Consider the following 144,179-nt stretch of genomic DNA (forward strand, 5'->3'; position numbering starts at 1 on the left):
AAAAACAATACCATTGACATAATTTGAGTGTAAAGAGTGCATCACAATAATTTCTAAAGCAATATATTTATTTCATTGCCAAGCGAGTGAAATACATCATGAGTAAGGACGTCGTGGGTGGTGCTAGTGGAAGAAGGAAGGTGGTTGTGTGTAGAGAGATTTACCAAATGGTGTTAATCCCATTTTGGATTAACAAAGATGCTCCTCCAACTAAGGACATTAATACGTGTCATAAAAAAGCACTATAAAAAAAGTATAGAGATACTAGCCACCCAAGGCCTTAGTTAGTAAGTTTTGGGTGCCCAAGTGTGAATAAGGGCCAGTTGTATAAAAGAAAATTCTCATAATGAAATGATACAATCCCCCTTTGTGCTATGAGAACTCTTGTGCTTTGTTGAGAGAGAGAGAGAGAGAGAGAGAGAGAGAGAGAGAGAGAGAGAGAGAGAGAGAGAGTGCTCTCGTTCATGTGCCTCTTTCATGCATGCATGTGTGTGTGAGAGTGAGAGGTTGATTGCCTTGCATTCATGGTGCGAGCGACTTCGCGGCATGGAGGTGGCGTTCGGAGGAGTGGAGCTTCCAAAGTGATCTTGGGAAGCCTTAAGGGACGTGAGCTCAAAGTATTGGTAAGTACCCAATGATTTTTGTGTCTATTGCTTCTCCGTTTGTAGTTGTGTGGAGTTCCTTCTTGGGAGGTGTGGCAACCCATAACATTTTTGGTGCCGCTGCTGGGGAAACACCTTCATTTCTTCCACCCTCTTAGAGCTTCAGCTCCCACTATGCAAGATTCATCATTGCCTTTTTGCATTGAGAAGATGCAATGTGAAGAAACTATGTAGATAAGATTTGAATGGTAGAGAAGGAATTGCAAAAAATCGTGTATTGAATGTGTGGGTGAGTGCTTGGAAGATCCTAGAGGAAAGCTACACTCGTTTTTTCTTTCAATTTTGATCCTTTTGTCACCGATCTTGCTACCGTGAGCTAGCAAGGATGACACCTTGTTTTTTTGTTTTTTCTAAAAATTCACAAAAATTACAAAAATAAAGAGCCATTGGTTGTGTTAATAACTTGCATTGCATTCCTAATCCTTAGCACAACGATTCTAAATTAATTGGATAGGGAAATAACACTCCAAAACATCATTCTGTCGACGCGGTATTAGTTAACCACGTGAAAGTGCAAAAAACTATTCACGACGTGAACCATTTCCTACTACTTCATGGCATGAAGTGCCTTCCGCAATCAGCATCGAGATTTTTGGGATTACCTTGCAAAAAATAGGGCGCCGTATCCTGACACATCTAACACAACAAATCTGAAGAATCTTATCATGTGGAAAAAGTAGTGAAGCATTTCACGACGTGAACCATTCTCTGCTATCTCACAGGTTAAGCCTTCACGGCCTAACACTTCATGCCTTAACTACAAAGAATAGACTACCGTTGAACTAAACTAGTTTTCCTTTGACCGAAATCACCAAGAATCTAGTTGGACAGTTAGACAAATGATGGGTAGATTACCCTGATGAGAGATCAAGGATTCTCATTATGAAATTGGGAATTAAGGAAAAAGGGGTTTTGTGGAACGAATCTCAAACTGGAAATTTTACTTGCATAGAACCTCTGTTTTCATTTAAAGGACTGTTTTACACCAGAATGCTAGAAGAAGCATTTGGCATGCGTTTTTACTAAAAGGAGGTTTGTTTGCAATAGCTGGCGGGGAGTCGTCGAGGGACGTCGCTCGTGGGCAAGGCCTACCGAGGTCTTGACCAGCCTCGGTACGATTAAAATGGTGCGCTTTCGGTAGGATGGGCGAGGACCGAGGAAGTGGTCCCTGAGTAAAGTGCTAGGACACCTAAGGAGTATCCTAGAGGGTTATGACCAGGCAATGCACGAGCTCGCGGTTGCTAGGACACCCATGCGTGCGTCGAGAAAGATTCGGATGGACTAAAAGAAAAGATTTTTGTGAATCAAATTTTGATATTGGATCTCGTTGGTTGGCCAGCTGGTCTTCAACGGAGAGTCGAGATGATCTATTTTGTAACACAATGGACTCAAAATTTTGGAGGATGGTGATCAGTAATATTATGATTTCTATTGAAGGATTGTTTTAAAGACAACCGAATCTATTATAAATGGCAATTTCATATTGGGTGTGTATGTGGAATGCCTACCTTAATTTTTGCATGAAATGCCGGCTAGGGGGCCTGGGAACTCTTTTCCTCGGTACTCGGGCAAAACACAACCAAATCTTTATAAAGGTTTCCCACCAATACAGTCATCAGGTGGTTGGCTAACCCATGGGCCAGTTGGGGTAGGTTGGATCGGAGGATTCCTGCGAGGATTCCTACGATACCATTAAGATAGGATTAGTTGCGTTAGTTAGATTAAGTCCTGAGAAGACCCTTGTCCTGTGGGAGGGAATCAGTGGGCTGTGCCTCGTTAAAGGAGGAAAAAAGCAGTGATTCTATGGACCAAGTGCAAGTCTCTTCTTTGATCTGACCATGTGACTTCAGGTTCGGTCGGATCAGTTTAACTAGTTAAGACTTTGACTCGTTAGATTAATTCCCCCGTTAGAAGATTTTCCCATGGTGGAATCGCCCGTGCCTTCCGGGCGAGGGAAGTTTTTTCGAGCTCGGTTTCGGAGGAACTGCCGGGCTAGTCTCTTGTCCGAACATCCGCTGGACGGGCGAGGCCCCGAGTATGGATCCCTGCCCCGCACGAGAGGCTGATGCTGCTTTCGCCGCCAGCGTCCTCAGGAGGGGGCACCACGGAGGAGGCAAAGGGATCTCACAGCAGCTGGTATCAGAGACAAATGAATTCTTATCAAGAATTGATAATAAAAACTTATAATAAAGAGCATTTACATATTGTATTTTCATTCCGTAAGCCTCATTAAGGAAGATTTTTAATTAAAGAATTTGATTTTATAGATAGAAGTTCCACACTTATCTAGTGTTTCTGACCTCACCCAATCAACAAGACATGACTGCGTTCGCCTTTGAGCATCTCATCTCTTCCGCTCATCTCTTCTGCTACAACTCAAACGAGCAGAGCCAAACTCGAAAGCCATTTCAAGGATCTATATTTTCCAGACCCAGCGGAGAGACAACAGCACAAGTGGTTTGCAAGGCACTATGTCCACACCTCTTGCAACCAGCGTGCGATGCTCAGGTAGAATCTCTCATTAACCATGATTCTGATGAGAATGAAAGTGATACATGGTGTTATTTTATATCACTCAAGGCCTCAAAATTTCAGACTTTCCTGCCAAATCTACAAACTCCTTAGTCGCTTTACTCCTAAGGAGAAGATAGTAGCTCCCTTGGCAGTAAGCGAACATTTGTATATCAGGGCATGTCTATAGCCCAGTACCGTCGTCTTATGCGTCTCCCGACGAGGAGATTTTGACTTCTGGAGCCGAGCTGCTCTATGTACATATTGTAACCTTTCTATAAATAAAGAAATGTTTTGTGGAAAATTTCCTTGTTGTTTAAGAAATTATTTTTTGAACCTCTTAAGTCTTAGGATCTCGTGGACGATATCAAAATAAAAATTTAATAATATATCGTTTTTGGCAGAATCATGAGGCGAGGAAACTGTGGTCGTGAAATCGTGGTCATCAGCCAGACCCTCTCTCTCATTGAAGAAGAGCTTGACCCCAATGTTCACAAGGCTCTTCACAGAACTCAGCCCCAAGACCCTTCAAAGGAGAAGGGGAGAACCTGGGCGAGGCTGAAAATTATGGAAACAGCCAGGGTGGCATGGAGGAACCATTGTGACACCAACCATCTTGACAAGAATACCCAGTCCTGGAACGATCTTAAAACCTATTTAAGGAAGAGATTTTGTCCCCCCGGGTTCTTAGAAACCAAGATGAATGAATTTTTAGAGCTAAACCAGGGGAGCAAAACCATCGAAGAATATCACCAGGCGCTTCTCCTCAAGTATTCACCACCTTTAGACGAAGAGCAACTTATGGCCAAGTTCATTCAGGGAATGAACGAACCCTTAGACACACTGGTCAAGAATGCCAAGCCAATGTCCATGGTAGAAGCTGTCAGAATGGCAAAGGACTTGGCCACCAAAGCCTTCATCATTAAAGTCCCACCAAAGCTAGCTCCCTCATCCTTCAAGAGATTTCAGACACCAGGAAGTTCTTCCAACTTTCCACCTCCAAAGAGACACCAAGGTCCCGACCAAAATGTGGAGACGGGAAGCTTCAGGAATGAAGGAAGACCTTTCCCTCGAAGTACTTTCTCAGGAACTCCGGCTCTCTCAAGAATGCAAAGGAAAGAGCTTCAAAGCGAGAACAGATGCTTCAGATGTCAGGGGTTTGGGCACCAGCTCAAAGATTGCCCATCTCCTTCTGTGGGCCAAGGAAGCCAATGTCCCAGAATTCAGAGACAGAATTCGTATCAGTCCAATTAGGGTCCCCCGCGCCAAAATCGGGCAATCCCAAAAGAGTGCCAGCTCAGCCTGCAGCCTCCATGCAAAGTAGTCACCGAACTCCCTCCCAGAATTGGAATAACCAAAGAGAGAGAGTTCCACCTCAGACTGCAGTAGTCAGAGCTGTCACTATAGCTGAGATGAAGTGGAGGAAGAAAAAGGACAGATCTATGCAGCAATAGAGAATCAAGGGAATAACCGTCAATTTTCAGTCCTCCAGACTCTAGCAGAGTACCAAGGTAAGCAATTCAAGATTTTGATTGATTCAGGTAGTACTCATTCTTTTATTTCCCCAAGATGTCTGCGTAAATTAGTCTAAATCAAAAATCAGGGAAACCTATGCAAGTGGAATTGGCCAGTGGAAAGATTCTTTTCACACACCTTGAGATAGACCTTATTCAGTTTAGCCTAGATGGGAACATAATAGAGTGCCAGTTCAGAGTCCTACCCTTGGGAGTCTATGATGGAATCCTTGGAATGGATTGGCTCCATAAGAATCAAGCTAATATTCATTATCACAAAGGAACCATCTCTTTCCTTGACCTTCACGGGAATAAAGTTCAAGGAACTGGAATTTCCAGATCCCCAGTGCTACAATTAGTCAAGGCTTCCAAATTATTAAAAGGGCTCAGAAAGAGGCAAGCTGTTTATGTTGTTAAGATGAATCTAGTAGACATAAAATGCAAGGCTAAAGAACTAGAGTGGTTAAGTGAGTATGCAGATGTGTTCCCTAAGAATCTAACTGAGATGCCTCCATCTCGCGAAGTAGATCATGAGATTGAGTTAACCCCCAGTAGCCCAGCGTGCATACAAAATGCCAGTCCCTGAAGCCATAGAACTTAAGGAAGCCACCCAGTAGCCCAGCGTGCATACAAAATGCCAGTCCCTGAAGCCATAGAACTTAAGGAATAGTTAAGACAACTGTTAGACCAAGGATTCGTCAGACCCAGTGTCTCACCTTGGGGTGTGCCCATTCTCTTTCAAAAGAAGAAAGATGGAACGCTAAGACTCTGTATTGACTATACAGAGGACTGAATCAATTAACAATTAAAAATAAGTATCCTGTTCCTAGGATTGATGAACTTTTGGATCGGTTAAGTGGGACCCAAATGTTCACAAAGATGGATCTCAAATCCGGGTACTACCAGATCAGAATCAAGGAGCAGGACATCCCAAAGACAGCATTCAATACTCGCTATGGGCATTATGAGTTCACAATCATGCCATTTGGATTGACTAATGCCCCAGCGACATTTAATTGTCTTATGCAAGATATTCTCAGAGAATACTTGGATGATTTTGTTCTTGTCTTCTTTGATGATATCTTTGTATACTCAAAGAATGTTGCAGATCATGAAGATCATGTGCGCAAGGTCCTGGTTATTCTAAGGGAACACCAACTCTTTGCAAAAAAAGAGCAAGTGTTCTTTCTCTGTTGACCAGGTGGAATACTTGGGACTCATAGTATCAAAGGATGGGATTTCTCCTGACCCCACAAAGATCCAAGCAGTCGTAGAATGGCCAAAACCCAAGACAGTAAAGAAAGTCAGAGGATTCCTAGGATTGATCGGATGGTATAGGACTTTATACCTAGGTATGCTCAGATAGCATCCCCTTTAACTAACCTTCTCAAGAAGAGTAAACTTTTTCAGTGGACTGCAATGTGTCAGAGTGCCTTTGATAAAGAGAAGACAGCCTTAGTAACCAACCCTATCCTTAAATTGCTAGATTTTACCAAACCCTTTGAGGTAGTTACTAATGCCAGTGGGTTTGCCTTAGGACCTGCTCTTATGCAGGAAGGTCATGCAATGGCCTATGAATCCAGAAAACTCAAAACACAGGAGAGAAATTATGTCGTTCATGACTTGGAGTTACTCTCAGTAGTTTATGCTCTAAAGTTGTGGAGACATTATCTCTTGGGACAAAGGTTCACCTTGATCATCAAAGTCTGAAGTGGATCTTCACCCAAAGGGATCTCAACATGTGTCAAAGGAGATGGATGCAGACCCTGTAGGAATTCAATTTTGAAATTAAGTATCGACCAAGGAAAGAAAATGTGGTGGCAGATGCGCTCAGTAGAAAAGCCTCCTTGCTTGCAATTACAGTGGTGTCAAATCCATTGATCAATGAAGCAAAGGAGAAAATCATGCACGACAAGTTCTTTGCCCTATTGCTACCCTTCTGATGTAGGAAAGCAAAACTCCTCAGGAAATGAGTCGAGTTCTTGGGTACAAATTGGATGAAGGATGCATGTATTATAATAATCAGCTATGTATGTCCAATGATGAGGGAATAAAGGGAAGAATTCTAAGAGAAGCCCATGATAGCCTGATAGCTGGACATCCAGGGTTTATAAAAACCTATATGTCTGTGAAGAAAAGCTTCTTCTGGGTAGGACTCAAAAAGGATGTACTTGATCATGTGCGAAAATGCTTAATGTGTCAGAGAGTCAAGGCAGAGAGAGTCAAGATGCCAGGGAAACTGCAGCCTCTAGACATTCCACAGATGAAGTGGGAATGTATCAGTATGGACTTTATCACTAGATTACCTTCAGTGCAATCAGGTTACAACTCCATTTTTGTGGTAGTTTTGATAGGCTAACCAAAGTTGCCCATCTGATTCCAGTGAAAGAAACATACACTACAGTGGATGTTGCCAGGGTTTTCCTTAAAGAGATCTTCAGATTGCATGGCTTACCCAGGAGGATAGTAAGTGACAGAGATCCCAAATTCACATCGAGATTTTAGACTGCATTCTTCGAAGCAATAGGAACTTTCTTGGATCTCAGCACAGCCTATCACCCCAAAACAGATGGCCAGACTAAAAGAGTAAATCAGGTAATAGAAGATATCCTTCGGTCATGCTACGGTAGGGAACCCAAGAAGTGGTTAAGTCATTTGGCTTACAATGCTTCACAAGAAAAAAAAAATTCTTGTTTTTTGCCTAGTGAGATGAGAAATTCTAGAGAGTGGTAATTCAATATTGAGATATTTTTGGATAAACAAATTCTCCTAATATCAAAAATATGTTTCCTCAAAATAGAAAATCAAAATAAATTTTCCAAGGTGCATTAGGAATCAATTAAAAATTATTTAAAAGACCTTAGCCTAAGGGTCAAGATTTTTTGAAATTTTTGGATTATGGTCCAATTAAGGTTCCTATGGGCCAATTAAGGTTCCTATGGGCCAATAAGATTAATCCAAGTGTTGGGATGAGATAAATCCAATGAATAAAAGAAAATACCCAAAAATGAGTAAATGCCCACATAAGATGAAGAGTTGACTGAGTACAAGATTTATTAGTTAAAAACTATGAGATATTACTAAAAAAAATGAGATATTTTGGAGTAATCATACAATTTTGACACCTTGGTAAGGAAAGGGGGAGACTTCAAGGAGGTGCCTATTTCACACATGTGAATGAGTTTTAAATTCAAAAATATTAAAATATTTTTATCTCTCCTCTCTCCTTGATCAAACCAAATCAAACCAAATCAAAAAGGGAGCCAAACTGGTCCAAATGTTGTCCAAATTCAGCCAAACTGAAGCTAGAAAATTCTAGAACTTAGTTGGACTCAGTTAGTGGGCTCACTCACCTATTCTTTTATATTCTCATTTGTGAACTAGACCATGCCAATATTACATTAGAATAAGCATATTTTCTATTATCCCCTCTACAATTTGAAGAGATTGGAGCTTCTCTCTTTCTTTAACCTTCCTTGGAGCTTTCCTCTCAACATACTAACCAATTGATTGGTTGGGGGCCTCTCCTAAGAATAGAGAAGCAAGCAAAACAAGAGGTAAGATGTGACTTTATGGTTTTTCATTAATCTTCTAAATGTTTTTCACTTCTCAACCCCTCTCAAGCTTGAGAAGTATTCAAATGAATGGTTTTTCAATGCAAATGAAGCTCTCTAATGAATTCTAATGATTAATCATAAAAAGTTTATATTTATGCTTAATTTAAGATATTTTTTAAGTATTTCTCTCTCTCCCCCAAAGAATGGTCATTCCTATGACCAATTCTCTATTCAAATGATGCTTCTCATGGAGCAATTCTCAATTCTAAAATCAAACTCTATGCTAGTCAAGATAGAGACTAAAGAAATGGCTTTTTAATGCTTTTATGTTACATAAACTATGATGAACTTATGAATTAGATCCACAAACTGGATTTAGATCTATTGATAGTTAATCTATCATAATTATATTACTAAGTTTTATTCTTTTTAAAATTATTAAAAATTATCAGTAATAGTAGCAGAGCTATGGCAAAAATTTTACAAATTAATACATAAGCCATTTTTATGCATAAAGTGAAAAGAGGACTTCCTACCATATTCTAGGATTAGTCATCCTATGTTAAAAGAATAATTCTCATCATATCCATGAAAAATTAATTTTTAATATTTATGCATAAATAGTTAATTAGAAAAAAAGAACAAATTTTAGTAATTTTATTTTTATGATAAAAGAGGAATTCCCATGATAATGGAGATCCATGTATTTCAATGGAGAAAGAGAAAAATAGGTATTTGAAAATAATGAATATTTTTATTAAAAAAATTAAAGAGAAATTTTAGTTAATTTTTTTTATGCATGAATAAATTTAAATGATGAAAGAGGAATTTCCATCATATTTGGAATTCAATCATTTAAATGAGAAAAGTGAAATTCTTAGTATAATGGAATTAATGGATATTTTTATTTAATTTTAAGAGAAATTTTAGTTAAATTTATTTTTATGCATAAGAAAAATTTAAATGATAAAACAGAAATTCCCATCATATTTGGAATTCAATCATTTAAATGGTAATTAATGGATATTTTTATTTAATTTTTAAGAAAAAATTTAGTTAAATTTATTTTTATGCAATAAGAAAAATTTAAATGATAAAAGAGGAATTCCCATCATATTTGGAATTCAATCATTTAAATGGAGAAAGAGGAATTCTTGGTATATTTGAAATATTAAATATTTTTATTTAATTTAAAGAGAAATTTTAGATAGATTTATTTTATGATAAAAGAGGAATTCCCATGACATTTGGATTGCACTCATTAAATGAGAAAAAGAGGAATTTCAAGCTTATTCAAAAAAAATAGATATTGGTATTTAGTTAAAAGAAAATTTTTATAATATTTAAGTAAAGAAAGAATTGAAATTAATTTTTGATGTCAAAAGATGAAATTTCACCATAATTCTACTTAGGGAATTAAGGTTGAGAAATAGAAAGAATATCTTTAGATATTTTATGTGGTTAAATCACTATATTGGTATTTACCCAAAAATAGATGTTTATCTGAAGAAAATCCTTGTTAGAACTAAACCGAATGATTAGACTACGAGAGGGACAGGCAGTAAACCTACTTGTCCATCTCTCGATCTTGTCCATCTCTCGATCTTGTCCATCTCTCGATCTGAATCAAGTAAAAACTTCATGACCAATTCCAATTCCTAAATACAAAGAATAGATTACCGTTGAACTAAACTAGTTTTCCTTTGACCGAAATCACCAAGAATCTAGTTGGACAGTTAGACAAATGATGGGTAGATTACCCTGATGAGAGATCAAGGATTCTCATTATGAAATTGGGAATTAAGGAAAAAAGGGTTTTGTGAAACCAATCTCAAACTAGGAATTTTACTTGCATAGAACCTTTGTTTTCATTTAAAGGACTGTTTTACACCAGAATGCTAGAGGAAGCATTTGGCATGTGTTTTTACTAAAAGGAGGTTTGTTTGCAACAGCTGGCGGGGAGTCGTCGAGAGACGTCGCTCGTGTGGGCAAGGCCTGCCGAGGTCTTAACCAGCCTCGGTACGATTAAAATGGTGCACTTCCGATAGGATGGGCGAGGACCGACGAAGTGGTCCCTGAGTGAAGTGCTAGGACACCTAAGGAGGATCCTAGAGGGTTCTGACCAGGCGATGCACGAGCTCGCAGTTGCTAGGACACCCATGCATGCATCGAGGAAGATTCGGATGGACTAAAAGGAAAGATTTTTGTGAATTAAATTTTAATATTGGATCTCGTTGGTTGGCCAGCTGGTCTTCAATGGAGAGTCAAGATGATCTATTTTGTAACACAATGGACTCAAAATTTTGGAGGATGGTGATCAGTAATATTATGATTTCTATTGAAGGATTGTTTTAAAGACAACCGAATCTGTTATAAATGGCAATTTCATATCGGGTGTGTATGTGGAATGCCTACCTTAATTTTTGCATGAAACGTCGGCTAGGGGGCCTGGGAACTCTTTTCCTCAGTACTCGGGCAAAACACAACCAAATCTTTATAAAGGTATCCCACCAATACAATGGTTGGTGTAGAGGATTTTTAGGGGATAATAGAAAATATGCTTATTCTAATGTAATATTGGCATGGTCTAGTTCACAAATGAGAATACAAAAGAATGAGGGTCTATTTATAGGTGAGTGAGGCCACTAACTGAGTCCAACTAAGTTCTAGAATTTTCCAGCTTCAGTTTGGCTGAATTTGGACAAGATTTGGGGGTGTTTGAAATGGGAAGGGGGATTGCAACCAATATAGCACCTAGAGACTCAGTTTTTGGCAAAACCAAGACAATCTACATCTCAAGGATGATAGCCAAATTTGATGGAAATGGAGGTTCTATTTAGCGCGTATAAAATTTCAATCAAATTTGTGAGGCCATGGAAAGGATTGACGATCCCACCAGTTTGGCTCCCTTTTTGATTTGGTTTGCTTTGGTTTGATCCAGGAGAGAGGAGAGATAAAAATATCTTAATATTTTTGAATTTAAAACTCATTCACATGTGTGAAATAGGCACCTCCTTGAAGTCTTCCCCTTTCCTTACCAAGGTGTCAAAATTGTATGATTACTCCAAAATATCTCATTTTTTTAGTAATATCTCATAGTTTTTAACTAATAAATCTTGTACTCAGTCAACTCTTCATCTTATGTGGGTATTTACTCATTTTTGGGTATTTTCTTTTATTCATTGGATTTATCTCATCCCAACACTTAGATTAATCTTATTGGCCCATAGGAACCTTAATTGGACCATAATCCAAAATTTTCAAAAAATCTTGACCCTTAGGCTAAGGTCTTTTAATTCATTTTTAATTGATCCCTAATGCACCTTGGAAAATTTATTTTGATTTTCTATTTTGAGGAAACATATTTTTGATATTAGGAGAATTTGTTTATCCAAAAATATATCAATATTGAATTACCACTCTCTAGAATTTCTCATCTCACTAGGCAAAAAACAAAGAAAAATAATATTTTCTTGTATTCAGAAATAGGGAATGATTACAGGGGATTGAGGTAGAGCCTATTCATTATTCAGGCTGAGGAGGAATCTTACATCCTCTCCCACTTGAAAAACGTGAGATGTCCTCATCTCGCAAAGTGGGGGTAATCTCAACTCTTCTTCTTTCTCCCAGGTGGCGCTTCTAGAGGGAAGAACTTCCACTTTACTAAAAATTCTCTAAGGACTCTGCTCCTGAGGATCTTCTCCCGAACGTTAAGGATTTCTTCAGGTTGGAGTACCATCTAGCCTTGAGTTAGAGAAATCAATTGTTCATCATCAAGCACGTGACTTGGGCTGGGTACATACTTCTTAAGCAAATTGACATGGAATACATTATGTACCTTGATATGGGGAGGCAGAAGAAGTTTATAGGCTAGATCGCCCGCTTTCTTTATGACAACATATGGTCCACAGTATCTGGGAGAGAGCTTCTTGTACTTCCCTAAGGATAAGGAACTTCTTTTTGGTCGTACTCGAATGAAGACCATATATGATACTTCAAACTCTCTCTCTAATCTCTTTTTATCTGTATACTGCTTTTGCCTATCTTGGGCTGCCTTTATATCTTTATGGATTGATTGCATTTGCTGGTCCATGTCATCAAGCATTTGTCTAGACATTTCAACTTTGATCAATGGGTTAGACCAAGTCAACGGTGTAAGGTAGTCTTGTCCATACAAAGCTTTGAAAGGACTCATCCCAATGCTTCGATGATAAGAAGCATTGTAAGCAAATTCGACCAGATGCAAATGACTTAACCACTTCTTGGGTTCCCTACCACAGCATGACCGAAGGATATCTTCTATTACCTTATTTACTCTTTTAGTCTGGCCATCTGTTTTGGGGTGATAGGCCGTGCTGAGATCCAAGAAAGTTCCTACTGCTTCAAAGAATGCAGTCTAAAATTTCGATGTGAATTTGGGATCTCTGTCACTTACTATCCTCCTGGGTAAGCCATGCAATCTGAAGATCTCTTTAAGGAAAACCCTGGCAACATCCACTGCAGTGTATGTTTCTTTCATTGGAATCAGATGGGCAACTTTGGTTAGCCTATCAAAACTACCACAAAAATGGAGTTGTAACCTGATTGCACTGAAGGTAATCTAGTGACAAAGTCCATACTGATACATTCCCACTTCATCTGTGGAATGTCTAGAGGCTCCAGTTTCCCTGGCATCTTGACTCTCTCTGCCTTGACTCTCTGACACATTAAGCATTTCCGCACATGATCAAGTACATCCTTTTTGAGTCCCAGCCAAAAGAAGCTTTTCTTCACAGACATATAGGTTTTTATAAACCCTGGATGTCCAGCTATCAGGCTTGTTGAGATTCAAGCTCGATGTCAGTGTGAGCCAGCTATGCTATGTGCTGGCATGTTAGGTAGGAACATGTGTGAGACATAAATGACCGCGTGTCCAATTGGTCATAGTGTGTGGACATTAGCTAGGGTTAGATGTGTGTGGACACAACTCATAGTGTGTTGTGTGTATCATGGATTATGGCTTTATGCATTGTGTGAGAAGCGAGATGGCTTCCCTCTATGGTTAGGGTTTGCAATATACATTAGGGTTTGCTTCTGTGTGTGTGTCCTCTCCCCCTCTACTGTTCTTTCAACATGGTATCAGAGCCTTGTGCTGTCTATTAGGGTTTATGAGTGAGTGAGAGAAGAGGGAGAAGAAGTTGTGAAGAGAAGCTGTGAAGCTTGCCATTGAAGCTATGAAGCTTGGAGCACACCGATTCTTATCAGATCTGAGAGCTTGGCCTACCGAGTAAGGTCTTCTAAACATCCTTGAGCGGATTGCAGGTGATTCAAGCAGAAACAAAGCAAACTAGGGTAACTCAAAGCAAAGAGAAATTCTGGTTTTTGGAAGCTTCCCATTAAAGCTTGGAAACACTGATGTATGGTGAAAATACATGTAAATCTGGCAAAACAAACATGTATCTGACAAGGAGGGATGTATTGGCAACTCCTATGCAAGCCTTAAACTAATTTTGGAGCAATTTGGATGCATTTGAATGAGTGGAATTTACTGGTTTTTGAGCTCTCACAAAACAGAGAAAAGCAACTCAAAATTTGATGCATTTGGAGCATGTTTTTGGCAAAAATCAAACCATTGATTGGTTGCACACATACCTAAGTGTGTTGGGCACTTATATCCATCATCAATTAACACTTTAAACACTCCCAAATCCCTCAAATGCAGGCGGCGCATTCTGGACAGAAAAACAAAGCAGAAACTTGATCATTTTGATGCGAGGAGATCGATCACAACTTCTGTTCTTGATATATTTCACAATTGCTTTAGCAATTGGTTGCTATATACATTGGAGAAGAGGGATACATGGTTGGTTTGATCAATTATGCCTAATTGAGCTAGGAATGAGCTGATTAAAAAGCCTGTCCCTGGTTGCAGAGAAATAGAGTGATTTTAATTGAGCAATTAATCTTTGGTCTTAAACAATTGGACAAATTCCTCTTACATGGAGTTAGTGGACATCATTGCTAAGCTAATGAATGCCTGGTTGCTCAATTTGGACAAATATTGAAGAAATTAGAGCCATTTTACTACTGGTTTTTTCTGGTTTTTCCTAAAACAGAGAAAGGGGTTTTCAAAAATTTATATGTACACATGTCAGATGGTGTTGATACTCTACATTGAGGTTGTTTAGGTGTCAATGCAAGTTACCCATACTTGATTGAACCACTACATTGTGATTTGGAGCCTTGGAAGGAGCATCAAATCAGGGTATCTCGGACTGCGTGAGCCAGTTCATTTTGGATGCATATACAGGTTGATTTTCTACATCAAATTTGAAGATTGTTGGCTACTTTGGAGTATCTGGAACATTCATTGGAGTGTGGTTGAGCTGAGGAAGGCTCGTTTACAGATTTGAAGTGTGTGGAAGGTGTATGCATTGAGCAAATATGTCGGATAATCCAGTACAGATTGTTGGTGAAAAGCTGGATAGGAAGAACTTCCAGGCATGGAAGTACAGGATCAAAAGTTTCTTGAAAGGAAAAGGTTTTTGGAATCTCATTATAGGTGCTGAGCCAGAGCCTGAGCTACCCCGACAACCTACACAGCAGCAGCAGGTTATTGCTCATAAGCAATGGTCAAAAAGAGCATTCAAAGTGTTGCATTATCTGTCTATATGTATTTCGGATGCTATGCTCATACACATACAGGATGCTGAGAATCCCAAAGATGCATGGGATACTTTGGTAAAGATGTTTGATACAGACACGAGTGCTCGCAAGTCTCAGTTTTGCGACAGCAAATACATAATGTGAAGCGGAATATAGAAGGAGCATCCATGATTATGTGCAAGAAATAAAGAAGTTTGCAGATGCATTAGCAACAATAAAGGCCCCCATGCCTGATGAGATGATTTGGTGGATATTACCTTGCATGGTCTTGGCAAGGAATATAAATCTTTTGATACATCTATCTCGGTTCGGAGTACAGGTTTACCAGACTTTGATGAGTTGGTTTCACTCTTGCTTGTTGAGGAAATCAAACTCAGTGATTCATTTCTGGATGCATCTACTAGCCATGATGATAATGGCAGAAATCAGGCTTTCTATTCGCAAAGAGGTTTTAGAGGCAGGGGGAGATTTGCATCACGTGGCCGTGGTGGTAATGGTCATGGATGGCAGGACAAGTCACCACAACAGAATTTTCAGCCTTCATATGGTGCTAGAGGTGGTCGTGGATATACACCTCAGAGAGGCAGAGGTAACCCCCGTGGTAGAGGATGTTGGCAAGGCCAACAAACATCTATGCAAGATGTGGAATACCATTATTGTGGGAAATATGGTCATATGGCAAGAGATTGTTTCCGCAAAACAGAATGATTTGAGAGGGGGTAGAGCACAACGTAGTGGTCATTATGGTGGAAATTATGCACAACATGGTGGAAACTATGCATCAAGCAGTAAGATGGCACTGCAAATCACTTGTTTGCCGTGAAATATGTTGTTGGATCTATGATGACAAATGCTGAGAATGATGATACTTGGTATATGGACTCTGGAGCATCAAACCATATGACTTGTCATGGTTGGTGAATGGTTTGAGCATATGAAGCCTATGGAAGTGAAAGGCTATGTGGAAACAGGAGATGATACTCAGCAAGCCATTACACATGTTGGAAGTGTACCATTGGTTATGCACAATGGTCAAACAAAGTCTATGTCAAATGTATTGTACGTGCCTTCTATCACAAAAAGCTTGGCCTCAGTTGGTCAAATGGTGGAACAGGGATTACAGGTTCGTTTCAACGAGCATGGTTGCTTCGTTGAGGACTTCAAACATGGATGTAGAGTCATTGCTAAAGGCAAGAAAGAAGGCAGATTGTTTAAGCTGGATGCTGGAATTCCTGAGTTAAAATCAGCCATGTTCTCTAAAAGCAAAAATGTGGTACAGGACATTGATATGTGGCATAAGAGGATTGGACATGTCAATATACAAAGATTGAAGAACATGCAGGCAAGAGGCATTGTTAGTGGGCTGCCTAGATTCAAATACGATGGGAATATGCATGTTTGTGAAGCCTGTCAGTTTGGAAAGCAGGCAAGGTTGCGGTTTCCTAGAGAAGGAAATATGAGTAGCAGGCCACTTGAGATAGTACACAGTGATGTATGGGGTCCTGCACAAAACCCATCTATCAAAGGTAGTTTATACTATGTGACATTCATAGATGATTTCAGCAGGATGACATGGATATACTTTCTCAAAGAGAAAAGTGAAGTGTTAGAAAAGTTCATGGATTTCAAAGCTTTTGTAGAAAAGCAATATGGCTGTTGGATTAAGTGTTTGAGGACAGATGGAGGTGGTGAATACACCTCAAAAGCTTTTGAGCATTTCTTGAGAAAGCATGGTATAAGAAGACAGTTGAGTTGCAGGTATACACCTCAGCAAAATGGTGTGGCTGAGAGAAAGAATAGAGTCATATGTGAAGTGGCTAGGGCAATCCTCAATGAAAAGAGCATGCCAGATTACTATTGGGGCAGAAGCATGTGCTACTGCAGTGTATATACTGAACAAAACACCTACAGCAGCCATTCATGGAAGTACGCCAGAGATACGACTTACAGGTTATAGGCCAGACATTGGACACCTCAAAGTTTTTGGATGCATAGCTTATGTACATGTGCCTGATGAAAGAAGGAGAAACTTAGATCCTAAGGCAAAAAAGTGTGTATTTGTTGGATATGCACAAGATCGTAAGGCATACAAATGTTACAATCCACAAACTAGACAAGTTGTTATCTCACGAGATGTGGTGTTTGATGAGCTTGCTAGTTGGTACAAAGCAAAGGATGAGGGTGTCATTGAGTCACTTGAAGCAGATGTGCCTGTGAACTTGCCACAAGAAAGTTTTAGTTCTACTTCTATGTCTGGGCCAGCAACAGAAGAAGCTGAGAGTAGTACTGTACGTCCATGGTCAGGACGTTTGAGGCATGAGAGTGTGAGCACTGGGAGTAGTGCTATTATGGATAAAGGCAAGAAGAAAGTTGAAGGAATTGGAATCACAGGTTATGAGTCATCTAGTTCAGAGAGTTTGGATGAGGAGCTTGGCATACCTGTTTTACGCACACCTGGTGCTAGACAGGACAGATATGTGCCGCCACATGCTAGAGTGACAGGTGTTCAGAGTGACCCGCATGCATTGCGGAGATCCCAAAGGGTCAGATATCCCGTTGACAAGTTGACATATCGAGATTTTGCTATGCATTATGCATATATGACATCTATGGTGAAGCATGTGGAACCTACATGCTATACAGAAGCTGTTGGAAAACAAGTATGGGAGAAAGCAATGGATGTTAAGATGGATGCATTGGTTCATAATGACACATGGGACTTGGTTTCATTACCAAAGGACAAAAATGTTATTGGTTTACAAAGTGAAGTGCAAATCTGATGGTTCTATTGTTGAGAGACATAAAGCAAGATTGGTAGCAAAGGGTTATGCACAAACCCAAGGTCTGGACTATGATGAAACATTCAGTCCAGTGGCAAAGATGGGAACAATAAGAGCAGTCATTGCTATGGCTGTAGCTAATGGTTGGGAAATGCATCAAATGGATGTCAAAAATGCATTTCTAAATGGAGATCTACAAGAGGAAGTATATATGGCACAGCCAGAAGGTTATGTACACCCAAGATATCCCACTCATGTATGCAGATTGAAAAAGGCATTATATGGTTTGAAGCAAGCACCTCGTGCTTGGAGTGATAAGATGAGTAGATATCTTATCTCTCTTGGTTTTTAGATTTCTAAAGCAGATTCTTCACTCTATGTGAAGAAGACAGAACATGGGATTGTTTTACTCGTCATCTATGTGGATGACTTGATTATCACAGGTGATCATGGTGCAGATGTGATGCATGTCAAGAAAGCTTTGAGTGGGTAATTTGACATGAAAGATCTTGGTGAGTTGAGATACTTTCTTGGAATTGAAGTGATCAAATATCATGCAGGTACATGGCTAGTGCAACGCCAATATGCATTAGATATGTTGGTAAAATATGGCATGACAGGGTGTAAGCCTATGAGTACACCTTTGGAGCAAAATGTGAAGTTGCGGGCTGATTATGGTGAGGAATTGGATGATCCATCAATGTACAAAAAGATGGTTGGTAGTCTCATTTACATGACTATCACACGCCCGAATTTGAGTTATGCTGTGGAGCTAGTAAGCCAGTTTATGCAGAGCCCCAAGAAACCTCATTTGGATGCAGTGAGACGCATTATGCGATATGTTAAGACCACTGCACATTATGGTCTACTTTATGAGAGAGTGGTAAAAGCTTGGATATACATGGCTACACAAATGCTGATTGGGCAGGTAGCTCATATGACAGGAGGTCTACTAGTGGTTATGCTTTTACACTCGGAAGTGCCGTGTGGTGAGTTGGAGTAGCAAGAAGCAACCTACAGTTGCTTTATCTAGTACAGAGGCTGAATACAGAGGTGCAGCCATTGCTACTTGTGAGGCAGTATGGTTAAAGAATCTCTTAGCAGACTTGGGTGAGCCTATTGAAGGCAAAGTTATCATTCATTGTGACAACATGAGCAGTATACCATTGGCCAAGAATCCAGTGTTTCATGCGAGGACCAAACACATAGAGGTCCACTATCACTTTGTCAGAGAGAAGGTGCTTGATGGTATAGTTGATCCACAGTATGTGAAGATTGATGAGCAGGTGGCAGATATCTTTACAAAGCCACTTAGCAGGGATAGGTTTGAGTACTTCCGTACTATGTTGGGAGTACATGGGATGAGCTTGAGGGGGAGTGTTGAGAGTCATGATATCCCAAGCTCATCTACATCTTCATCGGCAGTACATCATGAGCTTGAGAGGGGCTGTTGAGATTCAAGTTCGATGTCAGTGTGAGCCAGCTATGCTATGTGCTGGCATGTTAGGTAGGAACATGTGTGAGATTCAAGTTCAATGTCAGTGTGAGCCAGCTATGCTATGTGCTGGCATGTTAGGTAGGAACATGTGTGAGACATAAATGACCGCGTGTCCAGCTGGTCATAGTGTGTGGACACAACTCATAGTGTGTTGTATGTATTATGGATTATGGCTTTATGCATTGTGTGAGAAGCTAGGGTTAGATGTGTGTGGACACAACTCATAGTGTGTTGTGTGTATTATGGATTATGGCTTTATGCATTGTGTGAGAAGCGAGATGGCTTCCCTCTATGGTTAGGGTTTGCAATATACATTAGGGTTTGCTCCTGTGTGTGTGCCTCCTCCCCCTCTACCATTCTTTCAATAATGTCTCCATAACTTTAGAGCATAAACTACTGAGAGTAACTCCAAGTAAGTCATGGACGGCATAATTTCTCTCCTGTGTTCTGAGTTTTCTGGATTCATAGGCCATTGCATGACCTTCTTGCATAAGAGCAGGTCCTAAGGCAAACCCACTGGCATTAGTAACTACCTCAAAGGGTTTGGTAAAATCTAGCAATTTAAGGATAGGGTTGGTTACTAAGGCTGTCTTCAGTTTATCAAAGGCACTCTGACACATTGTAGTCCACTGAAAAAGTGTACTCTTCTTGAGAAGGTTAGTTAAAGGGGATGCTATCAGAGCATACCTAGGTATAAAGTCCTATACCATCCGATCAATCCTAGGAATCCTCTGACTTCCTTTATTGTCTTGGGTTCTGGCCATTCTATGACTGCTTGGATCTTTGTGGGGTCAGGAGAAATCCCATCTTTTGATACTATGAATCCCAAGTATTCCACTTGGTCAACAGAGAAAGAACACTTGCTTTTTTTTTGCAAAGAGTTGGTGTTCCCTTAGGATTTCCAGGACCTTGCGCACATGATCTTCATGATCTGCAACATTCTTTGAGTATACCAAGATATCATCAAAGAAGACAAGAACAAAATCATCCAAGTATTCTCTGAGAATATCCTGCATAAGACAATTAAATGTCGCTGGGGCATTAGTCAATCCAAATGGCATGACTGTGAACTCATAATGCCCATAGCGAGTATTGAATGCTGTCTTTGGGATGTCTTGCTCCTTGATTCTGATCTGGTAGTACTCGGATTTGAGATCCATCTTTGTGAACATTTGGGTCCCACTTAACCGATCCAGAAGTTCATCAATCCTAGGAATAGGATACTTATTTTTAATTGTTAATTGATTCAGTCCTCTGTATAGTCAATACAAAGTCTTAGTGTTTTATCTTTCTTCTTTTAAAAGAGAATGGGCACACCCCAAGGTGAGACACTGGGTCTGACGAATCCCTGGTCTAATAGTTGTCTTAACTACTCCTTAAGTTCTATGGCTTCAGGGATTGGCATTTTGTATGCACGCTGGGCTACTGGTTGAGCTCCGGGGGTTAACTCGATCTCATGATCTACTATCTCAGTCAGATCTTCAGGAAACACATTTGCATACTCACTTAACCACTCTGGTTCTTTAGCCTTGCATTTTATGTCTACTAAATTCATCTTAACGACATAAACAGCTTGCCTCTTTATGAGCCCTTTTAATAATTTGGAAGCCTTGACTAATTGTAGCACTGGGGATCTGGAAATTCCAGTTCCTTGAACTCTATTCCCGTGAAGGTCAAGGAAAGAGATGGTTCCTTTGTGACAATGAATATCAGCTTGATTCTTATGGAGCCAATCCATTCCAAGGATTCCATCATAGACTTCCAAGGGTAGGACTCTGGACTGGCACTCTGTTACGTTCCCATCTAGGCTAAACTGAATAAGGTCTATCTCAAGGTGTGTGAAAAGAATCTTTCCACTGGCCAATTCCACTTGCATAGGTTTCCTTGATTTTGATTTAGACTAATTTACGCAGACATCCTAGGGAAATAAAAGAATGAGTACTAGCTAAATCAATCAAAAGCTTGAATTGCTTACCTTAGTACTCTGCTAGAGTCTGGAGGACTAAAAATTGATGGTTATTCCCTTGATGCTCTATTGCTGTGCATAGATCTGTCCTTTTTCTTCCTCCACTTCATCAGCTATAGTGACAGCTCTGACTATTGCAGTCTGAGGTGGAACTCTCTCTCTTTGGTTATTCCAATTTTGGGAGGGAGTTTGGCGACTACTTTGCATGGAGGCTGCAGGCTGAGCTGGCACTCTTCTGGGGTTGCCCTGATTTTGGCGCGAGGGACCCTGATTGGACTGATACGAAGGAGTCTGTCTCTGAATTCTGGGACCTTGGCTTCCTTGGCCCACAGAAGGAGATGGGCAATCCTTGAGCTGGTGCCCAAACCCCTGACATCTGAAGCATCTATTCTCGCTTTGAAGCTCTTCCCTTTGCATTCTTGTTGAGAGAGCCGGAGTTCCTGAGAAAGTACTTCGAGGGAAAGGTCTTCCTTCATTCCTGAAGCATCTATTCTCGCTTTGAAGCTCTTCCCTTTGCATTCTTGTTGAGAGAGCCGGAGTTCCTGAGAAAGTACTTCGAGGGAAAGGTCTTCCTTCATTCCTGAAGCTTCCCATCTCCACATTTTGGTCGGGACCTTGGTGTCTCTTTGGAGGTGGAAAGTTGGAAGAACTTCCCGGTGTCTGAAATCTCTTGAAGGATGAGGGAGCTAGCTTTGGTGGGACTTTAATGATGAAGGCTTTGGTGGCCAAGTCCTTTGCCATTCTGACAGCTTCTGCCATGGACATTGTCTTGGCATTCTTGACTAGTGTGTCTAAGGGTTTGTTCATTCCCTGAGTGAACTTGGCCATAAGTTGCTCTTCATCTCTAGAGGTGGTGAATACTTGAAGAGAAGAGCAAATGCATGGTGATATTCCTCGATAGTTTTGCTCCCCTGGTTTAGCTCTAAAAATTCATTCATCTTGGTTTCTAAAAACCCGCGGGGACAAAATCTCTTCCTTAAATAGGTTTTAAGATCGTTCCAGGACTGGGTATTCTGGTCCAGATGGTTGGTGTCACAATGGTTCCTCCATGCCACCCTGGCTGTTTCCATAATTTTCAGCCTGGCAAGAGCGATTTTGCTCTGCTCCTTGTAGCCTGTGACATTAAAATACTCTTCCATAGCTTCCACCCATTTCTCCACAGCCTCGCCCAGGTTCTCCCCTTCTCCTTTGAAGGGTCTTGGGGCTGAGTTCTGTGAAGAGCCTTGCGAACGTTGGGGTCAAGCTCTTCTTCATCAGAGAGAGGGTCTGGCTCTGACGACCACAATTTCCTCGCCTCATGATTCTCCCAAAAATAATATATTATTAAATTTTTATTTTGATATCGACCACGAGATCCTAAGACTTAAGAGGTTCAAAAAATAATTTCTTAAACAAGATAAATGATCTTATTGTTGCAGATCTATGACATATGTCCGGTAACAGTTTTTACTTCATCAATTCCTCCACAAACAATCACTTATACAACAAGGAAATTTTTCACAAAACATTTCTTTATTTATAGAAAGGTTGCAATATGTACATAGAGCAGCTCGGCTCCAGAAGTCAAAATCTCCTCGTCGGGAGATGCATAAGACGACGATACTGGGCTATGACATGCCCTGATATACAAATGTTCGCTTACTGCCAAGGGAGCTACTATCTTCTCCTTAGGAATAAAGCGACTAAGGAGTTTGTAGATTCAGCAGGAAAGTCTGAAATTTTGAGGCCTTGAGTGATATAAAATAACACCATGTATCACTTTCAGTCTCATCAGAATCATGGTTAATGAGAGATTCTACCTCAACATCGCACGCTGGTCACAAGAGGTGTGGACATACTGCCCTGCAAACCACTTGTGCTGCTGTCTCTCCGCTGGGTCAGGAAAATATAGATCCTTGAAATGGCCTGCGAGTCTGGCTCCGCTCATTTGAGTTGTAGCAGAAGAGGTGAGATGCTCGAAGGCGAACGCAGTCATGTCTTGTTGATTGGGTGAGGTCAAAAACACTAGATAAGTGTGGAACTTCCATCTATAAAATCAAGTTCTTTAATTAAAAATCTTCATTAAAATGAGGCTTACGGAATGAAAATACAATATGTAAATGCTCTTTCTGAGTTTTTATTGTCAATTCTTGATAAGAATTCATTTGTTCTTATTAGGTTTCAACAAAGCTCTGATACCAGCTGTGAGATCCCTCTGCCTCCTCCGTGGTGCCCCCTCCTGAGAGGACGCTGGCGGCGCAAGCAGCATCAGCCTCTCGTGCACGGGGTGGGGATCCACACTCGGGGCCTCTCCCGCTCAGCGGATGTTTGGACAAGAGACTAGCCCGGCGGTTCCTCCGAAACCGAGCCCGAAAAAACTTCCCTCGCCCAAAAGGCACGGGCGATTCCACCATGGGAAAATCTTCTAAGGGCAGAATTAATCTAACGAGTCAAAGTCTTAACTAGTTAAACTGATCCGACCGAACCTGAAGTCACATGGTCAGATCAAAGAAGAGACTTGCACTTGATCCATAGAATCACTGCTTTTTTCCTCCTTTAACGAGGCACAGCCACTGCTCGCTGATTCCCTCCCACAGAACAAGGGTCTTCTCAGGACTTAATCTAACTAACGCAACTAATCCTATCTTAATGGTATCACAGGAATCCTCCGATCCAACCTACCCCAACCGGCCCATGGGTTAGCCAGTGCAAAGCTCTTACAAGAACAAGCACCTCCCCACTCATTCTATGAATTGCAAGCAATAGTAAATATTGGGTCTCAAGAGTTGCATGTCCCTCTAAAGGCAACCCCTAATCATGAGGGGGAGGACTTCTATATACTTGAGGACTCTCTTTCCAATTACTCTGCAAAAATTAATGCTTTGTTAAACACAAGCCCACAACCAATAGCCATCTTAGATATCCCACCCAGAGGAACAACTCAGTCTAATGTGATAGATTTATGCAGCCCCTTACAAGATAACAACAAAAACTGGTGCATTAGTCTCATTCATTGTTGCAAGAGGAGATGGTAAGAGCATTTTGGAATACCTTTGGAGCATGAAGAAGGGAAACACATTAACAAAGATTTCGTTGAATGTCAAATAGGTTATCAAGGCCGTGGAGATTGCATTTCAGTTCCCACCAACCTTGGAAACACGTTTAGGAATGGACTCCACGGAACATAAGTATGATCCCCACTGGTGGTCAAAGCCGCAACCTCTAGCATTGCCTTCCTTGGAGTGTGTCGGGAGAAGCCATTGCCTAGGTAGTTGAAGTGTGTGAATGAAATTTGCCCATGTTTGAAGAACCACAAGGTGTCAAATACATCACATTTTACTAGAAGCATGGTAAACGCACCGACCACTAGTGGAGAGGAGTGTAGCAATGCGTCTAGAAAGCTCCTTTACCATTATTGCTTTAGTGTGCTAGTGATGTGCATTGCTACATGTAATTGTTACATCTATTATGTAATGCCCTCCGATGAGACGATGAGTAATGATACACATCGGTTTCCGTCAACATATGTACGGGCAGGCACACCAAAGGCACTAACTGCTAGGACAAAGAAAATGGTGTCTAGTGCGCTAGAAGTAGATTGCAATGCCGGGGCAAGGAAGGTACAAATGTGTGTAGTCAAAGAGATTATAATGGTAGAGCTAGTGCAAGAAGGTGGTTCCTCACATTTCATTGGGGAACAAGAGTTCATCCAACATTGCAGAGGAGATGGGACCGCTGGTCGAAGATGGCTAGTAGGCTAATTTGGTTGGACAATTATGTTTTTGTAAAAGAGTTATTAAAATCTAGATAAGTAAAGTGTGAAATTTGAACAATTTAATTTTTAGGTTTTGAAGGTCAATCACTGCCCGATAATAACAGGCCTTCAAAGGAGAGCTTTGGCTTGGATGCACTTATGAAACTGAAACGAGAGTACACTTACGACTTTTTTCATGGAAGCAGGTTCCCAGGACAAGGGTCCTCAGGTGAGAAGTGCTTTGTTTTCAAGATGTCCACCATTAGACCCGCTTCAGGGTTGGATTTGGTAAATCGAATGTCAATGGACAAGCTCTAGCAACCTACAACATGCGTGGATATAGTTCAACCACACCGGACAGATTGGGTGACCATGGCTTGTCATGTGTATGATCCAAGGTAGCATATTACGAATGTAGAGTATAAAAGTAGTCTCAGAGCTTGTCAAGTGTGTTACATCATAAATGACTAGAGTTTTCACGATGCAGCATGCATGATCTTCTAACAATTGCGACATGTGAAATGAAAGAGGAGGATATGGAGGCCCAATGTCTATTCTGGGAATGCATTAATGAAGTGATGGGGAAAACCATGGTTGTGAAAGGGAAAATTTTTTGGTTTCATGGTTAGCAGACGAGGCTCAAGCTAACTAGAATGTAGTTCGACATGTGTTCAATGGTGGGAAAAAGACAGATAGGGAGAGGTCTTGCCTATTTCATTGGGAGCAAATCATGGTTGCCGACACAGCAAAGTATGTGTGTGTTACATCTCAAGAAGAGCACAAAGCAATGTGCGAGAAGTGACGCATGGCTCCTACCAGTGACGCTGCATCAATGGAGGCTCGATAGTGGATACATCAATGGTGGCGCAATGGTCATGTGATGGATAGGAATATGTCAGCAAATGGACTCTTGGTTGAGAGGGTGGGAGATGCACATAGTACATTGGGGTTTAGTCATAATAACAATAGAGATAAGTAATTATGGTCGAAATACCCCAAGAACAAATCTAGTAGAAAGCAGGCATGGAAGTTGGCTTGTAGGGGAAGGATATAGATGCAAGATTTCTCTTTACGATGCATGTACTACCGATATGGCAAATGCAATTTTGCAAAGCACTAAGGCAGTCTCTTACTCTCAAGGCAAGCACATAGGGAGAGGACCAAGCTTGGAGAAACTAAAAGAACAATTGTCTACAAGCCCATCCCAAGTGGTCCGAATAGTTAATCAGGCAACTGAAGGAACACCCATGTATAAGGTGCCTACCCCTCTCACCGATGAAGAAAGTGCACGTCACAAGAGACCAGCCACATTGTGGTCATTGATATTGATGATGAGGCCACACATCGACCAAAGTATAACGCACATATACGAGACCACAAGTATGCTGGGAGGCCACGAAATATCATTTTTAAGGAGCATGATAGAAGCAGTACTCCAAAAAGAAAAGTGGAAGTCACAGAGTGCACTATAATTGAGTGCAAGGTTAATGAAGCAATGTGGGCAATCCGAAGGACATGCATTGGTTGCAACAAGGTCACATGTAGTGGAACACTCATGGGGGTAAGAGGTGTGTGCAACACATAGCCAAATCTACGAAGGGTGTGCCTGCACCATCTTTTAAAGGCTATCACAAGCACCCTAATGGTCTCATTAGACAATGGATGTGGTTTTGCCCTGAACACGTGCTTCGTTGCTATATTGTGAACGCCAACATAGACCCCAAGCCCAATCCACCACCCAAGATATGGCTAGTTTCTATAGGAAGTAACCTTACAGATGAGGAGGTATATTCATTATGGAACGATAGATACCAAGTGGAGAGCAAGAATACATAAGGTTTTATGGCCACCCCACCGAGTAGCAGTGGAGCTACAAGGTTCTTTATAACTGTAACTTCCAACAAAGAACCACCATATGGGTCCACTACTAACATAGAGGCAAGTGACTCAGGCATGCGAAATGGCATAAGAGTCAAGTACCACACATCGATATCGGAGGAAGTGGCGGAAAAAAAAAGGCCACTTTGAAAATGAAAGCTATGGTGGTAGAAGAAGTGTAGAGACTCAAGCACAAGTATGAAGTTTTTAAGATCGAATCACACGGGGACGATGCACACGTGGGAGAATATGGTGTGCATGTGAAAGATGAACCGTGTTGTATGTGTCCAAATTTTGCAAATAGAGAATCCAAGGAGAAGCCATATCTTGCATGCAAGCACTTGTACTTCATTTATTTGTGTGTCTTAGGCTTGAGACAAAACGAGAATATGTTCATCCACCAACCTATCCTATCAAACCTTGACCTTTACAATGCCTTGTCTTGTAGGAAAACCTACCCTAATTTAGACAATTGGGACTTTTGTAACCTCTATGGAAGCAACCTCATTGTAGAGGGTTTGATTATGCAATATCTTTCTCCCCCCCCCCTCCCTCTTCCCCCTCTCGCTATGGGTTGTGCATATTTAAGTAGGTATGGCATTGTAGAATGTGGTCATATATTGATGAATGGTATTCACGTTACGAGCATTCAACAGTTCAAAATCTTATGAAAATGAGAGGGGAACGGCGGTGAGCTAGAGAGAGAAGAGAGAAGGTCAAGGTGCTCCACAACAAAACACACAACCCCTTATCTAAAATTGTATGTATTAAAAAAATACAAGACATACTCGCTCTTCCCCAAAAAAGTATAAAAGATGCCATTATTATTGTGGTGTAGAAATTCCAGGAAAGATGCCTTTATTATTGACATTAAAAAACAAAATGTGTTTTTTATTTTGTTTGTTAAAAGCAGAGTACACCTCTCCCACTACTATAAGTATAGAGATAAGCTCTAAAGCACTTTGTTAATCACCATTGCCACTAAGCCTTGTTAGTAGAGTACACCACCCTAGACCCTCCTTCATATTGTTTGTGATGGCCTCATCAAATATTAGCATTGAAGTTGTTGCACATATCTAGAGAGAGGCCACCAATGTGGAGACCAAGCAAAAGACCATAGATGGTGCATAAGCATGGAAAGGTCTCGCATCCTTTCCACTTTATTATATGCACATTATGTGTGCATATACTAGGAGGCTAACCCACATTAGGCTTTTGAGCATGGGAGCATGGGAACAAGCTCTAGTGGAGCATGGGTTAGGACTAACCTTAAGGGTTAAGGTTAGGGTCAAGCATCCAAGGGTCACACACACATGGAAAATGGAGAGTCAAGAGTCACTTGAGGGCCCTCCTATATAATAGGGGCATGGGGCACACTCAAATGAGGCCAAGTCTATGTTATCTTGAGGCTTAGGCTATGGTCTCTTGATGTTAGCTTGAGGCTAGGTTATGTTATGCTCTCATGTGTAGAGGATCATAATTGCTCACCTACCATTTCACACTATAGCTACATGATATTGGATTGGAGTTATACCTCTCGATGGTATGGGACATCAAGGTAAAGGTATGATGTATTTCATTATAATTCATGTGTGCATCCCTTGGGCTCTTGGTCGGGTGGATGAGTTTATGCCTGATTTATGCATGTCTATGCATAACAATTATCTAGAGAGATCTTAGGGTCTTAACATTGGTATCAGAGTAATCTCTAGTTAATTATTGTTATTTTTCTTTCTTATTGTAATTTTTAGTATTTTTAAAGTAAATTTTAATATTTACTAAATAAAAATATTATTTTATTGATTTGTGTTGATGATTTGCACGTGGATCCTCGATATGGTGATTGGAACGCGTGTTACTACTATTCGATGAATCAACGTTGCAGGGGAATTCCATGAGTTTAATGCTATTTTTCTCTATTTGTATGGTTTAAATAAGCATTAATGGAAATTTTTATGAAAATACCACATATTCTATTGTGGATATTTTTAGTAGAATGGATTCCCTAAATTTCTAAAATTTTTAGGAATTTTTTTTCCCAACAACAACACTACCTCAAGTGCAGAGTTTTGGGAGGAAATGACCAATGTAGACTTGGGAGTAAATGAGCCAAATGAATGTAAACTTGGGTGGAGAAATCAGGGAAAACCTAAAAATGAGAGGTGCACCATGGTTCTCTAAGCCCCGAATTTTCCAACAAGCTCATTGAATAGAGCTATAAACTTTGTGAAAAGGGCACTATCTTACCTTTCATGGACCATGAGTGAGAGTGCGACCATCAAGATTAGCCCTAACCAGAAGTACTCAATCCAAATGTCACACTTTTTCAAACTTTTTAGATTGATCTTTAGTTAGGAATAGCCCCAACTAGAGCCTTAGCCATATAGCCCCATTACCTCCCTTACTGTAAAATCGAGGCACATCTCTTTTGTAGCACTATCAAGGGCATGTAATCCATAAACCAATCTACAAGAACACACAATGCAAGAAGGAGAAAAACCACATAAAGTAGCCCGTCTCTTTACTGTAAAATCGACACATGCCTCTTTTGTAGTGCTACCAAGGTCCAGAAATCCATATACAAGTCTACAAGCACACATAATAATGCGTGTTTTTTTTCATTGGAGTCTCATCAAATTATCCTTCATATTCACGGGGATGAAGACATTATCCTATGCTTCTAGGAAACTATGGATAAGGCTGGGTTGAATTCTTGGTGGAGGATCCGACCCAACTTTTGCACATACCGATTAACTTGGGCAAAAGCATCAACATTAAATCGATGTGTATAGAGGGCTTCTTTCCTAATTTTTGAGCTCAATTGCTGTGTCCAGGACGTCTTTCTAGTAGAGAAAATGACTTACATGCCGTGGTAGCTGATCAGGAGAAAATAGTCACTGTGATCACCTAATTGCATCCGCATGATCAATCCGGATTGGGTTTTGCCCTAGCCTTGGAGCAAGTGTTGCCGGGTGGACATTGTTCCAATGTGATAGAGGAAAATCATGTCTATGAGGATGCCCATCCTATGCCCAACAATCCGGAGAAGCAAGCTTTTGATGAGTTTCCATCACATGTATAGTTGATGGTGGAATTCCTAGACGATTCGGAAGAGGAGGCTCTTGCTAGAGATGCACATGGTGTATGTGGGGTAGGCTTGACCTGGGATATTTTCAATTTGGTCGATGATAACCCGAAGGCACTGGTAGCCCACACGAAGATGACCTGGTTGCAATCAAAAGTGGTAAATTCCCATGATATGGTTCATGGTGATTCCGCTGACCTAGTGGCTCATCCGAATTCTGCCCTTCAATCAAAATGATGAGATATCTTGATAATGCCACCACTGCCATTCTTCCTTGAATGTAAGGGATAATGGCAATGGTGTCATTCCCTCATTGAAGATGCTCGGAGGCCTTGAGAATGGGACTAGTGCCATTCCTCCTTGAACATAAGGGAGAATGGAAATGGTGCCATTATCCCCTTTCAAGGTGATGGGATGGAATTCCTTGTTGAGAATGGAGGTGGTTCCATTTTCCCCTTTATGTTGATGGGAGGCCCTTAGAATGGTAGTGGTGCCATTCTCCTCTTTTTGGTGATAAGAGGCCCTGCGAATTGCAGTTGTGCCATTCTCCCCTTAAATCAAGTTAATGGTAGGCCTTGAGAATGGCATCATTGGAATTCTTCCTCACCACAAAAGCCAAGTTTGAGTTCATCTTTGTTTGGATGAGAAACATGAAGTGCAAGGGAAAGATAAAGAATTGGTCCTAGGAAAAACTTCTAACTCAGGTGTTCCACTATAGCAAACACCTGTATCCATATACAAGTCTACAAGCACACATAATAATGCAAGAAGGAGCAAAACCACTTAAAGGAGCCCGTCTTGGGACACTTGTTCACCACAAAAACCAAGTTTGAGTTCATCTTTGTTTGGATGAGAAACATGAAGTGCAAGGGAAAGATAAATAATTGGTCCTAGGAAAAACTTCTAACTCAGGTGTTCCACTAGAGCAACCACCTAATGGGTCAGGCACAACCTTAGAGCTAAGAAGTCCATGCTAGTGGAAACCATAGAACCCAACTACATGGGGCTTAAAAACCTAAACCCAAATATAAAAGGTTATGTGCAACCATCCCCTTATATTTTTACATTCCACCACCATGTGCATATATAGAAAATATGTTTGGGATGGCACATGAAGTAAGAAGGGGGGTTGCATAGCACCAAGAACTATGGAATTCACCAAGATAAGCCAATCCACATCTCAAAAACTGATGACTAGATTTGATGGGAATGGAGACCCCATTCAATATTTGGAAAAGTTTGAACAAGTATGCAAAGACATGGGAAAAGTTTAAACAAGCCTGCAAAGCCATGCAAATGGAGATCCCATTCAATATTTGGAAAATTTTGAACAAGTCTACAAAGCCATGGGAAGGATTAATGATCCCACCAAGTTCTTCTCATTTGAATTTTCTAGTAGGAAGGCCACTTATGAGGTCTTGTGTGACAGACCTTCATAGTTGATTCTCACCTAGTGTGGCCAAATGGAGTTTAATTCTCACCTAGTGTACCCAGATGGAGTCCTCAAGTAGGAGAAAGGAAAATCCATTAGCAAGAGACAAATATATCCACATGAGATGCAGCCCCCAAACAGAAAGAGCAGATGACCACTTGCTTATTGTTGACGGCGCCGTCAATTTATGGTCAGGCTTTAGATAAAGAAGCTTTATGACCACCTCTACAAGTCTATGCACTGCATCTTTGTCGATGAGATAATTGACTTGCTAGTCAAACTATAAGATAGTGATGTAGAATTCATCCACCCAAACGAAGAGGAGATACATGATACATAATAAAAGCCTCCAATCACCAATAAGGAAGCAAAATCACCACCTGAAATGAATCTAGTCAAGGATAGGAGCATAAATGTGTTGGAATAGAATATGCTCAATAGACTGGGTTAGCATTAGCAAGGTCAGGCCTAAAGGCAACCTCAGGGCTACTTCCACAACATGGTGGACATGCTCATCTCTATTCCCATGGAGAATAATGGTTTGGTGTAGTTTTCCACCAAAACCATACAAATATGGGAGTGCTCGTTCCTAAGGCTAAGGCCATAAACAACTTTATGCTCATTGCCAATGCAATAGGAATCACCATATATTTCAAATTGGTACCAAGGAAACTGAGTAAGGGGTGGACGCCAAGCACCATGTGAAATGCTCCGAGGTAAGCCCCACTAGTACCACTAGCTTCTCTTCAATTGGCATATACTTCAACACCTAACTACCGTAGATGTAGATTATGCCTCCTTGTTTAAAGCTATGGTGTAACACTAGGCTCTAACCATAGATTATGCCTCCTTTTTTGAAGTTATGGTGTAACAACAAGTGAGAGACCTCGAAAATATAGCATCTATTGGCCACTATTTTAATGCTTCATGTTGCAAAGAGCCATACCACCATATCATCATATTATAGTGTCATCCTCACAAGGCTCTTACACAGTCCCCCAAATTCTCCAAGCACTCTGAATCTAGTGCTAAATGTCATTCCATATAATGGCACATATTACAAGAGTGGATTCAAACATGCTTACAAGGATTTCCCCAATAGACTAACAATTTCCCTAATGGTGGCGGAAGTAATTCTATCCATACATTCATATTTTTTCCACACTTGATAAGTGAAAGACTTGAACTAATGATGCACGATATTTACACTATCCTATGTCGATGGAGCTACAAAAAGGTACAAGTCCAATATAGTGCCTTGTCACATCTCAAGAAGTTACACCCCTTGGTACCTCCCTAGAATTCCATAAAATAGAGGAGGTGGAGAGCTCATTTGAGTAGACATTGTCTTGTATTACATTGGATATGCCACTTTCATATTCTACTAGACATCCCACTCTCATACTGTCCATCGTGTAGTGGGGCTATTATGTTCTTGAAGATGAAGAGGTTCTCCCACACACCATTCGCATACGAGAGAGCTTCAAAACCACACGTTTAGCTCATGAGCACTTACTCTCCCATCAATAACCAATAATTATACTCCCATTTATGCTCATCCTTGATGAGTTTTAATCAAAATCCTCTCATTAAGACAAAAAATAATTAAAGATTTTGTGGATTTAAAGACAGAATCGACAAAGAAGACTTATTATTGGGGATCTTTTATGCACCTTTGGAATTTCATACTTTATGTATCAAAATCAAAGCAATACAAACCTCCATTGATTCTTCAAAATTTTATCTTCAATGCAATCTTTGATCAAATGCTTTACGAAATTCATGGGAGGGGATTTGATTTAAAGGTTGTTATTTCAAAATTATATTAAAATAATTCAATGTTTCAGTACCTTTTTGGCATTACAAGATAGGTTTTCTTGGCTATATACTTTATATTCAAAATGTTGCTTAAAAGGGTACCATTTTTTAGTGCACAACCAAGGAAATAGGCTACCCAACAAGATATTAAAACAAAATCATTCACATCCCAAATCTTTCATTTTCTTTGACCACTTATATCCAACACCCTTCTTAACCACTCTTTTCATTTCCATATTTCTTATTTTTACTTTATTTTATTCTTTCATTCATCTCCTATCTATATACACACTTACTCACTCATCACCATTGAACCTTGTTTTTGGGTCAACTAGTGTGGGAATAGGTCCCCCTACTACTATCACTAGCCTTGTTTTTGGGTCGACTAGTCATAATAGGTCCCCATATTACTATCACTATTCTTACAAGAAAGTCTAGAATATTGTCAAGGCAAGATGGAATATTCTTGTTATCCTCCATCGAACAAGGAATTGAACACATTCTCGGGTAAAATTGGCTATTACAAAAGGTTCATCATAGATTATAATCTCCTTGTAGCTCCCTTACAAGATGTAGCAAAAAAAAAAGAGTTTGAATTCCCCTCATCATGCCAAGTTGCCTATACCAGCTCCTATTGACCTTCTTGGATGGACATTAGATGGGTAGATGACTTCTTGACACTACTAGATCAATCATTGTGGGAAACTTAATAGAAGAGACTTATAATGTGTACTTCAAAGTAAAGGAAAGATAGTTCAGGGGTGGAAGCAAGTTCTAAGAATATTTAAAAATATGAATAGGCCTAGGTCTTGATGTTGTGTACAATTTGAAGTACTCGGAACATGCTACCAATTTCCTCTTTGTCATTCAATTAACAATGTATTGGGACTAAGTGGGATAAGTGGAGATGGAAACAATCCATTTCTCTACTTTATAAGAATATTACAGAGGGCCAAGGCATTGCAACCATAGCCATCCTTGGAAGCTATGCAATCAAGATCTAAGAAAGTACTTTTTTTGGAGTGGAAAGGGGATAGAAGTTACATTGGAGATTAAGTAAGAGTTATAAGATTTTGAAACCCTATGGGACAAATGAGCTGTAAGAGTTATAAGATTTTGAAACCCTATGGGACAAATGAGCTCTCAAGAAAGGAAATTACTTGGGTAAAAAGGAAATATGGTGCCATGTTTGCCGTAATAAATCAAGAAAGTACAGGAAAGGAAATATGGTGCCCTGTTTGTAGCAATGAATCAAGGAATTAGAGACCAAGTTTAGGAAAGGTTGCTTGGGAATGTTGATGTGGTCCCTTTACCAATCTTAAAAGGAGAGTACAATAAGGACCCCGACCAATCTTAAAAGGAGAGTACAATAAGGACCCCGACCAAGTTCTTAGTAGTAGAGTAGTTAGAACCCTTGAGCATTAGCTACCCATATTCCCTTCCACCTTGAAAGGCACGTCATTTTTATGGTATGAGAGGAAAAATGATGGCAAATTTAGTAGTTGGAACAACTTGAAATAGCAATTATTAACATATTTTCAGAGGAAAGGACCTGTAGATAGTTCCCTAAAGCAAATGCATGAAAGGAGGAAGAAGAAAGAAGATCAAAGGTTCAACCTCTTAGAAGCCAAGATGTCAACTCAAGATATTGGTCTTAAGCCCTAGGAGTTTGGGCCTAATTTTGGCCCATTTCTCATCCCAAAGTTCTGAAGTTATAGCCCAAATCAAAGGAGTTAAGTAGAATGTTTCAAGTGTGGGGAAAAGGGCCATATAGCTCCAAATTATCAAAGGAGCCAAGTGAAAGGTTTCGCATGTGGGACAAGGGCCATGTAGCTTCATATTTTCCGAATCCTAGGAACAAGGTGCAAAAAGGGGAAGGCCACCTGCACCAAACTCCCTCAACCTCGACCAAGGAACCAAAGGAACAAAAAACTACACCACATACAAGTACTAACCTAGTGGATTTGGTAGACGTGTTACAAAAGTCTCAAGTATGGGCAAAGAAATTTCTGACCCCCCAAGGCACCACCTCACCTCCACCAAGAAGGTAAGGTTCTCTCAAGCTTCCCCCAACAAAGGAAAAGAGAAGGAAGATAGTACCTCAAGCACCATTAGTGATGGGAGAAGCAATGATTAAAGAGAAGATACCCTCAAACCCCAAGTTAAATGAAAATCATGCTCAAGACCATTTATAGAATCTTACTTAGGAAGAACCTCTCCAAACATCCCCCAAGTGATCAAGGTAGGAGTGGCCCTTTTTCCAATAAGGATAGATAAACCCTATGAAGACAATTAAGGAGTACAATCTTGTTAAAGTTCTAGATACCTTCTAGCCCAATGTTACCTTTAGGAAACTCCTTATGTTATATCCACCCTTATAGAAAGAGGTTCTGTCTCACGGGACCCTTTAATCTTCTTGAAGAAATAATTAAAAACTCATAAAATATATCAAAAATTTAAAACAAAGACGAATTAAATTGAAATCAATTCACATAGCATAACATAAGGCAAGAGAAGGAATAACATCACCATCCACAAAAGATTGGGTGCAATCTCCCCCCCGACTTGTGTGGCTCCACTCCCACACGCGGTATTTAAATCATATTAATAAATTTAGCCCTTGGACTTTTACAAAATTGAACCCTAGTTCAATGCTTTGAAAGCATCTCATCAAAAAATAAACCTTGCCCAATTAAAATTGCTAGTGGGCCTTGTTACATAAAATGACATTGTGCACATTTACACCTATACATTAATCTCGTGTCCATTTGCACATTTCATTAAATTGAATCCTGCACAAATTAAATTAAACATATTTTTGTAAGATTATTAATTCATAAAAAATATGAATAAATATATACATGTAACAACATAAACAGTGGTATCAGAGCTTTGGTTTAATTTAATCTTCTTGAAGGTCGTCAAAAACTTGTGGACAAAAAGGTGAAAGAGACTGAAATAGAGGTGATTTTTTTGAATTTAAATTGAAGAAGAACATGTTTATGGATTTTTGTTTATGTATGGTTGAAAGTAGACTTATTTTTAACCATTGGATAACCAATCTCCATCAATCTATTGTCCAAAGTGTAAAACTAGGTGGAAAACCATTAGTGGGTTTCCCAAAACCAAAAACCACCTTCCTCAACACTAATCTTCTTCATAATCTGTCCGTACACAGATTGAAAGAGCAAGGAGAGGAGCATGGAGAGACATAGCGAGATTGCTAAACCAGTAGCAATGTCTAATTTCTATAATGGATGGATGTGTCTCGTGGGTTCTAAGGTGTGCCACAAGCGCTTTGGGGCTCATGACGGTCTGAACTGGAGCAATCCGGGAAGGGCGAAGTTTCTTTGAGCATGAACATGCCAAATCAAGTCAGCAAGGGCTGCAGAGGCATAGAGTTGTGTGACTTGGGAAAATAGGTTTGAAGAAGGGGACTACTTGTTGTGAGCTCTCGACTGCAGCCTAAGGACCGTGGTGCCGGGCATATAGCACTCTGTATAAAGGGGCAAACGGGTGTAGCTGGACTTGAACAGGTGGACTTGAGTTGTATGGCTCATGAGTTGAATGGCTTTGGAAAGCAAGTTTAATGAAGGTGACTACTTGTTTTGCAAGCGCTGAAGCACAGGACATGCAACCGTAGTGCCGAGCACATAGCACTCTGGGTGAGGGCGTGAACTTGTACAATTGGAGTTGGGCAAGTGGACCCGAGTCATTTAGCTCGCCAGGTTACCAGAAGATGGAAACAACTGGATGTGCAAGTGGCAAGGTGTATACAGTTGGGTGGGGCAGAGTGGCAGCTGGCTCACTAAAGTTCGAAGGCGACTTGGATGTGGAAAGCACTCAAATCTAGCCAAAGGTTAAAGTGGAAGAAAAACAGAAGGTACGGCCTGAGACAAAGTTCAAGCAAGTAAAACTTGGGACCTAGCCGTCCAAGCAGAGCTTGTTGGGATGACGTCTAAGAAGACTGATTCTTCGTAGTACAGCACAACACATTCTGAACAAAAAGGTTCAAGGTGATGGTACAGAGTCAAGAAACAAAGCTAATGTGAAGGTTCAAATGCCAAAGGTTCGAGGTGGTTTCACTTGGTGTCGGGTGGGGCCAAAGGCACTTTGTCACAAAGGATCAATGCACTTATTTACCGAATAGGTTGAAGTAGGGCATCAAGGTCCATGGCAACCAGGTGCAGAGTTGGAAGTGGCACAAGATGGGGTAAACCAAGCTAGAGTCAGTGAGGTGGGCAACTCTTGTCCATATAAAGATTTTGCACAAAGAGCTATGGGGCATTGGCGAGCAACCACGCTCAAGACACTGCTCCAACGCAGAGGAATGTGAAGTCAGATTTGAAGAAAAGATATTGCAACCAAGTTGGTGTCAACTCGGCAAGTCTCGACTTCCTTGAAGGCTTATGCATTCTGGGCAACACTGCATTGCCTCAGGTAATCACTCTTACTCAGCTCAGACAGGAGCCACGAGACCATGCAGTCACCTCGCCAGTTTTGTGGGGATCGGGGCACTCTCAAGCAGGGGCTTGAAGTCCTGGCCTTTAGATGAGAAAATACAAAAATGTGCACCATTTTTCATTTGTAACGGGTTAGACACTGACCTTGCTGATGGCTATAAAGCAAGGTAAAGACCTCCCCGCGGTGGGTAATTACTATCTATCACTATGCACATAGAGCAATTTATGAGGTGCATACACTCAACCTTTGGTTTCAAATGTAATTGATGAGGGTGTCAATTCTATAAAGGGGGGGTGTATGTGATGTGGGAAAACTATCCAAGGGGACTTGGTGCCTTGAGGGTATGCTAGCCCGCCCTGCATATAGTGCATCTATATGGGGAGGAGGTGCAAGGAGAGGCAAAGAACGGACCCATGGTAGGCACCCTAGGAACGCACTCACGCATCAGGTAGGCTTGTTAGGCCGTCTCGGTTGCGAGTGAGGTTCCGAGTGCCCCGATAGCACCTCGAATGGGGACTGCGAGCTAGTAGCCACTCAAAGGTCAAGCAAAGGAAGAAAACAAAGGGGCCACGCATGCAGAGACATCACCGGGAATGGGGCCGAGTTGCTTATGCTAAGAAACTCGATGCGGCGGAATGGGACGTCGTGCTGGTGTGGTTCCCCAGGAGTCAGAGCAGAATGCAAGCCACCGAGATAATCATTTGGGAGAACATGCAAGCTGCAAAGGCCATGGTGTGCCTTGTGGCAATGGAGCCACTCCCCTCTCATCACGATGCAAACGAGCTAGGCCGGAGGAGCCGATGCCCTTCCAAATCATCAAGGATTACGTCTTGGGCAGACGCAGCAAAGCAGAAGCCCCAACTTCTCCATAGTGCAGAGCAAGGGATAGGCCGAAGGTACCAATTCCCTCTTCAGATCACAAAGGATCAAGCCAAAGGGTGAACGCAGCAAAGCGGGAGCCCGCACTCCTTCACAATGCAGAACACGGGTTAGGTCGGAGGAGCCAAAGCCTTTTTTCATATCAACCCAAGATCAACTCGGGCGAGGCAGCAAAGCCGAGCTCGCACTCCTTCACAGTGCCACTCAGGGTGAGACAAAAGGTGTTAACATCCCTTTCAGGTTTTTAAGAGCCAAGCAACCAACCTTCATAAAGACCAACGAGCTACGGTACGGTAACCAACCCGGAATATGTAATGATGGTGGCACACATCGGGCATGCGAGTGAGGGTAAGGCCAAAGAAGACACCAACAGACCCATGACCCCAACATCAACATCGAGTTCTCCGCCCCTGGTGGGTGAGGGTAAGTCCTAAGAAGAGGCACCAAGAGCCCTGGGCATCCGAACCGAGAGTGGTTCCCCCTTGTGGCGGTGTAGCCCGCCAAGGTGCACAGATCACCGCAACACCGAAGACTCGCTTGGGTGAGGGTAAGTCTGAGCAACGGCACCAAGAGCCCTGGGCAACCAAAGCAACTCCGAACCAAGAAGGGTCCCCATGTGGCAGTGTAGCACAAAGTGGTGCACACGCTGCCCGAATAAAGCAGCACCAATAAAACCGAACCTGGGTGAGGGTAAGTCCTGACGACGACACCAAGAGCCCTCGGTCTTTAACAGCAATAAAGAGAAGTGGACCTGCAGTGGTCCAAGGAAGTGGCCGTGCTGGCTGTTAAGCGGAGCACAAGGTCACCGTGCGGGCTGTCAAGCGGCGCACATCAGTTTCACCACCAACTTCTCCCGTGGGTTCTAAGGTGCCACAAGCGCTTTGGGACTCATGACGGCCCGAACTGGAGAAATCCGGGAAGGGCAAAGTTTCTTTGAGAATGAACGTGCCAAATCAAGTCAGCAAGGGCTACAGAGGCACAGAGTTGTGTGACTTGGGAAAACAGGTTTGAAGAAGGGGACTACTTGTGAGCTCTCGACTGTAGCAGCCTAAGGACCGTGGTGCCAGGCATATAGCACTCTGTATAAAGGGGCAAATGGTTATAGCTAGACTTGAACAGGTGGACTTGAGTTGTATGGCTCATGAGTTGAATGGCTTTAGAAAGCAAGTTTAATGAAGGTGACTACTTGCAAGCGCTCAAGCACATGACATGCAACCGTAGTGCCGGGCACATAGCACTCTTGGTGAGGGCGTGAACTTGTACAACTAGAGTTGGGCAAGTGGACCCGAGTCGTTTGGCTTGCCAGGTTACCAAAAGATGGAAACAGCTGGATGTGCAAGTGGCAGTGTGCATACTGTTAGATGGGGCAGAGTGGCAGTTGGCTCACTAAAGTTTAAAGGCGATTTGGATGTGGAAAGTACTCAAATCTATCCAAAGGGCAAAGTGGGTGCAAAACAGAAGGTACGGCCTAAGACAAAGTTCAAGCAGGTAAAACTTGGGACCTAGTCGTCCAAGCAGAACTTGTTGGGATGACGTCTAAGAAGACTGGTTCTTCGCAGTACGGCACGACACATTCTGAATAAAAAGGTTCAAGGTGATGGTGTAGAGTCAAGAAACGAAGCTAATGTGAAGGTCATCATGGTGTCATGGCGGCCTAAGCATGATTAGTGGAGGGACTTTGCGCCTTGGTGAATAGGAACAGGAAGATTCTAACCAACGTAAAGGTCAAGATCGCCTGAACAGGTTTCGGAACAGTTTGGCTGGAGCATGGTAAAGCAAGTCTTGGTGTCAAGGCAAGCTAGAGCACTCAAGTTAGGTGAACCAAAGCCGAAGAGGTGCAAAGGTTCGAATGCCAAAGGTTCGCGGTGGTTTCACTTTGTGTCATGTGGGGCCAAAGGCACTTTGTCATAGAGAATCAATGCACTTATGTACCGAACAGGTTGAAGCATGGCATCAAGGTCCATGGCAACCAGGTGCAAAGTTGGAAGTGGCACAAGATGGGGCAAACCAAGCTGGAGTCAGTGAGGTGGCCAACTCTTGTTCATAAAGATTTTGCACAAAGAGCTCAAGGGGCATCGGCGAGCAACAAGGCTCAAGACAACGCTCTAACGCAGAGGAATGTGAAGTCAGATTTGAAGAAAAGATTTTGCAACCAAGTTGGTGTCAACTCGGTAGATAATTCTTGACTTCTTGAAGGCTTATGTATTCCAGGCAACACTGCATTGCCTCAGATAATCACTCTTACTCAGCTCAGACAGGAGCCATCCACGGTGAGACCATACAGTCACCTCGCCAGTTTTGTGGGGATCGGGGGACTCTCACACAGGGGCTTGAAGTCCGGGCCTTTAGATGAGAAAATACAAAAATATGCACCATTTTTCATTTGTAAAACGGGTTAGACACTGACCTTGCTGATGTCTATAAAGCAGGGTAAAGACCTCCCACGGGTAATTACTATCTATCACTATGCACATAGAGCATTTTATGAGGTGCATACACTCAACCTTTGGTTTCGAAAGTAATTGATGAGGGCGTCAATTCTGTAAAGGGGGGGTGTATTTTACGTGGGAAAACTATCCAAGGGGACTTGGTGCCTTGAGGGTATGCTAGCCCGCCCCGCATATAATGCCTCTATATGGGGAGGAGGTGCAAGGAGAGGCAAAGCACGGACCCATGGTAGGCACCCTAGGAATGCACTCACGCACCAGGTAGACACATTAGGCCGTCCCGGTTGCAAGGGAGGTTCCAAGGGTGTCGAGTGCCCCGGGGGCTGCCCTCCTCGCCTTGACGGTTATCGGGCCCGAACGTGGAGTCGGGATCGAAAACGGTGGAAAAACGGTCGACCGGCGAACCGAGGAGCCATGTCGTGCCGACGGGCCGACGGATCATGGATGGAAGGCAAGACCCAAGACAAGGTCGAGGGAGCCAAGCCGAGCATGAACGCAAGTGATCGGTGAGACCTACAAGGAAAACACACGAGACGCGCTCAACGGGCCAATGGAGCCATTTCATAAGGCATGGATCGTGGAAAGTCGCGTGCGGCAAGCATGTTGCGAGACCGTTTTCGTCGGTCTCGTGACAAAAGACATTATATCAAGTTTGTTTGTTTAGTCGCATTGCTTGTTTTTCTTTTCAAGTATGTTTCATGACACTAATCTTGTGGTATGGGACATGAGATTAATCCTGTGTGAAGGATTTCGATGCATACTTATCTCTACATCTGTGTAGGATAATTTCTAGCGGTAAGGGACACTAGAATTTATTACACATAGAAGTCCTTGATATAATGTCTTTTGTTAGGGAACATACTTGAATTTATATAGTAGGGAACATACTTGAATTTATATAGTAGGGCTCGAAGATGTTGATGCCGAAGTTTGAAGAGTCATTGTTTTCTTAAAAAAATCATTTTTCTTTTTACAATTCAAAGCTAGAGAAATAGCTGAACTAAGAGAATGTGGTCGAAACATATTTACCTCAGATCGAATTGTAGGTTTCAAACCTGCTACTACGAACTTTCTTCTTTTATCCTTGGTGTGAACCTTCTCGATTACCTGCATTTGTAATAAGGTTTGCCAAAACCTATCCACATAAGTTGATACATTTTCTGTGTTAAGTTGTCTGAAGAGGTAGACAATCATTGTCAAGTCTTAGCTTTCTATTGTGAAGGAAGGAAATGTTTCTTTAAGAGTTTTTAGAACTTTTTCCATGTTGAAGGTCTATGTTCACCTCGTTTGATCACATTCCATCCATAAGGCAGCACTTTCGATCAAGTGATTACAAGCACATTTAATTTTATCCTTTTCTATTTTGCCTGAGAAATAATCATTTAGTTGGCTAATCCAAGTAATGAGAACTAGTGCATCCTCCTTGTTGCCATCATAATTTTAGAAAGTGAATGCCTTTCGACTGATTCGTGAGCCTTTCTTAGAATTTTGAGCACACAATGTAGTTTTAACACTGTGTCTAACTTGATCACTTTCCTCCTGATCTGAGTCCGGAAGGATTAGAAGCATGGCGTTTACATTTGTTACACTTGACTTAACGCTCTAATTTGCGTCGGAGTTCTCGTTCATTAGCAATTTATTCTTGAAGCGCTAAAATTTGTTCTTGAACCATGGGCAGAATGGGTAAAGCAACCATTGTAACTAAATTAAGACAGAGAGTTTAGCTTATAAATTAGTCATGAATTGATGGATTCACTTTCATCTCTAAAAGATTTGAGATTTTCGAATTCCTTGTTGCATTGTTGCCTTTTGTGGTGGGGAGAGATGAGTTTTCTCGAAAAAAATTTCTTGAAGGGATTAGGATAGGAAATTTTTCAACCCTTTTTGTAAAAATTTGTAAAGAAGCTCTGGGTTTTTGTGGGTTTTTGTCTCTTCAAATTTTTGGTCACAAAAAAATTGCACCTAAAAGAGAGAAAGAGAGGTAAATGGTCATGGGATAAACTGTATATATATAAATATATGTATATATATATTATCAAAGCTTTAATATTAAAGCTTAAGATATCTCTTTAACTAAAGCTAAAGAGTGTAGCTTTAATAAAAGCTTAATAAGCTTTTGTGAGAAAAAATAGTCCTATGCAGCCCTTACTTTAATAAAGCATTTATAAGCTTTATTAATTGAAGCTTATAAAGCTTAAACTTATTAAATAAAGCTTATTATGCTTTTTATGGGCCAGCTAATGAGAGTAAATTGGCTAAAATAGCCAAGGCTAGCTAATTGGCGCAAATCAGTGAAAGTAGCCAGAATTTCTCTCTTGAGTTTTTGGGTCACAAAGATGTGCTTAAAAGAGAGAGAGGTAGATGGGATAAGGTATATATATATATATATATATATATATATATATATATATATATATATATATATATATATATATATATATATATATATATATATATATATATATATTAAAGCTTTGTAAAAGGCTTGGGAAATTAATGTTGCATAGCGCATGGCTCTACTACCGCCATCATAAAAGGAAGAGAAGGAATTCAACATGCGCATAGCGAAGATTCCCCAGAGATTTGCGCTTGACACCGAGTTGTGGAGGAGAAATTATAAGATTATTAAATCTTCTAAATAATTTTCAATAAGCCTAATTATGACTATGAGAAAACGAATTGATTTTAAAACTATAAATTAACTTGAGAAGCTCCCACATCCATCCATTATAGAAATCAGACATTGCTACTGGTTTAGCAATCTAGCTATGTCTCTCCATGCTCCTCTCCTTGCTCTTTCAATCCATGTACGGACAGATTATGAAGAAGATTAGTGTTGAGAAGGTGGTTTTGTGGTTTTGGGAAACCCACTAATGGTTTTCCACTTAGTTTTACCCTTTGGACAATAGATTGATGGAGATTGGTTATCCAATGGTTAAAAACAAGTCTAATTTCAACCATACATAAACAAAAATCCATAAACGTGTTCTTCTTCAATTCAAATTCAAAAAAATTAATAAAATCACCTCTGTTTTTGTCTCTTTCACCTCTTTGTCCACAAGTTTTGGACCGTCTTCAAGAAGATTAAATTAAACCAAAGCTCTGATACCACTGTTTATGTTGTTACATGTATATATTTATTCATATTTTTTATGAATTAATAACCTTACAAAAATATGTTTAATTTAATTTGCACAAGATTCAATTTAATGGAATATGCAAATGGGCACGCATAGTCATTTTATGTAACAAGGCCCACTAGCAATTTTTATTGGGTAAGGTTTATTTTTGATGAGATGCTTTCAAAGCATTGAACTAAGGTTCAATTTTGTAAAAGTCCAATTCTGGAAAAAGCTATGCTATTTATGGCTCCAAGGGCTAAATTTATTAATATGATTCAAATACCGCAAGAGGGAGTGATCCCAAATATAGAGACCAAAGCCTCATATCTTTAACATTGACTAGGCTAGTAACGTGTAGCCTCAATAAACACATCAATATACTCTCAAATTTTAGCATCTCCCTTGTACTGGTCCATTTCAAATGTACATGAACCATAAGGATGACTACTTGATCATGATTTTAGTTATAATCTTTTTCATGAAAGATAATATCTTCAAGTAGCCCAAGGTATGTGGCTTGGTTGAGGCCCAGTTGAGGGTAATTTTTTTCTCCATTGTTGCATTTTAATCGAGAAAGAGATGTTCATGTTACATTGAGAATACAAATGTTTTAAAGTGCAAAATTGTAATGTTTTGGCCATGTAAATGGCTTTATTTTGAGTTTCCCATTATTTTAACTTCAAATAAAGCCATATTTTGTGTTGCCATATTTTGGGTTAAGACCAAAATTTTAGTCATTAGAAGTTTCACCACATGGGATGAAGTCACAGCTAATACCATCCAACTAGAGGATAATCTAATGATTAAATTTTCAACAACCAAAAAGCCTAGTGAAAATGGTTTTTTGGTAGGTTTGGCTACAACATAAAACAACCAAAAATATGGTTATATTTGTCAAAACAATTAAAAAGCATCAAATAAAGCAATTCATGTGGTCAAAACAATTAAAAAGCATCAAATAAAACAATTCACGTGGTCAAAACATTGATATTCCACACTTTAATTTTTTTCTTTTCTATGTAGCATGATATATCATCTTTGTCTCAGCTAAAATTGCACAATGGACAAAAAAAATTACCCTCAAGCAAGTCACATGCCTTGGGCTTGGCAGGCCATGGCTTGCTTGAGGGCAATTTGTATTGCTATCATGCATTTAGGCCACCAATTTGAAAATTTTTGGGAAATTTGTTTTGTGTCCATAAACAAAATGGTATTCTTTCTAGAAATGTCTAACTTTTACTAATTTTATAGCTAAAACAGGTGAAAGGAAAAGCCTCACCAAAATTTCACTAGGAAAAAAAGCTTGCCAAAAAGTTATAGACAAAGACAAGGTAGCATGTTTTGCATATACACATAAGGTAGCATGTTTTCTTAGGAAGTTCCACATAGTATTGGAAAAAGAAATATTAATTGCTTACCATAAATTACATAGCTACATATATATTAATTATATGAAATTGATATCATTATGATGTTAGCATTGTTTTTGCATGTGTAAAAGGAATGGTTAAATTTGTATATGAGGAAAAATGAACTCATAATTCTAACACCTTATACATTCATCCATTCCCTTGAGAATTATTATTAAACACTAGAAAAATCAAGGAGCACAAAAGTTATGGAACAAGACAAGTCTAGATCCACATGATATATATTTTGGTGTTTTATAAAGTTTTTTGCTATGTGAAAAGGGAGAACCTTGTATATAACTAAGCAAATGGCTTTTTCCAACTTTAAATGTAATGGATGTTATGTACAAGTAACTTTTCAAATGTAATGGACAAGTAACTAGGCAAATAACTTTTTTCAAGTTTAAATGTGATGGATGTTATGTACAAGTAACTTTTCAAATGCATTTGAAGCGTAAAACACTAGCAATGATCCAATAATATTTTTTTTCTACAAAGCATAGAAAGAGCCTTGTAAATGACATATCTCTTCAATGTGAACATGTTTGATTCAGATTTGAGTATTTTGTAAGAAAAATGGCTTTAAAAATGATTTGGAGGGATTTTGCAGTAATGTGAGAACAAAATTAGAGACAATACAAGGAATTTGATTTTATGAAAACCTTAATTTTTTTAAAAAACCTAAATTTATGTGAACTAATAGCTTTCTATAATATATTTTATGCTCTCTTCATGAGAGGCATCAAAACGGTCCATTCATGAGAGGCATCGAAGTGTAGGTGTGCATGTGGTTCTTATCCTTGTTTGTTTGCTTGTTTTTCTTTTTCTAAAGGTTTGGCCCATGAAAAAGCACCAACAACTAAAAATAATGGTTTGGTCCATGAAAGAGCACCAGCATTAAAGGTTCATGAAAGGGCACCAATAAGGTTTGGTCTATGAAAGAGCACCAACAGTTCAAAATCATCAAGCCAAACAAAAAGAAGGTAGTTGACACAAGAGGACACAAGCACTATAGGGTGTAGATAAGGCACAAGGAGGGAGGATTAAATTGCATGAATTTTAGTTCATTAAGATCGGTGCGTATGAAATGCAAGAATTTTAGTTTATGAAAATTGATGTATCAATACTTAAAGGTTAGCATTCAATCTTTGTCCATAATAAAAACTAGTGGGCAACCCATGCTTCGCACGTCTTTTGAGACTCTAAATTAAAATTCTACCAAACCTCCTCCTCCCCTTCCCGAACCTCTAAATTCTTGCCACGTGGTAGCTTTGTGAAACTCTTCCTTAAGATAATATAGAGAAGAGAGAAGGTTGGAATGTAGCTCTAATGTCTACCTCTTCTTTACATCTTGCGGGGCATGCATATACTCAAGGTCCTATAAATATAGTATGTCTAGCTTGGTATGAAAAAAAAAATTATAAAAATATAGCTAGAATGTCATGAAAGGCAGCTTTTAGAGTTTGCATAAAAAAAAAACCTATATATCATAGGAGTGAGATAGCAACCGAGGGAATCAAATGCCCCTTTCATCACACTAATAACAATTATTTATTTAGAGAACCACATTTTGCTAGGTTTTTCTAGAAGAAAGAAGGTATTAGTGTGGATCAAGTCGTGCCTTTAAAAAACATAAAATTTGGAGGAGGCATATCTATCTAAATTAGGTTCTGAATGAAGAATATATATGGGTAGTATCAAGAATGGATTTTTTATGAACAAACTTTGATTTTATTTATTTTTTTGCTGGGTGAAAATAATTATATATATTAGAAATAAATCTGTCCACATAACAAAACGATCCTCCAACCACCAACAATGAGGTGACAGCCCAAGTGGTAAAGGTGCTTGACTAGTGCTACAGGTGGGTGCCTCTATGAGTGTATGGGTGGGTGCCTCTGCAAGTATGGGAGGATCTTGGGCCTAAGGCTAGTTGGGGAAAAAAAGGATCCTCCAACCATTACACCAAGAGTTGGGAAAGCCATACAACATACTCTCATGAGTAGAAGAGTAACAACATTTTGCTAGGGACCTACCCTTATAAAATATCTACATATATATAATAATGGAGCCAAAAGCTAGCATTATAGTATTGATTATGAAAAACTAGAAGGATTCAATACTCCTCCCAAGAACTACCACACCTAACTTCTCACGACTCTTGTAAGTGATATGTTGTGTTTACCAAGCAGATGTCCTAACTAATATACTTGCTTCACTTTTTATGTTGAATATCTAATCATTAGGATAAATCTTGATTTATATTATTCAAATTTCTCACATGAAAGAATCCTAAGGATAATTCAAACAACCCATATCTTCAAGCATGCCTACTTGAAGGAGCAAATAGCCTAGAATCCAAATGGGTGCAAGGACATTCTTAGTGTTATGGTAATCAAGGTTGTCACCTTGTTTGTCGAGGTATGCGAGGAGGAAAAGAAATCAAATGTACAATAAAATGACCTCACATAGTCTAAGGAAAGAAGTTGGTAGAGCATGAAATATATATATATACCTAGATGAATCGAGGAATATGCCCAAATTCATCTTTTAGGAATGTGCATGTTATATACTCATGGTAGTCAACCCACAAGACTATATAACTATCAACTCCATTATGCATAGTATGGACTAGATATTATGACACCCCCACTAATGTCATTAGTGCCCAATAGTGGGTGTAGAACTCTGTATCAAGATATGCTCTCTCTTTCTCTCTCTCTCTCTCTCTCTCACACACACACACACACACACACACACACACACACACACACACACACACATACACACAAAAGAGCATATATTCACACAAAGCCCTTTGTACTGAGTTTCTGTCAAACCTTCGGAGATGCAGGACAGACTCAACCATAATGAAGCCTAACACTAAGGGAAGTAGCAAATAAGTAGTTGATAAGGCAAATGCACCGCTAAAGATAGAAAGAACAAGCACAATATCAATTGGCGCAACTAGGACGAAAACTTCACAATGTGAAATTTGCATGTCCACTAATACGGCTGAATTATATACCTAGATGAATCCAGGAACATGCCCAAATTCACCTTTTAGGAACGTGCATGTTATATACTCATGGTAGTCAACCCACAAGACTATATAACTATCAACTCCATTATACATAGTATGGACTAGATACTATGACATCCCCACTAACGTCATCAGTGCCCAATAGTGGGTGTAGAACTATGTATCAGGATATGCTCTCACACACGCACTCCCCCCCCCCCCCACACACACACACAAGAAATTTGTATCTATGTTTTATTGCCATGTTAGCAATACATACATGTAGACACTCATTGATACACATTGGTTTGTATATGCACATCAACAAATTATCAGTAAAACAAAAAGAATTAAGGAAAATATACACACATTTAGTGTGGTAGCACACCCCTTGCTGAGATTGTGTGGTGAGCACAAATTTAGAACTCGTTGCAATTGCCTTAACTTTTGATAGCGCGATCACATGCCGAACGTTGTAGTTAGTTGGCAATCGATTTGATTTTTAAGTTCTTCGATTGTCCCACTTCAACACCAAGTGCAATTTTCAAGTGTAGGCTCATGGGGCTTTTAAGAATAGGCCTGCAAGCACTTTTCCTTTTGTCATGATGCATTGCACTCTCATTTATCATGAGAGTTTGAATTAGTTAGTTAGAACCGATGGCAAATCCCCCTTGAGAGGGGATCAAGGATGATTTTTGACGAGCTGGGTCACCTTTCAAAATGACAAGTTTGGTAGAAACAATGCCTGTTTTTTTTCAAAAGTTATCTTATTTTTTGACGGTCACTTAAAATAACTGGCTGTGTTTACGAACAAATTTTTTTAAAAAATGGGCACGACGCTGTCGAAAAGCAACCTCGGGGGGCTTATGTGTACAAGCTTTGAGGTGCGAGACACATCCATCCATGATCCATGAAGCAAAATTTGAAGTCCTTTGAGTGAATTTACCTGCATGGTCATCTTGTCTTGAAAAGAATGAGCAAGAAGCTGGTAAACGTTCCAGCGGATCTCGAGGCAGAGATTAACTGGAAGTGAGATAAGATTAAAGTCCAGAAAAGTGACACTGGCGTTCTCTCTCTTCTCTCTCTCTCTGACCCGGCAACCCACATCCGCCCAACCCCTTCTCTTTCCGATCTGGTTGTTGGATCTTCCTCGTTAGCAGCAGATCTGATATGGGTCTGCACGAAAAAGCCCATTCGCCTTCTGAAATGGTCCCTCCTGTGAAGCTTTTTGCAGAGAAATGGCTGCCCTTTCAGCAGTACCGGCCCTTTCTCTAAAAGTCGAGGGGCAAAAGGCCCAATTTCTTTACGAAACGAAGGCCACGTTGCTGCTCTTGTCTGTGGGTTTTCTTCATTTCTCGAGCTCCGATCAGCATTTTTTTCTCCTCTCTAGCTTTCTTGTTGCAGTCCTGCATTTAAGTTTTCAGCGGATTCTTTATTGTACAAAAGAAGACAGTTTTCAGATGCTCAGGTAATGCCGCTTTAGCTGCATCATCCGTCACTGCAGACCTCTCTATACATCAATGGCTGAAGGTGAGAGGCTTCACAAAGAGGTAAGATTCTGCAACTGTACAACTTAGAGTTTTTAAGTGTTCAACTATTCTGAGGTTTTCTGCGTTTTGTGAAAATTGACTGAGACTTTCTTCACATTAATGTATTCCATTGTCTTCTTGGCATCAGATTTAGGGTCACTTTCTGTTTGGGCATTGCATTCGGTGCAGCATTATCACTGGTTCAGATGCCTATGAAAGGGTTAATCCGTGAGTTTCAAGATGTGAAAGGTGGGTTTGGAAGCATATCAAGAAGAAGCCTCGATGCAAGGGCATCCCAGTTTCAAAGGACTTGGTCACACAGTGCAATATATGATGAGAGAGCATACAACAAAGCTGACGCTGTGCACATCCAGCAGCAGAGCTGCTGGGCCAGTATGCCCCCGGAGCTGCTAAGGGACATCATCCAAAGAATTGAAGAGAGTGAAAGCACCTGGCCTTCAAGGAAGGATGTTGTTGCCTGTGCTTCGGTATGCAGAGCTTGGAGGGATATTACCAAAGACATTGTCAAGACACCCGAACGGTCTGGAAAGTTGACGTTTCCTATATCTGTCAAGCAGGTGATTGTGCTCATTTCGCTTCGAGTGTAATTGTTGTAATCCATGCACTTTTGTGTGTGTGTGTGTGTGTGTGTGTGTTGGAAGAGGGGGGGGGGACTTCTTGGCCCTTGGTGCTTTGTGTTGTGAGAGGTTTTGCAGTTAAGGCTACCAGTTTGCGCGGGCATAGCCCTTACAAGGTGGGGTGGTCACTAGCACACTCCAAATAATACACATTAAAATCCAATCCCCATATGGAATCAACACATTTCACACATCGTAAGCGTTATTTCCCACTTCCTTGTTAAGATATGTGTAAGGTGGTGTTGGTCACCCAAGACAGGGTGTGCTCGACTGTAATTTAATCAAGGTCCTCTTCTTTCAAGCATTCTTTGTTGAGTGTCCAGTTGGATAGTCATTGTTAAGTGCTCTGGGCTTGATACAATTACAGCATGCTGGTTTACACGTTTGTGTTTTCACACCGCTGCAGTGAAGCTTCTTTCACAGTCATGTCATGCCTTGCTCTCTTTGTTGATTTTCAAATCCCCCTGCAGCCCCCCCACCCCCTGGCGCTTCCTCCTTTTCTTTGTAGGGGGGATATGTGGGTGGATTAGTCACCTTTTTTGCAGTTAAGGCACCTCCAATAAAAGGCCATGTTTGGTCAAGTATCCAAGGTGTTTCATGTGAGGCTAGAAAACAATCTAGTCAATTTCTCTGGTTGGCTCTTCACCTCAGTCTGCCTATGGGGAATCATTATGTCTTGCTGGCCTGAAGTTTTGGTGCTTATAAAACTTCCTACTGCCCTGACTGGAGTGTTTGGTGTTTTTTTTTGGGGGGGGGGGGGGGGGGGAGGGAAGGGCACATATTATCTACGGTTTGGAAGTTCAAACCTCTTTATGTCGTCTAAGGAGGTTGTGGATATGTAGTTGGTGGGTAGAAGGTTGCCGCTTCGTGGTCGGGGGCGTCTGGCTCTCGATATAAGTCGAGCTTGCTCTCTAGTCACCCCTTCAGTGCTAGAGGTCGAGGGCACTCGGATCAAAGCGGGCGCACACACATGGACATGGCTAATCTCATAGCTAATCCTTGATAAGGCAGTAGTCTTAGGGTAGATTTAGGGCACTAGCAGGCTGAGGCAGGGAAGAAGCAGGTCCACAAGCATCACCATGGCCCAGCCTATAACCAGCCCACACATATGTTAGGGTTAATGCCCGCCGGAGAGAGAGAGAGAGAGAGAGAGAGAGAGAGAGAGAGAGAGAGAGAGAGAGAGAGAGAGAGAGAGAGAGAGAGCTGTATTAACGTCTACTAGAGGCTGAACTCGATCTCTGAGACAAATCAATGTACAACTGTCGATGTCCTCTGGATGTCCAGAAAAAAAGGACAAAACGAACTTGAAATAAACTATGAAAGTACTGAGCTAGTGGGGGGGTGTGATGGATGGAGCACTACTGCGAGAGGCTCAGTATGCAACCTATATGCGTAGGGTATACAAGAATGCAATGTAGATCTGTCTAGCTCCAACCAGTACCATAATGGGGGTGTAATATGTGATACATAGGCGATGGCGAGGCAAAAATAGCTTGGAGCATGATTTCCGGGTGTGTGTAAGTGAGTGAGCCGCTCCTGGATATGGTGTTGATGTCGAGCCCGTATCTCTGTGATCTCCCTCTAATGTAGTCTGGGAGTTTGGTAGCCTGGTGCTCTCGGTCTCCGTCTGGCTCGGAGGTCCGCAGCGTGCTGAAGTGTAACCCCCTCCTGTGGCAGGGTAGGCACTGGGATAGATCTCTGGAAGAAATCAGTGAGCTGGAGTTGTCGCCCACCTCTCCCTGTGGTATGAGTCCGTAGCAGTCTCTCTCTGGCGCTGTGTCTCTAGCAAGAACTGACCAAATCTGCGCTGGTCTGTGGACTCCATGATGTGGCGGAGTGAGGGATGTCCACTGAAGATGGTGTATCTCTCTCTAATGACACTATATGCTCTGCATCTGCATACATAATGCTCCTCACTCTCAACCTCCTCTTGGCATAGTCTGCATATCCTCTTTGCTCTGGGGATCCGTGCTGCCCTACTTGCCTCAATCTCAAGCTGGTGTGATGACACTGTGAGCTGGCCAATCGCCACTCGGGCATTGTGAGGCATGTACACATCCATATATCCGGGTCGTTGAGTGAATCCATCCGTTGAGATACGCATAAACTGATCTTTGTAGTATAGCATCTTCGGCGGTAGAGGCTGATTGGGTGTAATCCAAGTCTCCTGAGTGTATCGCTGCAACAAATCCTGCCGGAGGACTCTGTTCCTCTCACTGTGAGAGAGCTGGATGTGTGGTGCATGTATATCATATTGGAAAGGTGGCAGGTGACCTATGCTGAGACCATGCTGAGTGAGCCACTGTATCATCTGTGAAAACCATGATCTCCTATCTCCACTCTCTGTGAGCTGCCTGGATGTCTCAAAAGCTCTATGTGAGTCGATCTGATGTCATATCTCTGATCCTTTGTATGAAGCAGATCGTTTGGAAGAGAGCCTCTACTAGCATAGGAGGTGCAACAAACTCCGCTCGGACAATGTCATGTGGGAGAGGGTTTGCTGCGGATCATCCGTGAGAGCATGAGAATCTGAGGCCTCTCTATCTGAGACCATGTGGAGGTGGCGAGCCCAGGTGCCCATACTGTTGCAGCATACATAAAAGCAGGGGTGACTAGTGTGTCAAACAACCACCCCTTCGTGCGGGGCTCCTGGAAGTGTGCCTGGTGACATTGTCTCTCTAGCATGGCCAGAGCTACATACCCTCGTGTGAGTCTATCTGTCATGTGCAGTGTGTATCTACCGTGTGCTACACGCACGCAAGACTAGCTTCGAGGTTTGGGGAAGCTTGGAGCTAGGCAGGCTGAGTTAGGGATAGACTAACGGGCGGGCGCCCAAGTGTGGACGCTTGATGACCGGCCAAGAGCCTATAAAAGGGTGGCCAAGGTTAGTCATTAGTGATATAGAGTCTCGCGTGATTTGTGAGAGCTCTATGGTCTGGAGCCTGGATCTAGTGCAGACGTGCACCTGCTTTATGCAGCCAAGGCTGGCAGCAATCTCGAGGCCCACGAGAGTAGCTTCGTGGCGGTATGGGACGTCGTGAGGTAGAGATTGGTTGGTATGTCAACCTAGTTAGCTCAGCTCGTGGCTCGGTGGGGACAGCCAAGATTGTGGGCTTGCCCACGGCTGTCATGGTTGGGAGGTGAGTCAGGCCTGCACCCCCTTCTTGTTTATTTGTTTGTTTGCAGGTTTCGAGTCTCGAACCAGGAGCGTTCTACGAGGAGATCCAGTGGGGATTTGACAGTGGTATCAGAGCGTGCCTCGTGAATGAGCAAGTCGGTAGGTAGAGAAGATGAGGTCGAAGAAAGGTATGTGTTCAAGAAGCTTGCTGTTTTATTTATGCATATTGCTGTTTTTTCAGATAGTATGTGCTTTTTCATCAAAGAAACCCGTGATGACGGTGTAGGTAGATGGTAGGGTTGTTTGCTTTGCAAGAAGGCGGCTGAAGATTCTTGTGCAGTCGCATGAACAAGTCGTGTGAGAAAACAGAAAAAAAAAGCACGTTTGCTTTTGGTTGAACGCGAGAGGGAGAGCGAGCGAGAGATGCGCAGATGGGATTGTTGGCAGTTGTGTGCTGGTCGTGGACTACAAGCTGTTGAAGTCGGCCAGGCCTATGCATGAAGTCGGCTAGGTCTATGTAGGCAGTTGGCTAGGCCTACGCGGGCAGGCGCCCAGGCCTACGTAGGGGCCAGGCTGGCAGGTGCCCAGGCCTTCGCCATCTTGTGGCCAGGCCTACGCGAGGCCGGTGCAGGCGCAGGCAGAAGCGAAAGCACCACGGTGCGACGGCAGCAGGCAGCCATGCATATCTGAGCGTAGGCGGCACCGGCAGACACGAAAGCGCCTGTAGCTCGGTCGGTGACGGCAGTAGCGTAGGTGACGAGAGCAGCAGGCAAGCGTGCTAATTCCAAGGGGGGGGGAATTAGAAAAAGCATTCGCCGATTTGGGTGCTTTCGTAAACACAAAAGCAAAAGCTCAAGTTGCTTTTGGGGAAGGTTATATAAACCCCTTAAGTGGGCTTCTTGCCACACATCTCTCAAGTTTTCAAGCTCTCAAGCTCTCAAGTTTCCTCGCACTTTTATTGTGCAAAGATCGAAATTTCTCTCCACTTGCCCTCTTCAAGATGTCGACCCAAGAATCAGAGTTGGAGCCCCTTGTCGACGAACGCAAAGGCTTTGCCGGCTACGGAAGATACCAATGCTGATCTTTTTGACGATTATGTGTCAAAATCTGATTTCCAAGAGTTCAAAGTAGCTCTCGAAGCTTCTTCTCTTCGGAACGTCAGGCACAAATCGCCGCCTAGATGCAAGCTTTGCAAAACTCCATCTCTCTCTTGACCACTACCCTATCTACTCTCTCGGGTATGGATACCTTGGCCTATGCTTTAGGCCCCAACATTACTCCGGAACAGTTCGGGGGTGAGCAAAAGCAGCGTACCAAGGAGATCGTGGACACTTGGCTACATAAGTGGCAGGTCCATTTTCAGTTTCATCCATATGATGATGGAAAAAAGATCGGTTAGCAGCAGGTTTCCTCTTAGGCAAAGCTTTGCTTTGGTGGAAGGAACTCAACCCTAAGCCAACAACTTGGGCACAATTTGAAGACGTCTTCAAGAAGGAATTCCTCAAGAAAGAGGATGATTATGATGTTGTTGCCCGGTTTACCGCTTTGACCATGACCTCGCAGCACCTCACTTATGAGGTCTACCTCCAGAAGTTTAGGGACTTGTAGATGAAAGCTACAAAGATGGATCCCATTACTCTTTTGGGGTTCTTCGTAGCTGGTTTACCAGACTCATACCGTTTACAGGTTAAAAATAACAAATGCAAAACATTGGACGAGGCTATTCATTCAGCTCGTATCTATGACGATACAATGGTCTCTTCCAAGTCTAAACCCGCTACCGAGCAGGGGAACAAGCATAAAAGAAAGTTCTCCGCACCTATGGCTAACACGATTGAAGGAAAGTTTTCGGACCAACCTTCGAAGAATTCAAGTTCGACACCAGCGAAGAAGAAACGACTACTTAAGGTTTTAAAGCTCAAGAAGGAGGGACGTTGTTTTATCTGCGAAGAAAAAGGACACATGCGTAACGAGTGCTCGAAGCAAAAGGGTGCAAAGACCAACGCAGGACCCAAGCCAAAGGCAGCTAACCAGTTGTCTTTGACAGGTACGTCAGTTACTGTACTTTCTCGCCCTAGTTCATGTTCTGATTGTTTGTTCAACTCTAAAGTTTTTGGCTTGCATGATCTTCTCGGAGTTTATGGAAAAGTGAATGGCCATAGAATCCACATTCTTCTAGACCCTGGCAGCTCACACAATTTTGTTAACTACAAACTTTTGCAGAAATTGAGTCTTGATACTACACCCAGCGATCATACCTATGAGGTACGTCTACCTGCGGGAAGGCAAGTATGGGATCGAAAGGTGGAGATACTACCAATCCAGATTCAGGACTACAAAGATACTCTGGAATGCTATGTTATGCACCTAGAAAATGTAGACTTGTTATTAGGGATTGAGTGGTTTAAGACTCTTCAAGTCCAGATAGATTGGTCTAGTCATATTTTTTCTTTTCAGTATAGGAACACCCAGTATAGTATTTCAGGTGATTGTATACATCCCTCTCAGGGACCTCTTGTAAAAACAGTTGATTTTGAAAATATAATGGATTCTTCTTTGTATACCGCTTTCCATTGTGTATTGATTCCACTTTCTTCATTTCTCGTACCTTCCATGGATGTCAATGAATTAAGTGTGGTTGAAAGTAAAGAATTACAGAAGATACTTGATTTGTTTCAAGATGTATTTCCTAAGGAACTGCCATCGGGTTTACCACCTGAAAGGGCAGTAGATCATCGTATTGACTTGATCCCTGGTGCTCATCCTGTCAGTATTCCACCTTACAGGATGAGCCAAGCTGAGAAAGATGAGTTGGCAAAACAACTCGAAGATTATTTGAGGATGGGCCAGATCCGTCCAAGTAAATCACCTTGGGGTGCACTGTGTTGCTTAGGAGAAAGAAGGACAACACCTGGAGAATGTGTATAGATTACAAGAGATTGAACAAGCTGACAATTAAGAACCGTTATTCTCTCCCTAGATCAGATGACCTGATTGACCGGTTAGCAGCAGCGAAATATTTCACGAAGATGGATTTACGTACTTGGCATTAGATACGTATTCATGAAAGGCATGTCGAAAGAACCGCCTTTCGAACTAGGTATGGCCATTACGAGTTTCTCGTATTACCTTTTGGGTTAACCAATGCTCCAACCACTTTCCAGCAAATGATGAACGATCTTTTTCGTGAATATTTTGGGAAATTTGTGGTGGTGTTCCTGGATGACATTTTGATATATAGTCGTACTCTTGAGGATCATGTTAGACACCTCACGATTGTCTTATCTATTTTAAGACAGAATCGACTATATGCTAAATTAAGTAAATGTGAGTTTTTTATGACAGAAATCATTTACTTGGGACACAAGATCACTAGAGATGGATTGAGCATTGACTATGATCGAGTTCAGAAGGTTCTGGATTGGCCTATACCGCGAACAGTGAAACAACTTCGTTCTTTTCTTGGTTTTGTTGTTTTTCTTTGGAAATTTGTGTGGGAGTACTCTCAGCTCACACTACCGATGACCGACTTGTTGAAAGGTCGTGGACGTAAGTCAAATCAGCCTATCACTTGGAATAACGATTTGGATATGGCCTTCAGACTTTTGAAAGGTAAAGTCAAGGAAGCATCTATCTTAGCATTACCTGATCCTAGTCGGCCTTATGTTCTTGAAAGTGATGCCAGTGACTATGCCATCGGGGCTGCTCTATTTCAAGATGGTAGACCTGTTGCTTTTGAAAGTAAAAAGCTAGACGACACTCAATCTCGTTGGCCAACCCTTGAGAAAGAGCTTTATGCTGTGATTCATGCTCTTAAGGTTTGGAGACATTATTTATATGGCTCCAAGTTTGTGGTATTGACTGATCATCAGTCAATCAAGTATGTGTGTGATGCGGATGATTTGGAGGAAGGAAAGCTCGTTGGGCTGAGTTAATGCAAGATTTTGATTTTGAGATTCGTTATCGAAAAGGGTCCATGAACAGTGTTGCAGATGCGCTTAGTCGAATTAGAGAGGTGAATACTTTGTCGTTCACTGAGATTTCTACTGACTTATTTCAGTCATTGAGAGGGCTTTGCAGGATTGATAGTTATTTTGGTCCATTTTGGCAGAAGATCCAGGACGGGAGCTCATTGATTGACCAAGACTCAATGACTTAGCAGTCTACTGTTCAGGCTGCACGCGGCTAGTGGATGATTCAGAATGGTTTACTATTCCTTAATGACAAAATTTGTGTACCACAGATCCCGGACATTAGGTCCAAGATTCTTAAGGAGTGTCACGACGCCCCTTCTGCTGGACATCCTGGGGTACACAGGACGCTATCGTTAGTGAAACACCCTTTTTATTGGCCAAAGATGAAAGGGTATGTAGAAGATTATGTTCTCAAGTGTCAAGTTTGTCAAGCAAATAAAGCTGAACGCTTTAGACAGGCTGGGTTGTTGCATTCTTTGCAAATCAGGTTTTCCCAAGGTTCATTGTAAGTCCCCTCTGTGTGCAGAAGTCATCGAGTGCATGGAGATGATGCTGTAGTCCCATCTGCGACTCAGAGACCAAAATAATATCATCTGCATATAACATAATGTGGACTGTAGTACCTGAGATGTCTACCCCGTCCCCACCACCGTGAACAATGAAGTCAGCAACCTCATCAGTGTATAGCCCAAATAGTGTAGGAGAGAGTGGGCATCCTTGCTTCACACCTATGGTGCTAGCAATAACATCAGATAGCCCCCCGGGGCATCGTATGCGTCCGAGGACCTGCTCATATAAAGCATAGATGCCCCAGACCATCTCTGATGGGATCCCCAATGACTGGAGACGCTGGAAGAGTCTCTCCCGTGGCACCGTGTCAAATGCTTTGTGGAAATCCACAAAGCAGCAATATAATCTCCTCTCTCGCGCCGTAGCTTGATCAATCAGACATCTCAAAGTGAATATATGGTCAATAGTGAAGAAAGTTTGTCGGAATCCAGCCTGCCCAAGTGCTCGCAGTCCCTCCTCCTCTGCATAAGAGCTCAACTCTGCCTCGAGCACTCGCCATAAAGTTTGGCCAATGTATGACCAATCATGATAGTCCTGTAGTTGCTGGGGTCTATCATGTCTCCCGCTTTGTGGAGAGGCACGATGGTGTGCATAGTCCACTTAGCTGGTAAGCCCTCCACTAGTGCCCTATTAAAGAGGTGAGCAACAAAGGGTGCCAGTGTGTCAGCTGCATAAATAAGATGCTCACTCTGTATACCTGTGTGGTCAGCCGATCTCCCATGCTGTAACCGGCGGATAGCTCTCTCTACCATCGAGGCGGTAGAGAGAGAGAGAGAGAGAGAGAGAGAGAGAGAGAGAGAGAGAGAGAGAGAGAGAGATTAACACTTAATGAAGATCAATGAGAGTTTGGCAATAGACTTATACTGGAATGTAACGCGCGGAAGCTCTGGGTAGTCATCTTTCAGCCCTAAACACTCTTGAAGACCTTCTGATGCAAAAACGCACCATGATGCAAAAACGCAGGTAGAGAGAGAGTAGAGAGAGAGAGTGAGAAGTGCTGGAATTTCAGTATATACTATGGTACAAAAAGGTACAGATCTTTGCAGCCATGGGCTGCCTTCATAAAAAGGTTCCTAACCCTAAATTCTGTCCCCTATGGGACCTCCTATTGACTCACACCCCTAGTGGGTGGAATACCTAAGACATTGAGCAAGGGGGCTATTTATAGCCCCTTGGAATAATGATGAACTGGCCGACTGCTGGTCGGCCAGTTACAGCTTCATAAAATTCCCTTTTAATTCAGCCGACTGGATGTGCTCTTGTCCTTGATGCGCCTGCTGCTGCCACCTCTTCCTGACGTCAGCCGACATGCTTTCTGGTGCAGCCGACAGTCCCTATACTCAGCCGACTGTACCCTGGTTCTTCTCCACATCCAAACTGGCCACTTGTGCTCCAAGTTCTGCTCCATGTCCATCTTCTACTGGTTCATAATCTTTATCTGCTTGCCTCTTCTGGATCTAGCTCTGAGCATGTCCATGGCATCTGTGATGCACATGACATCCCCCTCTGCTAAACTTGATGACGGGAATCCAACCTGCTCTTGGATGACTGTCATCATCCCAATCCTGTTCCGAAGTCCCTCTGTCATCATCCATTCCTGGCAAACTTTTTCTCTGAAAATCCGATCTGTTCTCCAAACCACTCTGTCTCTGATGAAGATCTATGCATCTGGTCTTCCTCTAGTCCACAATCCGTTCCTGCCCTGACTCTGAACACCGTCTTGGTCTTCGTTCCTGGAACTGAGTCTGGCACTCTCACATCACCCTTGGAGGATCAACCTCCCTTGGGACCGTTCCCTTAGAACCCATCTGGCTCACGGAACTGCCATCCCCATCTGGCACTGTGGAACACCACCAACAAACCTCCTGGGAGTTCTTCCCGATCTGTGTTCCCGTGTACTTTCCTGTACCTTGGACCTGTACACCATCATCTGGGCTTCGAATCCGTGTACTTTCCTGTACCTTGGACCTGTACACCATCATCTGGGACTGAATCAATGTTTAGCTTTGCTGAGCCTGATGCTCTGATACCAATGTAACGCGCGGAAGCTCTGGGTAGTCATCTTTCAGCCCTAAACACTCTTGAAGACCTTCTGATGCAAAAACGCACCATGATGCAAAAACGCAGGTAGAGAGAGAGTAGAGAGAGAGAGTGAGAAGTGCTGGAATTTCAGTATATACTATGGTACAAAAAGGTACAGATCTTTGCAGCCATGGGCTGCCTTCATAAAAAGGTTCCTAACCCTAAATTCTGTCCCCTATGGGACCTCCTATTGACTCACACCCCTAGTGGGTGGAATACCTAAGACATTGAGCAAGGGGGCTATTTATAGCCCCTTGGAATAATGATGAACTGGCCGACTGCTGGTCGGCCAGTTACAGCTTCATAAAATTCCCTTTTAATTCAGCCGACTGGATGTGCTCTTGTCCTTGATGCGCCTGCTGCTGCCACCTCTTCCTGACGTCAGCCGACATGCTTTCTGGTGCAGCCGACAGTCCCTATACTCAGCCGACTGTACCCTGGTTCTTCTCCACATCCAAACTGGCCACTTGTGCTCCAAGTTCTGCTCCATGTCCATCTTCTACTGGTTCATAATCTTTATCTGCTTGCCTCTTCTGGATCTAGCTCTGAGCATGTCCATGGCATCTGTGATGCACATGACATGGAACATGTCTTGAATGCGGGGTATGATAGGAAAATTCCTCAACACCTTTTGAGGTTGCAAATCACTTCGGTAATGAGACTCCACTTTTCGGACATTGGGTTGCATCTTTGTTGGCACCCCTAAATAGCACACAATCATTGACACATGCATGTGTACGTTCGTAATCCATGTTAAGTGCCATCAATACTCTCCTAGCATGCGTTCTTGTGTTTGGCGTCTTGTTGTCGGAAGGAAGTCCATCCCCTTTCCTCTTGTCTAATACCTTTGTTCTTTCATTGTGTTCTTATTTTCTCTTCTTCTTGCATCCTCGTGACTTGCTTCTTGTTGATGTGTCATCTCTCTGTTTAGGTCCCTTGAAAAGTTCAAGTATTGTCTTTATTTTCATTCTCATTTTTGTCACCATTTGGCCACCCAAATGGTCCACCCTTGCTTTGTCATTATGTGTATACATTGGAGTAGCGTCCTGATAGAATGTGCAGCGAAAGAAGGGAAAGTGTAAACACGAGAGAGAGTGAGAGATGGAGAGAAAACACAGGTGAGAACCTGCTCTCAATATCATCATCCAAAGGAATACATGTCCCGAGCAAGAGGGGAGAAAGCCTCATATGCGAGGGATTGCAGCAAACAATGCTAAGCAAGCAGTGAAGAATGAGGGAGGCAAGCCAGCTATATATATGCCCACATGAAGGTAACCGACTAGGAAAGAGATCCTCCACGACTAGGGAAAAAAGCCCAAGACTCCATAAAATGGGGAATAATATGTGAAAACATATGTGAGGGGTGACCAGCCCCTCTAGCTAACATGGTCAGTCCTAGAGGCTAAAATAGGACACCAAACAGGAAGCCAGCAACAAGGAGATGATGCCTAACACCCCCTCAGCACCGGATGCTGAGTGAACTCCAAGAAGCCAGAGACACCATCCTTGATCAAAGATGAAAGACTGCAGAAACAGGTATCAAGAAAGCTCCACAAGCAATCTCCTCAGCAACTCAGCTACAAAAGTAACAAAACAAGCTGCTAGGTACACCGCTCCTCTAGAAGAAAACAACCATGTAGGTTGCGACATGCTGCTCCAAATAATGGTTCCAGACCCCAAGTGTAAGAACACTCCCCGAAGTCGAATGTCGTGTATCCAGCCTGGAGAAGGTATGAAAAACCTCATAACCAACCAAGATCAAATCCTCTAGATAATCAATCCTGGGAGAAGCAAACTGCTCCTCACTGGAACCCTCAAAAGAAAGAGTCAGTCTACTCCAACTTTGTACCAAGAGTAGCCAAATGCTGTACAAAAGCATCCTCTAAAAAGGTCGGCATCGCAAGATGTAAAGACTCGGGTCCATTTGCGCAAACTCCGTACCATGAGTTGCCCAATGCTGTACATAAGCACACTCCAGTAAGGTGGGCATCGCCAGACGAAAGGACTCCACATCTCCCTTTGAAAAAAAAGGTCGTCGGACTGGTACAAACCTGATTTTGATCCAAATCCAAAAAACTCTGGAAGTACCACTGTGCCCCAGGCACGGTTAGCAACCACAGATCCAAAGCATTCCACTGGGTCTAATAAATCATCCTCTAAAACAACAAACCTGCAAAACTAGCAGGGGGAGGGGCATCCGCAGAAGCATCACAAAGAGAGGCAGAGGTAGACTCCTCACAATGAGGAAGGGAAGCAGGAATATAAACTGCAGTCGTAACAAAGTCCTCAAAAACATCACTGATAGCAAAAGACTGTTCCATAAGTAGAATCAGATCCCAAGTATCAGCAAAAGACTGTTCCATAAGACTGTTCCATAAGTAGAATCAGATCCCAACAAATAAATGATCCATGTGAGAGGATCACACCTCAAGGGCAAAACACCCTCATTTCTTTGCAAACACTGCAAAGAACACAGGCTTGGACAAAATAAACTCTGCTCAAGATCTCTGAAAAGATCACTACTTTCCTCCAAAAGCTGTAAACTCTTGTCACAAAAGAAAGTCTCCATAGAAACAAAACAGCTTCCGAAATTGATCCTCAGGTGAAGTGGCTGGAGATGGGCCCTCTGTGAGTATAGAAAACTCTTGTGGGAAGCAAAAACGCAGCCAAAACACTGCTGTCCAACAAAAAGTAGCACTCCACCGCCAACAGAAGACAAGGAACATGAAGGAACCAGGAAACCGTGTAGGCTAGGAACAAAACACTGGTATAGATGCTGTCACCAATTGGCCGACCATTTGGTCCATCTCCAGATTTGTGTCTTGTTCACTTGAGGCCAGGCTGGTGTCTCACGTGAAGGGGCCAGTATTTTTTTTGCATAACATGGCCGGGAGCCAGATTGGTGCCACCCGTGTATGACCTGGATTGTGTTCTATCCATGGGATTGTCACGCCATGGAAGAGCCAGTATTTGTGCCGTGTCTTGCCTATGGGACTGTTACTCCATAGGGAGGCTCGTGCCTGGATCTGTGTCTTACCTATGGGATTGTCACTCCATAGGAAGACCGAGATTTATACTTTCTGTCGTGCCATTATTGTGCCCGACAGGAATGTTTAGTACTTGTTCCATGAACGGGAGATATGTCCATGATATTGTTTGCACATGCATTCATGTTTGCATGCTTGGAACTGTCTTCGCGTGACTTGTATTCTTGTGTTTGCCTGTTTGACGTGCCACTTACTGAGCGGGGACGCGTGCCAGTGAGTCGTGAAGTTTGCTCTGCCTTCTGACGAGTTTTGTTGCGTGTGAACAGGTGGTAAGTGTATTGCATTTGTTTATTTTATAGCATTATTTCTAACCTTTGTTTTTATAAGGTTGCAGGTTCACACTCATTAATGAGTGGGCAGTCTCCCCAATATCTCTTGGTGCCCTTGGTAGGGTGGGCACCCACACATGGGCCATGGTGGGGAGGGAAGCCGTCCCTTAATCATGTGTGGGGGTGGGTGCATGGCCACCTACCTCCCCCCCCCCCCCTTGGGAACTTTGGAACTGGCCGCCTCCATGCAAATAAGGTAGGCCGGCCAGCTGTTCGACGTGTGCCCCCTCCATCGTTCAGGCGTGATCCTTCTCTTGCATATAGGTGGCTGTGCATGGCCACCCTCTCTCATCTTGCCGGCTGGCGACTGCAACGAGATGACTGTGCACATGCGGTTGCGCACAGGTTCTTCTTTCTCCTTGCTTTGCAGGCGGCTGCACACAGGTGGCTGCGCAAGTCTTCTTTCTCTCTTGCCTTGCAGGCGGCTGCACACAGGATTTCACTCCCTTGCCTTGCAGGCGGCTGCAAACAGGCTTCACAACAGGCGAATATTACTTCCCATACTATTGGGCAGCTGCTGGCTCTCCATCCCCTATCTCTCAAGCTGGCAGCAACAGCAATAATAAAGACTTCTCCTTTCATACGTGGGTGCCTAGTACTACTGAAGGCCATATTCATTATTTTACAAGGTAAGTGGATTGAGATTCAAGCAAAGGTCTTTGGTGTAAATCTTACAAGGGATACTCTTTGCTGCTAACACCCGTTCGGTGCCGGGTAGTCCAAGCTTCTGGAGAACCACGATCCATGGGTGCCGAGATCGGGAGAGCCAGGCGTTAGTACGGGAACGCTTGTTTGTGCGTGGTCCTGGAATACCAGTGGGGCGCTCTCTGCGGATTCCAGTGAAGGCACAGGACCGTAGAGATTAGACTTCTTCAAGTGGATTGCTCTCCTTCGAACGTCTACTTCAAGTCTCTTGTTTGGTAACTGTATTCATCTCAGTTGTACATGGACATCATTTGGTTCATTGAACCCATGGAGCATTGTATCACTTAAATACTTCCAATAATATATCACATATTGAGGGGGGGCGTCGGCCCGTTCCGGCCCCAGTGCTGGTGTGCATTGATCATCATTTCATTTCATTTCAGTTTTCAGTTGTTATTGAGTTGTCCATTCATATTGTGATATTTAAGTTGTGCTATTTATGCGTGTGGGTGTCCAACGGAGTCTATTCCTACTTGACGGGATCGGTTTCAGATGCTCCAAAATCAGCAAAACGCTATCTGAAATCAGAAACTCAGTATCCTCCTCAAGTACCAAACTGCCTCCAAAGCTACAATCCAAACAAAACTCCCTCTACAAGTGATTCTTGTACTGGAGAAGAAAACACAGCCAAACAAGGGCTACAAACCTGAAAATTCAGGACAACCAGTGTCCACACCTCCTATGGGGAAAAACGCTGAAGAGAAGGTACCTTCCGGTCCAACAGATGAAGCCCAGATGAAGGTAGAGCTACCAGCAAGATCTGTTCAGAAAAAAATGCAGCAACAAGGGCTGGAATTCTGAAAACGCAGACGTAAAAGGGGCTGTAGAATGGGCTGAATCTGGAAAAACAGAAGATATATGGTACCACCAAGCCTCAGGCCAGCAAACAGCATGAGAAAATCTGTAGGAGAAGAAAATGCAGCACATGTGTGGCTGCTGCCCTGCACAGAACATGCCGCTTGCCCTACAGGGAAAGATGAATCTGAAAACTGCTGCAAAACTGCTGTAGAAAAACCACCTGTAGAAAAACGCAGCACTCTAGGTGCTGCTGCCCTGAAAACAGAGTAGAAAGCAGGTGAATCTCAGGGCTCAAAACCTGTAAAGGATGACCAATAGCTGCAATGGAGAAGACGCCTGGAAGACGTATGCGACCAGTAGCAACTCTGAGAAAAAAACGCAGATCTGTCCATCTGCAGAAAAACGCAGCCAGGAGGGAGAGGAAGGAGCATCCAACACTTTAGATTAGCGGCGCTCTGATACCATGATAGAATGTGCAGTGGAAACATAGGAGAGAGAGAGAGAGAGAGAGAGAGAGAGAGAGAGAGAGAGAGATGGAGAGGAAACACAGGTGAGAACCTGCTGTCGATATCATCATCCAAAGGAATACATGTCTCGAGCAAGAGGGGAGAAAGCCTCATATGTGAGGGACTGCAGCAAACAATGCAAAGCAAGCAGTGAAGAATGAGGGAGGCACGCCAGCTATATGTAGGCCCACATGAAGGCAGCTGACTAGGAAAAGATCCTCCACAACTAGGTAAAAAAGCCCAAGACTCCATAAAATGGGGAATAATATGGGAAAACATATGAGGGGTGACCAGCCCCTCTAGCTAACATGGTCAGCCCTAGAGGCTAAAATCGGACACCAAACAGGAAGCGAGCAACAAGGAGATGATGTCTAACACGCCCATGGCTGTTATGTAGGGGATTGATGCCAGTCATGTGATACTCTGGATTTGGCGTTCCGTTGGGACTTGTGCCTGTGTGTACATGCCTAGAAATGCCTAGAGGATTGGTGTTTCATTGGGTTTGGCACCTTTGTGTACTTGCCTGGAACATGTCTATTTTGGTATAGTCTCATGAACGGAGATTGTCCATACCAATGTTGCATTGCATAGTATCTTTATGTGATTGCTTGCAAATTGAATTTGCATGTTGTTTTCATGCTTGCTTGACCAATGTGTAGTTTCCGGTAAAGGGACGCCTGCCGGTGAACCGTGCGTGTGAAACTGTCTGCCGACATGGTTTGTGGCATTTGATAGGTGAAAAGTATTGGTCATAGCTGAACCTTAGGATCTAGCATTAATTTATGAGTAAGTGTGTACACACTTTATTAAGTTTTGGGCAACCAAAACTCACTTATAAATTATGACCAGCCTTGTGTTCGCACATACTGATGTCCCGAGGTGGACAAAGCTCAATGTCCACCGCCTAGACCTTATCCCCTTTGTTCAAAGGGAGCAACCTGTCGTGTCATTCTCAGCTTGGACCTTAGGTGGACATCTTATCATTTCTCTCTTCTCCTCTCTGTCTAGAAGTTGGCGCCCACTTCAAGAGGCCTTATGGTTGTATTTTCTACACTTTCTTCTTTTTATTCACCTATGAATATGCATGGATATCACTGATATTAATTATTAAATTTGATTTCTATGCATAGAAAGATGCATAAAGAAATTTTTTTATTATAAAAGTGTTATTCTTATTAAATTTGATTTCTATGCATAGAAAGATGCATAAAGGAATTTTTTTATTACAAAAGAGTTAATCTTATTAAATTTGATTTCTATGCTTAGAAAGATGCATAAAGGAAATTTTTTATTATTATAAAAGAGTTATTCTTATTAAAATTGATTTCTATGCATAGAAAGATGCATAAAGAAAATTGGGGGGCAGTCAACTGTCCGTTGCCCAGTCTAACGGTCACTTTTATGACCGTTTTTTGACTGTTGGGAGACGTCCTCTGTCACGACCCTGTGTTTTTCTCTGGACAGTATGCAGGTGTGCACGGGGACATGGTGGACAGTGTGAATGGCATCAGTTTGGAGTTGAAAAAGGAAGCCCATGTGTGGACAACCCCAAGTGTGAAGGGGGCAAAGAGATTTTAACTTAAAAGGTTTTAAAAACCTTTAAAATCATTTTAATGCCTTTTATGAAAGAAAACGTGGCCAATATGCTATTTTGGGGCCACGTGTGTGCTTTTTCTGAAGAGGGGCTGACGGGCTACAGGGAGGCGCTCTTCTATTGGTAAAAAAGGCGGAGGGCAAAACTGCCGACTCCCTCTCCTTCTCTTGAAAACGGAGGGCTGGATTGCATCCGGCTGGACTGAGAAGCAGGGCTGCAGCGCATCTTCCTCTTTTGTGGAAAGCAACGCAGAATTGTAGGCGGACAGCAGTCGGGCAGAACTCTCTCTTTCTCTCCCTTTACAAACAGTCAGTGGCCCAGGGGCTGGTTGCTCTGGACGCACTGGCTGTTGGGGTAAAGGCATTATGCCCACCCTTATAGTGTGTACTAGCCCATAAGTTTTTATAGTACATAGTACACTTAGTACTTTTAATGTACTAAGTGCACTATGTGTACTAGTGCAAATATACATGTGTGATAGGGGAGTCACACACTCATACATTGAGTTAACTTATCCCCACATGTCTCTCTCTCTCTCTCTCTCCCTTCTTCTGTGTGTATGTCTCCCACATGAAACCCTAACCATCTCTCCCTTCAACTGGTATCAGAGCAGGCTGTGTTTTAGGGTTTTAGGATTCCTCTAATTTGACTGTGCGTTCCCATGTTGCTACACCTTTAGCCTTCGAATCTCTCTGTGATCGATTTGCTTAGAGGTAGCACGTCGACTGGTCAACGAGCTGCAGCGCTGGAAGTCGCTTGGGTGTGCTGCGTGTGCTTCATTGGTCGCTGGTTGCCTGTGCGCAGAGCTGTTGAACCAGTCGCAGGCAACTGGGCGGTTACGCGCACGCAGGCAGGCGGGTGTCCATACTCAGGCGGACACGACACTTCACAGTCAGTCGCACCTTTTCTTCGGTTTCTCTTCAAACGGAGGCGACAAGTGGCGTGAGCGTTAGTATCAAGCGGAAGGCATACAGACGACGCTGTCAGAGGCACGTGTGTGAAGGCAGCGCCCAGGACGCCTGACTTGGCTCGCTTGGATCAATTTCGAGCCTGGAGAAAAAGCGCATGTGTGTCATCGCTGGGCAGTACAGGAGCGCTTGTGTGTCATCGCTGGGCAGTACAGGTGTGTGACTGTGAGCCAGATCTGTTTGGTCAACACAGGTTTAATGGTGGTTTGCAGGCGTTTGCAAGCTTGGCCAGCTGTAAGCGATGTTGGTAGGTATCCTGCCAGGTCGACTGTGGTCAGTAGCAAACACAGTTGTGTGTAGGTCTGACTACAGGCAGTGAGCAAGTGATTTGTGGGCTACTGTAGGTGTCTTGGCAGGCCGTGAAGCGTAGGTAAATCAGCCGCACAACAGCAGCAGCATCTCACACGAATCAGCACATTTGACGCCCCCCCCCCCCCCTTTTCTGCAACAGAAATCAGCTGATTTCAGAGGTATTTGCCTTCAATTTTGGGATTTGCTTGTTCATTTTCATCAATTGAGCAGGTACAATCATCAATTGAGCAGGTACAGGTCCAAATTGCTCAATTTTTGAACAAAATTGGCAACATTGGGTGACATTGGTCACATTAAGGATCAATTTGCAGGAAATTGGATGTCAAAATTTGGGGCTTTTGATGTAATTGTGCCATTGGGCATTCATACATGCTGTATGATGTGAGCAATCTCACATTTGGGGCAAAATTGCAGGAAATTGGAGTGCAAATCAAAGGGCTTTTGTGCCAATTGAGTTGATTTGCATGCAGGCACTGGCATTTGATGCTTTGGGCAATGTGTTGATGCCTGTCAAGCACTCAATGTGCCTGTAAATCAAGGGGCTTTTATGTATTGGATGTATATGTGGCCAGGGGGAAGCATTGTGAAGACTCTGGATGCCTTCATGTGCGTTAATGTACCATGTGTGATCAGAAATTGATCTTGAATCAAGGGGCTTTTCAAGATTTTATGCTTGTTGAGCTTGGCAAAGCAGCAGGGAAGACTTTTATGCCTTGAACCCTCAGAAATCCACTTGCAGTCAAGGGGCTTTTGCTCAATTTCTGTCCGGGACTGTTGTATGCAGTGGTGGGGACTGTCAAGGTCTGATTTTCACTCATTTGGACAGCCAGGAGAGCATTTATTGCTGCTGTACTTGCTGGTACAGATTTGGTACAACTTTGTACAAGTTTTGGCATGGCTGTACATTGATTTGAGTGAGGAAAAGGTTCATTTTCAGCTGCTGTACTTGCCGGTACAGGTTTGGTACATCATTGGTGAGCACTTAGTACTGTTGTACAGTACTTTGGAAGGGGAACATAGCACATTTAAGGTGCTGTCCTAAATCTGCAGCAACCAGATTTTGGTGATTTTATCACATTCAGTGGGAGGAAAGTTGCATTCGTGCTTCCGCAGTGGGAGATAAACTTTGGGAGAATAACTTTGAGCACTTTGTGTGCTTTGGTGCAGTGTTTGCACATCTTGTAGGGAGTCAGGCATTGACAAAGGTTGCATATTGCTATGGCAACCACAGGTGAGAGCTGTTCATTGCTTCACATCAAGAAGCTTGAAGGCTCACATAATTATGACATTTGGCAAACCCAGTGCTATAATGTGTTGCTCCAGAAGAAGCAGCACAAGCCCATCAAAGAAAGGGGTGTAATGCCCGCTTCTCTTACTGCTGAAGAATGGGAAGATATGGATGAGCTAGCAAGATCCACCATCATGTTGTCTGTGTTAGACACTTTACTTTTCAGCATACGTGAAGAGAAGACAGCTTGGGGAATGTGGCAAAGATTGCAGGACTTGTATGCCCAGCAAAGTGCCTCAAGCAAAGTGTATTGGTTGAAGAAACTCATAGGTCTTCAAATGAGGGAAGGGGCATCTATGACAGCCCATCTAAATGAGTTTAATGGTGTTGTTAGCCAGGTTATCAATCAAAAGTTGACAATGGACGATGAGTTCAAAGCCACCTTTCTCTTATGCACTTTGCCAGAGAGTTGGGACACATTCAGGACAGCCACTAGCAATTCAAATGCTATGCTGTCATATGCAGATGTTGAGGGTGCTCTCCTTCAAGAGGAGATGAACAGGAAGAATAACTCTGTTGGAAAGTCCATCCAATGCAATGAATGCACGTGGGAGATCCCAGCAGAGGGGTAAAAGCCAAGAACGGGGAAGGAGCAAGTCCCCTCCAAAAAGGACTTGGAATGCCATTATTGTGGCAAGAAGGGACATATCAAAAAGCAATGCTACAAATGGAAGAATGATCAAAAGGAAAAGGGCAAAGGAAAAGACAAAGACAAAGATAAAGCCAAAGATGCAAAGCCAAAGGGCAAAAGTGGAGTCAAGATTGAAGAAGTCAATGTGTCACATGCAGGTGACCGTGAGGATGAAGTCCTATTCACGTCTTCACTTGATGCCCATTCACTCCTTGCAGGAGATGGTCATGGTATGCACTCATGGATCATTGATTCAGGTGCCTCCTTTCATGTCACAGGTTGCAGAGACTTGTTTGTCAGGTATACTGCTGGCAATGAAGGAGTAGTTTATTTGGGTGACAACCATGCATGCAAGATTCTTGGCAGAGGTGATGTGAGGCTTGTGTTTTCAGATGGCTCACAGCTTATGCTCCATGATGTCAGGCATGTGCCTGAGATCAAGAAGAACATGCTTTCTACTGGACAGCTTGATGATGCTGATTATGTTACCACATTTGGTCGTGGAAAGTGGAAGATTAGTAAGGGCTCACTAGTTGTTGCCAGAGGCATGAGGTTATAAATTGCACTTTCTTATAAGGTGAATTTGGGCATGTTCCTGGATTCAATTAGGTATATGTAGAAGTCAGTAAAAGCTTTAGGGTTTGCATTAGAAAGCATTCTGTATTTGCATAACATTCATCTCATGTGCATGTGAACCCTTGCATAAGCCTTGAATAAGCATTATGCCATTTATCCTTATTATCATCTAGTTGGCAGCCTTTATTATTAAGTCGGCCAGCTTATTAGCATTTATTTCAGCATTATTATCATTATAACCATATATTCAGCATTAACAAGTCGGATGCCTCATTTACTTGTGTAACACGACGCCTGACATATCTTTTGGGGTGTCTTTGTATCTTGGTTTGTTCTATCTCGGGGGGGTAGCTTGCAGCTTTATGCATACAGTGATTCAGATTGGGCTGGTGATTATGATACCAGGCAATCCACCAGTGGAAATTGTTTTTTTCTTGGCGGTTCGTGCATATCTTGGTTGAGCAAAAAGCAACCCACTGTTGCCACATCTACTTGCGAGGTTGAGTACAGGGCAGTCTTCATAGCTACAATAGATTGTGTATGATTGAGGAGATTATTGGCTGATCTTTATGAGTGTGAGCAGACACCCACCACCATTCTCACTGATAGCCAGAGTGCTATGGCCGTGGCACGAAATCCCGTATTTCATGCACGTACCAAGCACATTGAGATTCATTATCACTATGTCAGAGAGGGGTTACATGCAGGGGAGATCAGTTTATCTTACTGCCCTACACAGGATAATGTTGGAGATCTATTCAAAAAGGCTTTACCTCGAGAGAAATTTGAAGCTTTTTGCAAAGCTTTGGGCTTACTCTCATATAGAGAGTGATCTGCTACCTTGTACAGGTTCACACTTTCACTACAAGGGGAATTTGGAGGCATATGCTCACTTATGGTAGTGCTATGTGTGAATAGGGCTTAACCAAGGACACTTTTTCCCATGTGGTTTTTCCCCTTGGATATCAAGTGTGAAAGGACACTCTATCCATCTAACTTTTGTACTTCTATATTATATGGATGTGACACACATGCAAGGGTTGACTTGCATTTTGTGGTCACCACACATTTGGTGTTTGCCTCCCTCTCTCTCCCTCCATCCACACCCTCTCGTTTGTACACCACCATTGAGTCTCCGTGCACCTAACCCTAATTTGCAGTATGCATTTGTTGTGTGAGTGTGCGAGTCCACCAACATCATTCACCATCGTTTTCTCGATCCTTCCGGGTTAAGGAAAATGGAGCATTCTTAGCTATCATTGTTGCATATTCACAGCCTAGAACAGTCCCAATTCAGCCCCTTTCTCAGCCACAGTTTGCAACCTTCCTACATTCCCTTGGAAGAGTGCATTGGCATCGAGATTGGTTATCATTAGTGCTTCTACAGCAGTGTACGGTCAGCCGGATTCTTGGTCTTCCAAAGGTCTTGCGTTTGGCTTATATACAGTCCAAAGTCAATCATTCTCTTCAAAGTAATAAAGCAAATACTGCTAGCAATAGGAGGGGGCCCTTCAGTGGATAATTTGGGACCCAATAAGGTGTACAATTCTCTCTCTCTCTCTCTCTCTCTCTCTCTCACACACACACACACACACACACACACACCTCTTAGAGTGTGAAGTGATAAAGTGGATTGCTAAAGACTCACGAAACTCACGATATAGAAGGCGGTGTGAGACTGTGTGTGATAGGATTCTACATCTACGCATAATTCCGTTGCATGTTACATCTATGTTCGTCGATTTTGCCCGGTCAGCCATTCAACATTCCTTTCGGCATTGGACTTCTGTGTCTGTCGATTTCGCTCGGTCATCCATTCAGCTACATCCGTTAGCTTTGCTTGGTCAGCGGTTCAGTATTTGGCTTTTCTCATTTAGCATTTGGCTTCAGCATTCACACATTCAACATTCAACTTCAGTTTTTCTCGATCAACCATTAAGCTGTGTTCGTCGGTTTTGCTCGGTTAGCCTTTTAGTACTTAGCTTTCCGTTGTCAGCAGTTAGTTTCCAGCGCTTGGCTTTCTGCATTCAACTTTCAGCATTCAGCACTCGGCTTTCCGCATTTAGTGTTTGGCTTTCTGCATTCAGTCAGCAACTTTCCGCCTTCAGCAGTTAGCTTTCAAGCTGCAGCGTTCCGCATTCAGCTGTCAGCTTTTAGTCTTCAGCTTTCCACATTTAGCAGTCGGCTTTCAGCGTTCGGTTGGGTTTACTAAGTTCGGTATTCTGCCTACGATGTTCGGCATGTGGGTTGCAGATTAAGCGTCGGCCATTTCTGCCTGCTGTAGATTTTGATATGCAGATTCAACGTTAGCTGCTTCCGTCTACAGACTCTGATCTGTAGAATCCACATTAGTCCATTTCGATCTGCGGATTCCACGTCTGTTGATGCCACGTCAGCTTCCGTCATGCTAATTCCACGTCAGCTTCCATCTTGCTGATTCCACATCAACTTCCGTCCTATTGATGCCACGTCAGCTTTTGTCCGGTCGATGCTACGTCAGCTTTCGACCTACTGATTCCGCGTCTGCAGTTACGTCAGCTTTCGACCTACTGATTCCGTGTCTGCAGATTCCAACTTGCAGATTGTTGGTTTGGTGAGTTTGCACATGCATTGAGCAGACATTTGAGGTACTCTGAGTTACGTGCAACTCTGCTGTCAGATATTCTTTAGTTTGCGCATTCATTTGCTGTGTAAAATGTCTGGAAACACCAGTGACTTATTTGGCAATGTTGAGGAAGCAAATTTTGCACATGATCGCTATGCCTTAACAGTCGCATGCAGTAATCACCTTGCTTCTTGTTTGTCATTGTCGGATGCTGATTGTTACTTTGATTTAGGCGCTACAAAGCACTTCAATTTTGTGCAAAAAGTTGGATGCTCCATTTTGTGTGCTAATAATACATCCTATGCCATTAAAGGCATTGGCAATGTGAAACTAATATCATGTAGTGGGGACACATATACTCTTGCTGACACTTTGTATGTTTCTGGCATCCGTAAGAATCTAATTTCTATCTCGGCACTTATAAAAGCTGGCCTCAAAATCTAGTTTTCTGATCACTGTTGCTCCATTTGTGATAGAACTGATTCAGATGCGCTTCTGCTATTTGGTACATTGGGCAATGGCCTTTATAGGCTTGACATGTATGGCAGGAGTAGTGATTCTCATGATGATGCTATGATTGCTTCCACATCATAGGTTATGCGTGATATTGAGCCATAGTTGTTTGCGGGACGCGTACCGCAGCATAGGCACGAAAAGTATGGGACGATGTGAAACGAGCAGTGCGAAACTGTTCCGAAACGGTTTTGACGCTGGTGGACGTTTCGGTCCAGCAAAACGGCTGTACCGTTTCGTACCGTACGACAGTGAAATGGTCGTGAAAAAGACTGCCCGTTTTTTACCTTTTTTTTTTTGCTTGTTTTTGATCATTTTTTTCGCCCGTTTTTCCGCACGTGTCTCTTGTTTGTTGTAGCCGTTTTTTCATCATGATGGGCCACATGGCCTTGGCCCTTGGATCACTTTAGGGCCTAGGCTTTCTCCTCCATGCTAGTCTCTAGAGCCTTGAGGCTTGGCCCTTGTATAAGAGCTCTCAAGCTCTCTTTCTCTCTCAAGGCTCTATCTATCTCCAAAGCTTTCTCTCTCTCTCAAGGCTCTATCTATCTCCCAAGCTCTCAAGCTCTCTCAAGCTCTCTCTCTCTCTCTCAAGGCTCTCTCTCTCTCTCTCTCTCTCTCTCTCTCTCTCCCAAGCTCTCTCTCTCTCTCTCTCTCTCTCTCTCTCTCTCTCTCAAGGCCTACTACCTAGAGCTGAGGCTCTAGGCTCTCTCTCTCTCTCTCTCTCTCTTTAGACTTTGCCACTTTGGCAATGAGGTCCGGAGGAAAGGAAAAGCATGAGGCTTTTGCCTTATACACCATTATCGGTGAGAAACCTACCGGTAATTCGGGGTCATGGAAATGGACGTGTAACTTTTGCGGGAAGGGTTACACAAGTAGCGTCACAAGGCTCCTTGCACGTGTCCAAGCTTGGTGGGGAAGTGGCGCCGTGCAAGGAGATTCCCCAAGAAATTGCGGATGGTATAGTGAAGAAGCACGCGCCCATCTGCAACCAAGGGAAAGGTGGACGTGGGGGATCTTCCATGTCCGGTACCTCCGCAGACGTGACTCCTTCGCCCATGATGGGGAGAAAACAGAATTAGGTCATGTGTGGGAGACATACACAGAGAAGCAAGGGAGAGAGAGAGAGTTGTGGGGATAAGTCAACTCATCAAGTATGAGTGTGTGACTCCCCTATCACACATGTATATTGCACTAGTACACATAGTGCACTTAGTACATTAAAAGTACTAAGTGTACTATGTACTATAACTTATGGGCTTGTACACACTATAAGGGTGGGCATAACGAGAGCAGGTTATTTTTTTCTAGGGTTTTGTCGTTGCAGAGAACAGGCGTGTGCTGCTGTACAGATCTGCGTGCTGCATCAGAATTTGTCTCTGGTCGCCTTTGTGCAGTGCTGGTTACTGGTCGACTGTGTGACCAGTCGCAGGCAGGTGGGTTGAGAGAGCAGCAGCAGCTGTGCCATAGCCCAAGCCAGAGGTACCATTGCGGGTACCATAGCTGCCCTCAGTTCTCCCAGGCGAAGGTGGAGAAGATAGCGTAGAGCTACCAGGCGAAGACGGCTACAGGCGTTTGACGGCGTAAAACAATCAAGCTCGTAGGCGAACGAAGTCCACAAGTCGGGCGTCAACCTTGCAAACGTGGCGCTGAGCGTTGGCGAACAAACGCTAGGCGAACGAAGTCCACAAGCCTGTGAGACCATCGTCAGCGTGGTCGGACTCCGAATGGTGCAAGGGTGGCGGCCAGTCGGTGGTAGTGACGGCGACGAATCACATTTCACCTCAAAACAGGCCCCGCAGCTCTGTCCATTGTTGAACAAGGCAGAACTTAGTGCAGCCGTCATGGTCCCGTACCCTGAATTGGGACACAGCACCTCCTGTGAATGTAAACACATAACCGGTAGTAGATTTCCGGTTATCTGGATGACCGGCATAATCCGAATCCGTGTAACCATGCACTAATGCATCCTGTTTGCCAAAACATATGCACATATCCTGTGTGCCCTTCAGGTATCTCATGACACCTTTCACTGCTTCCCAATGCTTCTTGCCAGGGTTGGCCATGTATCTAGAAACCATGGTACTTGTTTGGCAAATGGGGAGCTGCGGTATAGTAGCATTTCACACATCAGGTCAATGCAACAAGACCAAAAACTCACAAATTTGTGCTCCAATAGCTCACCAAGGCTGCATTGGGGACTTTGATCACAATTGCTATTCCATACGACCAAATTGGTTTGCCCATGTCTTGTTCCACTGACTGAGGATGTGTAAAATGCTGCTATACCGTAGATGTGACCATCTACCAAGCAAGCTCAGAAACCCTCAACTTTGTGCATCTCGATCATATCTTTAGAGAGAACTTTGCGCATCTCAATCATATCTTTAGAGAGGTAGTACATCACATCGCAGAACTGTACCTAGCATGCATCCCTTCCCACTAAAGAATAGAAGTGTGTGCATGCAACATCTTCCTGATCAGCACCCTGTAGAAGTGTGCATGTGACATCTGTAGGTACCCCTAAGTGACCACTTCTGAGAAGCCAGCAAACATGCAGCATCACTGTGATTCATCATAAAACCGTGTCCTAACTTGAGTACTCCTCATAGTCTCCATAGCATGAGTTAGCGTCTCTTTCATATCCATCAAGAAATTTGCATCTAGTTGCAAACCCTTAAGTCTAAGGTCATAGGGGATCTGGGTTGATACTCATACATAAGCATAAATGGACTGTGTGCAGTAATCATATTTGTACCATTGTTATAGACAAACTTGACCATAGGAATGTCTCTCTCCCAATGAGATGGTCCCTTGGAAACATACACACTCCAAAACTTGATTCAAGGCGTAAACCAAGCGGCAACGTAAACATACAGCAGCGCCAGTACGCAGTGGCAATGGAGCCACCTGCACGGAACTCGCCTGTCGAGTAGGGCTCCAACTTGCGGTTCTTTGCGAACATCTCAGGGCCAGCTGCGAGTTCGACGAAGAGGAGAGGAGAATAGTCTTTATCTCTCGACCTCTTCACCATCTCCATCAACGAAGGACACACGCACGTGCAGTCGTGCCGGAGACGTCATCGTCAGCACGATTTTCCTGCAACAACAAAACCCGATTGCAAATCAGAGAAAAAATCAGAAAATTACAAGGTATTTTCCTCAATTTTTTTTTGGGATTTGCAATTGAGCAAGTACAATGAACAATTGAGCAGATACAGGTGCCGAATTGCTCAATTTTGAGCGAAATTGGCAAAATTGGGTGACATTGGTCACAATCAGGATCAATTTGCAGGAAATTGGATGTCGAAATTTGGGGATTTTGATGTAATTGTGCAATTAAGCACTCATACATGCTGTATGATGTGAAAAATCGCACATTTGGGCAAAATTCCAGCAAATTGCAGTGCAAATCAAGGGGCTTTTGTGCCGATTTGGTTGATTTGCTGCAGGCACTCGCAGTTTTTTTTTTTTTTTTTCCGAGAAACGATCCTTTCATTAGTTATGTAAAAAACGCCCGTAGGGCTACAAAAGAGATCTCTCCTGCTCCTAACAGAGAGAAGAGCAGTGAATACATCATGGCAGCCCGGGAGACTCTCCCTAGGTGCTGCAAAATACAAGCATCAGTCTAAAGGACTGAGCGGCTAAATCATACAATGGGGGGGGGAAAGAGCCAAACAGGTGGCCTGTAGTGCCAACGGGGGGATCCCGTGTGTAGGGTGTAGAACGGGCCGCAGCGCCAAGTGGTATGAAAGGCCTGGCGCCGTAAAATCGCCTCATCCGAGTCTCCCCGGATGCGGTCGTACTGTCCTCGCAGGGTGTGGATCAACTCCTGCCAAATCCCCCGAACAGTCTCTGCTGGTGGCTCTAATCTCCCCTCAAAGGCCGTGAAGCACCGGGCCCTCCAGGTGAACCAGATGGTGAGGCTGCTGAGGAGCTCCCATCGTAAATCCCTCTCCTGTGTCCAGCTGGCGGACGAGAAATCCGGTGCCGGAACCAGGCGAGGCTGGCCCCTAATAAATCTGATGGCCTGACTGCCCTGCTCCATCTCATAGCCCATAGCAGGCCCTGACGAAGTCGACCAAGCAGCGGCACCCCACGTAAACATACCCTCTGGAGAGAGGGGGGCTAGAATACGCAGCATCCGCAGCCAAATCTGCTGTGCCTGAGGGCAGTCCCAAAGGCAATGTCTCTGTGTCTCCATAGGGTGGCCGCATCGGACGCAGGCCGCCGGAAGACCGCTGTAAACAAGCCAAGTGCCAACTGCTGAGCCCCTGTGGGCGACCAGCCACTGAAAAGCCGAGATCCTGCGGGCCTGTCGACTAGCCCAGAGCCGAGCCCAGAAATCCTCCAGGAACTCCTGTGATAGTCCCTGCAATCGCCAATGCCCCGCTGCCGCTGGAGAAACCGTCCTCCTCGCCGTCAAAATATGCCGTCCCAGCCGAACAGTATACTGGAAAAATGTGATCTCTGTGGCCTCAAGGGATGCATAAGGATCATGCCACTCGTACTCTCCGGGGTCCCACTGTAGCCGGGCCAAGGGGCGCGCTGCATATGCCCATATACGCCAATCCGGGAGCACGTCAGCAGGGTCGGGGTCAATATGCCACTTCCGAGAAGCGGCAGCCACTACCCGAATCCTCTGAAAGGTGCACTCTGCAACCAAAGGCGACTCCACCTCCACTCTCTGGAGTCGGCCCTCATCCTGAATCTCATAATAGAGGCATCTGCCATCCTCAGTGCTAGCTCTGACAGCAATCAGGATCTCCAACTGTGTGAAGGCACCCATCCACCGTGGGGCCACTGGCTCGAGAGGTGTGAACCACTCCTCTGTAAGTGCCTTCTGAATATCATCCCTCATAATCAACCCCCCTCTGAAGTGACTCAGCCTCTCCACCTGGGTCTCCTCTGGTAGACTGCAGAAAGCCTGCCAGTCTCCAAAACTACGAGCTGGGCCTGCCGCTAAAGGTCCCCAGGCTAGACGAGGCCGAGAACCCAGCATATGACCCTGCTCTGTACGAACCGCTGGGCTCCAGATGAGCGGCTGCCTGGCCCGCTCCTCAACACAAGACGGAGGCCGCTGAGAGAGCCCCGGTCTCAGCAGCTCCCAAGCTCTCAGGATACTCAAAGCAAATCTGTCCTCCCATCCTCTACTGAGGCCTGTCCTCCTCATCTCTATGAATATCCAGCGAATCTCTGGTGCCCAAGTACCCCCTGCAGGAGGCGCCCGGGCCTGCAGTCGCTGCAAGAGGAGCTCTTTCCAAGGCTCAGCGCCTGGAAGCAACCCCCGAACAATAAGCTTCCCCAATAAGGCTCTACTCTGATCGACTGGATCTATAATGCCCAAACCGCCCTGAGCCAGCGGAAGTGTAATACTGCCCATGCAACCTTTGCCCGAGCTGGCTGACCGTCCCGCCCAGACCACAGAAAGTTCCTGATCAGCCTCTGTACCTGGCTGATGCAAGAGCTCGAGAAAATCCAGTAAGACATAATGTACCACATAGTCGCTAACAGCACCTGATTTGCCACCACCACCCTCCCAGCCAAGGATAGTCGAGCTGTACTCCAATACAATAGCTTCTTCCGAATGCTCAGAAGAAGCGGGGCAATCTGCTGCTCAGGTGACAAATCGAGGCCAATCTGGCATCCCAAATACCGCACTGCTGTGCCGGGAGGAATCCATCTAAAACCGGGGTCCGGACTCCATGCCGGAGTGGGAGCACTACTGATCCAAAAGGCCATTGTCTTGCGCCAATTGATCAATGCTCCCGAAGCTGCACTAAAAACCTGGAGCGACTGCTCTGCCCGAATAAGATTGGCCTCGTGGCCATGCAAAAATAAGCCCGTGTCGTCTGCAAACTCAGCATCAAGCAAATCCTCCCCCCGGACTGGGAGCTGAAGTCCTCTCAAACCAACCTCCTCTGCCGTCAAATACATACTCATAGCCTCCGCAAAGAAGAGAAAAAGGAAAGGGGCGAGAGGACACCCCTGACGGACTGATCTGGTCAGCTCAAAACTCGGCCCCCGACCTCCTGCAATCAGCACCTGGCTGCGAGCTGTGGAATACAAAGCTGCCACCCCTCTGATCCATCCTGGCTCAAAGCCCAGGCGTAGCATAGTGCCCTCTAAGAATCCCCAATCAACTCTATCATATGCCTTCTCAAAATCGAGAAGCATCACGACCAAGTCCTCGCCAAGAAACCTAGCTCGGGCCGTCGCCTCCCAGAAAGTAAAGATGTTGTCAAGGATACTGCGCTCCTTGACAAATCCTGTCTGAGTAGCATGAATCAACTCCCCCAGGAAGGGCTGGATCCTCAAACTCAAGGCCTTTGCCAAGACCTTGTATACAGTATTGAGGATCGTAATAGGCCTCCAATGCCGAATGTCATCCGATACTCCCTCCCCCTTGGGGATGAGATAGATCAAGCCCTCTGAAAAGCTCTGCGGCATCACCCCAGTGTCCAAAACATGCTGAAAGCCCCTGCGGAGGCCTGGCCCCAAAAGGTCCCAATAGCGCATAAAAAAGGCCGGCGTCAGTCCGTCCTCCCCTGGGCAACTATGTCGCGGCAGGACCCTCAAGGCCTCGGCAAGCTCAATCTCTGACAGAGGCGCACCTAGAACTGTGCGCATATGGTCTGTGACCCTCCTCTGCACATGGGCCCACACAGTCTGTCTGCATACATCTCGATCCTCAGTGGCTGGCTCCGCTGAAAGCAAGTCACGATAAAAAGCAGTGGCAATGGCTCTGATCTCCCCGAGCTCAGTAGCTATCGATCCATCCGGTCTACCAAGCTGGCGAACCCCTGCTCGCGCATGACGGGGTCCAGTGATCTCAAAAAACTCCCCAGTCACTCTATCACCAAGCTGCGTCCACTGAGAGGCCTGACGATGATAGTAAAACTCATGTCTCTGCTCCTCTGCCTCTCTAACCTCCTGGCGTGCCTGGCTCAGCTGGGACGCCACCCACTCACATGCAGGCTGCTGCTCCTGAAGGCGCTGTAGCGAAGCAAGGCTGCGTCTCAGCCGTTGCTCCCGCTCGCGAATCTCTCCCAGTCGTGTCAAAGCTGCAGCGTGTAGAAAAGAGCTAAGATCAATGAGTCCCTGGGCACACTGGCCCGCTGCATCCTGGTCAGAGCACTGACTATCATGCCAGATCCTCTCAATGTCCTCAGCGAGACTGGGGTCTGCAAGTACCCTCTCTGGGATCCTCAACTGCAAGCTGGGCTCCCGTGTCCCCTCCTCCAAAGTCAGTATAACTGGCGCATGATCTGAAAATGAGGTGCCAGCAAGAATGCCGACGGAGCCCCCTCGCTCCCCCAACCAATCGCCCACATAAAAGCGATCAATCCGTGATAGATTAGTCCCTCCCTGCCGGCGATCCGACCGAGAGAAACTAAGACTGTCCTGAGACCGGGAGAAAGCCCCATGCTGCCATGCATCAGTGATCCTCAGTGTCATACAAAACCGGTCCCAAGCTGCAAGCTCCGTGCCGTGCACTGTAACATGACTGCCTCCCACCCTATCTGCCGGGTCCTCAAGCATGTTGAAGTCTCCCCCAACACACCAATGTGCGGCCTCTGGCAATGCATCTGTAACCTGAGTCCAGAACTCTGCTCTGGCACTAGCATGATTGGGCGCATAGATGTTGAGCACACCCAATAGCTCATCATGCATCCTCAGAATGACATACTGTGCTCTACCAGGCACAATGATCCCTCGATCCACAATGGCCTGCCGCCATGCATCTGCAATAACCATGCATACTCCTCCCTGTCCACCCAAAGGACCAAACCCTGCAGACCAGAAAGTGTCCCATCTACCAGGCATCACCGAACCATATCTCCGGATCCTGCTCTCACCCAAGTGGTGCTCCTGCATCATCAGAATGTCAATGCTGCCACCAACCAGGCATCTCTGTAGCTCCTGCCTCAAGCAGCCTCGATAGCGTATAAAGTGTGCTCCGCCAAGGCCCTGTACATTCCATGAGATGATCCTCATGGATGTCCTGCTGAGGTGGATGCTGTCTCAGCCGTACGGCGGGCCTTCGCAAGCGGCTTGGATGGAGAGTAGTCCCCATCCGAACGGCTGCGAGTCTGCCCACCCGGTGTACTGCAAGAATCCCGGATCAGGCGCCAGTGGCTGTGACCCATGGCGACTGCCTCCTGCTCTGACATAGTGACCTCGTGAATACTCACATATCCTGGGTCGCGTGCCAAATCTGCAACTATGCGCACGACCAAATGCCGAATCCCGGATGTATCCACACCCCCGGGATCCAAGACAAAATGAGCCAACTCCCAAAGTCGGCCTAGCACATCTGTAACCTCCAAATCGCTCATGTGATGAGAAAACTCAACTGCCTGAGTCTTCAACGTGCTGAGAGCGAGCTCTAGAGTCCACTCCCGGTCACAAGGTCCACAAAGAGGGAACGAGAAGGCCACCGCTGAGTCTAGTGCCTCCTCCCCGCGGGCCGGAGGTATCACTACATGCACTCGGATGGGTGCTGGCTCATGGGGGCCCTCTGCTCCAAAAAGCCGTGTGAAGGTATAATCAAACGCCGCCGAGCGCTGTCGAATGCCGAGGCGACTCAGCCGACTGCGGATAGATGAAATCCGTGAGGCCCGAATCGGCATAGGTCTCCTCTGTGATGCTCGAGCGAGGTCAGTGCTCAGCGCCCTCCGGACTGCAGGTGAGCGCCAGGGAGCTGCCAGGACCTCCCGGGAAGGCGAGGCGGGCGGAGGGGGAGGAGGGGGAGGCGAGGGAGGAGGAGAGGGAGCCGCTGCCGAGACCGGAGCGGGGACGGGAGGAGGCGATGGTGGAAGCGAGGCGGTGGGAGGGGATGGGTGTGGGGGAGGTGAAGGAGGGGGAGCTGGCATCTCCTGGTCCTCGGTCGCTGCAGGGGTCTCCTCCTGAAGGGGAGCAAATCTGTTCCACACGGGAACCCAGTGAGGCTGAGACTGTGGCTGCTGCTGCAGCGGTACCTGGGCGTGCTGCTGTGGCTGTCTCCCTCGACGGCGCCCCTGTCCAGGCTGCCACTCCGAGGTCTCTGTGGCCTGAGCAGGTGTCCCTGAGGCAGCCTGCCGAGCCGAATCTGTGGGCGGGCCATCCGTGGCCTGCTGCTGTGGTGAGGGCCGAGGTCTCCTGCGAGGGCAGGCCTTGGCCAAATGACCGACCTGCCTGCAAATGAAGCACTGGTTCGGGAGCCCCGAGAACTCCACTCTCTGATCTATCCACCCCCCCCCTATCCTAGGTAGCTGAATGACCTTAGGAAGGGAGGAGATGTCAGATACCAACACTTTGACCGAAGGTAGCCCAGCTGCTCTGGCCACCACTGAAGCTGCTGAGGGGCCCGTCTCAAGAACCGAGCCCACCAATGCTCCGAGCCTGGAGAGAAGCGGAAGATACTCCCGGCGGAGACCAGGGAAACAAACTGTAATATGGAAGAGGCGCTCTCCCTGCTCCGCCGCAGCTGGGTCAAATCCATGCTGCCAAGGCCTGAAGAAAGCCCGAGCACCCCTGATATCCAGAGGACTCATGGCAAGGACCTTGGCAACGCTCTGGGCGGCCTCGAACTCGATCTGATAATGTCCCCGGCCCAAGAGCTGTACATCAAGGATCTTGCCCACATCTGCAAGAAGGCGAGCCTGAAGTAGATCCCTGATCTCCCCTCTGCTGGGGCGAGTGCCGACTATACGGCAGATGGTGGAGTGAGCCTGAAGGCGTTCCACCTCTGCGGTGAGGCTCGCTTCCTCTTCCGGCGAAAGAGAAAGCCTGATGGGGATGACCTCGGGGGCGGGCGAGGGGGCTGCGGAAGAGTCCCTCTGAGGCGAGGCGGGAGGAGTCTCCATCAGAGTCTGAAGCTCAAGCGAAGGCGAGGCGAAAGTGGAAAACCTGCAAGAAGCGGGCTGCACACCAAGAGGCGGAAGGACGGAAGACGAAGAGGGAAAAAAACAAAAAACCCCCAAGGGGTGAAAAGCAGCACGACAGAGGAGGGAGGGGGGGGGGCGGCTAAAAAAAAGGGGGGGGGAGAGAGGCCCAGAGGGGGGGGGGGGGGGGGGGGGGGCGGCGACAACGCGAGAAGGAGGGGGGGCGGGGCGCTGCTGAAAGGAGGCGGGCGTGAGGAGGCGAAGAGGCGGGGGGGGGCGAACAGGCGGCAGCGGGGGGGGGGATGGCGAACAGGCGGCAGCGGGGGGGGGGATGACGAACAGGCGGCAGCGGGGGGGGTGGCGAACAGGCGGCAGCGGGGGGGGATGGCGAAATGGCGAAGAGGGGGGGGATGGCGAAATGGCGAAGAAGGAGGGGGGGGCGGCGCAGCGGCGAGGAAGGAGAGGGGGGGCGCAGCGGCGAGCAGAGGGGAGCAAGCGGGGGGCGGAAGGAAAAAAGCGCGAGGAGGGGGGGGGAGCGAAGGTGCGCAGAGCAGGGTGGAGGCGGGAGCTTCAGCGAGCGGAGCAGGCACTCGCAGTTGATGCTGTGGATAATGTGTTGATGCCTTACAAGCACTCAATGTGCCTGTAAATCAAGGGGCTTTCATGTATTTGATGTATATGTGGCCAGGGGGAAGCATCGTGAACACTCTGGATGCCTTCATGTGCGTCAATGTACCATGTATGATCATCAATTGATCTTAAATCAAGGGGCTTTTCAAGTTCGTATGCTTGTTGAGCTTGGCAAAGCAGCAGGCAAGACATTTATGCCTTGAATCCTCAAAAATCAGCTTGCAGTCAAGGGGCTTTTGCCCAATTTCTGTTCGGGACTGTTGTATGCAGTGTACAGGACTGTAAAAGTCTGATTTTCACTCATTTGGACAGCCAGGGGAGCATTTGTTGCTATTGTACCTGCTGGTACAGATTTGGCACAGCTTTGTGCAAGTTTTGGCATGGCTGTACACTGTTTTGAGTGACCAAAAGGTTCAATTTCAGCTGCTGTATTTGCCGGTACAGGTTTGGTACATCATTTATGAGCAATTGGTACTGTTGTACAGTACATTGGAAGGGCAATAGAGCACATTTAAGGTGCTGTCCAAAATCTGCAGCAACCAGATTTTGGTGATTTCATCACATAAAGTGGGAGAAAAGTTGCATTTGTGCTTCCGCAGTGGGAGATAAAGCTTGGGAGAAAAACTGTGAGCACTTTGTGTGCTTTTGGTGCAGTGTTTGCACATTTTGCAGGGAGTCAGGCATTATCAGGTTGCATATTGCTATGGCAACCACAGGTGAGAGCTCTTCATTGCTTCACATCAAGAAGCTTGAAGGCTCGCATAATTATGATATTTGGCAAACCCAGTGCTACAATGTGTTGCTCCAGAAAAAGCAGCACAAGCCTATCAAAGAAAGGGGTGTAATGCCCGCTTCTCTTACTGCTGAAGAGTGGGAAGATATGGATGAGCTGGCAAGATCTACTATCATGTTGTCTGTGTCAGACTCTTTACTTTTCAGCATTCGTGAAGAGAAGACAGCTTGGGGAATGTGGCAGAGATTGCAGGACTTGTATGCCCAACAAAGTGCCTCAAGCAAAGTGTATTGGTTGAAGAAACTCATAGGCCTTCAGATGAAGGAAGGGGCGTCTATGACAGCCCATCTAAATGAGTTTAATGGTATTGTCAGCCAGGTCATCAATCAAAAGTTGGCAATGGACGATGAGTTCAAAGCCACTTTTTTGTTATGCACTTTGCCAGAGAGTTGGGACACATTCAGGACAGCCACTAGCAATTCGCATGCTATGCTGTCATATGCAGATGTTGAGGGTGCTCTTCTTCAAGAAGAGATGAACAGGAAAAACAACTCTGTTAGAAAGTCCAATGCAATGAATGCACATGGGAGATCCCAGCAAAGGGGGAAAAGCCAAGAAAGGGGAAGGAGCAAGTCTCGCTCCAAAAAGGATTTGGAATGCCATTATTGTGGCAAAAAGGGACACATTAAAAAGCAATGCTACAAATGGAAAAATGATCAAAAGGAAAAGGGAAAAGGCAAAGACAAAGAGAAAGATGAAGCCAAAGATGTAAAGCCAAAGGGAAAAAGTGGAGTCAAGATTGAAGAAATCAATGTGTCACATGCAGGTGGCAGTGAGGATGAGGTCCTCTTTACGTCTTCACTTGATGCCCATTCACTTCTTACAGGTGGTCATGGTATGCACTCATGGATCATTGATTCAGGTGCCTCCTTTCATGTCACAGGTTGCAGAGACTTGTTTGTCAGGTATACTGCTGGCAATGAAGGAGTGGTTTATTTGGGTGATAACCATGCATGCAAGATTCTTGGCAGAGGTGATGTGAGGCTTGTATTTTCAGATGGCTCACAGCTTATGCTCCATGATGTCAGGCATGTGCCTGAGATCAAGAAGAACTTGCTTTCTACTGGACAGCTTGATGATGCTGATTATGTTACCACATTTGGTCGTGGAAAGTGGAAGATTAGTAAGGGCTCACTGGTTGTTGCCAGAGGCTCTAAGGTGGACACTCTTTACTTTATGCATGCAAGTGTTTGTCACCATGCTAATGTAAATGCAACCGAGCTGCCGGAAATCTCTATGTGGCATAGCCGGTTGGGACACATGAGTGTCAAAGGAATGGAGCAATTGTCTCGTTTGGGTTACTTGCCTTCTCTAAAGTTTTCAAGTTTTCAGTTTTGTGAGCATTGTATATATGGTAGGCAACTACAGTGCCCCCACAAGAAAGCTCTTGGACAGAAAGATGCTCAGTTAGAGCTTGTGCATACAGATGTATGTGAGATGCCTCAGCTTTCTTTGGGAGGGGCAAAATATTTTGTGTCTTTTATAGATGATGCCACACGCAAGGTGTGGGTTTATCCTCTTCGTTTGAAGAGTGATACATTCTCAGTGTTTGAGAAGTTTGTTGCTCTTGTTGAGAATCAAATTGGCAAAACACTGAAGGCTTTGCGTTCCGACAATGGTGGAGAGTATATGTCCAAACAGTTTCAGGACTTTTGTGATGCTAAAGGCATCAAGAGGGAGCTCTCTACTCCTTATGATCGTCCACAAAACGGGACAGCAGAGAGGATGAACAGGACCATTCAGGAGAAGGTCCGTTCTATGTTGTCACATGCTGCATTACCTCATGGTTTTTGGGCTGAAGCTGTTATGACAGCCGTTCACCTTATAAATAGGTCACCTAACACGAGGCTTGGTGGGAAAGTGCCAGAGGAAGTATGGACAGGGAAGCCTCCGTCATACAAGCACTTGAGAGTGTTTGGTTGCGTTGCGTACGTGCACATACGCAGGGAAATGCGCACCAAACTTGATCCTAAGTCTCACAAATGCATATTCCTAGGATATGGTGACAAAGGTGAAATGGGGTATAGACTTTGGGATCCCATGAATAGAAAGATTATACGCAGCAATGATGTCATTTTTGATGAAACATGCATGTATAAGGAGCCTGCAAGGCAACAGGAGCCTGGCAGAGTCATCTTTGATGATGATGGACATCATGGACAACAACAAAGGGCTGTAAATCAGCCATTACAGCAGGAAAACCAGCCCTTAAATGGTGCTGAAAATGGTCCAAATGGACAGCCAGATATGGCAGAAGATATCCCTATGGATATACGACAGTTAGAGGAGATACCGGGCATGATATTTCAGCCTTATGGCATGGAACAGGAGCCACCAATGGGTGATATGCAGGCTGGACAGCAACCTGCAAATGATGGTCATTGGGTACGGAGGTCCACTAGACCCTCCAGAGCCCCTGACAGGTTTGTTCCAGGGGTTGACTACTTGATGCTCACTGACTGTGGGGAGCCCTCATGTTATAAAGAGGCTTTACAGAGGGCAGACAAGGCTCTATGGGAGCGTGCCATGAAGTCAGAGATGGATTCTCTGCATAAAAATGGAACTTGGAAGTTGGTGCATTTGCCTGCAGGCAAGAAGGTTTTGCCATGCAAGTGGGTTTACAGGCTCAAAGTTGCACCAGATGCAAAGCCAAGATACAAAGCCAGGTTAGTGGCTAAAGGCTTCAAGCAGGAATATGGTGTGGACTTTGATGAGATATTCTCTCCAGTGGTCAAAATGACCACACTTAGAGCTGTGTTGGCTTTGGTTGCGCATGATGATCTGGACTTGATTCAGATGGATGTGAAGACTGCTTTTCTTCACGGTGATCTCCATGAGGAGATATATATGCAGCAGCCAGAGGGTTATGCAGTGAGTGGAAAAGAGAAGCTTGTATGCAAGCTGAAAAAGAGTCTTTATGGGCTCAAACAGGCACCAAGAGAATGGTATCATAAATTTGATACATTCATGAAATCTCAGAAATTCAGGAGAAGTGACATAGATCACTGCTTGTACACCAAGAAAGCTTTGGATGGCAGTCTATTGATCCTCATCTTGTATGTTGATGATATGTTGATTGCCGGGAAATCTCGTAAAGAGATGGATACCTTGAAGCAGAGGCTGCATCAAACCTTTGATATGAAGGATTTGGGTGATGCAAATCACATCTTGGGTATGCGGATACTTCGGGACAGAAATCAGCATGTGTTGTATTTGTCTCAGAAGGAATACATTGGCAAAGTCTTGCAGAGCTTCAATATGGACGGGGGGAAGAAGACTAGTACTCCTTTGCCTCCATATGTGAGACTCAGTGCTATGGACAGCCCACAGTCAGATAGAGACAGGGCTGATATGGCCAAAATTCCGTATGCTTCAGCTTGTGGCAGTCTCATGTATGCCATGGTTGCTACTAGGCCGGACATTGCATTTGCAGTGGGAGTGGTTTCTAGATACATGGCCAACCCTGGCAAGAAGCATTGGGAAGCAGTGAAAGGTGTCATGAGATACCTGAAGGGCACACAGGATATGTGCATATGTTTTGGCAAACAGGATGCATTAGTGCATGGTTACACGGATTCGGATTATGCCGGTCATCCAGATAACCGGAAATCTACTACCGGTTATGTGTTTACATTCACAGGAGGTGCTGTGTCATGGATATCCAGGATGCAGAAGTGCACTGCCTTATCTACTACAGAGGCCGAGTATATTGCAGCCACAGAGGCTTGCAAGGAGGCATTATGGCTATCTCGGTTAGTGGTTGATTTGGGTTATACAGGGGATATTCCATTGTTGCATTGTGACAGTCAGAGTGCCATCCAGTTGGCAAAGAACCCTGTCTTTCATGCAAAGACGAAGCATGTGGATGTGAAGTATCACTTCATCAGAGAGGTGATAGAGAACAAGCAAATTCAGCTTGTTAAGATTCATACGGATGACAACCCGGCTGATCTGTTGACGAAGAGTTTGCCTCCGGAGCGGTTTGCTCATTGCAGACACTTGATGGGCATTGGATGAGGCCAGTTTCAGCCTTGATATGGCCTTGTATATTATCATGTACATGCTGATTTTTCTTTTCCTTCATTTAAGGGCACTTTGCCTTTAAGTGGGAGGTTGTTGGGGTAAAGGCGTTATGCCCACCCTTATAGTGTGTACAAGCCCATAAGTTATAGTACATAGTACACTTAGTACTTTTAATGTACTAAGTGCACTATGTGTACTAGTGCAATATACATGTGTGATAGGGGAGTCACACACTCATACTTGATGAGTTGACTTATCCCCACAACTCTCTCTCTGTCCCTTGCTTCTCTGTGTATGTCTCCCACACATGACCTAATTCTGTTTTCTCCCCATCAGCCCATCCCATCCGGCTCCGGCTCTGTCTCAGGCGGTTCCAACTTCCAATCAAAGAGGCCAAGGGAGGAGAGCTCTCCGGTTTTGAGGCAAACTGCCATCGGTGCAAACATTAACAACCTCACCTATGTGAAGGCGAAGATGAAAGCCGCGAATGAGGAGATTGCATGCACGGTGATAGATTGCAATCTCTTCTTCAATGTGCTCAAGGTTCCACAATGGCACAAAATGGTGAAGGCCATTGCGGAGGTGGGGCCATCCCATGGTGAATGGCATGGTATCACCTACCATGAGATGCGCACCACCGTGCTTGATGATGAGAGGTAAAGGATCAATGACAAACTCACACCCGTGCGGGAAGGATGGGCGAAGTATGGGTGCTCTATCCTCTCCGATGGATGGAGTGATCGGAAGAAGAGAGGTATCATGAACATCCTTGTTTCATGCGCTCTCGGTACATACTTCTTACGCGCCGTGGATACCGGAAAGGCGGGGCAAAAAACATCGGGGGACTTTATGTATCGTCACATCCGGCAAGCCATCATAGAGGTATGTACTTTGTACTATGTTCAAGCTTCTAACTTCTAAGAATGTCATTGCATTTGTCAAATTGCCATTGTGTTACTTGTAGGTCGGACATGAAAATGTCATTCAAGTCATCACGGACAATGCATCCAATTGCCGTAAAATGGGGCGCTTGGTAGAGGCGGGGTTCCCATCCATTGTATGGACTCCTTGTGCCTCCCATTGACTAGACCTACTTATGGAGGATGTGGGGAAGCTAGAGTGGGTGAAGAGGGTGGTTGCACAAGGCCTATCCATTGTGAATTTCTTCACAAAGGTAAAGGTGCTCCCTATGTTTCGCGAGCAAAGCGACTTGGAGCTTAAGAAGCCCTCTTCCACGCGGTTTGCCTACATGTGGCTTCTCTTGGAGCGGCTATACGACGTGCAACCGAAGCTCCAGATGACCATGGTCTCCCCGGATTTCGTCGCATGGCTAAGGGAGGAGTTGGTGACTAGTGCGGACAAGGCCCGAGCCGTTCAACGGCTATGCATGAGAGAGTCCTTTTGGCACGAGGTGCGTGCCATTGTCATTGCGGTGACTCCCTTGTATAGGGTTTTGCGCATGGCCGACATGGAGGGCTCCACATTGGGGCTACTCACCCACTTCATGCGAGAGGCTCTATCGGAGATCGTGTGACCACCGTGCTTGATGAGGAGGACCCCGACACTCCTATGGAGGGGATTAGGTAAACGGTTAAACCCATGTCCCATGTTTTCAAATCTCGTTTTCACATCTCTTTCTCGTTCCTTAAAGACTTAACCTTAAAGTGAAATTTTTTCATTCTAGGGATCCCATCGAGCCTCCACTCAGATTCGTGCGACCACCGTGCTTGATGAGGAGGACCCCGACACTCATATGGAGGGGATTAGGTAAACGGTTAAACCCATGTCCCATGTTTTCAAATCTCGTTTTCACATCTCTTTCTCGTTCCTTAAAGACTTAACCTTAAAGTGAAATTTTTGCATTCTAGGGATCCCACCGAGCCTCCACTCACTCCGCGACGCGATTCAATCGTGGCGCTTGTGGAGAGGAGGTGGCAATGGATGCATAGACCTATCCATGGTCTTGCGGCCTTGTTGCATCCCGCTTACAAAGTACCAAGGCTCTTCGCCGATGAGGAGCTACTTTCCGATCGGGATGCCTACTTGCCAAGGATACTTTCCGTCCACGAGCCAAGAGACTTCCTCCAAGAGCTCATTCGGTATAATGATTAGAGGGGAGCCGCTTTCACGAACCCACTTTGCTCGAGTAGGGAGTCAATGGTCCGGCCACTTTTTTGGTGGGAGTCCTTTGGTTATCAAATGGCTCACGTACAAAAAGTGGCTTTGAGAGTCTTGTCACAGGTGACTATTGAATATATGGTGTATACTCTAGTCTCTAGAGTCGTAACTACTAACTAGTTCTTACATTCTAATTTCTAACTCTCTTATTTTTCATAGGATTGCTCTTCGGGGGCATGTGAGAGGAATTGGAGTTCCTACTCACTCGTACACACAAAGATACGAACCGTCTCAACACCATGCAGTTAGAGCGGCTTATATATTGTTGTGCTAACATGCGCATGGTGGAGAAGATGCATGACATGGAGATCTCTAGAGTTCAAAGTTCAACACATTAATAATGATTTATAAATGCATGTGCCATGACTAGAGTCTGATAATTTATAAATGTTTGAACTTTACTTTGAGGTGAATGTCGACGAGTTCAAGTTGACAGTGGACACTCTTAAGAGTGTCCACAAGGAGCGAGATCGAGATGAGGAGGCCATATATGCTGATCTCTATAGGGAGCTAGAGGAGATTGACTACTTCGACCCCGGTGGCTACATATGTGAGGTATGGCTCCGGCTCGACTTCAAGGAGCACTTTAGCACCTCTTGCTGAAGAAGAGGATGCTCCTATTGCAGGCATCAGAGAGCTCGAGTACGATGACGAGGGCAATGTCCTTAGCGAGGGCAGTTTTGGGTTGGCCTCTGATGATGGAAGCACCTCTAGCGAGGGCATTCCTTCCACTAGTGATTTCTTTGAGGAGGAGGACTAGAGTCTAGACTCTAGTCTCTAGAGTCTAGACTTTAGACATTTTTGTACTTAGTGTTGTGACTAGTCAGTGGTCAAACACACTTTTTTGTATTTCCTATTGTAGGCCATAGGCCACGACTCTTATTTATGGCATGTTCAGTGTTCATTGTTCATGACTCTTGAGTTTTTGTACTAGTTTATGTCATATGACAAATTACAGCTTCTCTAGACTTTGCATCTCTAAATGTGTACAAATATCTTTTTTTCAAGTGTTTTTTAAAGTGGATCGTACCTCAATCGAACTTATTTTTCAAAATTTTAAAGTCCCGTACCGGTACCGTTTTTTCGTACCTTTGTTTCGTACTTGACAACTATGTATTGAGCTATGGTACGCTCGTTTTGGTCACCTTAACTTCCCTTCTCTTCTGTGGGTACAACGTAGTCTATGGTTCAGGAGTTGCTACCTATGCAACTCCCACACAAGCATGTATGCGAGGGATGTATATTGGGAAAGATGCATCGTCAGTCCTTTCTGAAAGATGGCACTATGCGAGCTACTCAGCCATTGCAGCTTGTACATAGTGATTTATGTGGCCCTATGAGGGTATCATCTTTTGTAGGACATGTGTACTTTATGACTTTCATCGATGACTACACCCATTTTTGTTGGGTGTATGGTTTGAAAGCCAAAACGGATGCCTTTTCAGCTTTTCGTCAATTTCTCCATATGGCTGAAAATGCTTGCAGCCATAAACTCTTGACATTGCTTTCCGATCGAGAGGGGAGGGGGGATATGCGTCCAATGAGTTTATGGCTTTTTTGTAGTCGAGTAGCATTTCTCATCAGTGTACTACTTCTTATACACCACAGCAGAATGGTGTGGTTGAATGTCAGAATCGGACACTTATGAAAATGGCTAGAATCGGACACTTATGAAAATGGCTAGATGTATGCTTAAAAGCAAGGATTTGCCTTCTAGATTTTGGCTTGAAGTGGTCATGTGCGCCAACTATGTGCGGATCCATTGTCCGGTTAAAGCTTTGAAATCTGTGACAGCTTATGAGGCTTGGAATGGCAGAATCCTTGTAATCATTGATATGCATGTTTTCAGATGTCTGGCCTACGTGCATGTACCAACACAACACAGACATAAACTTGAAGCAAAGACAAAGAAATGCATTTTTGTGGGGCATAGCAGTGAAAGCAAGGGATACAGGCTGTATGTTTCGTCCACTCGGAAGCTTATTGTATCAGAGATGTCATCTTTGATGAATATGCATCTCAACCTATGCTTTCATGTTGGCTACATTCATCAATTGATGCCCTAAACATTTTTGATAAATTGTTGCCATTATTTGGTACAGGTGTTGAATCAATTTTCAGCCCACTTTGCCTCCGAATCAGCCTTCTGTTATTGCTGACAATCAGCAAATTCAGCAGTCTGATATTCCCCATATTGCTCCAGATCAGCCACACTTTGATCCGGATGCCTTCGGTGATGCATTAGTTGAAGAGGATGCATCAAACCGTGACTCAGAGAGTTCCCCGCTGGCTCCGTGCCACCTTGCGTGACAACTAGATGACTCCACTTATGCCAGGTCGAACACAAGCTGCCTCTCGACATGCATCTCATTTTACTTGACACAACCCTTGTTGTTACCGCATGTAATAAGAAACCACTTTCTCATTTTGATGCATTGGAGGATGACAATTGGGTTTCAGCCATGCTTTTGGAGTTGGACTCCGTTGACAAAAATGCTACATGGGAGTTATGTGACTTGCTTGCCAGCAAGCATGCTACCCACACAAAGTGGGTGTATAAACTGAAGCAGAAGCCTCATGAGTCATGGCTCCATTGATTGTTCTAAGGCTCATTTAGTCGCCAAAGGGTATGCCAAGTATTGACTATGATGAGACTTTTGCGCCTGCTTTACGTATGATGACCATCCGCACTCCTGGATTCATCTAGGTATATATATATGGAATGTACATCAGTTGGATGTCAAAACTGCTTAAGGGGTTAATCTCATAATCTTGAACCTTTATGTGGATGATCTGCACGTGACTGGCCCCGATGAGGGACACATGTCAGCTTTCATAGCTGACTTACAGCATGCATATGATGTTTCTGACATGGGGCTATTGCATTACTATTTGGGTGTCCATTTTATAGCAGTTGAGGGGGGCAACATGTTATCTCAGAGAAGATACATTCAACAGCTCTTAGAATGGTTCCAAATGACAGATTGGAAACGTGTTTCTACTCCTGTGGAACCAGGCCTATGTCTATGTCTTGAGGACTATTCCGAGCCTTTTGATGTTGCCACTTATCAGTAGGTTGTTGGATGCCTTATATATCTATGTCCTACCCGTCTTGACATTCAATATGTAGTGTCACAGTTGCGCAGGTTTATGCATTGCCTCGGCACTCGGCATTGGCAACAAAGCAGTGAAACGTGTCTTTCGTTACCTTCAAGGCACTGAGGACTTTGCATTGTTTTGCAGCAATGCATCTTCTTTATGCTTGTCCGCCTACATTGACAGTGACTGGGCATGATGTTATGACACTAGGGTGTCAACTAGTGGTAATTGTTTCCTTCTTGGCAGTTCATGTATTTCATGGCTCAACAAGAAGCAGCAAACAGTGGCCACTTCAAAGTTGTGAAGTTGAATATAGGGTAGCATTCATAGCTATCGTGGAGTGTGTATGGCTCCGCCGTCTATTGGCAGATCTTGGTGTTAGACATACGTCTTCTACCACTATTTTCACCGGCAGTCAGAGCGCATTAGCAGTCGCACGGAATCCGGTATTTCATGCGCGGACAAAGCACATTGAGGTGCATTATCATTATGACAGGGAAAGGCTCCATGCAGGAGAAATTGCCTTGACTTATGTGCCTACACAGGCCAATGTGGCAGATGGGTTTACCAAGTCCCTTTCTAGGGAAAAGTTTGAGGCTTTCCGTAAGGCTTTCAACTTAAAATCTCTACCAGGGTAGCCCGCTACATCCTATACACGTTCACACCATTCACTGTAGGGGGGTTTGTTAGCCTTGGAAGTCTTGGTGTGAATAGTCTTACACACGGGCACTTTTTACCCTGTGCTGGTAGGGTTTTTTTCCTGTGTGAACACACTCTACTGTGTAAGCAACGTCAGCCCTAGGGCTACGGCTACTAGTACTTTGTACTCCACACAATCATGAATCATTATCATTGAGTAGTTCTAGCTATTGCATCTTGTCTCTCTTGCTCTCCGAGCTCGTGTGTGACTGTGTGCGCATGTGTCTGTGTGTGTTTGCAGAGCATCTACTCCCTCATCCAACAAAATAGTCCTTTTATTTGCTGTAATTTTTGGTCTTTTGGCTGAAAACCCTAATTTCAGTCTTTCTTTCTCAAATTGGACCATAGGGGAAGCTTTCCCAAGGTTCCTTGCATGCACGTGAAGACTTTTGTCGCGAAGGATCGCAACAAATTGAAGATTTCAGCACTCAAGACGCTTCCATCGTGAAGACTTCCGTTGACATTGACTCAACTTGCAATTGGTAGGCTTTAATGATCAATTATGGAAGCAAATAGCAAGAGGAAGGAGCAGGACTTCATGATCACATCCTTTGTGTAGTGTTCTCTTGTCCTATCTGCTCTCCTGATGATTGTTTCTACCATGTGTGGGTGGAACAATAGAGAGTAGATGGTATGGAACATGGGCACTTACAGGGTAGCAGCAGCAGCTGGAACAAACGGGAGAAGTTCCAAAGCCTCTGCCTCTGGTGCTGATAAGCACACTTTCGCGATTATTCATTTCACGGGCGAGGTCTCTATTTTGCGGGGATTAATCACCTCGACAATCTTCGATGATTCTAAGGGCATCCAAAATAGTGTGAGTTGAAGATCTTCATGGACAACCATATTGTTTGCAATACTCTATTCATATGCATTGGTATGGAAATCTGGTCAAAAATGCCCATGACACTATGTACTTGATTCTTCCAAGATCGATATACATTATTTGAGAGAGGAGCCCACCATTTCGGTACATTGTGCATCTCTTGTAAATTTAGCAAATTACGGCTTTTATTGTGCTTGTTGTCTATTAAATTTTAGTGTATTTAAGTGTATTGATTAGCATTGTGTTGAACCAAACATTCCACACCGACTGATGGAATTACAATTTTCATCTTCATCTTACTTTCCTCTAATTATCATTTACTATGTTGAGATCTTTTGTGATAATGTCCACACCATGATCCCTATTCTTCATTACAAATCCTTTTACTTAAATAGTTTGTGTCTCATGGCAGCCCGGTCCGCGAGATTCTATTGCTCAATGTTTCATAAAACGGGATAGGATTACATCAACATACTACTTGTACCTTGGCTTGACGGCAGGTAAGCTTGTTGCCTTGTTTTGACTTGTGAATGCCATCATTATATTGTGACTTCAAGGAGAAGATGTACATGGTTACCATTTTTGATCTTTTTTGCTGTATGCCATTGAGCTGATTGATCTAATGAAAAAACACATCTCATAGATTCTTCAAGAAAAATGGTAGACGTTAATAATTAAATTTGTTTTGCTTTTGGCAAGCCTTTGTTGTGGTATACTTTTAGCTAAACAAGAAAAGTGTAAGATACGTAGAATAAGCTTGAATATTTGGTTGCAAAGAACTATCGTTTAAAATGGATTGCGGTTCATTTTCCTAGGCTACAAGTAAAAGGCTCGACCTTTCCTCATCCTAGCATATCAAGTAGGCTCGACTTTCCCTCATTTTTTTTTGGAGTAAAACAGGGTTGATTATATTACCACAAAATTTCATACAAACACACACTAAAGTGCCAAAAAGTACAAGTGTGACTAACTGCACTCAAAGGCAAAATTTTATGCCAAAAAACAAAACCTATAGAAAATCTCAGAGAGGGAGATAAGAGATGCGGGACATAAACCACTGTGGAGGAATGTACTTCCACCGTGGGGTGCCGCCCTGCAAGTGGAAGAAAATCTGGTGATGACTCCAAGTCTCCAAGAAATGTTCTCTCCGCAACTCACATAGATGACTACTCTAGATTTGCTTGGGTGTATCTATTGAAGGTGAAATCAGATGCTTCTGTATGTGCTTTCAGCATTATGTAGCTATGGCTGAAAATGAATATGGTTGCAAAGTGCAAACTCTCCATATAGATAGGGAGGGTACATGTCAGGGCTTTTATGTTGCAGAAGGGCATAAAGCACCAATGTACCAATGTACAGTGCCATGTTTACCACAACATAATGGTGTTGCTAAGAGGAAGAATAGGTCTCTCCTGGAGATGGCAAGATGCATGGTTAAAGGACAAGAGTTGCTACATAAATTTTGGATGGAGAACAGAAGCATAGTCATATGAAAACCTGTTTTGTTTCTACTACGAAACATGAAACAAACCAATGATATGATTTGAAAATGAAATAAAACACTCTCGACCGAAACGCCATTTTGTGCAAATTTGATTTTTTAAAGAATCCCTTATTCTTGTCCTCTTTCTCTTCACTTTCTTCTCCTCTCCATCTCAATTTTCTTAAAAAACCCATAAAGATGAAAGGATGACATAGACAAAAACTTCCTTTTGACATGTGTAACGGTCTCGAATTTGAGTTTTTGTTCAATTTAACCTAATTTCACACCCACTTGCTAAAATACAAGTATTTCACTACCTCTTCTATTTTCCCTATTGACTACCTCTTCTGTTTCAACCTCAATGGTCGAAACACCGTTTTGGCCCAATTCGACTTCTTGGTGAATTTCACATCCATTTGTTGAAATTTTTTTACAAGTGTTCTACTAGCTCTTCAATTATCACTTTCTTTCAATTTATAAATTCCAATTTCATACCTTAGCCTCAATTGCATCTAATTTCACACCCAATTATTGGAATTTTATACAGTTTTTTTAATTTCTCACTTTTCTCCAATTTACGAATCTCAATTTTCTTACTTTCAATCTCAATCACATCTAATTTCACACCCAATTGTTGAAAATCCATGCTTTTTTCTTAAATTCTCACTCAGGGTTGTTTCCGTATGGTGCACGACGGCTTATCCTACAGAATACCGTATGGTACGATACCGTACGTACTCTACGGGTTTTTTCCAAAAAAAAAAATATTTTTTTGATTTTTTTTTCAAAATAAAAATTTTCTAATTCTTTTTTTTTTGGGGGGAGGTAAATTTCTTTTTTTTGCTTATCTATGGCTGTTTGAGCTTCCTCTGTACTATGATGCTTCCCTCCTTTCTAAAATACTCTATATTTGGACTTGGAAATACCTAAGTTTATAAGTATTTTTTTAAAACACCGTATTTTATTGTACGATAAGAAATTTTTTTAAATATCGTACCGTATTTTCTCGTATGGTATCGTAGCGTACGAACCATCGTACCTGACTACTATGTTCTCACTTTTCTCCAATTTGATTTGATAAGTGTCACTTCAAAACACTCCGTTCTGTTCATATGAAACTAGAACGTGTGGAAACAACGAAATGACAAAAACAGACGAAATGTTTCATGTGACTATGGACAAAAGTTGCAATAGTAGAGGATGTAGAAGAGCTTGTAAGAGATGAGTGGATAGCTATACAAGAAGCAAGAAATGTACCTAGATGGCTGCTTTGTATCTTGCAGCATGTAGATTCTGTGTGACATAGATGAGCCTAGATGACTCACCCATAAGTACCTTCATGGCTGCTCCGTGCCTTGTAGCATGTAGATTATGCAATGCATGAGTAAGTTTGTGTGACATGGATGAGCCTGCTTCATTTGGGGAAGGAGAAGAGGATGAGTGAGGAGATTGATGGCAGATTTTTGTGTGAGTTAGCATATGGCCACACTATCCTCACTGTTAGAGTGCTATGGTTGTGGCACGGAACCCAGTATTCCATGCTAGAACCAAGCATATTAAGGATCACTATCACAGTGTCAGAGAGAGGTTACATGCAAGGGAGATCAACTTGATCTACTATTCTACACATTATAACATTGGAGATCCCTTCACCAAGGTGCTATCCTGAGAGGAAGTTTAAAGCTTTCCGCAAAGCTTTGGGATTACTTTCATCTGGAGAGACTGATCCGTCAGTTTGTACATAATTACATTATCTCTAAGGGGGGGATTTTTAGGGGTTATGCACATGGGTAGGGGATAAATTTGTTAATAAGTTGTGAGGGGGCTAGAAATAAGTTATAGGGACACATTTAGTGTTAGGATTTTCATATGGTGTGGTGACCTTAGGAGTAAGTGTGACACATGGCACTTTGAGGTTGGACCCCTCATTATCTTTGTACAAAATACTTGAGCAACCTGATTGCGCTTTCTATGCTTCATTGCTTGCCCTGAATTTAACCCTAAACCTAACAAAGGGTAAATAAGTTCCCAAGTGGAAACCTCAAAGAAAACCTCTTTTTGGAAGCATCTCAGGCCTTCGAGTGAGTCAAAGTATGTGATGGTTAGAGCATTTGGCCTTCAGAATCTCCAAAAGCCCACAAAATGAAAATTTGCCCACAAAGCACCTCAAAAATGGGGGTGTATTGAAGCCAACAATGGAGACCATGCTGCTAGAAGGCTAACATGCAGCGGAATTATGCGTAGATGTAGAATCTTGTCACACATAGTCTCACACCACCTTCTGTATCATGAGTTTCTTGAGTCTTTAGCAATCCACTTCCTCACTTCACAATTTAAGAGATGAGAGAGAAAGAGATAGAGATATGTACATCTTATTGGGTCCCAAATTACCCAGTGAAGGGGCCCCTTCTATTTCTAGGAGTATTTGCTTTATTACTTTGAAGAGAATGACTAACTTTGGACTATAGATAAGCCAAACACAAGACCTTCGGAAGACCAAGAATCGGGTTGAACTGTACATGGCTTTAGAAGCACCATGTCCAATCCCAAGGCCAATGCACTCTTCCAAGTGGCTGTAGGAAGGCTGCAGACTATGGCTGAGGGATGGGCTGTTTTGGGACTGTTCCTAGGCTGTGAATGTGCAAGATGAATATGCTGCGTTTACCTTCACCTGGGAGGATGGAGCAAACGATGATGAAAGCAAATGCTGAAATCTGCTGTAGGCTGAGAAACGCAAGGGCTGAAGCGCTTCTTCCTTGGGCTGATTGTTGATGACTATGCTCCAAGCGATCCAAGGGGCTGAATGCTGAATCGATTATGCCTGAATGCTGAGATGATGGAATGAGATGCAATTGATGCTATTTATATGAGCATGTGGCTGGTTGGCTGGCTACACAGCTGGCCGATTGTAGCATTAAACGCTACACGACTTGCGCAAGTGATAAATGCTGAATATTAATGATAATAATGCTGAATAAATGCCAATAAATATGCTAAAAATGCTAATAATGTTCTAAGGCTTTTGCAATGGTTTACATGCACATTGGGATGAATGCTATGCAAATGCAGACCATGAACTGATGCAAACCCTAAGGCTTCTACTTACTCTACATGCATGAATGATTCTCTTCAAGTGGGTTAAGGGGCTTGATGGACTGACTGACACTCTGAGGAATGATCTACGTAGCTCGTGCTTGACGTATCTTGGACTGAGGATTACAATGGGGCCACCACGTACGACATTTTCATTTCCTGAAGGGTCCTATGCTGTACAATGGTGCACTGATGATGAGTCCTCTTGTCACCATGCACTACAGTGCAGACTGCATGTGACAAGAAGTCTCTAAGCTCACTTGCCATCCAAATGTCTCTCCACCAACAATCCCCTGATGTCCGGCTTTTTTTGAATCGGGTTCTGCACCTGCATTTACCAAGGAGAAGTTTGTGGATGCTACCTGAACTCCCCTTTAAGATCACTTGATGGCAAGAACTTGGGGGATCTATACGTCCTCCCTTTTCAGCCCCCACCCAAGCCCCAAATTTTGTGGAGTGGTGTCCACAAGACTTGAACCCAAGACCTCCCCTTAAGGAGGGCAAGCTCAAACCATGAGGCGAACGTGTAGGGGATTCGTCATTTTTTTTTGGTTTCTGCAGCCCACTTGTGTATGAATGTGTGTACATATAGGTATGCCTTATGTACACGTGTGTAGGTATCTGTATTTGTACTTCTAGGATGTTCTATAGGTTCGATCTTTTCTTTCTGGTTACATACATGACAGGAGCATGCCTAACAAGATCATGTGTTTTTTGGCTCCCCACAGCTTTGGCTGAAAATGGCAAGTTCCTTTTAGCGGCAAGGAAGTTCAGGCGAGCCACTAGCTCGGACTATATAATATCTCTTGATGCTGATGATATATCACGAGGGGGTGACACATATGTGGGCAAGTTAAGGTGAGTATTTGTTTAACAAGCAGGTGGAATTCAGGTTTTGCTTCTATTTCTTGCAAAAGTTAATGTTAGTGCTTGCTGTATCATGAATACTAGCAAGAATATAAGTCGGCAAATGGGACTCTTGTGCAATCGTGATCATATGCATCTTTTATATGGGTTTTGTATGGCAACTAAGCTGTTCCTCCTTAGAAAATCAAGGAGCTTTTAAGAGTTCGTTTGGGCTTATAGGAGCCCTTAATGGCTCAAAAGAGCCGTTAACTGCTTGTCTAAAGAGCCCTTTAGAGCTTATAAGTGCCCTCGAGAGCTCAAACGAGTCCTGAAGTGCTTAAAGTAGTCCTAAAGAGCCCTTAGGGTCTCAAAAGCGCTTGTTTGATTTTTAAATAACTGTCTTGAGCCAAAAGAGAATTTATGAAGTCATATTCTCACAATGCATCTTTCAGGTCGAATTTCCTAGGCACAAAGTTCACCATATACGACAGTCAGCCTTCTCATCCGGGTGCTGTCACTTCAATCAATCGATCAGGCAAGCGGGCTGGCTCAAAACAAAATGCACCTCGAGTTCCTGCCGGGACCTTCAATGTTGCTCACATTTCTTATGAGCTGAATGTTTTAGGTACAAGAGGACCCAGGCGGATGCAATGCACGCTCTATTCAATTCCAGTCTCTGCCGTGGAGGAGGGAGGGACTGCTCCTACGCCTACTGATTTCTTAAGCCCTGTAGATCCTCCCTTCTCTTCAATCTCACTCCTTAGATCTAGAACCACAGTAAACAATGCTAGTTTGACTGAAGCTGAGCCTGCCACTGAGGGAAACAGTAAAGATGCACCACTAATGCTAAAAAATAAGTTGCCAAGATGGCATGAACAGCTGCAATGTTGGTGCTTGAATTTCAGGGGGCGTGTTACGGTTGCGTCTGTAAAAAACTTTCAGCTGGTGGCAGCCGTAGATCCTGCTCAACAAGGGGACCAAGACAAGGTATTATTGCAGTTCGGGAAGATCGGAAAGGATATGTTTACCATGGATTATAGATACCCATTGTCTGCTTTCCAAGCATTTGCCATATGTTTGAGCAGCTTTGATACAAAACTGGCACGGGAATAAGTGTATGCACTTTTGCAAGTGCTGTCTACTGTCGCTTCATCCTGTATCAAGCAGATGATAGTACCTTACCTTTATGGTTATGGTCTAGCAAATATAGGCTTATATATACATACAGCAGGTGAATATGAGAGCCAGGCAATGTGGAGCCTCTTATGTGTAACAGTGGGAAGACCAGATCAAGTGAAATGAAACTTCTTCTCGTCATTGCATTTGAATAATTCTTATTGGTCGCCGTCACTTGTGAAGTCTCTCTCTCTCTCTCTCTCTCACACACACACATACATGCGCGCACGCCTGCACGCGCACACAATTTAGTTGTTTTTACTACCCTTGAGATCACGTGTTAATACACCAAAAGAATATAGTAAGATGCTTACTGATTTCTTTTCATGGGGTGTGAGCAGAATTAAGCAAGCAAAAGCAGGTGAGTGGGTTCAGGTAGTTATTTGTAAAGAGTAATAATCAAAATGTTGTTTTTTCAACTAAATGACTTATACCAAAGTTACGATGATAATCTGTGTGCGCGCACGGTGAAGTGGTGGTTTACACGTCGTGCTTCCAATTGAGATCCGAGCTCGAGTCATTCCCTCGACTCCCGTGCTCTCTCTCTCTCTCTCTCTCTCTCTCCCCCATGCTCCATCCATAGTGGGTTGATACCTGGTAGCATTGATAGTGGTGTACTCCTGTGCTCTCTCTCTCTCTCTCTCTCTCTCTCTCTCTCTCCCCCCCCCCCAAACACCACAATTCGCCATAACCACCACTCTTTGCTTACTCAAGAAGATAAGCTAGACTACTTTACACAAGGCAATTCACGTTATGCATTAGTACCAAACTAGGACCTCGATAGCTACATGGTCCTTCCATAGTGGGTTGATACTTGGTAGCATTGATAGTGATAGTTGCTTCACTCTAGTAGGATAACTTTCATGTTAAATGGTGGGTAGTGGAAGTTGGTATTGTAAGTAGGGTGGTTTGATAAATAGAGGTGGTAAGGCAAGTGGTGTTGCCATTGTACATTAGGTAAATTTGTATGACAAGCAACTAAAATAATACACATGAGAAGTGGTAGTGTATATTTTGACTTTGAAGCTCATGTTGGGGTTGAGAAAGCCTTTACTAATGTGTGCTTCCCTCATTGAGGAGCATTTCCCATATGATGGGTAAAGGGGCTCCACATGCAAGAGATGCATCTCATGAAGAGAGCATGTAATGATGTCACCAAACAAGTTAAGAAGCCATTATAGAAATGACATGCCAAGGCATAAGCTCTAGCAGCCTTTCTAAAGCTATAGCATTTCGAAGCCCTAAGATCATTAATTGGAAAAAGAATGGGAGTATTAACTTCTGAGGATCGAAATAGTATATTATCAATGGACAAGTACTTTGGTGTCTCCCATTAGATTCATTATCATTATGTATTCAAATATAGTTTATATACCTTTTGGTAAGAAGTAAGGGAAATTAGTGGTTTTTCGGGTTGAAGTTTGATCCCATTGTAAGCGAGCAAGAGTCAAACTTGTGATGTCATGTTTGGGATTGTGAACCTTTTACCAACAGGGGATAAGATTGAAGTAATAATTTAAACCTCCCAATTACAAAACAAGTGTAAAAAGAAGATACTTATTTTTTGTGATTTTAAAGCAATAATTTGGACCACACCCTTAACAAAGTTACATTGAAAATAGCTATTTTTTTTCCATTCATCATATCTTTTAAACCATGGTTGTTCATTTGTCAAACATTGTAGGAAGTCAATCAAAATACAATGCACAAGGTATGAAAGTTTTCTTGGTCAAACTTATAAGACTTGATGGTGAAGGAAGCTATGTATTGAAAGACTTTTTTTCTTCATTTGCTTTGATTTAAGAAATCATTTGCTTAAAGTGCTAGTTCTAGAACAATTAAATGCATTGATAGAAACACATTCACATTGGAGAAGACTGTGTAGAAGAGGTGGAAAATTAAAAAAGGAGAAAATGTATAGTTGAAAAAGCTGTCTTATCATTGCAGTATATTTCAAAAGGGAAGAAAACATTTACTCCTTGTTTGGTTACCTTGTTCTACGAAAATGTCCTTAAATAAGCTCTTGTAAGGAACTCTATAATGGAAACTTTTATACATTAGTATCCCATAATACACTAAATAGGAAGGGGGATATAGAGCTTAGAGGGATAAGCTTCCACATGGCCAAATTAACGTTTCCAAAGTGCATTAAACTCTTCTTCTATTATTGAACCATGTGAATGCTCCTTTGCTATTGTGAGTACAAGATTTAAATAATTAAACATATGATTTTATTCATCTTCTTGCTCAATGCATTCATCCTTTTCAAAAGGATAAGATAAGTGGTAATGAATTGGCTAAGAGTGCTAGCCTAGTTGGTATGTGTGTTTGGTTTCCTAGGAAGAGGTCACATGGTAAAACCTCGCTAAAAGTGCTAGCCTAGCTAGTATGGGGTGATTGGTTTCCTAGGAAGAGGTCACATGGTAAACCCTGCTAAAAGTGCCAGCCTAGTTGGTATGGGTGTTTGGTTTCCTAGCAAGAGGTCAGACTGTAAAACCCCGCTAAAAGTGCTAGCCTAGTTGGTATGGGTGTTTGGTTTCCTAGGAAGAGGTCACATGCTAAAACTAATAGCCTAGTTGGTATGGGTGTTTGGTTTCCTAGCAAGAGGCCACATGGTAAAACCTCACTCGTAACATTGTGTTGAGACATCTTATAAAATGAGAGAGATATATATATGTATGTGTGAACATGTCTTGAAGTTCACTTGCACTTCAACTTTTCCTTTAAAAGAGAGACTTGTGTTCTCTTAAGCGAAAACCTTCATAACATTATCCAACGAAAAAATGTATTTTTAATCTACAAGGTAGATGTTTTCTTCTTAATGTAGTTCATGGGTTGTCTTGACAAGTCTCTTCTAATATTAATTTGTAGCACATTCCTTTAAAATCAACATAAATAATGCTAGGCAATTCCTTCAATAATGACAATAGCCATATGCCCTCAAAAGAAGTATTCAATCATGATGTTTAAATACAGTTATTGAAGTAGATGCACTGTAAGTTTCTTTCTCATATCTGTTTTCCTTTTAAGAAAAACAAAGAAAATTCCCACTTTTCTCTATTAATTTAGGATTTTGAAATACAAGAAAGTGAGTGCAGCAATAATGATAGAAATGTTATTCTGACCTAATATAACATCACATTGAAAATATTCCAATGGAAACAAATATTTTTCATTTATTTATGCATATTTCAAAAAGGTTTAAAAAGAGTGTGGATTTATAATATTAGCTTTTATATAAAATCCATGGACTAACAACACAAACTCATGATAAATACTAATGGCTTATATTACAATCATAGTTCTATACTGAATGGATGATTACAAAAATGGGATTAACATGACCCTTTCTTGAAGTAGGTTCTGTCCTTGGATGCCTTTATGGTGGGCTTATAGTTGCTTGTAGTAGAAGTCACCGAGGAGGTTGCTATGGTCAGTAAAGGAGGTTGCTATTTGTAGAAGTCACTGAAGAGGTGGTTATTGTCTTGAAGTCTTTGTGAATGTATCTACTAGGAATTATCTAGGAATTCAGCTTTCTCCACCTCTAAATCTATCTAAGTCCCAATTCTTCCCAATGCCAGATGAGGGTTCGTGGGAATAAAAGGAGGTGGAGAATTAAAAAGGTGTAGTTCTATGGTTGTGATGTTTGTGCAATGGTTTGTGTGCTAGTAGTTTTGGGAAAAGTATCCTCTTGGTGGCCAAGATCATCTATTGATGTAGAAGCTTCCTTTGCCTTTGGCTCTTTGAATGAAAGTCTATGGTAGAGTAATATAATCCCCATCAGATTGTAGATGATGTTGTGGGCTTCTAGATTCCCTTTGTGTTGCTAAATGCTCATTTGTCTTTCCATTTTTCTCCTTGTCTCTAACTGCCTCTCAACTACCACCTTCTGCATTGCCATCGTGTTCCCTCTAGGTCGTCTTTCTCCAATGATTCTTGTCTTGTAAGCACCCTATTCTAACAAGCTACTACCAACTCATCCATCTGTTTGATTTGTAGCCTTAGCTTCTTTATTTTCAAAGCCAAGCTCTACCTTGCTTGTGTGGCTTCCTTTCTAGCTGGTGTAGCTTCTTCTTGAGCTTTTGCTTGCTGGTCTTTCAACTCAGCTTCTTCCTTCATGTGTAGCTCTTGTTGCTCTTTAAGGGCTTCCTCATTTGCTTTAGCTTTTTGCCATGACATCTTCTAGCCATCTTTGCAAGGCTTTGATGCTGGACTTGTGTCAACTTAGCATGGATTCTGTGAGAGAACATCTCTACATATAAGACTCCAATGTGATTCTAAGAAGTCCATTATTCTAGCATCAACACAACTTCTTGCACTTCATATGCCTTTTGTGATATATATGGCTCCTCCATTTGGCAGCACATATATGTATAAGCTTCTCTCATCTTCACATTGACTGTGGCTATGGCTAAGCTAGATTTTCCTTGCTCCTAAGCAGTTAGCACTTTTGAATTTTAGAGTTTTAGAGAACAATTTTCCAAGGTAAACACGTTTGCATCTCCATGGGGTTGAGGTTTTGTTGTTGGCAGAGCAGCACAATTGGCTTCACTATATAGATTCCACTATACCTTACTTGTGGTTGGGTTGTACCATGAGTCATATTGGACCACCCTTGTATATCCATGCCCCAAGGTAAGCTCTCCATCATTTGGCCAAGCACCATCTTGTTCATGCCTGCTTGTACATCAAGCCTCTTGATTAATGGTGCCCTCATAGGACCAATATATCACTATGTTGTATTTTTTAGATAGCCCTTACTGATCCATCTTTCGGGAATGATGTTTGTTTGTACCTTGCACAAAATACACCCCTCACATATATATTTGAAAGCGGCCTCAAGATTTGGCAACGGTAACACCATTTCTTGCCTTCTTCTAAGGCACAACAATCTACCAAAATTCAGGTGACCAAAGCGGGCATGCCATAGCTCCGCATCACTTATAGCACATGGGGCTAATTGAACAAGAATTATATGCCGGTCTCTTGTGTCTGTCGTGCGTGTGGTGCCTGTGGCTTAGAGTACAAAAGATACTAGAGTGATGTTTCCATCGCTCCAATCATGAAGTGTATACTTATTATCAACAAATCTACCCACTAGCTTTGTCTAGTAATGGTAGAAGGTGATAATAAATTTTTTAAAGCCTAGCACAAAAAAGACTTTTGAGAGAGTGATTAACCCACCATTTGCAGTGGTGAGCAAAACCTTACTAACTGCTTTCACTAAATATGAGGAATTGTTCACACATGTGATTGTGTCTCCTTGAAGAGCAGACTCAAGGGAGGAAAACAAATTATGCTGAGAATTAATGTGTTTACTAGCACCATTATCAAAATACTAAACATTCTAATTTGTTGTTGTTGACATGCATATATTATGGATAGAAGGGTCATAACTGCAGTTCACAAAGAACAATGAATGCCCAATCATCTTGTGCATAGTTTGCCGACTCCTTGTTTTTAGCACACTTGGTGCTGATGTATCAAACCAATAACCATCTTTGACTCTTTTTTCTCCTTCTCTAGCCTTTTCTTACATTTGGGATGTAATGGCCTATGGCTTTCGATAAAAGGTTGCATTTTCCTTTCTTCTTAGGCATATCATCTCCCTTTTTGGCATCCTTGCCTAGAAGACTAGGTTTATTTTACTTTTGGCTTCTTGTAGCTGCCCTTAGAGAAGGCTTGCGTTTATCTTTTTGATTGGCAACGATGATTGCTTGATCTCCCACATGCATACTAGTCTGGTTTTTGCCGAGATTACTCTTCTTGCAAGAGCACTATAAGTAACTCATCAAATGTAAGAGCATTGGGGTTATTGTTCATGATAAACTAAAGTGTGGGTGTAAAATCTTGGTATGAATACGGTTAAGCTATGAGAACTATAGACACCAATGAACTAGCAATAGAGGAGTGAAGGATGGGCTTTCTAAAGGTGCATTGGTCCTTGTGCGAATCTACCAACACTCCACCTTAAAGGCATTTCACCTCAATCATACGACCATCAATCAGGTAGGTAGCGCGGCAGAAGCTCGGTGGTCTCCAAGCGCAGTGCCAGCGTAGGCAGGTTAGTGAAGATAACGAATTAAAATTCCTTTTTTTGTATGGTTTGAAATTAAAATCTAAGGAGTTAATATTTTAGACCTTTGAGTGTAAAAAGGTCCTCCATTAGAGGTTGTTCACATGGGCAGTGACTTTATGGGCCTTCCATGCAAAACTCTTATGTGCATCATGTATGACAACACCATGTCCTTCATGGGATTCAACAATGACATCATAAACTTTGCAACGACAATGTTTCAAACCAAAAAAATTGGAGAAAGTTTGTAACCGGCCAAATGAGCACGCTACTGTATGAGTGTGTGAAAAATAAGCATACAACCAATGTAAAAACACCGCAACCAAATGAGTATGCACGTTTATGTGTATATAAGAATATAAAATTGCATTAAATACTATCCTAAGCATGCCCAAAGCACACACGCATGAGGTGATGGCATACATGGCACCCACACATGAAAAAGCATATGCAATGAAGCACAAATGGCACTTAAGGAGGAAGAATCAAAGCATGAAACAAAAGCATCAACCATAAGTGAAAAAGATAAAATCTACACCAAAGGCACAATGAAGAAGACAATGCCAAATGGTGGACACGAAAGTAAGCAAGGACAAGTAGTCAAAGGAGGCCGGATTCAAAGTTAAGAGCAAAAGATTGAGAGCCTAGGAAGCAACAAGGATCTTTATCAAGCAAAAGCAAGGAGATCTCAAGAATTCATCACTGAGCATGAAGGAGCTACCAAATGACTAGACAAGTCTAGATGTTTGTAAGCACACTGGAGTTTGTTTTTGTATGATATTGAGCAAAACACATGTTATTTTGCTAACTCTGTTCAGTAATATCATGGCCGCGTTAGAGAGTAAGTCCCTATTGACATTTCCCTCTTCGACAAGCATGTAGATTTATTTAAGCAGGATAAGCTGATGCTTGTTTTTCGACCTCTCAGATGTGCTCAAAAGTTTGTATATGCATTGGAACATCTCCTAATGGAGCCGAACCTTGTACAACGCATGACATATCGTAGGATAAGGGTGCGAGTCTAGCCAAATGATGTTAGTTGTGGTAACGTAGACTTGCATAATCAAACGTAGCTATAATGTCCCTAACAAAGCTTTTCTCTGTGTACAAGAAATAATTCTGAACAAATATGCTCCCTTGTACGTAAAACAGTGCATGACAAAATCTATACAAAGAATTATTTTGGCTGTCCATGATCGTGCAGAAGAAGAGATCAGGAGGGCAGACGAATTTACAAGGGAAGCTGTAGAGAGAATACCTCAGCGAGACGAGGAGCGGCAAAGAGACAAGTCGAAGAACATGTGGCTATCCTGATGAATGTATATGACAGGCTGCAAGCGGAGGTGGATGAGTGGGTGGAATCCAGGAGAGGTAGGTCGAGCCTGCAGGTAGAGAGGGAAAGAGAAGAAACACTGTGGGAAGAAATGGAAAGGCTGTAAGAGGAGCAAAATTGAAGGCCCCCTCTGTCCCAAACGCAGTCGACCTCTAAATCACAGCCGTGCCCCTGACTCTTCTAATTGGCGTCACCATCATTAGACTTATATTTACATTTGTAACATTAACATTAATTTTGCAAGAAAAAAATCTTTCATATATACAATTTCTTTTGGAGTTACAATGTCTCAATACTGTCATCATTCAACGATTAATTAAGTGAATAGTATGAGAGACAGATTCTTTGCAGAAAGTCGTTTCTCTTTTTGCCTTGGCACCTGTAAAAAAGGGGGTTTTTCTTACATAATGTTATGCACAGCATACTAAATGGTGAATGTAAATATAAATGGTTTACCTTTTTAGTATCCATTGTAAATGTATAATCTTTTGGCAATTGTTCAATATCCTCGTATGTAAGGTCTTCTCTAATTTGAGAAAGAAATGTTTTAGATAGTGTGTTCAGCATTGTAAGCAATTGCTCTTCCAAATATATCTCCATTACTAGAGGTGTATTCTCGGGATCTGACTCCAAATCTTGATCTAATGGAACAAGGTTGCCATTAACATAATGATATCTAGTATAGTGAAAAGTTACAATGAAGTTTTGAGAGCCAATAATGTACTTGCAAACTATTGACTTCTTCTCCAAAACAGAAATGATGACTTCTGTCTTTCTCCTGTCCCAACCATGTCCAAAAAGTCCAGTGCCTTACTTGACTTGCAAATAAACATTGTTGAAGTAATTCTTATTTCTTCATCAAAGAAAAAGTCGACAAACACTTCGATAGGCATAAAAATAGTAAGCTTGACAGATGCCTTAAGAGACTTTTGTATGTCGTGATACAACTTGATCCTATAACTTTCACTAGTTTGTGAAGTTGGCAATGGCCAATCTTTGCTTCCAAATAATGGGAGGGGTAATGGAGTCAAACGACCCCATCCAGAAGATGTGTTTGGTTCTAAGTACTGTATATCATAGAAAAATATGCCGTGGTCTACAAGATCTCTATGAGTTCTTCCTTTGTAAATTTGTTCTCCTACATATGCATGGAAAGCGTCAAAAATCCCACTTATACTCTCCACTGGTTGCAAGTCTATCCTAGTGGATGGATAAATATCTGCATAAAACCAAAAGATTAGACATTTTTAAAACAACAATTAGACACTTTTAAAACAATAAGGAGACATGATCGAATGGATAAAAAAATGCATAATAACAACAATTAAACACTTGTAAGCTTTGACTAAGATACTACTCACAGTTGGGACGATATCGTGGAAGACCAGGAGGAAATTTTTTCACCCTCAAGTCTACATGTTGGAAAACATGTTGGATTAGTACCTAACTTGTCCCTTGAATGGCTCCATAAATTCATTAGCATTTCTCCTCTTCCTCTTCCTTCTCTATAAAAGTACCTAGCTCTCGATTGTAATTGTAGATGGTATCCATGTCCCATCGTCCGTATTATAACTATTGAATACAGTAATAGCTGAAATGCTAGTACGAGGCTTTCTACAGGTTGCCATTTTGTGTAGCAGAAGACACACGGAAGAAGAAGATGAGAGCTTAATTTGGAAGAGACTTAGAAAAAGAAAGAACGATTATGTTGGAGACAAAGAAGATCAGAGCTAGTTTTGGGGGGGAACTTAGAGATTCTCTATCATTAACTACCACTATCTTTTAGCATACGTGCAAAGATTCGGTAGTATTATTTTATTATTATTTTAAGTTGAGTAAATGTTATTTTAAGATGCATTTTGAGCATAATTTTACTCTATTTACTTTAATTCTTGCTTTAAAATGCCGAATTTCTCCGTTACGGAAGCCTCTTCCTCATTGGTTGAGCGCCACTCTCTCTCTAGAACTAAAAGGCCCAAAATTGAGTCCATATTTCTCCTAATGCCTACACACACACTTTTTTTTGTTAAGAAATTGCTCCTGCGCACACACAGTCACTGTTGTATACACACCGCTTGCTGCACACATGCATGTGCGCGTGCGCGCGCGTGCGCACACACACACACACACGTTGCAGCAGAAAGGGCAAATGAGGAAGATTTCTCTCTCACACACCACACACATAGAGGGGTCACGCTCATCAAGGGAGGGTCACGATGTATGTTGCATAAATCTTGGCCGATGATGTGATGGGGCAAAAGCCCCAAACCAGGGCACAGTAGAAGCAAGAGGTCCCGACTGAGCAGTCGAGGCCACAAACTCTAGACCAGGGCCAAATAGGGGGCAACGAACTAGAGTAAGGAGTTGTGGGCTGCATAGTCCAGGGTCGTGTACCCTAGAGCAGGGTCTGAACACGGTCAGCAGACAACATGCGAAATACATCATTGCTATTATCAGCCATGGCCATCAGCCATGGCCACTGACTGAAACTGATGCAAAAGCTACCTGTAATGAAGCAAAGACTGAACAGAAAACAACTCGTGCTATGTAGCACGGTCCACAATAGAATACGTATGCCTGTTTTGCATAAAACTGCACTGTCGAAATTTCTGCACAAAATGACAAACGCACCTATACAGAACTTGTAATGCAAAAACGGAGCCCGAAACGACCTGCAAGCGCTCGTGAAAGCTCACCTCAATCGGAGAACGTGAGTCGGAGGATGCTAGCGACATAGCCGTGGGAGCCGATGCCTGCCCTGATACCAATTGTTGGAATTAGGGTTAGAGAAAAGCACACAAAGCTTGGAGAAGAAGAAGTCTGCCCTGGTACCAATTGTTGGAATTAGGGTTAGAGAAAAGCACACAAAGCTTGGAGAAGAAGAAGCAAGAATGCACACAACACACAGTGTATTAGATTGTGTCAATGTACAAAGATAAGTTAGCCCTAGAATGATGGGCGTATACTCATTGTCCCCATCCTACACTTGCAGGAATCCATTCTTCCACATCAAACTAATCTAAATGCCATGTCACTGAGATCTTCAGGAAAAGATGTTATCAAAGATGCTTCTTCCTTAGAGGAATCCATTGTGTCATGAATGACTACTTGTAGCACTGGCTGCAATCTCATGCTCACTGCCTTGGCAAGAATTTTCTATGCAGTCGCAAGCAATGTGATAGGTCTCCATTGGGCAATGTTAGTCTTATAACCACCCTTAGGGATGAGGTGGATAACACCCTCGGTAAGAAAAGGAGATAGAGCCCATGTTCCATCCTGTAATGCCATGGTGCTCTCCAATGTCATCCCAAAAACTCATGAAAAACGTGGGAGAGAGACCACATCCCCAAGACTACCATGTGGTAATGCCTGAATTGCATGTCTAAGCTCATCTGCTGAAAAGGGGGCATCAAGTAATGCACACATCATCCGAACTTAGCCTAAGCAGGGACTCCCAAACCTTCTGTTGTGCCCTATCCCTTTGAGGGAGCCTCTACAGATAACAAGCGGCAGTAAAATTCAGAGGCAATCCTCCTGACCATGTCAAGATCTAAGTGGACCACTTGTTCTACAGCTGTCTAACATGTTCCCTTTTATGGGAGAGGCCACTGGGCAGCAAAGAAATGCCTGTTACATCTATCTCCCATCTGAATCCAAAACGACTCTTGTGTGCATGATACTGAAACTCTGCACGCTACTCAAAAGAGTCTTGCAGCTCAGGCCTAACGGTGCATAATGTGTCCGAGATCCACTAGTAGGCATGAAGCTTTTTCTCAAGTTCCCTTGCAAAGCACACAATCTACACCTGATGGCTCTCTCTCTATCCAAGGTATCTTGTCTCTTGGATAGGGCCACACTGTGGTAAAGATCACGAGCACTCTCAAAGGCAAGAGCAACTATTTTCCTAGAGTCAGGAGTGAAAGGTCTCGGAGAATGTTACAATGGGTGGTAGTTCACCATGCCGAAGATGATGGGCAGAGAGAGAAGGAGAGAGAGTGCCAAAGCTAGAGGGAGATGATTGCACGACTCAAGATAATGATTTCATTGATTATTAAAATGAAGTACAAGCCCTTGTTATATAGGACTTTCTCACACCAAACCATTTGACCCTTATTTAATGCATACTTATCCACCCTCTAAGAGGTGGTTCACATGCAGACACACACATACACACTACCAGCCTTTTAAGGGGCTGTTCACACCCTGTTACACACATGGAAGCTCTGATTTATCCTAACAATGCCCCCTTTGGAGCGAAGGTGGTGAGACCCCAACGCAAAGAAGATGCTACCACCTACCCCATCCACCTTGTCTAAAGAGCTAGACTCACCATCTGCACCTCCTGTGCCTGGTAGTCTCTCATATCAGGGTAAGACCGAGGTAGCGAGGCCAGCACTAAGTCACCCCCCTGGCTCCTAACTAGGATAAGGGAACCATTAAGCCTTTTATAAATCAAGGCACACAAAAGAACATAGATACAATCACGTTTTCAGGGGACTACCCGACCCTTATTGACTCAAACACATTGGGTAAAGAACTAAAATGCCCCCTCTTGGTCTACCTCAGATTTCTTCTACTTCCTCCTCTTCAGCTGATTCCTCTTGGACCCCTACAACAAGGTTAGCATGGTGCTTGGCTTGCTCTTCCCCACCTGCACTGTATCTTCCAATTTTTCTTCCAATTCTATGATCTCACAAAGGCTTTGTCGTAGCCAATATTGATGTTGGCTTGCTAGTCTTCTTTGATTCTTCTATTCGAGGAGCACCACAACTAGATCTTCAAACTTTGGTGTTACTACATAGAGGATCTCCAAGGTTTGTTCAAACCATGTTATCCCTCGCATGCTCTTGATGAGCAAAGCCAACTTGTCTTCATCTTCTTGCTTACATTTAAGGCCAATTAATTGTTGTACTATTGATCCAAACTTGGCCGAATGATCACTTAACTCCTAGCTTTCCAGCATTTTGAGATCATTAAATTTGAACTTTGTCTTCATCTTCTTGCTTACATTTAAGGCCAATTAATTGTTGTACTATTGATCCAAACTTGGCCAAATGATCACTTAACTCCTCGCTTTCCAGCATTTTGAGATCATTAAATTTGAACTTTAAATAAACTTGCCTAGATTTCATCTGCTATTGATTTGAAGTCAATATGATGCACCAAAGAATCTAAAAGGCTCACGCCTACCTAAAATGTAATTGGATTAATTTTTCAAGAAAGAAAAGTGGTACGAAAAAATGTAAGACGAAAGAGGTTGTTGCAAGCAGCTCTGTTTCTTCCCCTGTTTCCCGCCCTTTCAATCTGCAGCGCAGGCTCTCTTTCTCTGCGGGCGGATGCCCTCCCAAGTGCATGGGCACTGAGCGGAGGAGCCCGTCCCTGATTAGACCCCAGACCGTTTCAGCTTCACCTGCAAAAGTAAGTCCAATGCTCAGTAGTCACTTTAACTTAGCATCTCCTTCAACCTCTCAGATAGCCCCCCCCCCCCAACTCATGGAACCCCATCCCTGAAAAGTCGTGGAGTGGAGAGAATATCATGGAAGCAGTAATGGACGAAAACTCAAGACTGATGCAGGAATTAAAAGATGCCAAAGCTCAGCTCTTAAACATAAAGAACAAGGAACAGTACAAAGAGGCTTCCAGATCGACAGCAAAAGAACCGGCAGTAGCAGATACAGTCCCGCCGAAAGAGACAGCCAACTTCACCGACCGAGGTAATAACGCAGCCACCACTGTTCACGTTAACCTGCCAATAGATCAGGTAAGGAGCAAAGTAGAAGATTATTCAGAAAGATGCCTGGTGGGCCTCCTCTTTGGGCCTAGACCATCTAAGGAAGCCATGAGAGCCTGGATAAGAGAAAGTTGGTCCCCTCTCGGAATAGAGGTGACTCTTACACAAGCCCTTCCCAAAGGTTACTACCTCTTTTTATTCAAAGATGCAAGCATGGCAATGAAGGTCATCAGCTCGGGCCAATGGATGTTTAGACATATACCCTTTTCTTCATGAGGTGGTCTAAGGACTTCAACCCAGACGGTCCCAAGTCCTCAGTGTATCGAGCTCCCTAATCTCCCCATCCACTTAAACCCCTGGATCAAAGCTATTTTAGCCCCCTTAGGTCAAATTCTAGGAACCAAAGCCTTCTCGGATTACAACCCAGCGTGGCACCCCCAAGTCCTAGTCGAGAACTTGACCTTGCCCTCCCCCTCCCAGACAAGATAGAAATAGGATGTGGTGAGTTCTCTCATTCGCAGGCTATCCTCTACAAGCACTTGCCTAACTCATGCTTTCATTGTGGTAAACAGGGGCATCTCATCAGAAATTGCCCCTTAAAAAACCCTCAGATCATCCTCCCCCAAGTAGCTGAAAAAGACCCCCCCCTCAACCCTAGTCAATCCAACCCGACTCTCGGCCCCCCACAGTCTTCCGGAGCCATAAAAGATCCTGAATTTGTTCAAGTCAATAGAAGGAAACCAGCCACCAAGCCCAAGCCCCCTCACCCTCTAGTCAAACCCAACAGATACTCTGTTCTTGCAGCTGTTCCAGATCCAGGGGAAGCTGAAGAAGAAAATGACACTGTCGAAAGTACCCCCATCAACAAGCTGAGGTTAGACAAGGAAATCGACAATCTGGATGCTGCTGACATGGACACAACAGTCACAACAGCCACTGAAAAGTGCCTCATCCCACCATCTGGAAACCCCAATGACATGGATATTAAGCAAAGAACTCAAGAGAGGCAGAGCACAATTGGGAGCCACCCCTCAGTCAACCTCGAAAGGAGGTCCCCACAAACCCCCAAATAAAAGATAATGAAAGCTGCAAGCTTCAACGTCAAAGGGCTCACAGACTCTAAGAAAGCACAGCTAGTAAAACAATGGATCAAATCAAAAGGACATCTGGATTTCATCTCCCTAGTGGAGATCAAGACGTCAGGAGAGGAACTGAAAAGAAGGCTTCACACCATCTCCTCCGATCACTTTTGGGTACACTCACTTCATCCTCATGGAGCCGGGGGCCTGGCAGTAGGCATTCATTATGATAGCATTCAGGATCTTAAAGACTTTCAAATAGACTTTAACAACCAGTGGATAGTACGCCACATGAACAACTTCTCCTTTGTAGGTGTTTATGCCCACGGCCCTCAGAAACTGAGAACCAGGACCTGGAAATCTATGCTAAGACTTAGAGCACCACTGCTGATAATGGGAGACTACAACATGGTAGAAACCCTCAAAGACAGATTCAAATCCCAAGGTCTAGCCCTGGCTGGATCAGAGAAACAAGCTTGGGAAAAGGTAAAACATAAATTCAATCTGCAGGATCTAGGTCAAGAAGGAAGTTTTTCATGGCAGAACTACTCCTCAGGCAACCTTGCCAGAAAAGCCAGGCTGGACAGAGCATATGCAAGTGGTGAAATCTTTTCCAAATTCAACAGATGCGAATGTGTTGTAGACACAACCACATGCATCTCAGACCATTACCCTGTCATTACTACAATGGATAACCAGGAGCACAGACACAAAGCGCGCTGGTTTCATACAGATCCAGCCCTTTTTAAACTGCCACTAGTTCAAGAAGAAGTCAAACTCATCTGGGAATCCTTCTTCACCAAAAACCTCTCTCCGGCCAAAGCTTGGAACCTTGCCGTCAAGTCTACCCAAAACCTTCTCAAGCAAGTCAGAAAAGAGGTTGCAGCCCATAGATGCAGCAGACTCACAAAGCTCCAAGTTCAACTGCAACAGCAAGAGGCTTCTGGCAACCCAGCCAATACCAACCAGATCAGAGCCAGGATCAAAAGAGACGAAGAAATAGCTCTGCAACACACTAAGCTATTTACCAGGGAATGGTGGACAGGAAAAGCAGACAGACCAAACCAAGAAATGTTTAAAACACTCAAGGTCAAACAAAGGCAAGAGCATATCCCCCTGCTAACAAACAAGGAAGGAACCCTGGCGTTGAACCAAGCTGAGAACAGAAAGCTGATCACTGAATACTACAGCAACATTTTCCAGGAAGAAGGACCCCCCTCCCCATCCAAGGCAGCCGCAATGGAAACAATAAAACAAGTCAGACCTTCAACAGTCCCAGCCAACATAGCTGCTACTCTAGAGAAAGAAATCACTCAGGAGGAAATCAAAGAGGTCATCTATTCCCTCAAACCTAACAAGAGCCCAGGTGAGGATGGTCTCCCTGCCGAGTTTTTTCAATCCTTTTGTGAGGTGCTAACAGGCCCCATCCTCAAAGTATGGCATGAATCGCTGAAATATGGAGCACTGCCAACACAAATCAATAAAGGTCTCATCAAGTTGATCCATAAAAAAGGCCCCAAGAAGATCATGGGAAACTGGAGACCTCTCACTATGCTTAACAGTGTTTACAAAATTTTAGCCAAAGTACTAGCCACTAGACTGAGTAATCACATGAAACACTGGATTTCAAGGGAACAAAAAGGATTCATCAAAGGTCGGTACATCCTGGACTCCATAATCGCCCTATGGGAAGGTTTCGACTACGCAGAAAAATCCAGCCAGGATTTCCTTTTTATCAAGATAGACTTTGAGAAAGCATACGACAGAATCCAGTGGGACTACATCCTCCAATCCCTAAGAGATATAGGGCTGGGACCTCAGTTCACCCATATGGTTCAGACACTTTTTGGGAATGCCAAAGCCAAAATTATCCTCAATGGAGAGCTGTCAGACCCATTCCCTCTTGAAAAAAGCATTAGACAAGGGTGCCCTCTAGCCCCCCTACTCTATGCTATAGCTGCAGATGGGCTCAATTGGCTGATAAAGGACAAGATAAACAAAGGGGAATTAGTGGGCATCAAACTTCCTAACGGAGAGCAAATGTGCACCCAGATGTTCGCGGACGACACCAACAGCCTCATAGCAAACGAAGAGGAGAATATCAAGGTACTCTGGAGCTGTCTCCAAACCTACTGTGAGGCTTCAGGATCCAAAGTCAATCACAGTAAAACAGGTATCAAAACTCTCATTGTACCCCCCCTCGTGGCTCATGGAAACAGGATGTCATAGCATCCAAGATGGGGAAATTTTCAGGCTTCTTGGAATCCCCATGGGATTCAGGGTGTCAATGAAGCAAAGATGGCAATGGGTAATGGAAAAAATAGAAAGTAAGCTGCTTAGATGGAAAAGGAAGCAACTGTCTTTAGCTGGTAGAATTATGGTCATCAACCACTTCATCATCCCTGCCACGATTTACTTCCTCAGCTGCTGGAGGCCTCCTGATGCTGATCTCAATGAATTCACCAAGCTATGCAGAAACTACCTGTGGGGAGGTGACCCATGGATCAGAAGCAGACCTAAAGTTAAATGGGAGATCTACACGGTCCCCAAATCCAAGGGAGGTCTGGGGATTCTAGACATCCGTCTGCTTGCAGACAGATTGGCTGCTAAATGGATAATCAGAGCTTTGGAGAATCCAACTGAAGACTGGGCTCAGCTTTTGGTCAAAGACCTCCCCAGATTTACTATCACCGGACACAATAAATGGCTAAATCTACCCATGACCACCATAGTAGCTTCAAAACATCCCATTACCCCCAAAGGGGGTCATCTTGTTACTTCAATCTGGAAAGCCTGGTTCAGATCTAAAGGAGTACTGTCTATCAATCTCAACGACAAGAAATCAGAAGGTTTAATAGCAGCCGACTCCTGCTGGTGGTCTTTTCTTCCTCAGCCTCTACTAGAACCAGAAGAAGAGAAAATAGCCCTCAATCTGCACAGGAAAGGACTTGCAACTTGGTCAGATATCTTTAACCCCCTCACCGGTACTTGGCTCACAAGAGCAGAGCTGGTAGCCAAATACGACTGCAGAACCCCTGAACTTGATCTAGTACAAAGCAGAACATTCCAATGGAATACCCAGGAAATTTGGAGAATCAGCAGTCCCCCCAACTTCAACATCCTGGCCCTTCGTTGGTTAAAGAATAAACCCATCCTACCCATTCCTTTTCTTGAAAAGTCTCCCCCTATCCAGGTTACTCTGAACCGCAGATGGAATATAGCCTGGGACAGGAAAAGATGGTACAGTTGCCTCAAGGAGTTGTGGAGTCAACACATAGAACCCAAGAAATCTTGTCTCGCATGGTTGATTGCTTACAGAGCCATCTGGACCCAGTGCAAGGCAGCCAAGTTCAACATTGCCACAGACCAATGTTCTAGATGTGGCCTTCCTGAGGATGATCTACACATTTTTATTCACTGCAAGCACATCTCAGATTCCTACAAAGAGTTGCAGGCAGTTATTCTTAGTTGGGGGAAAGAAGTAAACTGGAAGAATACAATTCTAGGAGAAAATATAGGATGCTCTACATCTCTTTGGAATGCAATAAGGTGCGAGTACATATGGCATGCATGGCTGCAGAGGTTAGCTGCCACTTTTGATAACCCTGAAATTAAGGGCCCTCCCCTAGCAGTATGCTTAACCACAACATGCATCAGATACTGGAACAACCAAACACAAGCCCTATTCAAGCTAGAGAAGAGGCTGTTGAATAAATTACAAAAGAGGAAATCAGATTACACATTGAATCAACTTGAAAAAACCAGAGACAAGATCCTCTTAATCCTCTCAAAAGACAGAGCATTAATAGAAGCTATCAGAAGGATGCAGTAAACAATCCTAACCCTCCCCTCACAGGAGAAGAGGTGAAACACCAGACATGCAGACATTAAGAATCAACCAAGAGAAGTTAAAAGGCAGCTAAGGCAAAGTGACCTGTCGACTATATGGAGACACCGTTGGCCTGTCCACCAGGATTTCTGGAGAGGCTAACGCATCTCGGCAAATCAATTCAGGCAAGTTCACAACCGCATGACCCCGATGCGCCAGAGTCATCGAAAGCAGAGCCCCAAATCATCAAGAGACCGGTGCCAGCCTCAGCATCCTCTTCTATGCACCTGCAAAGAAGGAAAAGAGTCAGAACAGAGGAATACCGAACTAACTTAACCATCATCAAGAGAGGAAGGCGTCCTGGTGGTCCAAGAGGAAAGTTCAAGGGCCCCATAAGGGCTCCTACCAAAGGATCGAAATCAATCAGCCATAAAGGGCGAGGAATCTACATGCCACCCAGGGGTAGTCCCCCTTCCGCTGCCAGGAGAGCCCACCACCTGGACTCAAGATCAAGAAAGAAAAGAAGCAGCTCAGAAGGACTGCCGTCCAGAGGCCTGTCGAGGGCGCCTGCAAATCTGATCAAAGTACCAACACCTTCCTCCCCCAGGTTGGAGAAGCGTGGACCGAGCCAGAACTGACCGAGCCGGAAGAGACAAAGGAGGAAGGGCCAATCAGCAAGATGAAGCTCCCTTTCAAGCCCCAACCGGCGACCAGAGTGAGAGAAGGAGCCGGCGGCTAGGCAGAGAAGGAAGGGAGGCATTACTGTTCGAGCAGGCGGACGACACCAACAGGCAAGGCCGAAGGTCGATCAAGCACCAAGATGGAAGACTCGCCATGCAAAGATTCCGATTGCAGACCAATCCTTATCGCCCCTCCCACGCGGCGCACATGCCATCACGTGCTCGGTGTGCGCCAAATGGCCTGTCTTACATCGGATCCCTCTGACTCAGCAGGGACGTAGTCGATTTTTGTTTTTTTCCTTTTTTGCATCATGCATGGCCACGTGCAGTGTCCACGCGGCATAAGCGCCAGGAGTCCACGCATGAAGGACACGTGGTGGTCTTTGTAAATTCGTCCCTCTCTTTTCATAATTTATCAGCCTGTTTTTTTGAAAAAAAAGGCTCACGCCTACCAAGGCAATAGCTTGCTCATTGCGTTGTGTGCTTTTCTAGCACAATGCCTCCTAGATCTTCTTCGTTGCGCCCGAGACTATTTTTCTGACTCCCTCTCACAGCAAAAGCTGCTAGGTAGGGAGCCTAGTGCCAGAGAACGTGTCTATTGCTGGCACTAACAAAGCCATGATATTGAAGTAGAGGAAGGCTGTTAATGAGTACACCAAGGGGAGAGTGTGATGTCCGCGATTGTATAGCAGGTCTCAGAGTAACAACATGTCTCTCATCATATACTCCTAGAACTCTCAGGTTCTTAACATTGCCATCTACTTCAGCCTTGGGGCAGCAAAGCAAGGGACACAGAAGATGGTTCTGGTGTCATGGCAAATGTTTCGAAGGGGCTGCCGTGAGAGAAGTCAGGACAGTTGCCTGTGCAAGTGGTTCACGGAGGGTGAAGAGGTAGGAGCCGGGCAATGGATAGGACGGCAGCAGCCGAACAGGAGAGAGGTGCAGGAGCAGTGGAGGGAGACGGGCCAAACAGAGGAGTGGCACAGGAGTAGTGGAGAGGAGAACCAAGAAGGGGCGCGGAGACGAAGAAAGGAAAAAAAAACCAGGAAAAGCGCGAAGGTTAAAAAAAGAGGGGTGAAGAGGCAAAGAAGGGAAGCACCCATGCCACCAAGAGGGCGGGCGGCTAAGCTGGGGTCTTTGCACCCCTGGCTGAGTAGGAGAGCTCAGCTTAGCCTGGCCGGCACCTTATCATGGGCTCCGCCACTTCGGGCGGCGGAAATTGGCAGGGGTGGCGGAGCAGGTGGAGATCATGGCGTGAGTTGTACGAAGCACCTAGCGCTGAGACAGTCAAAGGAGCGTCGTGCTCTGATACCATGAAAGGTCTCAAAGAATGTTACGATGGGTGGTAGTTCACCATGGCGAAGAAGAGGATTGTTGAGAGAGGAGGAGCCCTTGTTATATAGGCTTTCTCACACCAAACCATTTGACCCTTATTTAATGCATGCTTATCCACCCTCTAAGAGGTGGTTGACGGGCAGACACACACATACACACCACCAGCCTTTTTAGGGGCTGTTAGAAGCTCCAATTTTTCCCAAAACAAGGAGCATCACAAGCTCTCCAAACATCGATAATTCCATATGTGAGTAAAGAGAATCTGGTATGTGTACTCAGGGAGGAGAGTCCTGGCTCCCCAGATTTCTAATGCACAAAACTACAGGACAATGGTCTGACTTTGAGGTGTGGGGCAATAGTGCCACCTCTATCAAGTGCCCAACATCAACATAATAGCAGTCCAAGTGGGCATAAATGCAACCTTCACCACTCCCGTGATTACTTCAAAAGAGTAGTGAATCTGGCTTTTTGTGGAAGTCATCTTCTAACTTAACAGTCCCTGCCATGAAAGAAAAAGATAAATCTCTTCCAGGATGCCCTCTAAAACTAGTGAATGATGCCTTCATGTGGCCCCCCTTCTTATCTGCAGATTGCTCAATCATGTTGAAGTCACCCTCCAACTATGCAATGATCTTCCCGAGGGAGAGTCCATGATGGCACTCCAAGAAAGAATTCGTTCTTCTTTGAGGATAGGAACATACGCATTCAGCACACCAATTTCCAATTCACCCTGCATAAGCATAATCAAGTGTACTCTAGCAGATAATAAATGTTCAGGGCCTTGGAGGGCTTCCCACCCATGGTAGGAAGCGCCTTTTGAAGGACCAGCTTCACCCTGCTGTTACAGGAGGGTCTATGGATGTGCTTTTGTTGCAGGAACACAAATTGGATAGATCTCAGTGTGGCAAAATTGGTAAGATGCTTTCTGGCCACACCTTCTGGTCCTCGACAGTTGGGACTAGAGGGGGTGTTTGTATTTCAGTGGTGGCAGCATCTATTATACCTCATGTTATTGGGCATGGTGTTATCATCTCTACTAGAGCGCAGTGGATCTTGATCATGCATGAGGGTTAGAAATTGGGAATCTTGAATATCTATACACCTAACGTGAGAGGTGAAAGGGTGGCCTTTTGGGACACCATTACAAATGTCATTCCCCAAGTTGATCCTTGGATAGTGGGAGGAGATTTTAATATGGTTGAGCAACCTTCTGACAAGAAGGATGGACGCGAAGGGGGTTTACACCCTTTGGAGCGAACCTCATGGGAGAGGTTTATGCTTTCCTTTTTTGGCAGGGATTGCTGGACTAAGGATGATTTCCAGAGAAGGTCAAATTCCTTATCTTTCTCTTGGCATAACCGCAGGAGCGGGGGTGAGAGCATCTTTGCACGTCTGGACAGGTTTTATGTGGATGATTGGTCCTTGGATAGAGGAGGCACCATTGCTATTATGCCTGGCACCACCAAATCCGATCATTGCCCCATCGTTTTGTGTCTCAAGGAGCCTGGGGCTCACTCGGCCTCTCCACGTGTTCGTATCCCTGACTCTCTTTATGTTGATGCTAACATTTCCCTTGAGATCAGAGAGATATGGAGATCTTGTGATGGTCCTAATCCTCGTCATAATATTGCACTAGCTCTTGAGAGGACCAGCCATCATTATCATAGCACTGCCTTGTCTAAGAAGGAGGCTCTAGATAAGGAGAGAGCCATTAGGCGTAGGATTGTTGCTCTTCAGAGGGAACATGAAAAGCATCCACATGCGACTTGGATTACATACCTCTTGACCACAGTTAGAGCAGAGCTACAGTTAGCCATGGACAGGAGGGCTGAGTTCGCCTTTCATGCGAACGAGGCCTTTTGGACTCAGATGGGTGGCAGATGCAACAGAGAGTTTTTTTCAGCACACAGGCCTTCCCTTAGCAGGGACTCTATGAGGTACTTGCAGGACTCACAGGGTGAGGTTCAGATTGAGCCTGATAAGGTGAGGGGTATTGCTTCAGAATTTTATCGGTCTTTGTTGACTACAGAGGTGCCCTCTCCTGAGAGAGAGGTGGCATGCCAGAAAGTTTGGAAGTACATGCCCAGGCTCATTACAGATGCTACATGTTCTTCCCTGGATGCCCCTTTCTCGAAGGATGAATTTCTTCACGCACTGCATGCTCTTTCCAGTGGTTCATGCCCAGGGGATGATGGTCTTTCTCCCACCTTCTTTATTCTTTTTTGGGATCATATTGGAGATGCTATCTCACTGTTGCCCTTCGGGAAATGTGATTGTTGGGTATGATGCCTCCATACCTCACGAAGGGGCTGATTCACCTTATCCCCAAGAGTGGGGACAAGACTGACATCAAGCAATGGAGGCCCATCACCCTCCTTGGATCTGCATATAAAATCTTAGCTAAAGACTTGAGTATAAGGTTGCAGCCGATTCTCCAAAGGACTATCCATGATACCCAGAATGGTTTCCTCCAAGGAAGGAGTATATTTGATAACATTTTTTCTTTCTGGGAAGCTGTCGAGTGGGCAAAGTCTAGTCAGCAGCCTCTTGCCATTCTTTTGCTTGATTTTGAAAAATCTTATGAACAGAGTGGATTGGGATTTTTTGGAGGGCACTATGGCACACATGGGGTTTTCCCAAAACTAGATCAGAGGGGTGTCTTGCCTATACAAGGAGGCTCATAGCACTGTTTTAGCTTGTGGGGGTGTCTTGCCTAGGGAGGCTCATAGCACTGTTTTAGCTTGTGGGGGGTGCGGTGAGCGTTTTCAGATTTCCCGTTCAGAGGTAGGGCTGTCCCCTCGCCCCTTTACTGTACCTCATTATAGCTGAGGCTATGAGCAGGTTTCTTCAGGCTGCCCCTAGTGTTGTGGGTCTTAGGCTGCCTTTATGCACGGAGGAAGAGTTTTTGGACTCTGAGTTAGCAGATGATATGGCATTGTTCCTTGAGGCTTCACATGCTTGTTTATGTTCTTTCCGGACAGCCTTGGAGGCCTTTTGTTTAGCAGCATGAGACACTATCAATTGGCATAAGTCAGTTGTTAGGGGCTTTCTTCCAGGCACTGAGCCGTGGAAGGACTTTCTCATGCAGCAGATCACGAAGTGTGTCCCTGTTCACAGAGGTGACTGGACTCTCAGCTCACGCTTTATTTTTTCGGATGCAATTCACCGCTCCCCTTCATCCCCGCTGGTTAGGTCCCTCCTACGGGCCTAGGACTGCCTAAGGAGTTTTTTGGTACACATCCCCCCCGTTCAGCGGAGGAAGTTAACCGGCAACCCATTCTGTGGAATGATTTGATCTTAGATGTGCATGGTGGGCCTCTTGGGGCAGCTATGCATATTCTTTGGGCTGGCTGGGAGACCCTATGCCCCACAGTGCTGGCTTGGAAGAGGTTTCAGAGCCTCACCGAGGTACAGAGATTGGATTTCACGTAGCATTTGAGAGGCTCTAGCCGGAGGATTGCACAGATTGATGTAGCCATTCCCAACCACTGGATTACTGGATCTTTCTTGGAAGGCCGTCATCATTCTTGGTTTGGGGTTTTTTCTGGGACAGGTGTTCCTCTTCCGGTTATGGGTCTGCCCTTGCCTAGGGAGGATGATGTACCGGTCTTTTTTTCTGTACAGGATGGATGGCAGCTCGAGAGATGTGACATGTAGGACCTTATTGAGGACCCTCAGATTCGTCCAGTCAGAGTTGTTGGTAGGTTAGGGAAGCATGTCTTTGTTGACCCCCCCCAGGGATGATCACAGAGATTGTTAGCCTTTGGTTGTATGGTGGCTGCTCTATCAGACATTTGTATTGGTGAGTGGGAGTGGAAGGATGCTTTGTAACCCTTTGAAAAGCATGCCTTTTTTCAGTTATACGGTGCGGAATGCCAGACATCTTATCTTGGGACACATTCAGAGTGTCCCTACTATTAGACCCCATTGGGAATCTTACGACATTTCAACTGACATTCAGAGGGTTTTTTGGCAGAGATTGTGGCATTCTTATAGGAAGCCACAAATTTCCTCCTTTATCTGGGTTTCTCTTCATGGTGCTCTAGCCACCAATCAGTGGAGGTCTTACTAGTGCTTGCCCAGCATGCCCTAGATGTGCAGGAGTTTCGGAGTCAGTTTACCATTGTTTATGGGAATGCAAGGAAACACAGAGGGTTTGGTCTGCAATTGCACACTTCTTTGGTAGGATTAAGAGAGATGCTATCATTTCTTTTGGTTCTATCATTTGGTTGACACAGTCTGGGCCTTAGCTGAGATTCGAGGGGACTGACAGGAGCTTGGCCATTATGGTTAGGCAAGGAGTTGCTCGGCAGTGTCGTCTTCAGGATTTGCCACTTTCACACTTTGTCCCTCCGGCACAGAGGTTAGACAGCTCTTGGGAGATTATTGCTAGCATCTCAGCCTGGAATATCTGGAAGGCTAGATGCACCGAGGCCATTGAGGGTACTCCCGTTCTTGTTTCTCAGTTTGGAGTGATATTATTCACACCATCATGGCTACCTGGGCCAGAATCCAGGGATCTTCGAGGGCTGCGAAGAGGAAGTGCGGCCAGTTTATGAGAGAGTCGGACATTGGTATCTTTTTCACGTCCTCTCATTCGGGACCCTATTGGCAGCACAGGACTCCTGATTGGTTGAGATCTCCACCTTGCTCGTTGTGAAATCTCCATTTTGTAAAAAAATTTCATACTTAATAGAAGTCTCCTTTCTGGAAAAAAAATTGTATATTTTCTCTATGCAAGGCAGGTACATGATCATTGTCCTATATGTGGATGACCACATTATGGGGAACCATGAAAAGAAGATCCGACAAACATAGGAGATGTTGAGTTTAGAGTTTGAAATGGTAGACCTCGGGCTTATGCATTTCTATTTGGGAGTTGAGACGTAGCAAGAGTCAAATGGAAGAGGTAGAAAACATGGTGCTAGATCTAGTTTGGCCCCTCCAAACCTTGAGCTTATGCATTTCTGTTTAAGGATTGAGGTATGGTAAGATTTAGATGGAAGAGGCATAAAACATGGTGCCAAATCTAGTTTGGCCCCTCTCATAAGTCTGCACTTTCCCTATATAATAAGGGGCGGAAAGTTCTGAGGTGTGATGGTAATTGAGAAGCACAAAACATCATCATCACATGGACATCATCACCAAGATGCTACAAAAGGCATTTACATCTGACTCGTGTGCATGTACTACATCACCATGCAGTACATCCTCACAATAATCCCGATGTAATACAAAGGTGATCCATCAACATCCGCAATTGTCCCACGATAATGGATCTCACGTGATCATCAGGTGGATTGGGAGTGGGTGCATGTATGTCAAACCGTCTATAAACCCAAACCAACCGAGGTTCAGGGGTTGCAAGGGCTGGAGGGGTCATGGGTTGTGTTGCCTAGGGGGTGCATTTTGTGCCATCTCCTAGTGCAGCTCCCTCCTGGTACTGGCACAGTGTATGGCAAGGTGGCCCTATTGTCAAGGCGGCTGGCACGGCATTGGTCTGCCAGTCTACCAACATTTCCATCCGTTGTCTAAATAAAGAGCCATCTGGTTGTGGCAGCATCACATGATCATCTATAAAAGAGGGATCACTGACGAGTATTATGACTCATGGTACCCTATCAACACTAGCTATGACAATTGTTGCAAGAAGGTGTCTCTGGAAGGGCAGGGACTCCTAGAACCTATCCAAAGGCTGACCCTATGGAAGCCAAAAATTCCAATAGATTCGTGGGAGCCCGAGGAACTTGGGGAGGACCTCTTTGTGGGGAATTAGCCTTTTCTGAGAAGTGGTGGTGATAGAAGTCAAAGACAATACTCCTGACCATATTAAGCTCCAAGCAGAGCACACCAAGAGTGTCCTACAGCTGTCAGTCTCGACACTTTCTCTAATACGAGATGGATTGTTAATAACAAAGAAGTGTTTGTTGCACCTACTTTCTATTTAGATCCAGAAGGATTCTTGGGCATGATAGCAATATTCTACATGTTGCTCCAAAGAGATTTGCAACTCAATCCTAATAGTGCATAAAGTATTTGCAATCCACTGGGCATTATGATGCTTTTCATGTTCCCTCTACAATGCAGGTAAACATCTGGTATCTCTCTATCAATGACCGCATGTCTCCTAGCCAAGGTGACCATGTGGTAGAAGTTAGAAACACACTCCAAAGCCAACTCCACACTCTACCAAGCATCACGGGCAACACAATACCTCCAAACATCCACCAACTTCCACGAAAGCTCCGCATCTAAGTATAAAGACTCGATAATGCACCCACGGGGAGGAGAACTCTAACTCCTTGGATGTATAGTATTGTCGAGCAATGGTCAAATTATTTTGAGGTGCCATGTGCTATGAGTGCATAACTACCCTTGTGAAAGAACCCACTTTTCAACAGAGGCAATCTAGTCGGACCTAAATGCAACCTACATATCTCCTTTGGTTGGTCAAGGAGAAGAGGAGCGAGTTTGCCTTCTTGTGGATGTCATTCTCTAATAGAGTCCATGCCATATATGCGGGAAGAATAAATCTCTCCTAAGCTGCCTACTGGCCTCTCTAAGGGGTTAACAATGCGTTCATGTCCCCCTTTTTTATCAACTGGTTGCTCAACCATGTTGAAGTCCCTTCCAACAATCCAATGGTCTACCTAAGGGAGAGAGCGGCATTCCAAAATAATATCCTCTTCCCTCTACAATTAGGAGCATACACATTCAAAAATGCCAAGTTTCATATACCATCTTGCATAAGAATGACCCACTATGCTCTTGTTGCAGGCATAATCATCCCATGGACAGCAATGAAGAGTAAAATAGTGGCTATCACTAATATACATACACCACCTTAGGTCTCATCAAGGCATAATCATCCCATGGTCAGCAATGAAGAGTAAAATAGTGGCTATCACTAATATACATACACCACCTTAGGTGTGCCTTGATAATATCTTCCAAGATCTATTACATTGACCAGAAGCAAGTTCGTGTTCCTACAGCAGCAAAATGTCCATAGGGCCTTCCATGACTACAGGATGAAGCTGATTCCTAATGAACTCCTTCTGGGACGACGAGGAAGAAAACCACCAAGACCCTGGGCACATTCCATGAAATAACTCTCATGGTTCCTGAGCTAGAGGTTTGGTGCCCCTGCCACCAACCTAGCTTATCTCTGGTGCTTGTGAAATGTGAAAACAGAAACTGCGGTCACCACTAGCAGAAGACTGCCATGTATGTACATCTAAATCTAAAGTATCACCGCCCTCACCTGCAGTGCAACCTAGCTTATCTCTGGTGCTGCTGAAATGTGTGAACAGAAACTGCTCTCGGGTGATGGCAACCGAGGGAAAATGGTCACCACCACTACCAGAAGACTGCCATGTATGTACATCTAAATCTAAAGTATCACCGCCCTCACCTGCAGTGCAACCTAGCTTATCTCTGGTGCTTCTGAAATGTGTGAACAGAAACTGCTCTCGGGTGATGGCAACCGAGGGAAAATGGTCACCACCACTACCAGAAGACTGCCATGTATGTACATCTAAATCTGAAGTATCACCGCCCTCATCTGCAGTGCATGTACATCCAAATGCAGAGTATCACGAAGTGCACCCTCACCAAGTAGAGACTTTAATGCATGTACACATCAGGCTCAACACTCAGGCCAATCTTTGAATCATCGACTTCTGCAAAAAAGCCTGCATCAGCATCAGCGACAGAGGAATAGGGGTTAGGGTGCTCCACCAAAGGGTCTAGTGCAGTGGAAGGAGGTGGTCTACCGTCTCTGGCCACAACCCAATGTTGTTAGGGTTGAGCAGCAGCAGGAGATACGAGGAGGCTAACTGTTATACATGTCCATCACAGGGCATCTATTGCTCACATCTGCCTCTTCTCTTCCTGTTTCTAGTCTGGTTTGGTTTCCCCATATCTCTGTCTGAAATGCAAGCCATCTGGTCTCCACAATAAGACATGATCAGAGACCAGAATAATAACTTTGGGTAGCCCGTCTAAGCTGGCGGGCAGAGGAAGATGAGGGTGGACCAGGCATCCAGTAGAGGAAGCGTGGAGGGGGGCTGGGCGGAGGAAGGCTAACCAAGAGGAGGAGGGAGGCGGACAAGAGGAAGAGGCGGCCTAGAGAAGAAAAGCGTAGAGAGGAGAATGGCAGGAAGGGCAAATAGATAGAAGTGGGCTGAGCTGAATGTAGGGATAACCCTTGTCGGATGGGATCAATGGATAGATCAAAAATCATGACACTTTTTTTCGGTCAAATGGGATCAAGTCAAATGGGATCAATGGATAGCATTGATCAAAAAATCACGACGTTTTTTTCGTTAGCGGATAACGTAAACTAGGGTGGGTAAAGTAAACTACAAAAAACTGAGAAAAAATCATCTTCATAGTTTACTTCCTAGTTTGCTAAGCGGCCATAGTTTACTACCTAGTTTACTCAGCACTCTCTAGTGGGATGAGGGTGAATTTGGGTTTGGGACTTAGAAAAATTTGGAGCAAGTTGTTATATGCAAAAGTGGATATGAACTTTGGACCTTGAACCACCATTAGAAACATCTTACCACTACACTATAGCTTCAAGCAATAAGATTGTGTGGTTTCAAGCCATTATATTTTATATTTTTCAACCCTAGTTTACTTATCCTAGTTTACTTTATCCAACGGTCGAAAAAAGGCATCGCGATTTTGATCAATGCCATCCATTGATGCCATTTGACAAGGGTCTTTAAGACCCCGTGTGGGAGATAGTGATGAGGGAAAGGGCTCTTGTCCTACAGCGTGACAGCCTGGGTTCAATTCCTGCCTCTTCCTCCCACATGCCAATCTGTCAATTCCCACACTAGTTTACTTACCCTAGTTTACTTTATCCAACGGCCGAAAAAAGGCATCGCGATTTTGATCAATGCCATCCATTGATGCCATCTGACAAGGGTCTTTAAGACCCCGTGGGAGATAGTGATGAGGGAAAGGGCTCTTGCCCTACAGCGTGACAGCCTGGGTTCAATTCCTGCCTCCTCCTCCCACATGCCAATCTGTCGATTCCCACACTAGAAAAATAATTAAAATATTTCTCACAATACCAAAAAGAAAAATAGGGAAGGTGGAGACTCCAAAGCAAATAGTATATTTTTTCTTGTGCTTTTATTATTTTTTACAAAATGTTTGCTAGTATGTTATTGTTATGTGCACATTATATGTGCATATACTTGGAGGCTAACCCACATTAGGCTTATGAGCATGGGAGCATGGGAACAAGCTCTAGTGGAGCATGGATTAGGACTAACCTTAAGGGTTGAAGTTAGGGTCAAGCATCCAATAGTCATACATGGGAAATGAAGAGTCAAGAGTCATTTGAGGGCCTTCCTATATATAATAGGGACATGGAGCACACTCAAGGGATGTTCTCTTGTGTAGAGGATTGTATCTACTCTCATGCCATTTCACACTAGAGCTGTGTACTGCTAGAATGATGTCATATCTCTTGGTGGTATGGAAAACCAAGGTAAGGTATGTGGTACTTCATTGTATTTGTGTGCACCCTTGGGCTCGGGGATGGTTAGGTGGATAAGTTTATTCTTGGTTTATACATGTTTATGTATGATGATTATCTAGAGAGATCTTAGGGTTTTAACAGTGGTATGAGAGCAATCTCTAGTTAATTGTTGTTGTTTTTCTTTCTTATTCTAATTTTTAGCATTTTTTAAAGTAAATTCTAATATTTACTAAATAAAAATATTATTTTGTTGGTTCGTTTTGGTGATTACACATGTGGATCATCGATATGACGGTTGAAACGTGTGTTTCTTCTATTCAATGGACGAATCGACGTTGCGGGAAAATTTCGTGAGTTCAATAATATTTTTCTCTTTTTTGGTTTAAAATAAGCATTTATCGAATTTTTACCACCATACCGCACATTTTATTACGGATATTCTTGGTAGAATGAATTCCCTGAATTTTTGTAATTTTTAGAAATTTTTTCTAATTATTTAGAAATTTTTAAAGTATTTTTATGGTTAAAAATATTTTTTTATGTATTTTGCCAGGTTTTTCGCGGAGATGTTATCAATTTTTTACCAAATTTCTGCTGAAATGCAGTGTGGGGCAGCCAATTGATGCATTGAGTTCTCTCCCGTCGTGCGCATAAAATTCTTTTCTTCCCTCAAAATCCAGAATTTTTTTCTATTTCTCTCTCCCGCGTATGAACGGCTCTTAGAAGGCACAGCTTGATTAAACTTTAACCATACTTAATTTATAATTAAAGAGGTTTAATAAAAATTTTAATCAAACTTCTCTCTGTTAATAGAGAAGGAGGGGGTGGAGAGAGAGAGAGAGAGAGAGAGAGAGAGAGAGAGAGAGAGAGAAAGTGGGAATAAAGAAGAAGGGGAGGAGAGAGGAGAGAGGAGAGAGGAGCTCTCCTCCTCTCTCACAATTCGCAACGCACTAGGAGGGGTAGCGCTGTAAGCTACCAGGCGGAAAAAGCCACCCCCCCATTAAAAAAAATTATAAGACTTATAATTAAAGCTTCAAAAAAGCTTTAATTAAAGCTTTTGAATATTAAAAAAAGAGTTTTTTTTAGCTTTTCAAAACTTTTCAAAAAAAAGCTTGAAAAAAAAAAGAGAAAAAGAGATTTGAATTTTTTTTCTTATCTGAAACTTTTTTTCTCTGAAAATTTTTTCTTGGAGCCCATTGGCTTTCCAATTCCCGGGAAACCTATTGACCTTCCGAATTCCGGAAACTTTTGACCTTTCACATTTCGATTTTTTTAACTTTTCATTTTCCCGAAATTGTTGGCTTTCCGTATTTCGGGAAGACCATTAGGATTCCGAAATTTCTGGAGCGTTTGTATTCTAATGTATTCGGGGTAAAATTAATGGAAATTTTAAAAAGGTTATTTTAATTTTTTAGAAAATCTAGGATTGGTGATTGGCATGTGGTGTGTCCATTCGGGCACCCGTGATCATTCAAATTCCTTTAAAAATCTATTTTTTACCTAAAACTTTAGAAAATCTATTAAAATTATAAGTTTTTATTGGATTTAAGAATTGTCGAGCGGAATTGGAAATTTCGTGAATGATAGGATTCTCAAGAGAAAATAGGAATATTCTAGAAATTATTTTCAGAAATCCTAGAAATTGGTATTTTTAAAATATCAATGGTATTTTGGCAAATATAATTGCTAAAAAATTTCTTAAAAAATATAGGTTTGGAATGCCATAAGATAAGTTTGGTAGAATGTTTAAGTGTGGTCTATGCTTAATTTCCTAAGCCTAAGACAAATTCTATCATGGGTTAGTTGATCTAGTTGTTTTGGTGGATTTTATTGGATGGTCTCCAAGTTTTATATGGACTCATCAGGTTTTGCCTAGATCACTTGTGTCTAGGGGTTTTTAATGAGTGCTACACACGTGTTTCACTTTTGGAGTTTTGTTTGAACAACACCACGTTCATATACTCCAGATTGATGAGTTGGCCCCACCAATTTTAATGCTTCTTTTGACATGATTAATGACCATTAGTTGGCATGCATTGATTTTTATGATCAACTATGATTTTCATGGATTCAAGGTGCTTCTATGCTTTTATCCATGGTTTTATGAGGATCTTTTGGATAATATCATGTGCTTTGAAGGTAGGGTTTGCCTTCGTTTTTGCACGTAATTTTGGAGTATGTTCCTTGTACTCTTGTATATATTCCAACTTGGATACCTAGTTGCTTATGTATCTAGGTGAGTTATTTTTCTACCCCAGCTTTATTGTGTTATTGGGTAGTTATCATCAGAAAGACGCCAATACTTCAAATTGTTTTCTAATGATGTACTCAGAAAGAGTTATTCCTTGATGAGGTCTTAGGTATATATAGACATGTTTTAGTATGTGAAAGTCTAGGATAAGGCCATCTCATTCCTTTTATGTAGGATTTTATTCATATTTCCTAGACGGCATACTAGGGAGTTTCAAATTGGGCAAACAGAGCGTGTGAAATGCTTCGTGCATATGTCTCTGGAAAACCATCAAATTGAAAAAAATATCTTCCAAATGATGGAGTTTGTCTATAACAGTTCTAAACATACGGCTACTAGTTTTAGTCCGTTCATGCTTATGTATGGGTATGAACCCAGGGCACCTATTGATGTCAGTCTTAAGGACATTGAGCTTGATGTATCGAGGGATTTCTTGTGTGATATGCAAGAAATGCTGATCCAAGCTCAAGATTCTATTACGAGTGCTCAGGATAGAGCATGGTTTTATGCTAATAGGGAATACTCACCTTGGTCTTTTGAGCCAGGAGTGTTGGTTTATTTGAAAGTTCCTAAAGATTCTCAGACTTTGTCAAAAGGAAAGTACTCGAAATTATCTCCTTGATATTGTGGTCCATTTCGAGTTATACGTAAGATTGGCACAGTTGCGTATGAACTAAAACTCCTTCCACATGTTAGAGTTCATCCAATCTTTCATGTCAATAGATTGAAAGAGAAACTGGGAGGTGAGGATAACACAGATACTCCTCAAGAACTCATTGAAGTTGAAGATTTATCCTATGTTCCACATGAACCTGAAAAGGTACTTCAATTCAGGGAAAGGAAACTTTGTAGTCGACTAATCCCTAAGATTAAAATCATGTAGAAAGATAGGGACATAGAGGATTCGACTTGGGAGTCGATTGAGAATGTTGAGCGCAGATTTCCTTCTTTTCATTGCAAGAGTGCAATGTTTTGAGAGAGGGAAAGTATGTTATGTACACATTATATGTGCATATACTAGGAGGCTACCCCACATTAGGCTTGTGAGCATGGGAGCATGGGAACAAGCTCTAGTGGAGCATGGGTTAGGGCTAACCTTAAGGGTTGAGGTTAGAGTCAGGCATCCAAGGATCACACATGGGAAATGAAGAGTCAAGAGTCACTTGAGGGCCCTCCTATATAATAGGGGCATGGGGCACACTCAAGGGATGTTCTCTTGTGTAGAGGATTGTATCTACTCTCATGCCATTTCACACTAGAGCTATGTGCTACTAGAATGATGTCATATCTCTTGGTGGTATGGGACATCAAGGTAAGGTATGTGGTACTTCATTGTATTTATGTGTGCACCCTTGGGCTCGGGGGTAGTTGGGTGGATGAGTTTAAGCCTGGTTTATACATGTTTATGTATGATGATTATCTAGAGAGATCTTAGGGTTTTAACAGTTATACTATGTGACAATTTATTATTAATGCTTGCACTTCTATAAATAAGAGAAACTTTTAAGATGAAATACCATCTTATAAGTAAACAAGCATTGCAATAGTCAAAAGAACCTTACAAATCAAGGCACATATGTTGCTCAAAATCATCTTCAATGGCTTTATGATGTTTCTGCTCCAAATATGATTTGGATCCAAATCATATTTGGTGGCTTTAGCAACATGGCAAATCATCTTTAAATGGCTTTGTGATGATTTGGCTCTAAATATTTAGAGCCAAATCATATTTGGTGGGTTTAGAGAGCCGCTGTGGCAAATCATCTTTAACGACTTTATGATGATTTGGTTTTGCATGAAGCAATCCAAGGGTTTCTATGTGATATTATGTATTGGGTGTTAGAATAAGTGGCATGTTTATTGTGAAGACCATGTGTATGATTTATAAATACATTGGTATAGGTTAAAGTGCTAAATTTATATAGAATGGGTGATGAGTCATAAAATAGGAGTGGGCCATATGTCTACATGGAATGGTAATTCTAGTAAAACAAGATGCATAATGGAGGCATGTAGAGAGCATGTGGAGGAGTGTGGAAGTATGCGTAATAGAGAAGAATCCTTCTAGAAGTCCTATGTGTATGAAGGAGACTTTTGACATGTGTACTTGAGGGGCCTTTGTGGGGGACCATAAGGTAGGGTTGAACCTATTTTCCAAGCCAACAAATATTTGAATTAAGAAATCAAGAAGACACATGTCAAATTTAGCTAAGAAGAGCATGTGATACTGCAAAGGAGGTATAACTAATACATCTTAGTGTGCATAGATTATGTAACAAATTGGTATGAAGCAAAGGCAATGAAGACTGCCCATCGATGGAATGTGGCCCTATTCTTATTCGAGAACATCATTATAAGATTTGGCAATCCCTTGTAAGTGATTGAGAATCCCACTTCATTAACAAAGTCATTGAAGAAAATTTTGAAGTGTACAAGATCCATCACAAGAAATCCACCCCTTACTACCCTCATGCAAACAGTCAAGCGAAAGTCACCAATAAGATCTTATACTCCATCCTTACTCACACAGTGGCATAGGCAGGATTGGGATAATACATTAGTAGAAGCTTTGTGGGCTTACAACATTGCACATAAGGTAAAACAATGGGCCAAACCCCGTTCCAATTAGTGTATGGAACTGAAGTAATCTTTCCAGTGGAGTTGCATCCCTTAGAGTAGCCTTATCTGAAAGGCTAGGAGAGCCAAAATACATGACCCAAAGGCTACTTTATTTAGAATGTTTGGATGATATTCAAAGGATGTCCTTGTAATGCATAAAGGCCACATAATTAAGATGAAAATCTTTCTATGATGGGTTTCTCAAGCCAAAGGTGTTTAAAGAAGGTGAGCTCTGTTCTTGCCTATGATTCCAAGTATGGCAAGTTCTGAGGAAAGCTCCAGCAAAGATGGATGGGACCTTTTATCATACCGGAGGTATTCCCTAATGGGTCCCTAAAAATATACGTGACGGACGAGTTTGAAGATCCTTTCCTCATCAATGGATACTGGCTAAAGCAATATTTTCCTCCACAGGAATCCTCACAATCAAAGCCCTTAGTAGATCAAGAAAGAAGTAAGTTGTGTTGATGAGTTCTTTAATGTTTCTGGCAGTGATGGTTCTTTGGGCCATATTCTTATTCTTCATAAAGGGCTCCTCAAAGACTTCTGCAAACAAATGTGGAAAAGATTACATGAACTTACTCTTCACATGCTTATTTCCTAGGGTAAGTTTCTCTCGTAATTCCAAGGGTTTCCAGTGCTTTACCCACCTTCCTAAATTCTACAATCTTCTTTGGGATCTTGCCAAACCTTATTTCTAGTCATACTGTACTCTTCACCCTCCTAGGTCCTGATTCTTTGGTATGTTATGGAGTTCTTAACACTATCTTCATGTGGGTAGGTGTATTCCCTCTATAGGTTTCTTCTTGAGATCACCTCCCTAGTGCTGATTCTTTTGTATGTTATGGAGTTCTTAACATTATCTTCATGGTAGGTGTATTCCCTCTAGTTTCCTTCTTGACATCACCTCCTTGGTGATACTTCCTTTCCTTTACCTCAACATTGACAACCCTTCTAGGTACATCTCTAAATGGGGGGGCATGGTGGGTATAAGCCTGGTCCAGGGTACGACCCATCGCTTAGAAGCTTACTTCCCTAGGTGATGCATGTAACCTTCATCTTCAAGTACCTTTGCAACATTGTAACGAGTAAATTACCACCTCAAGTGTCAGTTTGTAGATGCATAGCTCCCCTCTCAAGTGTGGGCCCAGATGCTTCCCTTCCATGTGCACCTCACCTCCCTTTATGATATTCTCGTCACAACAAACCCACCCCCTAGGTGACATCATCGTGACTCCTTCCTCCCAATGGCAGTAAAAGAATATATCACAACAAAAAGATAGATAACAAAACAAAGTGCGATAGATAGAGAATGCAAAAAATTCTGAGACGGGTACGATGTGATGGTACTGTCACCCATGCACTCTCAAGTAGAGCTTAGATAGCGATCTAGACAGACTCTAGATGGAGGAAGTACTAAGTGTGGAGGGTGTGGATACTCACAAGCATTGGACATCTTAGCTTGTGATAATTGTGTCCATATATAGTGCTGCAGGTGGTGTGGTAGATGCGTATACAATGCGAATGGTTATGTGATATGGACACAGTCACTGTCCGCATATCAAGAATACGACCAACCATCCACCGCCCACTAATAATGAACTTAGACATCCTAGGGAATATTCTCCGTATCATCAATCCGGGGGCTTACGCCCTCGGTGGACCCCACTAGGGGAGCCAGTGGCCCCCCTAGAACCTCCCAACTGGGGCACTGCCCCACTATCTCCTAACCATCAATGGTCATAATAAAACAACCCCATCGGCATCTAAGTCGGGATTCCCACCAAAGACATGTGCATCAATGGCTTCTCCTCATGATGGGGGCCTTTATAAATGTACACCAAATATAGATGTGAGATGCTGAGAGGCGGGCATTGAGTGTATACTAATAAGCAGATCCCTAGCTCCCCTCTCAAGTGTGGGGGTGCACCAAGATTCCTACCTAGGTGTCCCAGTTAAAGTTTATGATGGAAATAAGACAAGAAAGTGTTCCAGTTGGATATGATATTAAAGTAAAAATGACTTCTTGTCCATGGGGAAAGATTGAAGAATGATGGTTCAAGCAAGGGAAGATCAATCTAATGACATGGCAGTAGACATTCAGAGGGAAAGATTGAAGAATGTTGCTTTAGGCAAGGCAAGATCAATCTAACGACATGGCAAACATTCAAGGAACCCCTTTCTCTCTACTTCTTATTGTCTTCTTGTTTATGCATGAAAAGGAAGTGTATAGTGGTTTCGCATTGTCGCATGCTTGCTTCCCTCCCCACCCACCTTGACCCAAGCCATCTTGCGTGTTTATGCATGAAAAGGAAATGCGTATTGGTTTTGCAATTTCACATGCTTGCTCCCCTCCCCACCCACCCTCACACAAGCTCCCTTGTATGCCCCACATCCATGTCCCCCATTTATATTAGTTCAATGGCTTTTTTCCCACCCCTAACAAGCCATGGTGTGCAGCATGTTTATATCAAAAAACCCACCTTTAAATACACTTCTAGGCCACCCGGGATATGCTTAGCAGATGTGAAACTAATTTTGTCATTTCTCCTAGGTCCTATATACTTTGTTGTACTAGTGTGATTTATCCCTCTCGGGCACCCTAAAATGCTCCTTTTTATATATGGGTTACTTTTGTTAGCTCCATCCCTCATAGCCCTTCCATATGTTGTATGCCCCATGTTCTCTAACTTGGGCCCATGTTCGATCTCGATTAGCCACATTTTTTAAGCCCACTCACCCTTATCCACCCTTGTAAGTGGTAAGGGGGGGTACCCACTCTGGTTGCACCCTTATCCACCCCTATAAGTTGTAAGGGGTACCCATGTATCTCACCATTACGAGATGTCCTCTTTGCATTTTGGCATCACATATAAAGACACCTAGCTAGCTAGAACTAGGTCCTTCTTTGATCTATCTACACATTGCTTGTTCCCCATCTCTCACTCGACCATCCAATCAAGTCATTCATTTAGATGGACTTCACCCATGGCCCTCTATGTAGGCAAGAAACCCATGTGGACCTCCGAAAAACTGCCCACACTAACCACCTCCTCCTCACTCACCTGTATAATCAACCCCCCTCTCATTTTCTTTCTTATCTTTGCCATCTCTCTCTCTCTCTCTCTCTCTCTCTCTCTCTCTCTCTCTCTCTCTCTCTCTCTCTCTCTCAGGGATTTGACAAAATCCAACAGCTCAAAGAGAGAACATCCAAGCAACAGGCTGAGATTACAGACTTAAAGGAGGAACTAGTGGAGGCCAAATTGCATGCTAAAAGTCAAGCGGCTGAAATCTCAGCCCTCAAAAAGGAGTTGGAAGCCACTTCACAAGGCAAGCTTGAGGATGGAAAATTTCAGCCCTCCTTTATTGAAGAGCTTAATACCATCAAGGAACAAATGAGGATCATTCGAGAGGAGGAGGAGCAACATAAAGAGAAGACATCTTCATGGGTGGAGGTGATCACAGAGACACAAAAGAAGATGGACGAGGCGGAGAAATGGGTCGAGGTCACCAAGAAAGGGAAAGGTAAAGAATCGCCACCCATCCCCACTCCCACCATCATCAACATGACCCTTGAAGAGGAGCAAAGGAGGAAGACCCGGGCCTTACATATACGAGTGTCCGCTCTAAAAGACCGTGATGATGCAGAAGGGGAAACCAAGGAGCTCTTCTCTATGATGGGCATTGAAGCCACGCACACAAAGGCATGGAGAGTGGGAAGAAGAAGAGAGAAGGTAGTGGCGAATCTTCTAAGGAGAGAACACTTATCATTCATTTCCCCTCCATGGAAGTGAAGAAGGACTTCTTGAAGAGACGTCCTACACTCAAGAAGACGGGAATATTTCTTGGAGATGACCTCACACTCTCGCAACTTGCCCACATGAAAGAAGTTATGCCCGAGATAAGGGCAGCCTGAGAGAAACGGAAAGTGGCCTTCTATAGAGATGGTAGAGTGGTGATTATGGAGAGGCGCTCTTCATGACGGCGCGAGACCTATGGGACTACACTCAAAGTTGCTACTTGGAATTGTAATGGATCTCTACGCCTTGATGTAGGGGATTTTGAGGGGATAGTTTCACTAGGAGGGACATCATCTTCTACTGTGAGATGCATCAGGCTCCTGGACAATCCATGCCACATGTTAGTGGATACCGATGGGAGACAGCTTGTAGACAGGAGACTCGTTCAGAGCATAGAGGACGGGGCTCAGGAGGAGTGGCAATATTGTTTAGAGAGGAGCTGCAGCCACCCACTGATACATATAGTCCGCAGAGATGAGCAGGCTAGGTACATGTGGGTTAGACTGAGGGCAGAGACGGGCAGATATCTCTACATTGCTATATGCTATTTTGCTCCTAGTACATCATTGTATGCATCACCTAGCACAGGCAATCTCCCTTTTCTATTTTGGATGATGACATTTGGGAGTTCTCCAGGGATGGTGACATCATTCTCCTGGGGGACTTCAATGCCAGGACCGCCCATAACCAGACAGTATTTTATGATACCTCAGAGGAGATGTTGAGGGAGCTTGATGTTAGGGATATGGGCCTATCTAGACTCTCACAGGATGAGGAACATACTGTGTATGGGCGGTATTTGATAGACATGGGGACTGCACATGGATTGGCCATCCTGAATGGCCTACAGAGATTCCCGACAGCGGGCGGTTTCACTAGCTTTCCACATCGGCATGGTGCTAGTACAGTGGACTATGTCATGGCTCATCCCAGTCTCATTCCCTCTTTTCAAGATTTTATGGTAGGCACTAGGCCGGTTAGGCCGGTTGGAGTAGCAGTGGATCATGCTATCTTGTCCACTCTCACATTTCAGTTTAGCACAGCTCCATTGGGATAGGTCTCCACACACACTCGTTATACCTTTACGAGGGAGACTGACACCGTGTACACGAATGAGATATACAAACACTTATGTGCCGAGGAGCCGGGACGGCCCCCATTAGATGAGCTCACTCAGATATTGATAGAGACGCTTCATGCTGCAGCATCAGAGGCATATCCCCATAGTCAGCCTACACGAAGACGATCTAGGAACATGCCCCAGAACAGCTGGTATGATGAGTGCAGAGAGATGAGGATCAGATTACAGAGAGAGGTGCTCATGGGTGTTACCACTCACAGACAGTCATGGATTACCTTCCGTCGCCTAGTGCGACAGAAGAAGAGGGCTTATCTTGCTCAGTTAGAGAGGGATTTGTATCAGTTATTTATGAGTCAAGACGCAAGCGAGGCATGGAGACTATTCCATGAGCATTCACCATCACCAGCTATTACCTCCACAGAGATTTGGGGTGAGTATGCAGCATCCCTGTACACAGCACCAGGACAGCCGCCCCTGCTAGACCCATCGGCAGAGACATGTGCTTTCTTTACTGCTGAGATGGTAAGGAAAGCTATTGACAGGATGAGGACTAGGAGAGCATATGATCATGTGATGGTTTGGTAGCAGAGCAGTTTATTCATGCCAGAGATATGCTTGCAGAGCTTATTGCTATGATGTTTAACCGAGCCATGTGTGAGGGTTTTCCTGAGACTTGGAATATGTCCCACGATTGTGCCTATCTTCAAGTCAGGGGATCCCATGCTTCCTGGGAATTATCGTACCATCATGATTGGTCACACATTGGCTAGATTATATGCATCTATTCTTGAGCAGGAGTTGAGTAGATGGGCAGAGAGAGAGGGCATACGTGCATTAAGGCAGGCAGGGTTCAGGAGGAGAGGTTTCTCCACTCTTGACCATATCTTGACACTCAGAGCTATTATTGAGGAGGGCATATTATATGGCAGGAGGATTTATTGTTGCTTTGTGGATTTCCGCAAAGCTTTTGACACAGTACCAAGAGCCATACTGATGTGCAGACTACAGGAGATGGGAGTGCCCACAAAGCTGATTTGGGGAATCATGGCTTTATACAGGACAGTTGTGGGGCAGGTATGTACTACTCAGGGTATATCTGAGATGGTTCACTCCACTATTGGGGTGAAGCAGGGCTGCCCACTTTCTCCCACCTTATTTGGGATGTATGTGGATGAGGTTTCGAACTATGTAGAGCGGGAGGGTGACAGAGGAGCACATCTAGCAGGGACATGGATTCCGCTGTTATTGTATGCTGATGATATTGTGCTGATCTCAGATTCTCCAGAGGGGATGCAACGTCATTTGGATGCATTGCACACATTTGCATAAGACAGTGGATTGTCGATTTTTAACCTTAATAAAACCAAGGTGATGGTGTTTAACCACAGCACAGTGGGTTAGGAGGTCAGTACCCACCTTTACATAGACAGTGGAGTATACAGATGCATATACTTACCTTGGTGTGGTTTTTAGTGGCCCACTATTTTCCTTGGGGAGAGCAGTGGAGACCAGATTGACCAGAGCTTATGTAGCATTAGGGAGGCTAGAGAGGATGTGTCCGCCCGCGCAGGTTCAGTTTCAGGAACCTCGAACAAAGCTCTAGCTCTTTGACACTTTGGTCACTTCAGCCACGCTGTATGGAGTGGAGATATGGGGACCCCCCTTAGTGGATCACCATAGCCGAGCTGGTAGCACTAATGGATGGAGATGTATGGAGAGACCCTTGGTTTCTATGATTTCCCAGATGATTAGGGCCAAGGCCTCCGTACCACATGATATTATCCGTGCACAGATGGCTGCCCCCCCCCATTGGTAGTAGAGGCACTCACTCGATCAGTCTCCTTTATACATAGCACTTGGGCTCTCCCTGGAGACAGATATGCTCACTTAGCCCTTTTTGGGAAGGCCAAAAGGCCACAAAATATTGTATCCTTTTTGTACCATATGAATATA

General features: G+C 43.5%; 1 protein-coding gene and 2 pseudogenes across 3 annotated transcripts; 2 read left to right on the top strand and 1 right to left on the bottom strand.

Annotated features, from left to right (window-relative positions):
• Window positions 1-49,362: 49,362 nt before the first annotated feature.
• Window positions 49,363-103,054, top strand: LOC147618847 (tubby-like F-box protein 6). Of its 2 annotated transcripts, XM_086773929.1 has the most exons (6): window positions 49,363-49,972; window positions 50,100-50,529; window positions 96,728-96,815; window positions 101,620-101,749; window positions 102,190-102,272; window positions 102,363-103,054. In XM_086773929.1, the coding sequence occupies exons 2-6, from the start codon at window positions 50,158-50,160 to the stop codon at window positions 102,848-102,850; spliced, it is 1,161 nt and encodes a 386-aa protein (XP_086630055.1). In that variant the 5' UTR covers window positions 49,363-49,972; window positions 50,100-50,157; the 3' UTR covers window positions 102,851-103,054. The 2 variants fall into 2 exon arrangements, with proteins under 2 accessions (XP_086630055.1, XP_086630054.1); XM_086773928.1 differs by having other exon boundaries at window positions 49,365-49,972; window positions 102,190-103,054.
• LOC147618848 (uncharacterized) lies at window positions 89,559-93,231 on the top strand (annotated as a pseudogene). Its single transcript, XR_015262037.1, has 4 exons — window positions 89,559-90,395; window positions 90,478-91,041; window positions 91,198-91,280; window positions 91,382-93,231. The product of XR_015262037.1 is annotated as an uncharacterized LOC147618848 (transcript).
• A 7,573-nt stretch (window positions 103,055-110,627) lies between the features above and the next one.
• LOC147618849 (uncharacterized) lies at window positions 110,628-111,873 on the bottom strand (annotated as a pseudogene).
• Between the last annotated feature and the right edge of the window lie 32,306 nt (window positions 111,874-144,179).

Source organism: Cibotium barometz, chromosome 34 (assembly GCF_041138505.1).
Source record: "Cibotium barometz isolate CiBa-2024 chromosome 34, ASM4113850v1, whole genome shotgun sequence".
Taxonomy (NCBI): Eukaryota; Viridiplantae; Streptophyta; class Polypodiopsida; order Cyatheales; family Cibotiaceae; genus Cibotium; species Cibotium barometz.

What these genes read in the sequence shown, in the direction of transcription:
- LOC147618847 (XM_086773928.1), top strand. Translation starts at nt 50,158, where the DNA reads ATGCCTATGAAAGGGTTAATCCGTGAGTTTCAAGATGTGAAAGGTGGG. An exon ending in TTCCTATATCTGTCAAGCAG is followed by an intron (nt 50,530 to 96,727) that starts GTGATTGTGCTC and finishes GTCTCATGGCAG; the next exon opens with CCCGGTCCGCGAGATTCTAT. An exon ending in ACATATGTGGGCAAGTTAAG is followed by an intron (nt 101,750 to 102,189) that starts GTGAGTATTTGT and finishes TGCATCTTTCAG; the next exon opens with GTCGAATTTCCTAGGCACAA.